At 41.4% G+C, this 144,179-nt stretch overlaps 2 protein-coding genes, 1 long non-coding RNA gene and 1 pseudogene across 14 annotated transcripts; all 4 read left to right on the plus strand.

The window, feature by feature from the left end:
* The first annotated feature begins 1,547 nt into the window (after positions 1 to 1,547).
* Positions 1,548 to 13,634, plus strand: ZNF436 (zinc finger protein 436). The gene is made up of 4 exons (XM_036257320.1): positions 1,548 to 1,600; positions 2,875 to 2,967; positions 4,349 to 4,475; positions 10,009 to 13,634. The coding sequence occupies exons 2-4, from the start codon at positions 2,935 to 2,937 to the stop codon at positions 11,259 to 11,261; spliced, it is 1,413 nt and encodes a 470-aa protein (XP_036113213.1). The 5' UTR covers positions 1,548 to 1,600; positions 2,875 to 2,934; the 3' UTR covers positions 11,262 to 13,634.
* A 5,812-nt stretch (positions 13,635 to 19,446) lies between these two features.
* HNRNPR (heterogeneous nuclear ribonucleoprotein R) lies at positions 19,447 to 64,904 on the plus strand. 11 transcript variants are annotated; one of them, XM_036255359.1, is made up of 12 exons: positions 19,447 to 19,453; positions 30,265 to 30,433; positions 32,710 to 32,828; positions 33,648 to 33,755; positions 36,904 to 37,017; positions 46,329 to 46,505; positions 48,055 to 48,190; positions 50,920 to 51,134; positions 56,779 to 56,928; positions 60,076 to 60,197; positions 60,341 to 60,545; positions 64,860 to 64,904. In XM_036255359.1, the coding sequence occupies exons 2-12, from the start codon at positions 30,277 to 30,279 to the stop codon at positions 64,887 to 64,889; spliced, it is 1,533 nt and encodes a 510-aa protein (XP_036111252.1). In that variant the 5' UTR covers positions 19,447 to 19,453; positions 30,265 to 30,276; the 3' UTR covers positions 64,890 to 64,904. The 11 variants fall into 11 exon arrangements, with proteins under 11 accessions (XP_036111252.1, XP_036111249.1, XP_036111251.1 ...); XM_036255356.1 differs by having other exon boundaries at positions 60,341 to 60,870; positions 64,860 to 64,888; XM_036255358.1 differs by having other exon boundaries at positions 60,341 to 60,624; positions 64,860 to 64,888.
* Positions 64,905 to 71,418: 6,514 nt separating this feature from the next.
* Positions 71,419 to 85,904, plus strand: LOC118626073. 2 transcript variants are annotated; one of them, XR_004958856.1, is made up of 7 exons: positions 71,419 to 72,319; positions 74,223 to 74,245; positions 79,037 to 79,087; positions 79,263 to 79,299; positions 82,701 to 82,807; positions 84,070 to 84,222; positions 85,560 to 85,904. It is a non-coding gene; the product is annotated as an uncharacterized LOC118626073 (long non-coding RNA). The 2 variants fall into 2 exon arrangements; XR_004958857.1 differs by lacking the exons at positions 71,419 to 72,319; positions 74,223 to 74,245; positions 79,037 to 79,087; positions 79,263 to 79,299 and adding an exon at positions 80,715 to 81,466.
* A 9,343-nt stretch (positions 85,905 to 95,247) lies between these two features.
* LOC118626816 overlaps positions 95,248 to 144,179 on the plus strand; it is a 66,535-nt pseudogene continuing 17,603 nt past the window's right edge.

Here is a 144,179-nt window from a genome sequence, read left to right on the forward strand (position 1 = left end):
AGCCAGGCCTGGGAATAAAAGAAACAGCAGAGGACAAAGAAGGATTTAAAGCACTGGAGCAACGGGGAAGAAAAGGCCTAAGAAAGTTTACAAAGCAATCTGTCAAAGAAGGGATGAAAAGGGAGTCCTGCTGGGCCGAGGGGCTAGGCAGCTCAGCTCAGCTCACCTTAGGCCCAGTTAGAAACCTGCAATTATTCAGCCAAAGTATGAGCAGATATCCCTCCTCCAGCCCCAGAGGTTTTTCTAAGGGCGAGGCCTTAACTTGCTGGGTTCCTGGCAGCTCCAAATACCTCTGCTCTACTGGGCTCAATTCACCAATTTGCTTGAATCCACCAAACTGGTACAACTTCCAGTTCCCTCTGGATTTCCAGCAGAAACGTTATGTTAGGGTAAGGTCACCAGCAGATCCTCATAGCTATGGAGCCATTCTGACTTCCCAGATTTTCTGAGCCAGTGAAAATATCCACAGGCCTTTTTGGAAGTCTCCCTTGCTGCCCGGGGCAGGATTAATAACAGCTATCATCTGAGTGCTCACTTTAAGTCGCCCCACTTAGAGCTCACCACTGCCTTAGGTGTGATTACCCCGTTTTACAGAGGAGAGACTAGACTTTCCAAAGAATACACAGCCTGGATTTCAACCCAGGTCTGACTGACCGACCTTGACTGTCTTTTGGGGATCCTCTGTGATTCCATTTTATTGGTATCCCATGTCAATTTTAGATAGGGTAAGATGGGACACTTCTGTGGTATCTAAAGAATTAATAGCCTCACAGTTGGGGGTGAAGAGTGGGAGAGCCTGCCTCATGGCTGGGTAGAGTCCTTGTTCTTTTTAGACACTTGAGTAATTTAACCATAAATAACTGGGCACTGGGAACAGGACACTCACTAATAAAAGCATAGCCTGGAGTCATGTTCGAGGAAAAAAAAATTCAAGTCACTCAGTGGGTGGATGTATCTGCAAAACAAAAGAAAAGCCCCTTTCCCAGCTCAGGCAGAGAAGTCTCCTGTACAGCTAGAGACAACAGGCTTCTGGGCACGTAGCCAAGGTTCTGGGGATATTTATAACTTGAAGAGGGTGGGAGTCCCTAATAAGCTGCTATATTCTTTTTCCATCACTTCCCTCTCCAAGGCTACAGCGAGCTCAGAGCTCTTCCCCACGCAGAATGCCTGCTTTTCCCAGTGCTAGGCTTCCATTGTCTAATTTTCTCATCCTGGCTGGGGAAAAGGAAGGCTGCAAGTCCTTCCGTTCGGAAGAAATCCAGTTGAATGCAGCTTAGCTGCTGGTGGTGTTTTTGGCTAGCTGCTGTGGTCTCACAGGGATATGCCTATGAGCCTGTGGTTTCTGAGCTGCCTGAGAGTCTGAGGTCTCGGGAATCTGTGAGTCTTTGGGATCCGCCTACGATTTCTGGGTTTTGCCTGCAAGTCTACGGATTCCAGATCTACCTGCGGGTCTGCGATATACGGAATCTGTCAGTAGTGATCTCTAGAATCTTTCCGAACGCCTGAAGTCTCAAAGAACTCTGCCTGCGGATTTGGAATCTGTTTGGGGCCTCTCGGATCCTGGAGCCGGCGATCTAGTGGATCTTTTGCGGGTCAGGAGGTAAGTCTGTTCGTTCTCAGCTCGGGTTTTCGGCTTTCTATCTTCAGCTGATCAGAGACTGCTAACATCCTGAGGGTCCGCCCGGCTCAGGCTCAGAGGCTCATCGGTGCCAGAGGCCGCCAGGAACCCTTTGGGCAGACACCCCTCAGGATGATAAGGTTGGCTCTTCCCAGCGCTGGGGCCTGGCTCGCTCCTCCTTGCGCGCCCTATCCCCCACCCTCTCTCAGGGGTTTGGCTTCCCCTCTACTAGGAGCAACTCAGCACGCCCCTCAAGGGGCGCCTTCTTTAGAAGGACGCGGTCAGAGTCCCCTAGAGGGTTAATAGCGAGGGAGCTTGGACACCGCCTGTCCCAAACACCGACCGCGCTCCCTAGCTCTCCGGCGGCGCCAGGCCTCTTGGGAGTTGTAGTCCGCGTAGCAGGGTGCAAACGCCGCAGGCACTGCCGGGAGATGTAGTGCGTAGGCGGAGCTCAAAGTTCCAGCGCGGCTGCCGAGTCTTCCCTGGGGAGTGGGCGGCTGCCTCTTTCCTCTCAGGCCCCGGCTGTCAAATGAGTGCTAATCCCAGCGGAACCCTACACAGGCCAGCGCCTAAATTAGGCCAGGCGTCGCATTTAAGGTCCGATTCAAGATAAGCTGCTAGGGACGTGCGGAGAAGCAGGGCAACTTCCTTGGCTTAATCGAGCTGATGTCTCCAATAGAAGAAAGCAGAAGATATTCTTCGCCAGCTAGGAGGACGCGCTTCTTTCTTCACTCTTTTGTTCTTTTCCCACCTTGGCTTTTGGCCCCGACTGGCCTTTGTACGCCAGAATGGAACTCAAACTCCCGGCAGGCCACAGGGGCAGGCGCAGGCGTGATAGAGGCATCCCGCCAGGCTACAGGAGGCGGGCATTATGTTCGGCTTTTAATTGGCAGAGCGTTTTTCAAGCTTCGCTCGTTGATTGGCTGAAGAAGCTGCCGGAAAGGGCTCAGCCTCGAGATGGAAGAGCGGAGGCGTTCTGTGGGCTGGGCTGAGAGCCTCCTCCCAGAGACTGCAGCGGCTTGACCCCCCGGCCCAGTAGGGACCGAATCGGGGAGTTGTCCTACTAAATTCTGGCATTGCCTCCACCCCGTGGTGGCGGAGACACAGAGGGCTGGTAGCGCTCGAGGGTCAAGGAGGAGAGTGACCCTGCCCAGGTCCAGGGCCCTCCCCAGCCGCCTGGCAGCCAGAACTCCAGCCCTGGGGAGTGGGCAGGGCCTGTTTTCTGTGCCTCACGCCCTGCTTTTCGCCTCCTTTAGTGCTGTCTGCTAGCTGCTTTTCCTGCTCTCTCTCCTGGGAGGCGAATCCTTGAGCCCGAGATGGCAGCCACCCTGCTCATGGCTGGGTCCCAGGTAAGCCGGGGGTGGCTTCGCCGACCCTGCCACTGCTTATCCACCTGGTCCTGGCATTTCTTTGCACTGTAAATCCCTGTGGGAAATTCCCTGGGATTAGTAATTAGCTCGCTTCGGTATTGTGCCTTCAGGGACCCAGTACCAGAGTTTAGCCACAAACAAACATTTATTGAACACCTGCTGTATGCCTTTAAATATCGGGGAGACAAAAGATGCATGAAACGGACCCTCCCCGCCTGCTCACAATCTATAGGGAGACAGATACATCCGGTTAACTGTGATACAACGTGATAAGAGCCCATTTGCTGTAGGAACAGAGTGTTGTGGTGTGGGAACGAAGGACTGTGAGTGATGAATTCTGCCCAAGGGGTCGGAGGGAGGAGTGGAGCCCAGCAGAGGGATGGGGGTTACTGTTACTGAAGAATAGTTGGTACTGGAACAGGGCTTGAAAGAACAGTAAGATTTCCAGAGGAGGGCCCAGCACTTCCATTCATAATTTGCTGTGCTTCATACATTCTTTTTATTTCTTTTCTTTTTTTTTTTTTAATCCTCACCGGAGGACATTTTTCCATTTTTTGTTCGGATAGAGTGGGAGGGAGAGAGAGAAAGAGAGAGAGAGAAACATCAACGTGAAAGGGACACATCGAGTGGCTGCCTCCCGAAAGACCCAACCAGGGCCGGGGACAAACTGCAACCACGGTACATGCCCTTAGCAGGAACTGAACCCAGGTCTCTCTGGACAGCAGGCCTACGCTCTAACTGCTGAGCAAAACCGGCCAGGGTTCTTTTTATTTCTTAAAACCCTTTGTCACTTAAATATTTGTACATTAAAGATTTTCCTCATCTGAAATAAAAAAGAATAATAGAATTTCTCTAGTTTGAGAAAGATATTCCAGGAAAAGAGGGACACTGTGCATAAAGTTATGGAGCCATGTGTTCTGAGCAAAGTACAGCTAGCAGTGGTTCTCAACCTTCCTAATGTCGTGACCCTATAATACAGTTCCTCATGTTGTGGTGACCCCCAGTCATAAAATCATTTTTGTTGTTACTTCATAACTGTAATTTTGCTACTGTTATGTCTTAGGCGACCCCTGTGAAAGGGTCATTCGACCCCCAGAGGGCTCAGGTTGAGAACCGCTGAAGAGGATAAAGTTCTGTGCGGCAGGGATATCTGGCCAATTCGACCAGAGCAATTAGCATGTGAATTGCTCTCTTCTTTACTATATCTCTTTCTGGCTTGTTTATTTCTTCTTTGGACTATACAAATCAAACGATACCTTTTGCCTCCTCAACAATTTTAGCCATGTCTGTAATTTCAAGGAGAAAAACTGGTACTAACCTTGGAGACAGCAAGTAATGAGGAAGCATTGTGTGATTTCAGGCACCTGTGACATTTGAAGATATGGCCATGTACCTTACCCGGGAAGAATGGAGACCTCTGGACCCTACACAAAGGGACCTTTACAGGGATGTTATGCAGGAGAATTATGGAAATGTTGTCTCATTGGGTAAGTAAGGATTCTCTACCATTCTTCTCTCCATTTTGTTTTTTTTTTTTGTTCAGATAGAGTGGGAGGGAGAGAGAGGAAGAGAGAGAGAGAGAGAGAGAGAGAGAGACATCGATGTGAAAGGGACACATTGAGTGGTTGCCACCCGCACGACCAACCAGGGCCGGGGACAAACTGCAACCGAGGTACGTGCCCTTAGCGGGAACTGAACCCGGGTCTCTATGGACCGCAGGCTGACGCTCTAACTGCTGAGCCAAACTGGCCAGGGCTCCATTTTTTTTTTTTTTAATCCTCACCTGAGGATATTTTTTCATTTATTTTCAGACAGAGTGGAGGAGGGGAAAGAGAAACAGAGAGAAACACCAATGTGAGAAAGACACATCCATTGGTTGCCTCCTGCATGATCCTGACCTGGGTCAGGGACTGAACTGCAACCAAGGTTCCTTGACCAGAATTGAACTCGAGACTCTTTGGTCCTTGGGCTGACGCTCTAACTGCTGAGCCAAACCAGCCAGGGCCACCCCATGTTTTTGAGACTGTGTCAAAAATGCCTTAGCTCACCCTGGCCGGTTTGGCTCAGCGGTTAGAGCATTGGCCTGCAGTCTGGAGAGGCTCGGGTTCGGTTCCCACTAGGAGCATATACCTTGGTTGCAGTTTGTCCCCGGCCCTTGTTGGGTCGTGTGGGTGGCAACCACTTGATGTGTCCCTTTCACGTCGATGTTTCTCTCCCTCTTCTTCCCACTCTATCTGAACAAAATATCAAAAAATGTCCTAGGGTGAGGATAAAAAAAAAAAGTGGCTTAGCTCTTTCAACACAACCTAGTTGTTTGGTTTTTAAAGCACTTACTTAGATAATAGTTTGAGTTGAGTCCTCAGACAAATGTTTGAGTGTGGGAACATTAGGGTCATAGTGTCTATTTTTTAAATTTTTATTTATTGATTTTAGAGAGAGGAAGAGCGAGCAAGAGAGAAACATTGATTTGTTGTTCCACTCATTTATGCATTCATTGATTGATTCTTTTTTTTTAAACATTTGTATTTATTTATTTATTTTATCCTCACCCAAGGACATTTTTGCATTTATCTTCAGATAGAGTGGGAGGGAGAGAAAGAGGAAGAGAGAAACATCTATGTGAGAGAGACACATCGAGTGGCCGCCACCCACACGACCCCAACTGGGGCTGGGGACAAACTGCAACTGAGGTACATGCCCTTAGTGGGAACCGAACCTGGGACTCTCTGGTCTGCAGGCTGACGCTTTAACCGCTGAGCCAAACTGGCCAGGGCCATTGGTTGATTCTTGTATGTGTTCTGATTGGGGATCAAACTCACAACCTTGGCCCATTTGGATGACACTAATCAGCTGAGCTACCTGGCCATGGCCAGGGTCATATAGTCTAAAAAGAAAGAATGTTTCCTGACATGGAGGGACCTGGAGAATATTATGCTAAGTGAAATAAACCAGTCACATAAAGACAAGGATCTCATGGTCTCACTTATTTGTAGAATATAATGAACAAAATAAGCTGACAAGCAACATAGATCCAGAGACACGGAAGTAGGGAACAGACTGACAAACCTCAGAGGGAAGTGGGACTTTTATTTATTTATTTATTTTTTTCCTCCTAATCTAATTCCTCTAGGTATTTATTTAACCGGAAGTGGGACTTTTAATAAGAGAAAGGAAGGAAGGAAGCAAGGAAGGAAGAATGTTTATGCACATTTTAGAAACATTCAGATTTCTTGTGCCCTGAGTCATTTGCCATTTTCCAGCCTGTTTGTACAGATCACTGACCAAACAGGTCTGACTTACGGTGTTTGCCAGCATATAAATGATGCTTTCACTAGAAGATGAGGGGGTTCTGACCCAGATTCATGGGAGAGCAAAAGCCATCTTAGTGTGTGTGTTTTGGCTTCAGAGCCCTAGTTTTGCCTCAGGTCCTTTATCTGGAGTAAATTCTTATCTAGAGATGTTTCAGAGTTGATCATAGGTTTTGAATATGTCAAATGTTGTTCCAGGAAAATCCTAAACTAAATGAGATCACAAATTACATTAGTGAGGAAAGTTTATTCTTTTGAACTTTCTGCAAACCTGTCTTTTCTCTTAGTTATCCTTTGGTCTGACTGTAACCAGAACAAACAGTATATTCTTTTTTGTTTTTTAATTTTTTTTTCCTTTTTATTGATTTTAGAGGGAGAGGAAGTGAGAGGGAGAGAGAGATAGAAACAATGCTGAGAGAGAACATTAATTGGTTGCTTCCTGCATGCTCCCCACTGGGGATCTGGCCCACAACCCAGGCATGTGTCCTGACCAGGAATCGAACAGGCGACCTCTTGGTGCATGGGTCGATGCTCAACCACTGAGCCACACCGGCTGGACCAAACAGTATTTTCTTGAGCTGAATAACCTTTAGACTCGCTTTGTCTCCTGTTTAGACTCGACAGAAGTTAGCAACCGTGTGTGGTTTACTAGGTCATCTGCCACTCACTGAGGACTAATCTTTTTTTTTTTTTTTTTTTTTTATTCCTGTAGCCTTTCCCAGAACAAAAGGCAAATATGAGGACTTTTAAAAAATTCTCACCTGAGGATTTTTTTTTTTCATTGATGAGAGAGAGAGAGATTGATGTGAAAAACATTGATGTGAGAAACATCGATCAGTTGCCTCCTCTATGGGTCCCGATGGGAATTAGACCCTAAACCTGGGTATGTGCCCTTACCAGGAATCAAACCCAAGACCCTTCAGTACACAGAATGATGCTCTAACCACTGAGTAACACTGGACAGGGTGAGGGGTTTTCTTTTCAACTTGGGCTTTCTTTGATAATCCAAATTGGATCCTTCCTTTAGAAAAGCAACTAGAAATTAAGTAATGTACCCAGCTCTATTGCAGTTTGTTAACCAAATATTCCACTCCATCCAACAACAATAAGAAATGAGAATCTTGCCCTGGCCAGTTTGGCTCAGCAGAAATGAGAATCTGCCCAGCCTGTGTGGCTCCGTGGATTGAGCGTGGTCCCATGGACTGAGCAGTCCTAGTTCCATACCCCATCAGGGCACATGCCCCAGTTGGGTGCTCGGTCCCCAGTAGGGGGTGTGCAGGAGACAGCTGATCCATATTTCTCTCTTACATTGATGTTTCTATTTCTCCCTTCCCCTCTCTAAAAAAATCAATAAAAACATATTTTTAAAAATATATTGTTTTCTTTATTGATTTTAGAAAGAGGAAAGGAGAGAGAAAGATAGAAACATCAATGAGAGAGAATATTGATCGGCCACCTCCTGCATGCTCCCCAGTGGGAATTGGGCCCACAACCTGGGCATGTGCCCTGACTGGGAACCAAACCAGTGACCTCTTTGTACATGGGTCAATGCTCAACCAGTGAGCCATGCAATAAATGCTCAACTGGCCAGGCATAAAAATATATTTTAAAAAATAAATGAGAATCTTAAATATGAATTTACATGTCTATGGTTGAGTCTAGGGAGCACTTAGGGATGGAAGCATGGAAGCACCAAAAAAATAAAAAGTTATTTGCCTAAATAAGTCTGGAAGTGGGTTAAAGAATGTTAACAATGCCCTGGCCGGTATGGCTCAGCAGTCAGAGCGTTGCCCGCAGACCAAAGAATCCCGGGTTCGATTCCGGCCAAGGGCATGTACCTCAGTTGTGGTTTGTCCCTGGCCCCGGTTGGGGTTGTGTGGTCGGCAACCAATCGATGTGTCTCTCTCACATCGATGTTTCTCTCTCCCTCTAGCTCTGTCTGAAGATTAATGTAAAAATATCCTCGAGTAAGGATTGAAAACAAACAAATGAAAAAAGAATGTTAACAAGTTTTTACCTCAAGACTTTTTTAGAACCTTTAATGTATTATCAGGCATTGTGGATTTCTAAGAAGATGTTCATCATTTACCAAACTAATTTATCTATGACCCTTTTCTGCCAGCATACCTATCCCAACTTGGCCCTGGCTTGTTTGGCTCAGCAGTTAGAGCGTTGGCCCACAGACTGAAGGGTCTCAGGTTCTATTTCCAGTCAAGGGCATGCACCTAGGTTGCAGGTTCAATCTCCCACTCTGATCATGGTCATACAGGAGGCACCCAATCAATGTATCTCTCTCACATCGATGTTTTTTTTTTCTCTCTCTCCTTTCCCGCTCTATCTAAAAAAAAAAAAAAAAAACAAAATCAATGGAAGAATATCCTTGGGTGAGGATTAAAAAAAACATAACTTGGAAAATGCAGTGTCTGGTTGAAAGTATTTTTTGTACACAGTGGTTATGTATTTTGATTTTCATTTGAAGACTACTTAGTCAATGCCAAGAATGTTCTAAGCTAGGCATCTTTTTTGCCTTCTTCAACTTCACCACTCCTATTTTCATTAAAAAGCCACTGGAGCCCTGGCCGGTTTGGCTCAGCGGTTAGAGTGTCGACCTGCGGTCCTGAGAGACCCGGGTTCGGTTCCCGCTAAGGGCGCGTACCTTGGCTGCAGTTTGTCCCCGGCCCTGGTCGGTCGTGCGGTGGCAGCCACTCGATGTGTTCCTTTCACATCGATGTTTCTCTCTCTCTCTCTCTGTTCCTCTCTCTCCCTCCCACTCTACCTGAACAAAAAAATGGGAAAATGTCCTCGGGTGAGGATTAAAAAAAAAAAAAAAAAAAGCCACTGGAAAGTAGCATTTGGCAGTCACTTTTTCTTTCAAGACTTAATATAAATAAATAAAAATTGATTTTTCTCCATGTTAACCCAGTAGGTTCTTAGTAAATGTTGTATAATGGTAATGATGAAGGCTCAATCAGTTAAGAACAAACACATATACAAACATATATGTATTCACACACAAAATAGGCTCTTGGCTTTTAGAGAGTCTAATTTATATTCTCTATTTCTGGTTTTTCTTCTTTTGAAAAACCAGGACTATATACAATTTTTATGAAGAATCATTAACTGTATTGATACAGAGCATAATCTTTTATCAGATAGACCTGAATTTGAATCCTGGCTTCACCAGTTACTACTATGTGACCTTTTGTGTGTATTTCTTTTTTTCAACCACAGTTTACATTCAGCACCATTCTGCAGCAGGTTCAGATGTTCAGCAAAGTGGCCGGAAAACCATGCACTCTACAAAGGGGTCCTTCCGCTGCTCTAGGCACCCGCGTGGCCTCATACCCAGTTATCTTGACATTATTTACTATATTTCCCATGATGCAATCCAAACTTCTGTAGCTATTCTGCAACTACCAATTTGTACTACTTAATCCCTTCACCTTTTTCACCCAGCCCCCTAACCCTCCTCCCCTCTGACAGCTGTTAGTCTGTTCTCTGTATCTATGAGTATGACCTTTTGGAAGTCACTTCTCTCAGTCTTAGATTTTTCATTTATAAAATGGAAATCATAATACTTGACTCTCAGGGCAGTTGAGGTGATTCATGTAAAGAACTTAACACAGTGCTTGGCTCACAGTAGATAATTTTTTGTGCGTTTACCAGTATTATTATTATTATTATTACCATTATTATTTACTCTTTATTACAGATTTTGAGATCAGGAGTGAGAACGAGGTGAATCCAAAGCAAGAGATTAGTGAAGATGTAGAATTTGGGACCACATCTGAAAGACCTGTTGGGAATACTGAGGAAAATCCTGAAATTGAAGAGGGCTTTGAAAGCAGGGATAGATCAGAAAGACAGTGGGGAGATTTAACAGCAGAAGAGTGGGTAAGCTATCCTCTCCAACAAGTCACAGATCTGCTTGTCCACAAAGAAATTCACACAGGTATTCAATATCATATATGTTCTCATTGTGGAAAGGCCTTTAGTCAGATCTCAGACCTTAATCGACATCAGAAAACGCACACTGGAGACAGACCCTATAAGTGTTATGAATGTGGAAAGGGCTTCAGTCGGAGCTCACACCTTATTCAGCATCAAAGAACACACACTGGAGAGAGACCCTATGACTGTAATGAGTGTGGGAAAAGTTTTGGAAGAAGCTCTCATCTCATCCAGCATCAGACAATCCACACTGGAGAAAAGCCCCACAAATGTAATGAGTGTGGGAAAAGCTTCTGCCGGCTCTCTCATCTAATCCAACACCAAAGGACCCACAGTGGGGAGAAACCCTATGAGTGTGAGGAGTGTGGGAAAAGCTTCAGTCGGAGCTCTCACTTAGCTCAGCACCAGAGGACCCACACAGGTGAGAAGCCTTATGAGTGTAATGAATGTGGGCGAGGCTTCAGTGAAAGATCTGATCTCATCAAACACTATCGAGTCCACACAGGAGAGAGGCCCTACAAGTGTGATGAGTGTGGGAAGAATTTCAGTCAGAACTCTGACCTTGTGCGCCATCGCAGAGCCCACACTGGAGAAAAGCCATACCACTGTAATGAATGTGGGGAGAATTTCAGCCGCATCTCACACTTGGTTCAGCATCAGAGAACCCACACTGGGGAAAAGCCATATGAATGTAATGCTTGTGGGAAAAGCTTCAGCCGGAGTTCTCATCTCATCACACACCAGAAAATTCACACTGGAGAGAAGCCCTATGAGTGCAATGAGTGTTGGCGAAGCTTTGGTGAAAGGTCAGATCTAATTAAACACCAGAGAACCCATACAGGAGAGAAGCCTTATGAGTGTGTGCAGTGTGGAAAAGGTTTCACTCAGAGCTCCAATCTCATCACACATCAAAGAGTTCATACGGGAGAGAAGCCTTATGAATGTACTGAATGCGAGAAGAGTTTCAGCCGGAGCTCAGCTCTTATTAAACATAAGAGAGTTCACACTGACTAAGTCCTGTAATCATGACTGAGAAATGATTCATTTGAAGCTACAATTTTATTTGATATCAAAGAGCTCTCTCAAGACAGTTTCTTATACTGTACCTAATTTCCTTGTTGTAGGCCACAGTTAAAATATCAAAGAAGACCAGCCATTTGAAAGTCTGACCCACGGCTTTGGGAATGTTATTCCCTCTCCAAAATAGTGATTTTTATTCACTCAATATTAATGAAGTACTTCATCAAAATCAGCCCCACAAGTAATGTTGGTAAATGCTCAGGCCTGAAAATAGAGTAAAATTTAAAAAGTTATTTCTCCTAGCCTTGGCCCAAAAAACTGTGCTAGGGGAAATGTTGGACTGTAATAGGGTGGTCACAGCTGGAAAAAGACGAGACTTTGCCTCAATTGCCACATGTATTCACTTACCATAGTAGTTGGGCACACACATCTTCCCCTTCAAAGGGCTTTTTCCTTGAGTTGCTCATGCACTTGTATCTTTACAGCTTCCTGAGATTTTTTGGATTGTGCACTATGAAGGCAATGATCATAACATTTTTCATTCTCATTGTTTCTAACTTTTTTAAAGCTTGCATCTTTGTGAAAACTAACTGAAGATACAGAATGCAAGGAAAAATGAAACACAGGTTTGGGGACCAAGGACTCATCAATGGTGATGACTTTAGCAAGTGATGCCCACTGTTGTTATTGCCATTAATCAGAATTTATTAATTTTCTTTGGGGATCACTGTAGGGAACATTTTAGGGAAAAATGTCTTCAAGGAAAGATAAGACCATAAGTGTTGGTGGAGTGCAAGGAACAAGTGGAATTGACAATTTCAGGGAAGGAAGCAGAGTCCCTTCCCAAGGAACACAAGTCATTTCTGTGTTCTTTCCCCTCTACCCTTTAAGATCAATTCTCCCTATACTGCTAACTCTAGGATTTGATAGGGCCACTTCCCAGTGTTTCTCTTAGTTTGCATAAGGGCATGTGTATGTACAGTAAAATGTGTATTCCTGTGGTTTTCCCAATAGCAGAAACTTAATTCACACAGAATTAGCATGTTCTTGGGTGATGCTGACCGTGTGACAGAACTACAGACACAACTCCAATGTGAGAAATGTTCTTTTCATTCTTTATGAAGAAAAATTTTAAACACTAGTGCTCTAGTGTGCACTCTTGTAAGGTCTGTCGTTGTGCAGAACTAAGCACTTGTTTATATGTATCAGTCAATTGTGGGAGATAATGACTGGACAAATAGGTTGACTGTCCTGTTCTCAGACTGCGTATCTTCTCTTTGGGCTAGTCACAAGGACTTAATAAATCTATAGGGATGTATTTTCATCCTCTCAGCCTAAAGATATAAGTGGTTAAAATAAGAGTTGACTCAATGTAAACCCAGTAATGTCAGTTCTTATCTCAGCCCAAATAAGAATTAAGAAATACCCCAAATGTTGGTGCTTATCCAAGTATTTGGGGGTGTGAGTGGAAGAAAATTGACGCCCAGGAGATGGGACTCAAGTGAGGAATATTTTTTTTTTGCGTGCCTCAAGTTATTTCTACTGTGCTTTATTGTGAGAGTTGTAACATTTGAAAACTACTTTTGCCACAGCTCTTTGGGACTTGGTGTTAAAGAGCCAGTGGTCTCTCTAGGGTAGTGTACTGTAGTGAGTTATGACCCACAGCTGTGTGGGACTGTGTCCCTTGCAAATGACACAACCTTGAAAGTAACAAAATGAAAAACCACCAAGGAGCTTTCTTTCTGTTGCCACTGCTATTTAAATAGAGACTCGGGCAAGAAGCATGTTTTTTGTTCTACACAAAATCTAGCTGACGGTGGGTATCCATATTTTAATTGTTGAATGACTTACATGTTCTTAATGACTAAACTCAAATATGTCTTTTACCATATCAGTGTTGCTGATGGTTTTAATGAATATCAGAGTTCTCCTGTTTCTGTGAGCCACTAGGGCATCAGCTTTGGAGTGGCCATAGAAGACAGCATCTTTATGACCTAACTGTATTTCACCCCTTTTCCTTCCCTTCTCTCCAGCCCCAACCCCACACTGTGCCTGCTGCTGCTTTTTGGCTTCTTAAGTACTCTTGCCATCTCTCCATACATGTACACTCCAGCTGGGAAGTTAAAGGTCAAAGACCAGACCAGCTCTTTCTCCTCTTTTCTGCCAATTGCTGCCCATTTGTTGAACTTTGTGTAAAAGTTATGCATCAGACTCTCCTTGCTAATGCCTTTTGCATGCCTTCTGCTCCCAAGACTCTGGCTGCTTCTGCACATACCCTGAACACTTTGTGCCTGTTTTCTATGGTTGTGGAGAGTGAATGAACAAGTAAGTATGTAGAGCAGTTTTCCTTATGGTATTGGTCAGTTATCCTAGTGTCTATATCTGTATTATTCTAACAATATTCTATAATTAAAAGTATAATTTTTAAAATCTAAAAACTGAGAATTATTTTAGCAATCTAGCACCGATTCATAAAATGTGTCTTCATCAGATTCATTAAAATTGGGCCCAGTTGTTCTTTACATTCATGCATTTATTCAGATGTTCTTGTGGAAATTTGGGAATACATCGTGTTCACGCATTGGTGAGCCCTTTGGATACTGCCATGTTTTGGGAAGATGCGAAAACCTGAACAATTTCCTATGAAGATTAGGCTGTTGGCAAGACAACATGGACATATTTGGTATGAGTGACTAACTCATTAGCTTTGGAGAAGGGGAAAAAACACAACCACATCCAAAAGGAAAAATGAAAGGAGGCCTTATTGTTTTAAGGAGATGTTTTTGGGTATCTATTAAGAATACTAAAACAGCCCTGGTCAGTTTGGCTTAGCAGTTAGAGCATCGGCCTATGGACTGGAGGGTCACAGGTTTGATTCCTGGTCAAGGGCACATACCTCGGTTTCAGGTTGATCCCTGGCCCTTGTTGATGTTAGGTGGGAGGCAATCAATCAATGTCTGTCTGTCTGTCTCACTTTCTCCCTCCCCCCTCCTCCTCCCCCTCTCTCTCCTTTCCTTCTGTTCTATCTAAAAATCACTGGAAACATATTCTCGGGTGAGGATCAACAACAACAAAATACTAAATTTCTACTGAACCAGTGAACCAATATTGGAATTCCAGAACAGATAGCTTTTAGAAACACTCAAAGGCTCTCTATTCATGATATAGTTGCACCATCTGCCTAAGGCAGTGATTATGTGTTACTGGGGTGTGGCCATAATTTTCAAATTATTTATGAATAATGTTCTCTTACGAAGCCCTTTTTAAATGAAGGGCCAGTCTAGGCAGAGGTAAGGTATGGAAGTGCTAAATTGGGCAAAAATACAAACATGGAAGAAAAATTGAATTAATTTTATAGCCAAGTCTTGGAAAATAAATGTTACCAAAACAATTTTTAAAATTCGATTTCTCTGTCTACATATTCTGCACTTTTAATTTCTGGGAAGGAAAATGCCAGTTCACCAGGAGAAATTCACCTGGGGCTTCCCCTCTAAGGCTATTAGATGTGTTAATATTTCTTTGTTCTCTAGGAGGCTGGGGGTTGGTTCAGGCTGTGCTTCTAGGACATTGGGACTCCACTGAGAGCACTGAAATGATCATCGGTTAGATGGTTCCCTAATGTTTCGAAGACGGTGTTGTTCAAAAGGGGAGTGCCTATGCCCTGGGAGAAAAGGACCCTGAAGCACTGGTTAGATACCCATCTCTGGGTCCTGCTTCTCTATAGGAGACTTCAAGGTAAAGGGCCATTAGTAAAAAACGACTGAGGAATGCCCTGACCGGTTTGGCTCAGTGGTTAGAGTGTCTGCCTGTGGTCTGGAGAGACCCGGGTTTGGTTCCCGCTAAGGTCACGTACCTTGGTTGCAGTTTGTCCCCAGCCCTGGTTGGGTTGTGCAGGTGGCAGCCACTCAATGTGTCCCTTTCACATCGATATTTCTCTCTCTCTCTCTCTTCCTCTCCCTCCCACTGTATCTGAACAAAAAGTGGAAAAATGTCCTCAGGTAAAGATAAAAAAAACAAAAAACTGGGGAATAAAATTAACAGAACACTACGCTGTAATGACCTAATATTGTTTTGTAGTTGAAACCATTGTATGTTTTTCTAAATGCTTCATGTTCAAAGTTTGTGTCATCTTCAGCTCCTCCAAAGGTGGTTTTGTTTTTGCTTCTGGGAGAGATTGAGGCCGATAACATCAAATTCTCACTTTGAGTTTCACACCATGAATTGCCTTATAGACATCTCCACTTGGAAATTACCCAGGCTCCTCAAACTGAGCTTACCAGTTTCTTCCACCACCCCTACCTGCTTCTGTGTTCCCTAACTCATTCATTGCTTAGTTATCCAAGCTAGAAACTTGGCATATCTAACTTGATAATTCCTGCTCCTTTAGCCACCCTCCCAAAATTAATATTAATTGAATTAATATTAGTCATCCAGACATGACCATATCACCTCCTAAATATTTCTCCAATGCACCTACCTTGCTCTACTGCCATCACTTACCATGTGACCTTGGGCAGATTACTTCGCTTTTCTGTACCTTGGGTTTCCCATCCATTAAATGGGGCCAATTATATCTACCTCATAGAGTTGCAGAGATTAAAATGAGATAACAAGGCTCAAAATATTAGCTGCAGTTATTCAGGCCACCTCTTCCTTATGGAAACAAGGTCCTAATGAATCTCTTTTCTATTTCCACCCCCTCAGTCTATTCTCCCGTGCTGCAGCTAGACTGAGCTTTCTGAAGGGCAAATCTCTTCTTGCCACTGTTCCGTATAAAACCTTCTCGTGCTTCCCATCACCAGGAGCACACTGTGAAACTCTCCAGTGTACTTTATGAGGAGGCCACCATGATCTGGCCTCTGCTGCCCTCAGCTTCTGGTCTCGGCACTTTCCCGTACTTGCGACATCTCCAAGCTGGATCTGTCTCTCTCTTTCTACTCTGGCCAACTCCTCCTCATCCTTCAGATCTCATACCTAACTTGTTCTAGGAAACCTCCCCTGATCCCACCAGACTGGACCAGGTATTCCTTCCATAGTTCACTGGGTTTATCCCAATCAAAGCACTTTATCCCTGTTTTGCTGCCTGTTTACTTTTCCATCACCTCCTCAGACTTTGACAGCCTTGTAGAGGTCGCTGTATCTTGCTCACCATTGTATCTTCAGTCCCTAGCAGATGTTTTACTTAGAGTAAGCAGGCAACAAATATTTGGGTAAATGAGAGGATAGTATGTACAAATTTCATTCCTTTCAAGCAGGGCTGGTGACATTTCTAATTTGTCACAAGCACGCTACTCGTAAAGGCACTGTAGAAATTCTGTCATTGGGTATCTAGTGGGGCCTTATGCAAAAAGAAGGCTCCCAGAGGCAATGTGACCAGTCTAAGACACTAGCCCCCCCCCCAGCTCCCAAGGTAAAGCTGGGATAAAAACACCTGACCCTGAGGGGTCCTGTACTCAATATATCATCTTTGGAGGGTTATCTAGGAATAGATCTTTCTGTACAACTTTGGAGATGTATTTCAAGGCAGGCTTCCAATACAGGGAATTTGGGCAGGATTCTAAGCTCCCTGCTCTAGGTTTGGCATCTGGTTAACCTCTCAATCCTCCAAGCCGAGCACGTAAATTAATGGTTCTTAATATTTTGGGGAGAGCCCTGGCCGGTTTTGCTCAGTGGTTAGAGCGTCAGCCTGCGGTACGGAGAGACCCGGGTTCGGTTCCCGCTAAGGGCACGTACTTCGGTTGCAGTTTGTCCCCGGCCCTGATTGGTCGTGTGGTTGGCAGCCACTCGATGTGTCCCTTTCACGTCGATGTTTCTCTCTCTCTCTCTTCCTCTCTCTCCCTCCCACTCTATCTGTACAAAAAATGGAAAAATGTCCTCAGGTGAGGATAAAAAAAAAAAAAAAGCCCTGGCCGGTTTGGCTCAGCGGTTAGAGTGTCGGCCTGCGGTCCAGAGAGACCCGGGTTCGGTTCCCGCTAAGGGCATGTACTTCGGTTGCAGTTTGTCCCCGGCCCAGGTTGGGTCGTGTGGATGGCAGCCAGTCTATGTGTCCCTTTCACGTCGATGTTTCTCTTCCTCTCTCTCCCTCCTGCTCTGTCTGAATAAAAAATGGAAAAATGTCCTCGGTGAGGATAAAAAATATATATATATATATTTTGGGGAGAATCTGATTCCTTTGAGACTCTAATGAAAGTTTTAGATTCCTGGTTTTTATTGAGTTTTGAGAGTCCTTTATATATTTTGGATATAATTCCTTCATTAGATATATGATTTGCAAATATTTCCCCCAGTCTTTGGCTTGTCTTTTCATTCTCTCTCTCTCTTTCTCTCTCTCTCTCTTTTTTATCCTCACCTGAGGCCATTTTTTTTTTTTTTTGCATTTATCTTCAGATAGAGTGGGAGAGAGAGAGAGGGCGAAAGAGAGAGAGAGAAATATTGGTGTGAGAGAGACACATCAACTGGTTGCCACCGGCACGACCCCACCCGGTTCCGGGGATGAACCGAAACCAAGGAACGTACCCTTAGCAGGGACCGAACCCGAGTCTCTCTGGTCCATGGGGCAATGCTCTAACCACTGAGCAAAACTGGCCAGGGCTCATTCTCTTAATAGTATTTTTCAAAGAACCAAAGTTGTAAATTTTGATGAACTCCATTTTTTTCATAGAATTTTTACCCAAGATTTTCTTTTCTAAATCTTTACATTGATAGCTCTTGACTCATAAATCTTAAATCTTTGGTTTTTAGGCAAGGCAAGGAAGAAGCATGCTTTCTGGACTTCACTCTTGTTCAGTTACATTCACTCTTTTGGAGCTTGGGTTTTAGCCAACGTAGTATTGCTATTGGATAAGAGTAACGAGGCCTTCCAGATGTAGCCTGCTCTTGAGAGGGCTCCAATCTGGCCTTCCTCCGGTGGCACTTTTCCCTGCGATGCTCAGGGGATGTATCTATCCCGAGTTCACATCTCCTCCTCCCCTTCTAGATCACAAATCCAAAGTATCCAGGACCTTGGAGTTCTTTGCTCAAACAGTCCACAAACAAGCCTGTCCCCCTGGATAGTTCTCTTGAGGGAAAACCAAGCTTCTTGTGCGTACCCCTAGGCCTTAGGTTTGGGAGGATGGACAGCTTGGGCGTGCTGGTTGAGTAGCCACATGTGGCTGTGAGGGCCCTCCTGCAATGGGTCCAAGCCAGAATAGGAAAAGAAGGGGGCAGGCCTCACCTGTGCTCTTGCTTCAATTCTGGTTGCAGGTATAACTATTTCCATGAGTGATTTATGATAAGGAGTCAGAACCAGTGAAATCCAGATTTCTGAGGTGAGTGATTTATTGGGTGGAAGAGGATGCTATGAATGGAACCAGAACTCACAAAAAGGAGGAGTCTGGGGTGGGTATACAGATTACAAGCTGATTCAATCATTTAACAAAATTTTGTTGAGTACCAGCTTATGTGCTCAACTTAAGTATAAAACTGAATGAGGTGAAGGCTCTATCCTTGTTGAACTTACATTCTGGTGGGGGTGACGGACCACAAACAAAGACATAGTATAATGTAAGGTAGTCACAAGTACAATGGAGGAAAATAGAATAAGGAAAGGGGAGTGAAGGGGGCTGCTGTTTTAGACTGGTCAAGGAAAGCCTCTCTAAAGAGGTGACATGAGAGTAGAGTCCTGAAAATCAGGGTGTCTGGAGGAAAGTGTTCTAAGTACGGAATTTACTGAAGAGCAAATGTAAAAGTGCTGAGGCAGTGGTTAGCATACTGGAGGAACAACCCCTGGGCGGTCGTGTGGGTGGAGCTCAGTGAGGAAGGGGCCAAATTATGGGAGATAAGAACTATCTTTAGAGACTCGTTGAATTTTAAGAATTTACTACATCCAAACATATATCCATATACCCAGCAGGCAGTTGAAACTATGAGTCCAGAGCTCAGGACCCAAAGTGGGGCTGCAGATAAAGAAATGGTCATAGCTGGTATGAAGATGTTAGTAGTGAAAACCACACAAGTGAGTGGGTGGCCCTGATAGAGTGTGAGAACAAGGTCAAGGATGGAATCCTGGGAACACCAATAGATAACGCTAGGACGAGGAGAGGACCCACCTATAAGGAAGTATTCCAGAGCCCGGAGAAGAATTAGGAGAGGAGCACCACAGGGCCAAAGACCTGGTACATTTTGAGATGTCCAAATGTAGCAAAGATGTCTAGTGAGATGTTGTATTTGAAACTCTTTTTTTTAATTTTATCCTCACCCGAAGACTTTTTTCCATTTTTTGTTCAGATAGAGTGGGAGAGAGAGAGAGGAAGAGAGACAGAGAGAGAGAAACATTGACGTGAAAGGGACACATCGAGTGGCTGCCACCCGCACGACCAACCAGAGCCGGGGACAAACTGCAACGGAGGTTCGCACCCTTAGCGGGAACTGAACCCAGGTCTCTCTGGACCGCAGGCTGACGCTCCAACCACTGAGCCAAACTGGCAAGGGCTTGAAACTCTTTATAAATGGAAAAACTATGAAAGTATATGGTATTATATTATTGTTATAATACTAGAGAACTTTCTTCCTTGTAATGGGATATTTTAACTTAAGGTTAATTATATTTTAGTTATATACACAGTCTATTTAGAATCTATTCTTACTGTTATATTTAATTTTTAAAGCAAAATACATTATACTGAGGGAGCAGGACTCACAATCCTTGTTGAATCTCATTTGTTTGATAGTATATTTAACATGTATATTTGAATATAGGTAATAATATTTAAATTCTACTGGATTTTAGTTAAAAGTTTATAGTAACACTTCCATATAGCTCTTCTGCCTGCCTAGAGGGAAGCCTTAAAAAAAACTAGAACTCGCCCTGGCTGGTTTGGCTCAGCAGTTGGAGCGTTGGCCTGCAGACCAGAGAGTCCCGGGTTCGTTTCCTGTTAGGGGCACGTACCAAAAAAACCCACAAAAAACAAAAAACAAAATAAACTAGAATTCAATGGACCAAATGTTATGTTCAGTAGTCTCCTAGACTTTGATTTCTGGAATTTAGGCAGTAGCAGGTGCTACTGCTTGTGCCCATCTCTTTATTTATTTTATTTTAATTCTCACCTGAGGATATTTTTCCATTTATCTTCAGATAGAGTGGGAGGGAGAGAGACAGAAACATCATTGTGAGAGAGACATACTGATTGGTTGCCTCCCACACAACTCTGACCAGGGCCAGGGACTGAACTACAAACGAGGTACGCGCCCTTGACCGGAATCAAACCCATGACTCTTTGGTCCAAGGGTTGATGCTCTAACCCCTGAGCCAAACCAGCCAGGGCATGTGCCCATCTTTTTATTTTTTTATTTTTATTTTTATTTATTTATTTTTTTATCCTCACCCGAGGACATTTTTCCATTTTTTGTTCAGATAGAGCGGGAGGGAGAGAGAGGAAGAGAGAGAGAGAGAAACATCGATGTGAAGGGACACATCGAGTGGCTGCCACCCACACGACCAACCAGGGCCGGGGACAAACTGCAACCGAGGTACGTGCCCTTAGCGGGAACCGAACCCGGGTCTCTCTGTACCACAGGCCGACGCTCCAACCACTGAGCCAAACCGGCCAGGGCATGCCCATCTTTTTTTTTTTTATCCTCACCAGAGGATATTTTTCCATTTTTTGTACAGATAGAGTGGGAGGGAGAGAGAGGAAGGGAGAGAGAGTGAGAAACATCGACGTGAAGGGACACATCGAGTGGCTGCCACCCGCACGACCAACCAGGGCCGGGGACAAACTGCAACCGAAGTACGTGCCCTTAGCGGGAACCGAACCCGGGTCTCTCCGGACCGCAGGCTGACGCTCTAACCGCTGAGCCAAACCGGCCAGGGCCCATCTTTTTAAATGACTGCAGAGTTCAGTGTCATTTTGTAGATGCACCAAGATCCTATTGGTGAGTCACCAGGGAATCCCTCTGTTGCCAAGGGAAGAATGTTGTGTTAAATTCTTCCACTGGACCAAGTGTTCATCACTCTTAAATTGAATTTAATCATCTTAATTGGACTTGAAAGTTGACTCTTGCTTTCTTGAAGTTGATTGGGAGAGTGGAGAGTTGGAAAAGGAGAGCTCACTTTGCTCTTTTCTTTGTTTACTTTTTTCACTTTTTCCATATACTCTTAACAGAACCCAAGGAGAACAGAGAACTCTTGAAAAAATAATTAAGGAATAAAATAAAAAAAATTTCAAAAGAGACAACCAACATCAGCTTTGGAAATATGAAGGCTTAAAAGGGAAATGTTTAACATTTTTGGTTTTGACTCATCTCTTCTGGGCTATGTAGCATAATGATAAAGAGATTGGAATTTGGAGTTACTACAGAGTTTGAGTCTCAGCTCTGACTTGGGCCTTAATTTCTTCATTTGCAAAAGGGAGATGATACTTTTGGTACTTTGCCTCATATATTATTGTGAGCATTAAATAAGATAACATGGTAAGTTATTAACAAGTGTTAAATAGTATTATGAGGTCTATATCTATCTATCTATCTATCTATCTATCTATCTATCTATCTATCTATCATCTATCTATCTATCTATCTACCTCTCTCTCTCTCTCTCTCTCTATATATATATATATATATATATATATCTTTATGAGACATTTTATTTTTTTTATCCTCACCCGAGGACATTTTTGCATTTATCTTCAGATAGAGTGGGAAGGGGAGAGGGGAGAAGAGAGAAACATCAATGAGAGAGAGACAAACTGCAACTGAGATATGTGCCCTTAGCGGGAACTGAACCCGGGACACTCTGGTCCGCAGGCCGGCACTCTAACCACTGAGCCAAACCAGCCAGGGCAAGGCATTTTCATTTTTTTTTTTTTATCCTCACCTGAGGACATTCTTTCCATTTTTTTGTTCAGATAGAGTGGGAGGGAGAGAGAGGAAGAGAGAGAGAGAGAGAGAGAGAGAGAGAGAGACATTGATGTGAAAGGGACACATCAAGTGGCCGCTACCTGCACAACCCAACCAGGGTCGGGGACAAACTGCAACCGAGGCACGCGCCCTCAGCGGGAACCAAACCTGGGTCTCTCTGGACCGCAGGCCAACGCTCTAACCGCTGAGCCAAACCGGCCAGGGCAAGACATTTTATTTTCTAACAAACCTACTTGAAGGACTGTTGCTCCCTGATGCTGAGATCGTGTAAGTCCACAATTTTTTTCTTTGATACTGTCATTTTTCAGAACAAGTTCAAATTGCATTGAGAAACCAATTTGCAAACCACATGAGGAAATGTTCTCATTATCTTTTTTAAAAAATTGATGAGAGAGAGAGAAATATCAGTTTGTTGTTCCACTTATTTGTGCATTCACTGGTTGATTTTTTTGTGTGCCCTGACCAGGGATCCAAACCACAACCTTGGCTTATTGGGGGGACACTCTAACCAATTGAGCTACCTGGCCAGATCCTGTTTTTATTATCTTATATCACACTTTGCTTTGGACCCTAAATAGTGTTTTCCAACTTATTCATCAGATAGAATATGATGATTTCTTGACTAGTAAAAATACGTATCTTTACAGTGAAGAATCTGCCAATGCTGAGACCTTAAATGAAAAAATAGTGTGATAAAGTGGCTTTGGAATCACACAGACCTGAATTGGAGTCTTAGTTCATCTATGTGGCTTTGAGCAAATGTTTTATCCTCTCTGAACCTTGTTTCCTCAATACAATGGGGTAATATTACTAAATCTTTAAGGTTCATGTAAATATCTGCAATAGTATATTAATACAATTGACACAGAGTAGAAGCTCAACAGATGGTAGTAAATACTGTTTAAAATGTTGTACCACTAAGATGGAAATACACTTTCTTCCCATTATAACTGTTTTTGATGATTTTGAGAATTAGAAGGAATTCAACAAGCTAGCCAAGGATAATCTTCAAAAGGAAAATAATTATACAAAAATTACAATAAAGCAGGCATTCAATAAGGTCTTAAGGTAGGTTGACTACAAGATATTGCAAGTCAGCCATTTGGCACCTTTTTTTTTTTTTTTAATCCTCACCCGAGGACATTTTTCCATATTTTGTTCAGATAGAGTGGGAGGGAGAGAGAGGAAGAGAGAGAGAGAGAAAATCGACGTGAAAGGGATACATCAAGTGGCTGCCACCCACAGGACTAACCAGGGCTGGGGACAAAGTGCAACTGAGGTACGTGCCCTTAGCGGGAACTGAACCCAGGTCTCTCTGGACCGCAGGCCGACGCTCTAACCACTGAGCCAAACTGGCCAGGGCAACTTTTCTTTCTTTTTTTTTTTTTTAATCCTCACCTGAGGACACTTTTCCACTTTTGTTCAGATAGAGTGGGAGGGAGAGAGAGAGAGAGAGAGAAACATCAATGTGAAAGGGACACCTTGAGTGGTTGCCTCCCGCAGGGCCCCAACCATGGCCAGGAACGAATTGCAACCGAGGTACATGCCCTTGGCCAGAATCAAACCCATGACTCATGGTCCATAGGCTGACACTCTAACCGCTGAGCCAAACTGGCCAGGGCGGCACCTTTTTTTAAAACTGAAAGACAAATGAAAGACAAACAGCCTTTGCCTGGCAGATGTGGCTCAGTGGCTGAGTGTCCACCCATGCACCAAGAGGTCACTGGTTGGATTCCTGGTCAGGCCACAGGCCCAGGTTGTGGGCCCAATCTCCAGTGGGGTGCATGCAGGAGGTGGCCAATCAACGTTTCTCTCTCTCTCCCTCCCTTCCTCTCTAAAATCAATAAAGAAAAAAAATTTAAAAAGACAAACAGCCTTCAGTTCTGGTCAATTTCATTTTGCAAAGTGCCTTAAAATAATAAAAATTATTAAAATTTGGTGAAAATAAACAGTTCTACTTGACAATGAAACAATTCAAGGTAGAACTGAAGTTTTAAAGTAAAGCTGAGTAGAGAACTCTTGGCACCTAAACGTCAGCAGGAGTTGGTTTCTGATGCTCTTTCCACTAACATTCTACACAAGGTATTTCTCCATTTTTTATTTCTCCATTCTCTTTCTTCCTTTCTACATTGTTTCTTTTTTCCTGTGTGTGCCTTTAAACTGTGGCTGGGTGGCTTACCCTTGTTAGTGGCAAGTTGAAGGCATTTGGGGGAGGCTGAATAGATGTAATCGTGTTTGGAATAGACTGTTATGAAAGGGACAGGAATGATGAAGATTAATCAAAGGATCCAGTAAGGAGGTTTGATAATTTAAAACATCCTCTGTTAACTTTAGGTTGTAAATACTAAGTCAAAACTTCAATTTGAATATTCTGGTGCCCTATAATTGTTTTAAGAAACAAAAGCATGTTCATTGACATACCAACTCAGACCACAAATTTGGTGTGTGACAGAGAGGGATTGTGGAATGGCCTGGTTGCATTGTATTATCTAATCTCAAAAGATTAGGGATATAGCTGAAGCTCTTCTTAATGACTCATTTTTATTATATTTATTTGTATACTTGGCTTGCCTTGTCTGCTCGAATGTAAGCTCCTAGAGGGTAGAGATTGTGTTTTATTTATTTTGTATTTCCTACTTTTAACATAGTAATTTGTATGTAGAGGGTATGCAATAAATATTTGTGCAATATTGAATTCACCAATATACACACATGCACCCTTTTTAAAAAAAGGCAAAGCTCAGATGACCACATTTTCCAAATAAAAATAAAATCAAGATTTGGTCTGAAATAGTGGAGTATATTTATGAGGACTGTATGGCCAAATACTTAAAATATTATCCCAGAAAATATTGGGTGATATAATCGCTTTAATTACAGTATCCAGCCCAAGGGATTCTCATCTTGTTGGCCAATGGCCTTAAAAGAGTCTCTGAATAGAATTCAACAATATTTCGACTGGGATGGAAAAAATAACTTCTTTATTTGCACTAATGTCCGATTGTTAATGTAGGCAACAAACCACAGTAGAATTAGCATTATCTTTCACTGTCAATAGAAATCCCAGGCATTTTCTTTTTAATAGGTTTTTATTGATTTTTTAGAGAGGAAAGGAGAGATAGAAACATAGATATGAGAAACAGGGATCAGCTGCCTCCTGCATGCCCAGCACTGGGGATGGAGCCGGAAACACAGGCATGCACCCTGACAGGGAATCCAACTAGGACCTCTCAGTCCATGGGACAGATGCTCATTCCACTGAGCAACACTTCCTGGGCTATTACAGATTTCTTGAAATATCTTCTGGTTGCTTTAAAATTTCAGTAGTTATTTGACCCACTTCAAGATCTTGACATTTCATCTATTAATAAAAACGGTACTATATCACAAATTTGTTTAAAAATATATTCTCTAATTGTATTTGAATACAAAGTCTCTCGTAATGCTGTATATTTTATGTTAAAACCTAGAAGAGATCCATAGCTTTTACTAGACTGGTCAAATGGCACAAAATAGGTTAAGGATACTTGTGCTACAGGCTAATAAATTTTTAGTTTCAAGGTATTTTCCTTTTACCATGTACTTTCTATACTCTGTTCCTAAATATGTATTCATCATTTTATATCATTTTTCTTAACGATCCCAGCATTTGTCCAAGTTTCACACCTCGTAATACAAATTTTGGATCCACCGAGACATTTAGCTGGGTACTAGGCACAAATTCGATTTTCAATAATTAATTTTTGGTTGGTAGGGTCTGAGAAATTTAAATGATACTCGAGTGTATCTGGAAATGCTTAACCTTCTCCACTCACGAAGAAGGGTGGGGCGTTGGAGGTTGGATTAGGGTAGGGAGGGAAGGACTAACTGCAGGAGTGAGTTTGGAGGTCTGTGGGGTGAAACAGGTTTGGACTGAGGCGAGGACACGGAACAGAACTAGTAGGATGGGAGGTGAGAAACAGGTTGGCATAACCGGGATTAGTGTCCTTTGGGAATTAGCCCTTTTCCCAGCACGGAGGAGGCTTCATGGATGCATCTATCTGCCCTAGCTTCTTTATAAACACGAATGGGCTCCAAACCCTGGGGGGGGAAAGTCCCTCTATCATTTGCGTGTAACACTGCTTCTGAATGTTGCCCACTTGAGTGATTTCTCCCACATTCTGAGCTGCTCGCAACGATGTGTGGAAGGGAACCAGTGAGACAGAGGAGCAGTGTTCCGATCGTTCCATGGGACGATTTTCTACACGAAATTCCCCAACCGACCAGCCAAAAACACCCTTTAATCGTGATCTAACCAGCTCGAAAGATGACCTAAAGGGAGGCCCGACAGCGTGGCGGTGGGCGTGTCTGGAGCCAACGGCGGCGGCGGTGCCGCACCGGCGAAGGGGCGGGAGGGTCGCGACGGAGCTGGGCCGGCGCGGACGGCAGGGGGCGGGGTTCCGCAGCCGGCCACGAGGCGCGAAGCCTCCGTTCCCGACCACGCGTCGGCGGCAGGAAAGAAGGGAAGGAGCCTCGGCTCCCCCGGCCCACTGTCCCGCACACTCGCCTCTACCCGGGTTTCACCACAGACGCCTTTGTGTTCCTGCCCCCGCCCTGGAGGCGCCACAGCCAGCGGCGCTGAGTTCCCTCATTGGCTTAGCCGACGGCTTTATCGATTGGCTCCCGAGTGGTCCAACGTGGTACCGCTCTTCTTGCTCCCATTGGTCGCATGAGCTGCCTCTCAGGCCATTGAGCGAGGTGATTGCCCGGCAACTCGGAGTCCCTGGAAGTAGTTCCGGGAAACCCCGCGTGCTGCCGGGATCGCATCTCTGTCCATGACGGGGGGAGGGGGTGGCGCGCGCGCCATTTCTAGTCGTTTTCAAAGCGCCTCGCGCTGATCCTCACGGGCCTGGCTGCCGGCCCCTGCTCTTCCCCGGTGAGTCTCGCTCAGGCCCGTGGGGGGAGGGGCCGGGAGCCCCAATTCGACCTGACCCGGGCTCGGCGCCTGGTCCCCAGTTTCGTTTTTGCACCGAGGCCCCAGGGTGGGGTGGGGGTGGGGATGGGTTGGGGGCGGCTTCTGCTTCGTCCGGCCGCACAGCTGAGGGCCTAGCCCCGCCGAGGCGCCTCCTCGCCCTCGCTCATTCTCCCCCGGCTCCTCCAACCCCTGTCCCGCGGTCCGGCCCGCCGGGCGCCCTCCTCGCGGCCTGCCGCGGTCGGCAGTGCTTTTCCCGCCTCCGCCGCCGCTCCACGCGGCCGGCCCGGCAGGCGGCCTAGGCACCCGCAGCCCCATGGCTTTTCCCTGCCGGCCCGCCTCGCCCCCCTCTCAGCCGGCCTAGCCACGAGTGGGATGTGTTGGTGGTCCGGACAGGCGTGAGGGGGTGGGATGGGCAGAGGGCGGGATGCAAATCCGGGCTACTTGAGCCGAGAGAAAACTTTTGTGGGGAGCAGAAGCCGAATGGCCCATGTGTGTAGGACGCCTCCTCCCTTCCCCCATTCTGCATGCTGCGAGCCGAGATTTGAAGGAAAAAATGACTACTAGAGGCCATGAACTTGGGCTTCCAGCGGCGCCTGAGATGCATAATTCTACGAATGTCTTAGGCGCACTAAATTGGAAAGGCGACTCTTATTCCTAAAGGGTAGTAAGCGCATTGCCAACATTGAAAACTTACAGCCACGGGGTTCTTGAAAGGTCCAGTCCCTTCACGCTGCTTGTTGGAGATTTTTGCTTGTCCTCAAGAGGCTGAATTTATGTCTCATGAGTCAGTCGTAGGGTAAGGGCTTGACACTCTTAAAACCAGGAACCGTTAGTTTTCATTTAGTTGGTTCTTTTACAACCCGTCTCTTAATGGGAAGAATTTTGCACAGAGATGTTTAGAAAAGGTCAGGGAGGGGCCAGTGCTGACTTACCAAATCTCCCGGCAGCCCTTTAAAATCTTAATGAAATTTCTTTTTGCAAAAATGTTTAGTTCGAATGACTCCAGTCACATTAGTGTATTTGCTGCATCAGAAATATGGTTTGGCTGTGTGACATTGTGTTGAATTGACACGAGTTGTAAGTGGTCTCATGTGACATAAAAGTCATTTTTTTAAAAAGAGCATATTGTATTAGGCTTAGAGAGGTTTTTCCTGGACCTGAAAGGTTTTATTTTCTAGAATGTAATTATTTTACATTTTTTGGTTGAAGTTTACAGTTTTTTAAAAAAAAATTTCAACCAATTTTCGGATCAACTTACAGAGAACCTTTGCAATAAAATAGTAGTCATAAATATTTCTATCTTGTCCTTAATATACAACTTGTCTTTTTGCTTTACATATACTTAAAAAACATACCACTTTAACAGATGTTCATTGAACTTTTCTGTTAAAAATTTGCTCTCTTTCTGTGACTAGTAGTGTTTCCAGCTGCAATACTGTAAGGGTCTTGTGATACCGAGAATGTTTGAGTTCTGATGATCTTATGGTCGTATTTGGGGGTGGGGGAGCATGGGAAAATAGAACTATATGTTCATAAAGAGACTTTGGACTTCAGGATGCATCTTTATAGAAATTGGTTGTTACTAATCAGTAAACATTCATCTTACACTATAAGTAGTTTTTGATCAAAAGTGTGCCAGTTCATCAGAATTTGAGGAGTGCCTTGAGAAACATTTATCAATCCAGAGTTTAACTACAGAGTCTGCGTCTGTATAGACATTAGTGGGCTATTAAGTCTTAATGATTTGTAATCATGTGAAGTCATGATATTATCTCATTTCAGAGTAACTCTTTCTGCATTTTCCTCTCTTCCTACGCTGTATTACCTCCTTCCTCTCGGTCTTCCTCCCCTTTTCATTAACTTTAACTAAATATTAGTGGACTTCGAAATAAAAAAGAAGTTGTTTTAAGTCAGAAAACTGCACCTGGTGCATTTGTACAGTGTTTGATAAGCCATCTGGAAGTGTGTTATCTTAAGAGTTTTAGTGCTTTTTAGGAAACTTGTATTTTCTTTATAGGTGACTAGGTATCTTGAGTTTCATCAAGAACAGTAGTCTTTTTCTTGAGATCCACCTTCATGTCCTTTATTTCAGTATTTGTTGCAATGTCTATGTTCTGCTGCTTATCTTCATTACATTGTAATTTCACCACAGACAAATGCACTTTAACTTTAATTCTGTTTTTTTGAGGCAGTATAGAGACTGGACTTGTATGGTTTTACAGTTTAATCTCTTCAGGGAGTTGGTTCATTTTAACATGACATACAGGTTGAACATACAAAATGATGTGGGTAGGTTAATCTGAGACAGCTGACCTAAGTTTCTCCTAGTTAAGTAATATTTGCTGAAACTATTTGGAAGAAGTTAGTTGTCCATTCTTTATTGTGTTTTTGCAGCTTTATTTTATACTGATGTGAAAAATTCAATATGTACTCATACTTTTTTTTTTTTTTTTTACATGAAGCATCTTCAACTATAGCTCGCTTTTTATTTTATGTGGACTTAAAACAATCTTTTAGCTTTTAAACTTGGTCATTTTTTCTTTTAAATCTGAATGGGAATAGCAAATTAATTTTAGAACAAAAAATAATGTCAAGTTGTGTTTTTTGTTTTGTTTTATGCGAGGCGGAGAAAACCCAAACCACCAGTGTGTTGAATTAGAGACAGCAGGGCATTTATTTCACACCGATCTTGGATTTGAAGCAGAGCTAGGAAAATTTGAATGTTCTTAAACCTTGATTAAGTGGTGTGTGGGTGTTCATTATGTTTTTAAACCAAACTTTAAAAAAACGGTATAAGAATTGAGTGCTGAGGGGCTTTTTAGGATTTTCTGGTGATTTGTTGATAATACTTACCAGGACACAACAGCTGCTTTTGTTAATCAGTGATTCTACTTTAAGTAAATTTAAGCCTTTACTTAACCTAGTGTACATGAAGTTCCTTAAAGATCTAATGCTTCCATGTACATTTCTATGGTTTTATAGGATTGTTATTGCAAATTTAGGTCAGATACATCACAAAAGGCATAAAATATTATTTTATAGAGGTTATTAGCAGCATGTATACAAATTAGTTTAGATAAATCATGCATTGTCCTACAAACTAGTTATTTTTGGCTTAATGTAATATAGCTCCTGAATTTTTTCCAGCAGCATAATAAAATGGCTAATCAGGTGAATGGTAATGCGGTACAGTTAAAAGAAGAGGAAGAACCAATGGATACTTCCAGTGTAACTCACACAGAACACTACAAGACACTGATAGAGGCAGGCCTCCCACAGAAGGTGGCAGAAAGACTTGATGAAATATTTCAGACAGGTATAATATGCATTTCTTGTTTCTGACTGGTTATGAAAGTGAGGGCAAACCACTTTGAATTTTATAGTTTTTTTAAGGTTAAATAATACTTATTGTTTCTGATCTATGTAGAGCTGAATGTTTGTTACTTTTCCTTCATTGAGGGCATATTGGGTTTGACTTTGATATTCTTATCTCATTATTTTGAAGCCTTCTTAGTGTTGAATATGCAGTCTTAGTTGTTTCAGAACAGTGCATCAATTTGTCTTAGATTTACCACCAATTAAAATGTATGTTTCAGCATACCAAATTTTACTTTTTTTCCTTAATTTAAATCAGTCATCATTTTGCTTTTACTTTTCTACTTTTAGCTTCTTAAAGTGATTGTTAAATCAGCTTAGGTCTGATTAGGTGGCATAATAAGAGGACTGGTTAGACTGTATTGTCTGAAATGATAATAAAAGTCAGACTCCTTGAGAGTTTGTGTCTGTCTAGTTTCTATTAGACAGAAATCCACATCTCTCAGTAATTTGGAAGTGTTTGGTTTGTAACAGCTGCTTTTTTAAATCTAGAAGTCCCATGGTTAAGTACTTCAGCAAATTTGAATATCTTAATATGGTTGGTTGTAAGTGGTTTGAAGTTTTAAAGAGGGAAAGAAATATTTACCCTTAGAGAGTGTTGTTCATAAATAAATGTGTCCTCACCCTTTGGGGCCATGGATGGAAACTTTCTTCCTCACTGTTTTGTGTGCCTATCCAGATTTTGGGAGAGAGAATTGAATTGTCTCACAAATGTGTCTTAAGAACCATAGTAACATATATTGGATTTTTCTGTCCTTAAACTTTATTTTAAGTATGAAAAACTCAGGGCAATTTCAGAAATTAAAATGACATCTAAAAGTTAACTCCTGAGTGATAATCCCATTGAAAATCAGTCCTCAGGAACTTTTTTTCTGTGACGTTCTGCCATAGAGAATTGGCAGTGATCTGCTTAGAGATGCTCTCTTGTAGAGTGTTTTGTTATTGATAAAAAAAGGCTGATGGCTTAAGTGTAGGGTTGGATTGATAGAATGGATTTGTGGGTGTCCTGGGGTGTGGCTTTGGGTGGTGCTATGGAATATTCAAGTAAGGAAACTCCAATTATTTAGATAGGCTCATTTTGAGCTTTTAAAACAAATCACGGCAACATTTTTAAAAGGTAACTTTGCAAGTGACATTACATTTATTTAAAATATATTTACTATATGGAATAAAGTTCTTTTTGGCTTTACCAAAATGGAGTCACTTTTGATGTTAGTTCATATGGACTTGGGGGTTTTAATCTGCCAAATATTTCCATTTTACATAGGGTCAATTCTGAAATATATTTCTTATACATATATGGAGAGAAATATAACATTTAACAGGCTTAAGTAGTTATATTTTAAACTGAGTAGATGTTGTTTCTGTTTGCAGTTAAATATACTACATATACAGAATGCAGTGTATATTTTCTGTATAGTTTACTTGTAAGTTCATAATAAAGTCCTTAATGCCATTTGAAAAAAAATTGTCATTGTTGACAGTGTTGTGAATGCCACAGCATCTTTAAAATCCTAGCTTGACACTTCAGAAGAACAAAAAAATGCCTTAAAATATGATTTCAGAATTGACTGATCAAGCTGCACTTGAATTTGTAGAAGAGTTTAAAATTATGCCTTTCCACATTCTGACTGCAGCAAAGTAGATGCTTTGATAAACAGTTGTGTTTCATGTTTCTTTGGTGCTGAGGAGGAAAAACCTTTGATGCTTTTTGGAGAGCGGAAAGAATTATTTAGTAAAAGTGGTTCTTTCTTATTTTTTCCCCACCTCTTCTGTGGTTAGCAACAACTACAGCAGTCCATATAATTTGAAGGTTGATCCTTGGGAAATGCAGTGTGTTCTTATCACTCTAACATAAACCAGAATTTGTTATATTAATGTTTAAATCTTTAGTACAGTGTGTACATCAAATTTAAACTTCCAAGACTTAAACCTTCTGAGCAGTGGGAAATGGGGTTAGGATTTTTGTTTTCGGTGGGATATGGGGATTGAAATTTTTGTTTATAGTTACTGACATTTTATCTTTTATTTTCATATTTGTACTCTTGACCTTTTTATATAGTATTTATATAGCTGCCCGTAAGCATACAGTTAAATGAAAATGTAGTTTGTTAGTGATAGTACTGAATGTAACTGTTCTTGATTAAACATTGATAGCACAGTTTAGATTATCCCTTTTGTTGCAATAATGTTATCCTCTTTCAATTTAATTTGTAGGATTGGTAGCTTATGTGGATCTTGATGAAAGAGCAATTGATGCTCTCAGGGAATTTAATGAAGAAGGAGCTCTGTCTGTACTACAACAATTCAAGGAAAGTGACTTATCACATGTTCAGGTAAGGCTATTACTCAGAAATGTCTGAACAACTAATGATCTTAAATTATTTTTATTATTTTTTCCTGTGGAATAGTGGCATTTCTTTGTTTGTGATTACCTCTGCTTTTTTTTTTTTTGCTTTTATCTTCAAATAGAGTGGGATGGAGAGAGGGAAGGAGAGAGACAGAGAGAGAGACACACATCAACTGGTTGCCAACCACACGACCCCAGCTAGGGCGGGGGACAAACTGCAACCGGGGTACGTGCCCTTAGCGGGAGCTGAACCTAGGCCTCTCTGGTCCGCGAGCCGATGTTCTAACCACTGAGCCTAATCGGCCAGGGCTACCTCTGCTTCTTTAAAAGAAATTAGTTTAAGGGGAAAAAAGATCTGCTTATGGCAAAGTTAGTTTTCAAAAACAGTATAAAGTAAAAGTCTCCCCCGCTCTTGTTTGTAGTAAGTTACTTTAAAAACTTAAAATCAAAGCTTAATTGTTATTAGTTTTTTTATGTGTTTAAATTGCTCAGGTTTTAAACATTTTGCATCATTTGATCCTGTCTTAACTATCTTGAAAGAAAATAATATAGGTGGAAGAAATAGTTTTGGAATATGTGGCAAAGATAGTCCAGATGCATTTAAATATCAACAAATGGAAGACTGTCTTGCTGCTTTCTGCTCCATTCTCTGGCACATAGTAACCACTCAGCAAATATTTATTGAGTGAATAAATGAGTAAATATTTTGTTTAAATTCTGGTCTTCTGAAATTAATTTTATTATGTATTTGACCCTTCAACGATTCTTGGTAAATCTTTTTCATTGAATTACTTGCCTGTTCTAGAACAAAAGTGCATTTTTATGTGGAGTTATGAAGACCTACAGGCAAAGGGAGAAACAGGGGAGCAAGGTGCAAGAGTCTACAAAGGGACCTGATGAAGCAAAGATCAAGGTAAAACTTGACTTGGTAATGAAATAAAATTTAATGAGGAGATTGAATGCTCCTTATTTCCTAGAAACAGTTTTATAGTTCCATTTATTAAAAAATACTAGTGTCTAGAAATGAAATAATTTAGGGGAAAATTACATAAAAGAATTTTGGAGGCAAATATTTAATATTATGTTTGGTGAAAAACCCTGATTCAGACTCTCCCTCATTCCTTGTTCTTTGTGCTATGAATAATATATATTTATTGATGCTTTCTATAATAATTTTTTGGATTGATTCAGTCATGTCTCTGGTTCATTTTCTTTCTAAGCACTTTGTTTCTTTTCTCTTGGTAAAAAAGTTTTTATAACTGCTTTCCTCCATTTGAATTTTTATTTACCTCAGTTTATTTTTATTTTTTTGGTTCGTGCCTCTAGCGGGAACCGAACCTGGGACTTTCTGGTCCACAGGCCAACGCGCCAACCGCTGAGCCAAACCAACCAGGGCTACCTCAGTTTACGTATAAACTGGGAATAGTAATAGTGCCTACTTCACAGAGTTGTGAGGATTTAAGGAATTAAGATAGGAAAGTGCTTAGAATAATACCTGAAATGTAACAAAAACTGTATAACTGTGATCCATTGTTATTACTATTATTTTATATCAATAAACTGCTATGAAAGGTAAATATAGGGCATTTAGTGAAAGACCAGTGAACCTAATTCCTTAGTAAAATGGACATTGATGTTTTGCAGTAATGGATTTTTCAGTTTGAAATAGTTTATTTAATGTTGAAGTTGTATAGTTTTATGTAGATAGGAAATATAAAATGTCATTTTGGCCATATAATTAGCTTATATAGTGCCCCTTTGTACCTTTTTCCCCACATCTGTAAAGTGGCATAACTTAGTCATATATATACATATTTTTAACTTTTTTTTCTTTATTGATATTAGAGGGGGGGGAAGGGAGAGAGATAGAAACATCGATGAGAGAGAACATCGATTGGCTACCTTCTGCATGCCCACCACTGGGGGTAGGCCCACAACCTGGGCATGTGCCCTGACTGGGAATCGAACTGAGCATGGGTATCGATGCTCAACCACTGAGCCATACCAGCTGAGCTTCAGTCTTATATTTTTAAAAACAAATATGTGAAAACTATTTGATGTGATAGTGTTTTTAGGAAAAACTTATACAGTTCATTGAATAGGCCTATTTTATTTCCCTAAAGCTGACTATTTGCTCTTGGTTAAGGTAGGTATATGTTATATATGTAATATGTGTATATTACATTAGGCAAGTACCATCATTTGTAAATATGTAATATACATATATATATTTAAAAAATTGTTTTTTCTTATTGATTTTAGAGAGAGAGGAAGGGAGAAGGAGAGAAAGATAGAAGCACCGGCCCTGGCCTATTTGGCTCAGTGGTTAGAGTGTTGGCCTGCAGACCAGAGAGACCTGGGTTCAGTTCCCACTAAGGGCACGTACCTTGGTTGCAGTTTGTCCCTGGCCCCTGATGGGGTTGTGTGGGTGGCAGCCAGTCGATGTGTCTCTTTCACATCGATGGTTCTCTCTCTGTCTTCCTCCCTCTCTCCCTCCTGCTCTATCTGAGGATAAAGGTAAAAATGTCCTGGGTGAGGATTAAAAGAAAGAAAGAAACATTGATGAGTGAGAACATCAATTGGCTGCCTCCAGCATGTCCCCCACTGGGGATCAGGCCCATAGCCTGGGCATGTGCCCTGACTGGGAATTAAACTGCCGACCTCTTGGTGCATGGGTCAACGCTAAACCACTGAGCCACACCGGTCGGGCCACACGTGTGTGTGTGTGTGTGTGTGTGTGTGTGTATTTATTTTTTTCCAAGAAAACTTTGTATTTTTATTTATTTACTTATTTTATCCTTACCCGAGAACATTTTTTCATTTTTTGTTCAGATAGAGTGGGAGGGAGAGAGAGGAAAAAAGAGAGAGGGAGAAACATCGATGTGAAAGGGACACATTGAGTGGCTGCCACCCGCACCACCCAACCAAGGCCAGGGACAAACTGCAACCGAGGTCTGTTCCCATAGCGGGAACCGAACCCAGGACTCTCTGGTCCGTGGGCCGACGCTCTAACCGCTGAGCCAAACTGGCCAGGGCATGCGATATACATGTTATGTGTGTTTTATATATATGACATGTATTTCTTTGTTTAAAAGTAGAGCAGCTCTGTTTGAGTCAAAGGTAAAAGAATGGAAGGTCTAAGGTAACTGGTATCCCAGGGTTTCTCCAAAGATTTTTTGAAAACCATTGAACTTGATGATGTCTAAAATCTCTTGTGTGCCCTGACATTGTATAACTTTAAATACCTGAAGTGTAAAACTCCCCTTTCTAGGTAGATTGCATATCTTTTTTTCCTGTTGGTCTTTGTTTTGTAGGCCTTTCATATAAGTAGAAATCTTTCAGGGCAAGAACATTATCTTCTTTTTCTATGTTCCCCTTAATACCTAATATGTTGTGAGTAAGGTTAGAACTTAGGAAAGATGAAGTTTTGTTTGTTTTTTGAAACCTAGTGTATTCATTTGGTAATTGCCAGATATTTTTAGTGTACACTGTATGAAAAATTGTCTGATGATATAACGGAGTACACAACAAAAGGACCAAACAAAACAGGTTACATTATTTGAGTCCAATAGAAAGAATAGAAAGATGTCAGAAATAGTAAATGTGATAAGCTGCATGAGAGGTAGGACTTCTAATTTTTAAAATATAGAGAACACTTTATTTGAAAAGAATCACTAGTGGATATGAGTATGGTGTGTAAAGGGAACAAGTAAAGAAAGAAATCCAATTGAAGGAGAGGGGTTGCAAAATGAGGAATACTGCAGTACGTAAGTATGAATCGATGGCCTGGCATCAGCTTATGTCTAATTTTTAATAATCCTTGCTCCTTCTTTCTAGTCTCAGAACAAAAAAGTCGTGTGTCCTTAGAGACGTAAATTTGCCTGTAAAATAAAGTGGGAGCAACATGTGTGAGAGGAACCAGTGTGAATTTGAGCTTTTTTTTAACCTAATTATAAAATACATAGCCTAAGAGATTGGAGTGCCTTTTGGAAAATATTAGTATACTGATGTATGTGTGATATTTAATATTCAAGTATAAACAGATGTATAATTATCTTTAGGCCTTGCTTGAGAGGACTGGTTATACTCTGGATGTAACCACAGGACAGAGGAAGTATGGTGGTCCTCCACCAGACAGTGTGTACTCTGGCATGCAACCAGGAATTGGAACAGAAGTAAGTGTTCTTCAACTGTTTGCCAAAATCTTTTCAGTTTGTAGATGATTCTCTCTATTGTGCAATTAGGAAAAATATTTGATTCTGTTCAAAGTTTAGCTTTTTTTTGGTATATCTATCTGTATTTTGGTGCCATCATAAGCAAAGATAATCATGTACCTGGTAGATACCCAAACACTTTATAAAGGAATGTAGTATTCTTGGATCTGCTTGCTAAAATTATGCAACTAGCAACACACCGTTTTAGGTACTTGGGATAAGGTTATTAAGGAGAAACAATCGCTATATTCTGTTTTTGATTTTGTTTCATGTCTAATTTTGCATGTTTGTCCTTCCTCCTTGACCCTTCCCTCCATCACATAGAATATTTAATATTTACTGAGAGATTTATTGATGGGAGTGGGTTGCACAAGGGAAGGATATGGCATAAGATAAAAGGTCGAGCACATTGGTTTATACTTGAACAAAGAAGTAATTTGTCCTCGATCTGTGCTTTCCTAAAGGTTTCTTCATATCCCTTTATAGTAGCCTAGTCTAATCCTTTAAAAGGAGAAAACTGTGTGCCAAAATGTAAGCTCTGTTATAGCAGGGACCCTTTCTGATTGGATGTTTTTACTGTTTATATTTAGTGTGTAGCATAATGCCAGGAATATAGTAAACAGTATTTCATGAATGATTGGTTACAGTTTTATCTTTGGATAGTAAAATCATGGCTTTGTAGCTTGAAATTTAAATTAGGTTAAATGATAATTTTATAGGTTTTTCTTTATTTTTATTTTACTATATGTTTTTATTGATTTTTTTAGAGAGAGAAACATTGATTGGCTGCCTCTTGCATACCCCCCACTGGGGATCGAGCCCACATGTGCCCTGGCATGTGCCCTGACTGGTAATCGAACAGGGACCTCTCAGTCAGTCCATGGGACATTGCTCAATCCATTAAGCCACACCACCACACTACAGGTTTTTCTTTAGAACAAAGTGAAGGGAGATAGCTTCCTAAGGTGATGAGGTCAGCTAAGTTTTTAGGTAGTATTCTTTTTTATTGTTTTGTTTTGTTTTTGTTTTTTTAATGCTCACCCGAGGATATTTTTTCATTTATCTTCAGATAGAGCTGGGGGGTGGGGGGATGCATCGATTGGCTGCCACCTGCTTGACCCCAGCCAGGGCTGGGGAAGAACCGCAACCGACGTGCCCTTGGCTCTAATTGAACCTGAGACTCTCTGGTCCTCTAGCCAACACGCTCTAACCAATGAGCAAACCTGCTAGGGCTAGGTGGTATTATGTATCTCCTACTTACATTAGAATTCTAAGAAATCGTAAAAGTTAACTTTAAAGGAAGTAGTAATCGCTTATTAAGCCCTGGCCGGTTTGGCTCAGCGGTTAGAGCGTCGGCCTGCGGTCCTGAGAGACCCGGGTTCGGTTCCCGCTAAGAGCGCGTACCTTGGTTGCAGTTTGTCCCCGGCCCTGGTCGGTTGTGCGGGTGGCAGCCACTCGATGTGTCCCTTCACATCGATGTTTCTCTCTCTCTGTTCCTCTCTCTCCCTCCCACTCTACCTGAACAAAAAATGGAAAAATGTCCTCGGGTGAGGATTAAAAAAAAAACAAAACAAAAACTGTTATCGCCCTGGCCGGTTTGGCTCAGCGGTTAGAGCGTCGGCCTGCGGTCCTGAGAGACCCGGGTTCGGTTCCCGCTAAGGGCACGTACCTTGGTTGCAGTTTGTCCCCGGCTCTGGTTGGTCGTGCGGGTGGCAACCACTCGATGTGTCCCTTTCACATCGATGTTTCTCTCTCTCTCTCTGTTCCTCTCTCTCCCTCCCACTCTACCTGAACGAAAAATGGAAAAATATCCTCGGGTGAGGATAAAAAAAAAACAAAAAAAAACTGTTATCAATGGCACCCTCCCAAAAGTTAAAAACTTTTCAGGTAGTCAGAAGCAAAGGTTATTATTTCTGTTCTGTGAATGAACAAAGACATCACCATTTAATGTAACTTCAGATCTATTTTGAGTTCAATCTCTGATTGGGGCACATACAGGAATCAACCAATGAATGCATGGGGATGTGGAGCAATGAATCGATCTTTCTCTTTCTCTCCCTCTTCCTCTCTCTAAAAAATCAACCAATATTTTAAAACCTTAAATTACTTACTGTTATATAATTATTGATAGAGTTGGAATTGGGACTCTAAGCCAGCCGCATTTCTTATAGAAGCAAGTGTCATTGAAACATAGTGTACAAGTGAATAATAATTTGGCTTTTTTTCACTTTTGTCTTCCCTTTAGCCCATCTGGCTTTATCTTTTTTTTTTTAATCCTCACCCGAGGACATTTTTCCATTTTTTGTTCAGATAGAGTGGGAGGGAGGGAGAGGAAGAGACAGAGAGAGAGAAACATCGATGTGAAAGGGACATATTGAGTGGCTGCCACCCGCACAACCCAACCAGGGCCAGGGACACACTGCAACCGAATTATGTGCCCTTAGTGGGAACCGAACCCGGGTCTCTCTGGGCCGCAGGCCGACGCTCTAACCGCTGAGCCAAACCAGCCAGGGCCTGGTATCCTTTATCTTTAATGTTTTGATTATGTAGTGAACCCTTTCAAATCTACATTTACATCTTATTTTTAAACAATATAGAAATAGAGTTCAATTTTCTTACTCGGACTTCTACAGTATATGCGTTTTTTTCCTAATGGTATTAAATTTTGTTCTTAGTATCACAATTTCCTGTTTTATTACCTTAAGCTCTCTTATAAAATGATTAAAATGGAATTGCTCCTTTGTCTTTTCTTTGAGGCAGCCTGGAACACGCCTCCAAGAGGGGAATATAGTTTGGCAAATTATCTATAGTATACCATTCAGCATGGGTTATCCATGTTAGTATTTACCAGTTGTTACATTGATCTTAATCATATTTCTTCAACTAGTTATACAATCCTTAGAAATAAAAATTAAGTCTATATAATACTGTTAGGTTCTTTACAACGCTCAGTACAGCCTGGTTTAAATTTAATTGGTTGTATATATTTCATAATTATAAAAATGAACTCTTTTTTTTTTTTTTTTTTTATCCTCGCCCGAGGACATTTTTCCATTTTTTGTTCAGATAGAGCGGGAGGGAGAGAGAGAGAGAAACATCGACGTGAAGGGACACATCGAGTGGCTGCCACCCGCACGACCAACCAGGGCCGGGGACAAACTGCAACCGAAGTACGTGCCCTTAGCGGGAACCGAACCCCGGTCTCTCTGTACCGCAGGCCGACGCTCCAACCGCTGAGCCAAACTGGCCAGGGCAAAATGAACTCTTTCGCTCATTAGATTGGGTTCATTAATGGACACTTGTTTTATCTTTGCATTACAATAGATAAGGAAGGAGTTTGCTAGTACTCTAAGATTTCACTCGAAGCATTTGAACAATTTAATAGGAAACTGTTTTGAATATCCAGTTATAAAAAGTAATTGGTAATGCTAATTGTAAAACATGTATCATTCTCTTATATTGCATTGCTTATTTAGGAGAAATAAACACTTTCCTGTATATTAGATGTCATTACATACAGTAAATGTAGCAAAATTTTTGTATGAGATCACCAGCCTAAGCCATTCTGTCAAGGAATTTATTGCAACAAAATTGCAGTGTAAAGTTTTAGATTGTTCCCATAAATGTAGACTTCCTGAGAGTTGACCTATGCTTGTTAAAAATTAAAGTTTTGGAAAATTAGAGAAATAGGTGTTTTATTTTTTCCCAATTAGAGCTGACAATCAATACTTGATATTAGTTTTGGGTGTACAGCAAGAAAAATAGGGTTTTTTTTTTTTAATTTTTTTTCTTTATTGATATTAGAGAGAGAGGGAGAGAGAGACAAACATCGATGAACGAGAACATCGTTTGGCCGCCTCCTGCGTGCCCCCCACTGGGGATCCGGCCCACAGTTTTGGCATGTGCCCTGACCGGGAATCGAACTGGTGACCTCTTGGTGCATGGGTCAACGCTCAACCACTGAGCCACACCGACCGGGCAGAAAAATAGATTTTTAATGTACTAGGTTGCTGATAGATTTAATAAATTGGTTTTGGTGTCATTTTCGATGCTGTAAGATTTAGTGTTTTTGTTCTTTTATGTTTCATTAGTCATTAAAAATTTTCAGCTCTTGACCGAGGAAGTTGAAATTGGAGTAAGTACCTAAGACCGATAATATTAAAATTTAAGTTTTCAACCCCGCCAGTGTGGCTCACTGGTTGATCGTCGACTCATGCACTAAGAGGTCGCCGGTTTGATTCCTGGTCAGGGCACATGCCCGGGTTGTGGGACGGATTCCCAGTGTGGGGCATGCAGGAGGCAGCCAGTCAATGTTCTCTCTCATCTGTTTCTGTCTCTCTCCCTCTCCCTTTCTCTCTCTCTCAAATTAATAAAGAAAAATATTTTTTTAAAAATTAAGTTATTTAGAGACTGTGAGGTTTTATGTTTAGTTAAAATCTGTGAATTAATCCTATAAATGAGCACTCACTAACAGACAATGTTACTAAGGATTTCCTCAATTGAGAAATATACAAGATTGATAGGTATTCATTTGGAATGTATTTTTTAGTGTGCCTTGGCTCTCAGACCTAGTCTGGTTATATAGTATCTTTATATTCTTCAGCTGGTATTGTAAAACTGGTTTTGGAAGTAAGTTCTGTTTTAATTGACCAAAATATAAATATCCATGGAGATGGCTATATAATAAGCTCTTATTAGTTTATAAAGTGTATAAACACTGATATTCTGTTTAGGAATTCGGAGGAAATGGCAGATTGAGATCTAATTGTTTGATTCATTACTAATGGAAGTGTTATAGAACCAGTAACAGAGACCTAAAAGTATGGGTATGACTTTGTAGCACCTGAATTGAATTATATGTAAAGAAAAACTGCTGTGTTTTCAAAAAAGCTTAAATAGGAACTGGATAATGAAAGAACCCCATAGATACTCAAAAGACTTAGTTGAGCTGCTTGCTTGCTTTTCTTGATTGCTTCCGGAGCCTCAAAGGACTTCCTCTATTACAGTTGAAGTATTTGATGGATAGATAATAGACAGCCAAAGCTTTTTCCAAGCCTTGGTGCCAAGTGAGTAAAGGCATAATTGTTATGGTATTCATCACATTCTGTTGGTTCTGGATTGGGGATGGAGGATACCAACATGCGGTTGAGTGCTTATTCTGAACAGCTCATATGGAACCCAAATGACTCAGGAACAAACCAGTTAATAAAAGGAAAACATTTTTATTTCATTTTAGTTAACTAAAAATGGAGCTTAAAAAATATTTTTAAAGGCGTGATGGTTAATTTGTGTTTTTGTTTTTTAATCCTCACCTGAGGATATGTTTTTATTGATTTGAGAGAGAGACAGACAGACACATCCATCAGCTGTCTCCCCTATGCACCCTGACCAGGGATTGAACCCGAAACCTAGGTATGTGGGAATTGAATCCGAAACCTTTTGGTGTATGGGACGACCATCCAACAAACTGAACCACCTGGCCAGGGTATGTTTTTGAGTACTGCTTAATTTCAGCCTTTTTAAGTCCTTTTAATGTCCTAAGTTAAACTGATCTTGAAATAAGGCTAATTCCTATTTCTCAGATAAATCAGTATTTTTGACCTGTTTCTTCATGGACCTTGATGATTCGTAATATTGGGTGCTTTGTAGACCATAGATTTGGAGATGTTCTAAAATAACTCAGTGTTCTCTTGGAAAATCTATAATGAGTTCATTCTTATGAATCCTTTCTGTAAAGTGATTAATCAATCATTAAATTACTTTTGCTGAAAATACAGGTTTTTCACTTTAGGTGTGCTTAATGAGGCAAACCTGTCTGGTTCTAAAAATACAGGTACATGTATTATATAAGTAGTAGTCTGATCTGACCTTTAGCTTCCTCACTTAGTTGTGTGTCAGATATGTTTTCATAATGCCATTGCATGTGCTCTTTCTTTGCTTTTCCATGTATTTGTAATGAGTAGGGAGAAAATTTCGATGATGAACAATGTAATTATGAAGCACCATTGCATTTTGTTAATAGAAATAATATAAAGTAGAATTTACTTCCCAGAAAGAATAGTTTAAAAATATTCAATTACAAATATTCTGGAATATAAAACTACTCTAAAATGCATTTCAGCCCTGGCTAGGTGGTTTGGTTTGTTGGAGTGTCATCCCATATACCAAAGGTTGCATAACTAGGTTGTGGGTTCGATCCCCGAGGTCAGGGCACCTACAATCAAAGTTTCTCTCTCACATCGATGTTTCTCCCCCTGCACCACCTTCCTCTCTCAAAATCAATTAAAAAAATTAGAACTTCATTAGTGTAAAAAAATTTTTTAATGCATTTTGAAAGTTATTTTGACTTGGAAAAAGGAAACATTTGTTACAAATGTATTATATCGTGTAGAATATTTAGAAAATATAAGGAAAAGGAATAAACTTAGGACAGGTTTTTCATGTATTGATAACTACTATTAGTATTATTCTGATAGTCATCCTTATATATACATACATCTATATTCAGAAAACAAAAGTTGGCACTGCTATACTTATTGATGATTTGAGGTAAAGTAAGGACAACCAAGAGGAACTGTTTAACCGGCAGTTGGGGATACAGAATTAGGTTTTGGGATGAGGATCTGGGAGATGACTATAGTTGTAGGCTTTGGGGATGGATATGATCTTTATAAGAAGAAATTACAGTGAAGAAGAGTAGAACTTTTGGAAATACACAGATTATTATTAGGTAGATAGAAGAATCACCATGGGAAGGATAGAGAAATAATTAAAGGTAAGAAGACCAGGTTAGTGGAGGATTCTGAAGACTTAAGAAGATTTTCAGAAAGCATCACCGCTGTGCATGCTTGTTGCAAAGGCAAGGATAATGAGACTGCGGAAAGAAAATTTGGTCATTATAAGTTTATAAGCGACATTTAGGCATACAATTTAGTGTTAGAGGAAGAAGTCAGTTTTAGATAGCATAGATGCCAAGTGCTTTTCAGAGAGTTTTTATTAGAAAGATGGTTCTGTAGGGATACCATTCAGGTGATGCTTTAAACGTTTAATTTTTACTTTTCTGTAGCTGTACCAGTACTAAGCATATAGTAGATGTGTTGAAAAGAAAAACTGCATGAGTAAAATAAAGCATGGGGTATGTGTTCTAAGCATATAAAAGTAAAAGGAAAGATATATAAGCTAAAATATAAAATAAGGGTTTTTTTTGTTTGTTTGTATTTTGTGTTGTTGGAGATTTAGCCATTTTTGAAGCTAGTTGGCAGGAAAGGGTGTACTGAGCAAAATAGGAGAGTTGAAGAAAAAAAGTTTGTAATTATTTCCAGAAGAAGGTGGTGAAAAGAAATGTGCTTTTTTTTTTTTTTTTAACTAGGGTAAAGAAATTAACCTTGGAAAGGAAGTAAATCTTTCTTTGAGGTATAAAGGAAAGAAGTGAAAAAAGATACTGAAAAAGGTTTTTAAGGCTGAGAGGAAAGAATATGAGGAAACTAGTAACTTTCCCAGGTGACCTTAAAATGACATTTAGTGAATGAGCATTGGAGATTTAAAGGAGATAGAAGAATTGGAATAGCTGTTGTGTGAGAATCACGCTAGAGATTCAGTAGAAGACCCCAAGTTTTACCAGATAACAGAGAAGGTTAATCTGTTTTTTGGAAAGGATTGTGTTAAGGTAGCACAACTGTTACAGAGCATAACATCAGAAACTTTATATCTAGTATAATTTTGACATCTTTTGGATTGCCATTCATTAATCAGAACATTTTTCAGGATGTGAAATGTTGATGTAGAAGAGTTTCACTAGAAGATTTATCTCATGAAAACACTGAATTTAAGACTGGATTACAAATGTTTTCCCCACCCCCACCCCCACCCCCAATTGATTTTTTTTTTTTTTTAGCTTTTATTGAGATATAATTTACATTACTAATTGATTTTTTTTTTTTTTAAATCTTCACTCTAAGATACTGATTTTAGAGAGGGGGAAGGGGGAAAAGAAACATTGATGTGAAACAACAGCGATTGGTTGCCTTCTGTTTGTGCCTCAACTAAGGATGGAATCTGCAACTTAGTGCCCTGACCAGGAATCAAACCCGCAGCCTTTTTGGTGTACAGGATGACATTCCACCACTGAGCCACATGGGCCAGGGCCAGATTGCAAATGTTTTAACATAAAAGATTGTTTTTGATGTTGTTGATACAGAAACTTGAAAATTGTGGTGTGATAATAAATACTGAGAGTTTCTGATTATTTAATTCTAATTTATCATTTCATATTATAATTTAAATACTATATAATTTTAATTAAGATAGAATATCCAATCTTTTTATAGTGAAGAATTTTTTATATACCTTAAAATGTAATGTTCTGATAGAGAAAGGGATAGGTTGAAGCCTATCCCTTGTTTTTGTTTTTGTTTTTAAATCCTCACTTGAGGACATTCTTGCATTTATCTTCAGACAGAGCTGGAGGGGAGAGGGAGGAAGAGAGAGAGTGGAACATCAATGCGAGAGAGACACACCGACTGGCTGCCACCCACACAACCCCGACAGGGGCCGGGGACAAACTGCAACCGAGGTACGTGCCCTTAGTGGGAACCGGACCCCGGGACACTCTGGTCCGCAGGCTGATGCTCTAACTGCTGAGCCAAACCGGCCAGGGTGAAACCCGGGAGTTTTAAATAAAAATTTTGGAGTTGAGAAAACTTGAGGAAGACCACATTAATCTTTTATTCAATTGTTTTTATAAAGATGCAGACATATTTTTATTAAGATACATATATACTTGCTCTTTATTCCATTTTTGTGAGGAAAAGACAAATTATAAATATTCAAATTTTAGTACAAATTTTGCACACTCTTATTAATCATGTTCTACTTTTTTAAAAAGTTTTTTTTTTCTTCACTTTAGAGAGGGGAAAGGAGAGGAGAGGAAACAGGGATGAGAGAGAACATCCTGCATACCCCCCCCTCCCCCCACTGGGGATTTGGCCCACAACCTGGGCATGTGCCCTGACAAGGAATCGAACCAGCAACCTCATTGTGCATGGGTCGATGCTCAACCACTGAGCCATACCAGCCGGGCAATCATGTTCCACTTTTTAATAAAGAATATTGTTCTATTGTTGATGACCCTAAAATCATTATAAAAAGATTGAAATTGTCCCCATTCCTCCTTAACCATCTTTGTATCCCCACTCTCTTAAAAGGCAGTCAGACTTTATAGCTCTAAAATCAAATACTTACATCGGGATTCTAATACAGAGGTTTTATTTCAGGTCTTTGTAGGTAAAATACCAAGAGATTTATATGAGGATGAGTTGGTGCCCCTTTTTGAAAAGGCTGGTCCCATTTGGGATCTACGTCTTATGATGGATCCACTGTCTGGTCAGAACAGAGGGTATGCATTTATCACCTTCTGTGGAAAGGAAGCTGCACAGGAAGCTGTTAAATTGGTATGTGATAACAAAACAGATACCTACTGTCTAGTAAGTCATTTGAGAGAATTACCTCAGTAAATGTTTGCAGTTAACCTTGTTTTATTTTCTTTAATTTTTACTTCGAATGTGTTTATATTGACTGATTTGGTATGTGGCCTTTGGTCTTTATTTTCTGATTATAAAAGTAAAAAAGAAATGAAAACACTCAAGAATTAATGTGTTAGAGAAAGTCTTCCATAATACTAAAAAGTTATTAAATAGAATGATGATTAGTATCTAAAGTTTAATTTGACTTTTGTCTTCTGCAGTTCTGTCTTTTGATTTTAGAAAGGATATCAGTTCTTACTGTTACTTTATGATAGAATTCTTAAAGTGTTAGGCTTAGGACACTGTTGCCAAGTCAGGAACCAGTTCTGAATCTGTTTTGTTTTATTTTTGTCACAGCCTAATCATACAAGTTGTTTATTTTCTAAGTATATTCTTCTTTTCTATATTGTTTCCAGGTAGTTCAGTCTTCTCTGTCTTTAATCTTTTTATTTTTTGCTATTTTATAACTGGTTGGTCTTCTATTAATTTCTTTTTTTAAATGACCTTTTACTCTTTGTACCTACTTATGAGTAGTAGTAACTAAGTTTTGCAAATTAGGTATATCTTCACTCCAACTGTATTAAGATACTGCCATCTCAGTAACTTCACAGTATCATTGTTTTTTGGCATAATCTTTTGCTAAACTAAAGGCCTCACTTAGTCTAGTCCTTCTAGAACAGTAACCTCTTTCAACAAGGCTTTTGTTTCATTAGTTGCCTCTAAATTAGTTTCGCCTTCAGCTTGACCCAGATTGTAGTCTTTATTACGGTTTTTTTATAATTTGTTTATTTAATATTGAGAAGCTTTTAAAGCTTTATTTCTGTGTTTTGGCAACATATGAATAATTTCATTTAATAATAACATGTCTTTTAGTAAATAAATGGGTAAGTAATGTCAAAGCATGAGAAGCTAAAGTTTATCAAGGAAACCATATAGTGATTTAAATAAAACATTTTTTATATCATTTTATATAATTTTTAAAGTATTGTGTTTGATATGTAGTTTAAAACTTTATATGTATATATTCAGAATTCTGTGGTTTGTGTAGAATGTGAAGTTCTAAATATCTTTTGCATTGATTAAACATGGTTGTTACTCTTTATTATTATTTTGCCAATGGCTTGTCTGTAGCTAATTTCATTTCCAAGGTACTTTTTCTGAAAAATCTCAGGAAAAATTTTTTAGATAGATGAAACTGAAATATGACATAAGATAGTTTCAAAAATAAAGTGAGAATAACTTTGAGTCATTTTACAATATGGAGGAACAGTGAAGGTTAACAAAACCAAACTAAAATGAGAGCCTGTCTGTAACAAGTTTAAACATACACAATTATATTAAGACAAGCCTGAGAGAACTCGATGAGTTCATGAAACAGGGAGTGTTTGGCCTTAAATTGTTGAATTTTTTAGATTGTGATCAGTTGTCCTGAGTTTAGGGTGGTTGTGGGGGTGTCTGGTTCTTTTCATCCTTGCAGTGTGACAGCTATGAAATTCGTCCTGGTAAACACCTTGGAGTGTGCATTTCCGTGGCAAACAACAGGCTTTTTGTTGGATCAATTCCGAAGAATAAGACTAAAGAAAACATTCTGGAAGAATTCAGTAAAGTCACAGGTAAAACAAAAATGTATTTAGAAGTTAATTTTGGGAAATCTGTGGTATTGTTTATAAGTACCAAAAAAAAAAAAGGGGGTATATATTAGCCTAAGAGGTTAATCGGTTAATTGTCTATTCAGTGTCTGAATTGCCTCCTTTCTGCTTGACAGTGGATGTCCTTTTCACTTTACCTTAATTGAACCTTGGCTTTTGCCAGAGCTTTTGCCCTGTGGTCTTCAAGTGAATGGAATGAGAATTCTTGTCCTCTTCCTGTTACTTCATCTAGATCATATTTTTCTTTAAAAAAATTTGTTTTTTCTTTATTGATATTAGAGGAAGGGAGAAGGAGAGAGAGAGAGAGAGAGAGAGAGAGAGAGAGAAACATCGATGAGAGAAAACATCAATTGGCTGCCTCCTGCATGCCCTCCACTGGGGTTCAGGTTCACAACCTGGGCATGTGCCTTGACCGGGAATCAAACTGGCGACCTCTTGGTGCATGGGTCGATGCTCAACCACTGAGCCACACTGGCTGGGCTAGGTCATACTTTTCAAAATTTCCAATTCTAAATTCATGGAATTGATTGAGAAATACATTTTATATCATAGTTCTGTATGCATTTATATATAACAAACAAAATTTATGAAACCATATTTTTACTATTATACATGATTTAATCTGATATTTTCTATTCTGTTTCATTTTTTTAAAATGTTGATAGAGATATATGAAATGCTAGCTGTGGTTTAAAAAACACTGCTTTAGACTATTACTTCTTCTTAAAAAAACCAAAACTCTATTTTACATTTTTGTCATCCAGATATACTATCCTTTCCCCTTCCTCAAGCTTTCAGTTATTGCTTTTCTGGTTTCAATTTCAGTCTGTTATTCATTGAAGATTGCTTCTGGCTCACAGTCTTCCTCTTCTGTCTAAATTGACTTACTCTTAGTACTTTTACCATAGAGGAACTATCCAATACACGAGCCTCCTAGTTTATAACCACCTTATGTCCAGTCCTTTACTTCAGCTCCCCCACATCCAGATCACATCCTGGATCTTGTTTGCCACAAATTCTGGCCACTCCGAATTTTTTTACTTCTAGCATTCCACATTGTAACAACTCCTACGATTCATCATAATTGTGTCAGTTAAATACTCCTAATGGCACAGTTCTTTGACCTCATCAGTTTATTACCTACCAACTCCTTTCTGGCTTTACATTCACTTATTCATTCAACAAGTGTTTATCCAGTGCCTATTAAGTGCTGGTATTGTGCTGTGTGGGGGGATATAGTGGTGAATAAGAGAAATCTATTCTCTGCCCTTGTAGAGCTTACATTCTGGGCAAAAGACCAAAAACAAACAAACAAACAAAAACCCCTCACATTGTGGTAAGCATTATGAAGAAGAAAATAAAGAACATTTAGCTCAGAATAGCTACCATTTCATTTAAGACATGAATGAAGAGACTAGCATACAAAGAGCCATTCCAAGAGAGCAGCACATGCCAGTGTTCTAAGGCAAGAAAGAACTTGATGTATTAAAGTAACAGGAAGCCAGTGTTTTTAAAAGGTAGGAATAGGGGTAGAATTATATGAAATGAAGTAGCAGGACTTTTTGTAGACTATGTAAGGCAGTGGTTCTCAACCTTCCTAATGCCGTGACTCTTTAATACAGTTCCTCGTGTTATGGTGACCCCCAACCATAAAATTATTTTTGTTGCTACTTCATAACTGTAATTTTGCTACTGTTACGTCTTAGGCGACCCCTGTGAAAGGGTCGTTCAGCACCCAAAGAGGTCATGATGCACAGGTTGAGAACCGCTGATAAGGAGTTTGGAATTTGGTGTATGTATAATGAGAAGGTATTTAAGTTCTTAAGCAGGGAATAACATCTGTTTTATGTTTACAGAATATTACTTCTACTGCTATATGGATAATGGCTTAGAAGGGGGTATAGACTAGAAGCATTCATAATGTTCAGAAGATTGAGCTGTGCAGATGCAAAAAGTAGATTGGCTTGGAGGGGAGATGGAGTACAGGAGAAAATCAGGAATGAGTCCTTAATTTCTGGCTTGAGAAACCTAGGAGATAGTACTGTTTATTAAATAGTAAAGTCTAGAGAAGACAGATGTTAGTAGTAATGGTGCAGTTTTAGACATGTTAAATTTGAAATGTCTTTAAGTCTGGTTAGAAATAAAATCTAAGCATTCTTAAGGATATACGCAGATAGTATTTAAAAGTAGGAACTAGCTGGTATTACCTAGAAAGAAGATATATGGAAAGATGAGGGCATAGGACTAAGACCAGAGGGATAGCAGTATTTAGCAATTAGTTTCATTCTTGGTGCAAACTAACTATTAAGTTAGATCTAAGGCTGCTTTTTAGTTGTTAAATCTTAGTTCTCTTGCATTTGTATCAATAATTGATTTTTAAGTTCCTCGGTAGTGTTTTCATAAACAGGTCATGTTATATCAAACACTAAAACATTATAAAATGTTATATATCAAAATGCAGCAGTGTACCTGTTGTTTATGGCTGTATCTTTACTACTTCTAAAATTAAAAAGGAACATAAAAATACGGTCGCAAACCTCATATCTAATAATACTGTTTTAATTGTCTACTAGGTAATTAGTGAATCATTTTGAGGCTGCTTCAGTTATTTTTTGCTTTTCGGCAAATGGATTTAGGTCTGCCTAATCATTGCATGTGTGGTGGATGCTTTTGGCTTATATATCTGGCTGTTGGTTTAACAGAGGGTTTGGTGGACGTTATTCTCTATCATCAACCCGATGACAAAAAGAAGAATCGGGGGTTCTGCTTCCTTGAATATGAAGATCACAAGTCAGCAGCACAAGCCAGACGTCGGCTGATGAGTGGAAAAGTAAAAGTATGGGGAAATGTAGTTACAGTTGAATGGGCTGATCCTGTGGAAGAACCAGATCCAGAAGTCATGGCTAAGGTAAATGCAATTGCTTGGGATGGTGGTGCAGTCATCATTTAAATTTTATACTTTGAATGAAGCTCAATTTCTTTTGAGTTTTTAAATAAGTAGAAATTATAGCTCTTGATCTTACTATTTAGGCAAGGGCCTGCCTTAATACCAAACTTTTGTGGGGTTTCTTGTTGCTAATCCTCACCTGACAATATTTTTCTGTTGATTTTTTTTTTTTTTAGAAAGTGGGAAGGAGAGAGAAAGAGTGAGAGAGAGAAACATCGATGTGAGAGAGACACATTGATTGGTTGCCTCCTGCAGGACCTCGACCAGGGCCTGGGATTGAACCCACAACCCAGGTACAGCAACTTAGGTATGTGCCCTTGACCACAATCGAACCCGAGACCCTTTGGTCCCCAGGCTGATGCTCTGACAGCTGAGCCAAACCAATCAGGGCTTTAACACCAAATTTAACAGCTTGTTTTGGTATCTAGGAATTTCCATTAACCATTCTTTTCCTGCATATTAAATATCTAAAAGGAACTGAAATGAAATCCCTTTCATTAAGTATTTTTATATACACTTAGAATTTGTTTAGTGCTAAGCATTATGAGGAATACAGAGGTTTCAAAAGAAAAAAGACAAGGTCTTACTGAGTAAAGAGGGGTAAAGTTTGGGAGATTATGAATTATCTTTTTTTTTTTTTTTATCCTCACCCGAGGATATTTTTCCATTTTTTGTACAGATAGAGTGGGAGGGAGAGAGAGGAAGGGAGAGAGAGAGAGAAACATCGACGTGAAGGGACACATCGAGTGGCTGCCACCCGCACGACCAACCAGGGCCGGGGACAAACTGCAACCGAAGTACGTGCCCTTAGCGGGAACCGAACCCGGGTCTCTCCGGACCGCAGGCCGATGCTCTAACCGCTGAGCCAAACTGGCCAGGGCTGAATTATCTTTATTGACCATACTATGACTTTTATTAAATGGCCATGAATCATTTTATTTAGATTTATAGCTAATTTTTTTCTCTTAAAAAGTTTTTCTTTTTAATTATCAGGCTCCCTTAGGGTATTATCCCTGTGAAAAAAGTCAAAGGGTTATCACGTTTGCTATTATATGGTAGTGGCAAAATATGCATGGCAAGTCATGTAGAGGGATGTTGTTTGCCTCCTGTGTCCTGTCCTTGAATTGCCAAGATCTTTGCCTGGTAACTGATGGTTTTCCTTTGGGTGAGTCCTGTGATTGAAGGGACACATTAGAGTTGCATCTCTGCTGCTTTTAGTGAGTTTTTGAGTATTTTGGTATATGAATTTTCCTTTCTCAGAGAGATAGCAGCTCTATGGATGGTCATAAATTAGTGATTAGATTCTTCTGGATGAGAAGTCTTTGACTCTAGGTCCTGAGGAGGTGGCCCTTACTGATTAGTTTGGAGGAGAGCCTCAGTTTATACTAGTATGATAAAATTTTTGTAGGCAAAAACATCTTTGTGTTAAGCAGAGAAGATCCATTGAGAATGAACCAAAGAAACTCTCAGATGTGCTGCTCAGTGTCCTTTTTAACATATTCCTTGTGTAGATGGCATCAAGGAAAGGAAGGGACTGAGAATTGAAATAGCCCTGGTTTTTTATTTTTTACTAGATTGATTTCAGTTTCACTTGTTCTAATATAATTGTGACTTTGGGCAAACTTACTGAATTTAATGTCATCTATTTTATTAGGATAGGATAAATATCTTCAGATCCTTTATAACTTTGAATCTACCTTGTAGAAACTGAGTAGAGCCTGTTTTGCTTATCCTATAAAAATATTTTTTAAATAGTATTATAGATATATTACATATTATAACAGAGGAATCAAATCCCCAGAAAACCTAAAGCATAGCTACTAATTATATATATATATATATATTTTTTTTTTTAATATATTTTTATTGATTTTGTTTTTTTTTTTTTTAGAGGAAGGGAGAGAGAAACATCAATCAGCTGCCTCTTGCACGGCCCCTGCTGGAGATCAAGTCTGCAACCTGGGCATGTGCCCTGACCAGTCCATGGGACAATGCTCAGTCCATTGTGCCACACTGGCCAGGTTATAGCTACTGATTTGCTTATCAATCACTTTCCACATACCTCAAGATTTTATTCTAGTAACTATTCTTCCTGAAACAGAAACAAATTTCAGAACGAATTGGTGGCCTCTATAAACTTGAACAATACTGATTGAATAAACTTGATTGAATAATACTGAATTCCTTTATTTTTTTCTAAGGAGGAGGAGTTTACACAATAGAGTCAAGTTTCTGTTGTTACCTCACTCTATCAGTGTTACAGTTTATTGAACATCTTTTGTCAAGTTGGGTCAGTTTAAATTAAACAGAACTGAATCACCTAAATATGTCTTAACACAATTTTATTTATTTTTTAATCCTCACCCGAGGACATTTTTCCATTTCTTGTTCAGATAGAGTAGGAGGGAGAGAAACATCGACGTGAAAGGGACACATCAAGTGGCTGCCACCCACACAACCCAACCAGGGCCGGGGACAAACTGCAACCAAGGTATGCGCCCTTAGCAGGAACTGAATCCAGGTCTCTCTGGACCACAGGTTAATGCTCTAACCACTGAACCAAACCGGCCAGGGCTTAACACAATATTAACAAGTATTTTTACATGGTATGTTATGGTTTCATCTCAAAAATAAATGATCAGTGTTGAGTTAAAATCAGTGGAGACTGTCTGATGTAGTTATACTTCAGTATTGACAACATTAAGAAAAATAAAGAGGATAGAGGTAGAGGTTGAAAGAGTTCACTCTTTTTTACCCATTGAATTAAGATCTCCCCATGCCCTGGCCCATTTTGCTCAATGGTTAGAGTATTGCCCTGCGGACCAAAGAGTCATGGGTTTTATTCCAGTCAAGGGCATGCACCTAGGTTGCAGTTCGTCCCTGGCCCTGGTCAGGGTCATGCGGGAGGCAAACAGTTGATGTGTACCTCTCACGTTGATGTTTCTCTCCCTCCATCCCTCCCACTCTATGAAGATAAAATAGAAAAATATCCTCAAGTGAGGATTAAAAAAAAAAGATCTCCCCAAATCCTTTTTATTTATATAGCTCTTAACCTCAGGCAATAATTTGTTCAGTAAATATGTTTGTTTTTTGTTTGAGTAGGTAATATATTTGCTTAGCTCAGAAATCAAAATTTTATTAAAAGGTATAGACAGAGAAGTCCCACTTCCACCCCTAGCCCCGTCTACCATATCCCCCTTGGTCCCTATAGGCATCCAGTTTTAATAGTCTCTGGTTTATCCTTTTAGTGTTTCCTTGGGCACACACAGACAAGTATGAATATATATTCTTTCTTTCCCTGCTTCTTACATAAGTGGTTGCTGGTAACTTACTGTTTTCACTGATTTATATTTGTTTTATTTACCACTCTATTTCATCAGCTCTAAGGAAGCTGTACCATTATTATATGTACCACTAAGAAATTATAAAATGTTGCCAATTAAAACTATGACACAGTGCTTGTCTGTCACATTGACTGTAGGTTGGATCCTGTTTCAGAAATGAAAAAAAAAAAGTCTTACCAACAGTGTATCCTGGAAATCTCTCCATGTCAGCTGTTAGAGCTCTTCCTGCTCTGGCCTGTTTGGCTCAGTGGTTAGAGCGTCGGCCTGCGGTCCAGAGAGACCAGGGTTCAGTTCCCACTAAGGGCGCGTACCTCGGTTGCAGTTCGTCCCCGACCCTGGTTGGTCGTGCAGGTGGCAGCCACTCGATGTGTCCCTTTCACGTTGATGTTTCTCTCTCTCTCTCTCTCTTCCTCGCTCTCCCTCCCACTCTATCTGAACAAAAAATGGAAAAAATTCCTCAGGTGAGGATACAAAAAAAAATAAGAGCTCTTCCTTATTTTTTTGTGTGGTTACATAATATTCCAGTTAGTAGATATACCATAGAATATTGAACCAGCTGGATGTTGGGCTGTTTCGAATCTTTTGGATTGTTTCTGTAATGAATAAGCTTGTGTCATGTCAATTAAAACAAGTGCAGATATATTTGTAGGATCGATTCTCAGAGATAGAATTGTAGCCAAAGGGTAAATGCATTTGTTATTACTAAGTTACCATATTCCCCTCTTTGGGAGGTGGAGTGAACCATTTTACTCTTCTACCAATGAAATATAGGAGACCTATTTTTCTCTTCCTTGTCAAAAAATAATGTATGGTTAAACTTTTGGATTTTGCCAGTTTGATAACAGATGGTATCTCAAAGCCATTAAGATTTTCTTCTCCTTGTATGCATGAGTTTAAGGGTCTTTTGTGTGTTTTGTTTTTTTCCCTCACCCAATGATACTTTTCCATTGATTTTTAGAGAGTGGAAAGGAGGGAGGGAGAGAGAAGCATCAATGTGAGAGACACATCCATTGGTTGCCTCCTGTATGACCCTGATTAGCCCAGGAATCAAACCTGCCACCAAGGTACATGCCCTTGACTGGGGAACGAACCCGAGACTCTTCCATCTTCGGGCTGACACTGTAACAGCTGAGCCAGACTGGCTAGGGTGTTTGTGTTTTTTTGCATGAACCATATAATTATGAATTTTGCCTATTATTCTGTTCAGTTTTTCTGTTGGGTTTTTTTCTTATTTTCCTGGATCTCTGATATAAAAGAGTCACTCTATTGTACAAGTCATTTGGTTTTTGACTTTACCTGTGGTTTGTTTTTGTTTTTTTTTTAATCCTCACCCGAGGAGTACATTTTTCATTTTTTGTTCAGATAGAGTGGTGGGAAGGGGAGAGAGAGAGAGAAAGAAACATTGATGTGAAAGGGACACATCGAGTGGTTGCCACCCACACAACCCAACCAGGGCCAGGGACAAACTGCAACCGAGGTACGAGCCCTAAGTGGGAACTGAACCTGGATCTCTGGACAGCAGGCCGACGCTCTAACTGCTGAGCCAAACTAGCCTGGGCATGCCTATGGTATTTTTTACCATGTAGAAGCCATTTATTTTTAGTAGTTTAATTCATCACTCCTTTATAGTCATAAAGCCTTCCCCAGTATGTATTATACAACATTATTTTCTTCTAATACTTTTAGTTTCCCCCTTTTCCACCATCCTTTTTTGTTTTTGTCTATTTGAAGTTTTTCCTGCTATATATATAATGTGAGTTGTGGATCGGCTTTTATTTTTATCCAGATAAAGATTACACTGCTTCAGTAATTTAAGCATTATGATGTGTTATATCTGATAGGGCTAGTCTCTAAATTTTTAAATCTTTTTTCTGGCTATTCTTGTTTATTTTTTCTTATGAACTTTATAATCAGTGTATCCAGTTCTAGCAGGAAAAAACGGAAAAACTTGTTTTAAGGGAGACTTAGGGATCATGTTAAATTTGTAAGTTAACTTAATAATTATGTGTTGTTTTCTTGAAGGTCCTATTCACAGTGTTAGGTACTTGAATTATAGGACAGGAGAGGAAACCAATATTTATATAAATTGTTAACTAATAGAATCATTTTGTTGGCAGTTTTTATACCTTCTATGATAGCACTTTTAGCATTTAATGATTTAGAGGGAAAAAGCCTGTGCATGAAGATAGGAAGAAATAATTTAATGTAAGATCAGCTAAAATTAAGTAGCCAATGCCTATTTTGTATATTTGTTGTATTAGGTGAAAGTTTTATTTGTGAGAAACTTGGCCACTACAGTGACAGAAGAAATACTGGAAAAGTCATTTTCTGAATTTGGAAAACTTGAAAGGGTGAAGAAGTTGAAAGATTATGCATTTGTTCATTTTGAAGACAGAGGAGCAGCTGTTAAGGTAGAAATTTTGAAATTTTGCTTATTGATATTTGAATTCTGCTGTTGAAACTTGATAAATACATAAAAGTGCCTTTAAAAACTGAAATGAAACTGGTTTTAAGTTTTGCCGAACTCTGAAACTTTCTTTTAATAATTTCTGTGAAGTGGCAGTAGTGTAACAAGTAAGACTCCATCATATTTCAAAGCCTGATTATTACTTACTGGATTTGTGATCTCAGACAAGTTATTTTTAATCTCTATTTTTGTAAACCTAAGCTTTGATAGCAGGATGCCTTGAAATATTACAAGGTATAGTAATTAACTACTTTGTTTACCTTGGTTTGTGGACCTTTGAAAGAAATTGAGTAGTGTATTTGACTTCACATACAGTAACACCATTTAATTTAGTAGATGTGTTCTGAGTTAATGGTTGGTTCTTCATACTTTTGTCTTTAGTCATTTTAGAATTCTAATTGCATTGACTGTGTTTTGCCAGTTTTGATAGATATATTTCTTGATTAAAATAGTTGATTAATTCCTTGATGATAGTAATGAAAAGTATACTCTGCTGCTTTATGTTAATAATGGATAGGCACCGTTTTTTGATGGGTGAAATTTCCAGTTTCTTTTTTCCTCTTGTTATCTCTCCTTGGGCAATGGTGGGGTGGGGAACGGAGATGGATAATATTATACAGCTTTTCTTTTTTCTTTTAAAACTTACCTTTATTGTTGAATGTATTACAGATGTCCTCCCTTTATTCCCCCATTGACCCTCCTCTTCCCCACTCCCGCCCATTTCCTGCTTTCCTCACACTGTTATCTGTGTCTATTGGTTATGCATATATGCATGTAAGTTTTCTTTTAATCTCTTCCTTCTTCCCCCTTCCCTTTGAGGTTCATCAGTCTAACAACCAATTTATACTTTTTAATTAAAGCTTTTCTTTTTTGTAATTGGGAAGATGGATCCAAAATCCTCAGTGACCTCAGGCTTGGTTCTTTTTCTACATGTTCTGTTGGTGGAGTGGTGCCACCTCTTAGTTGGGCAGTTTTGTTTTTCGCCCAGGGTATGTGGTTTTTTTTTTGCTTTTGTTATTTTTTGTTGACAGTATTACGGTGTCCTCCATTTTTCTCTCCTTTGCTCCCCTCCACCCAGCCCCTGCCTCACCCCAGGCCTTCACTGTTTTTAACCAAATTTTTTTTTTCCCTTTGTTGATTTTAGAGAGAGAAGGAAGTGGGGAGAGAGAACCATCGACGTGAAAGGGACACATCGAGTGGTTGCCACCCCCATGACCCAACCAGGGCCGGGGACAAACTGCAAACGAGGTACGTGCCCTTAGTGGGAACCGAACCTGGGTCTCTCTAGACCCCAGGCTGACGCTCTGGCTGGTTTGGCTCAGCGGTTAGAGCATCGGCCTGCAGTCCAGAGAGACCTGGGTTGGGTTCCCGCTAAAGGCACGTACCTGGGTTGCAGTTTGTCCCCGGCCCTGGTTGAGTCATGGGGGTGGCAACCACTCGATGTGTCCCTTTCACGTCAATGTTTCTCTCTCTCTCTCTCTCTCTCTCTTCCTCTTTCTCCCTCCCCCCTCTGTCTGAACCAAAAATGGGAAAATGTCCTCTGGTGAGGATAAAAAATAAAATAAAATAAATGTGCCTTATAGAAGAATCTTTGACTGGTTAGAATTTATTGGTTTGCTTTTTGATGGCAGCTAATTAATTAAACGTTATTGCTTATAAAATTCGCAACTTAGTACAGAATGTAATGTATGCCTTCTGAAATTACCAATGGTATGAAACACTGATAACTAATAAATTTATACTTTCTAAATAGTCCTTTTATTTAGTTGGTTAAATAACAGGGATGTATAAAAACTGGTAGGGTGGTTTGCCAAAGAAGTCTAAAATTATAAAATTTTTAGCTCAGCAGCTGCGAGTCACATTCTTCAGTATAGCCAGATGAGCCACTAGATGCTCCATTCTTTTGTTTTGACCCGGAAGCTTCTGTAGCCTCACTTAATTTTTCTTTTTAAAATATTTGTATTTTGTTTCGTTTTGTTTTGTTTTTTTAAAGAGAGAGAAAGGGAGAAAGAGATAGAAACATTTATGTGAGAGACATCGATTGGCTGCCTCCTGTACACCCCCTACTGGGGATTTAACCCACAACCCCGGCATGTGCCCTGACCAAGAATCAAACTGGGACCTCTCACACGATGCTCAGTCCACACCCACACCAGCTGGGCTCATTTAGTTTCTTTAGTTGATGTCGCTAAAAGCTAAGGTTGTAAAGGAGGAAAATTCATATCTAGAGAAGGATGGATTTAATCTTTGTCTAGATACATATAAATCACTAAATGCTCTTTATGGATAGAGCATTTATGTATGTCCAGAGAAGAAAAGATCACATAGGTAAATAGAAAGGCTGTGGTGAGGAGGTGATATTTTTGTTAACTGAGCTACCTGAACCTTTAAGTATGTCAGGGGCTGTTAGGTGGAATAACGTAAATAAAGGACTAGAGCATAGAATGCTTTTGATCACTGTCTTCCAGGTGAGTACTTGAGTCTTTCATTAGGCCAGGCTTTTTCTGAGCTCTGTGCTTTTAACTGTGTAGTCAAAGTATGTTCCAGGTTAAGTGGTGGGAGGGAAACCTAGGTCTTTTTTTTTTGGTCAATTTCTATTGAATTGCACTAACCTCATGCAATTAGAATTGCATTCTAACCTCATCAGTAACCTCATTTGTTTTCAAATTTTTAAAATTTGTATGGAAAAGCAATGTAAGACCTACATGTTGAATGCCATATGTTAATTAAAATATTTGAATCCTGATACGTTGGCAATACTGGCAATAATGTGGATTTGCTTCTTTGGTATGGCTAAGCTTTGAAGAGTTAGTTATTTGGAATTAAGGAACAGCAATAGGCAACTCTTTTACCTTTTAAATAAAATAGTACATAAGTTTTATTCTCGATATAGTTTACATATAAGAGGGTAAGATCGAGAGAAACAAGTACTTTGTGTTTTTTTTTACTTTGTGGCTAGATTCATCTTTTGCAGATTAAAATATTTAAGTAGATTGTTTATTAATGTATTAACAGGCACAGATATGTTTATGTAGTTATGTTTTAAAGTACTGTTAATTGTAAAAGTAATTATTTTTATAATTTTGCATAGGCCATGGATGAAATGAATGGCAAAGAAATAGAAGGGGAAGAAATTGAAATAGTCTTAGCCAAGCCACCAGACAAGAAAAGGAAAGAACGTCAAGCTGCTAGACAGGCCTCCAGAAGTACTGCGTGAGTCTGCATTTTAGTAAATACTGTACATCTTTGAACAGAGAATAACTTGATAGCGGACATCAGGTTAATAAAACAAAATTAGTAAGAATCTTAAAGTAAACTAATTTGGTTTTTCTTTTCTCCCTTCCCTCCATTGTTAGGTATGAAGATTATTACTATCACCCTCCTCCTCGCATGCCACCTCCAATTAGAGGTCGGGGTCGTGGTGGGGGGAGAGGTGGATATGGCTACCCTCCAGATTACTATGGCTATGAAGATTACTATGATGATTACTATGGTTATGATTATCACGACTATCGTGGAGGCTATGAAGATCCCTACTACGGCTATGATGATGGCTATGCAGTAAGAGGAAGAGGAGGAGGAAGGGGAGGGCGAGGTGCTCCACCACCACCAAGGGGGCGGGGAGCACCACCTCCAAGAGGTAGAGCTGGCTATTCACAGAGGGGGGCACCTTTGGGACCACCAAGAGGCTCTAGGGGTGGCAGAGGGGGTCCTGCACAACAGCAGAGAGGCCGTGGTTCCCGTGGAGCTCGGGGCAATCGTGGGGGCAATGTAGGAGGCAAGAGAAAAGCAGATGGGTACAACCAACCTGATTCCAAGCGCCGTCAGACCAACAACCAACAGAACTGGGGTTCCCAACCCATCGCTCAGCAGCCGCTTCAGCAAGGTGGTGACTATTCTGGTAACTATGGTTACAATAATGACAACCAGGAATTTTATCAGGATACTTATGGGCAACAGTGGAAATAGACAAGTGAGGGCTTGAAAATGATATTGGCAAGACACGATTGGCTCTAGATCTACTACATTCTTCAAAAAAAAAAAAAAAATTGGCTTAACTGTTTCATCTTTAAGTAGCAGTTTGCTGCCATTTGTATTGGGCTGAAGAATTCACTATTGTGTATATACTCAAGTCTTTTTATTTTTTTCTCTTTTCATAAATGCTCTTGGACATTAATGGGCTTGCAGAGTTCCCTTATTCTGGGGATTACAATGCTTTTATCGTTTCAGGCTTCATTTTTAGCTTCAAAACAAGCTGAGCACACGGTTAAATCATGATTTTGCAGAACCTTTGGTTTTGGACAGTTTCATTTTTTTTGAATTTGAGATAGATTACATAGGAGTATGGAGTATGCTGTAAATAAAAAATACAAGCTAGTGCTTTGTCTTAGTAGTTTTAAGAAATTAAAGCAAACAAATTTAAGTTTTCTTGTATTGAAAATAACCTATGATTGTATGTTTTGCATTCTTAGAAGTAGGTTAACTGTGTTTTTAAATTGTTATAACTTCACACCTTTTTGAAATCTGCCCTACAAAATTTGTTTGGCTTAAACGTCAAAGCCGTGACAATTTGTTCTTTGATGTGATTGTATTTCCAATTTCTTGTTCATGTAAGATTTCAATAAAACTAAAAAATCTATTCAAAACATCACTATTTCAAATTCAATTGTGTCCTAAAACATTATTTTATTCGTAATCCTTGCAAGGAATATTGTTTTCAAACTATAACTGCCTATGTGAGTGATCAAATTCATGCAAAATTTCTTGTCTATTCCAATATGTATCGTGGCTATCAGACCAAGGATTAGTCTAAATTCTAATATTTATTCCAAATAGCACTTCATTGATTGGTATTCTCTCATACTTCTAATTTTGAGATTTTTATCCTTATTTTTATAAAGCAGATCCAACAGCTTTTGAACATTCTTGCAGGCATTGGATAAATGTGTTAAAGTACAGTTAAGGAAGCAGACTGCAATTTATTTTGACCCACATTCTTTCTATAAAGGATAATTTGTTGTCTGAAGACCTTATTTGCTGGATAAGTGAATGTATGTAACAGGAAAAAAGTGTTAGTACTGTGGCGTCAGTTGCACTGCAGACTAAACTCAGCTTTAGTATACATGATTGGGACTACCACTTCAGTTACTAATTCAGGAATATGATTTTCTATTGCTATGCAAATTTGCTTTGAGAAACACATGCCTTATAAGAGAGGCTTAAAAATATCTAGTAAATATACTTCTGACTTTCTGTTAACACCCCTTATTTTTTTACTGTCCCTAATGGCTAAAGTTTTTGTTGGCCAAGTCATAACATCTCTCCCTGTTTCCTTTAGAAATTCTGATTTATTGTAATGACCGTTTTGCTTGAGAATAAGAGGAACAAAAGAATCCAAACATTACAGAGCAGAAAAATCTGGATTACTTTGAAATTACCGCAAAATTTTCCCTTCTGTTTTGTTCTTAGGTGGGTCTAAATGTATTTAAATTATAAAACTAAACCATTGGGGAATATTTAAAAGCAACACACCCTATTTTGTTGTTGTTTGGTGTCTATTATAACAGCAGTATTAGGTTTCAAAATTATAAGCCACTTAATTTTTTTGCAAGTTTGGTTAGATTATATTTTGGGTTTCATGGCTTCTCGATTTTGAGTAAGAAAATTAATATTTGCTGGTGAAAGTCAGTATATCTTATTTCGCTTTAAAACTGCACTAATTAGATAGTATAGTAAGTTCACCGGCCTTATTAACATTCCTGTTATATTTTTATAAATTGATAAAGGTATTATATAGTCAATTTTAAAATAGTTTCAGGTTAGCATGGGTATTTATTTGATAAAGCTTAGATCCAGTTTTTTATTTTTTTTAATGCCCATGTATGAAAGTAAAGACACCAAACATTCTCTAAATACTGCTTTTAAACTGACAGCACAGCTTGAAGCTATAATTATAAATCTAAATGAGACTTGAATAAAACCCTGATTTTTCTTGGAATGAAGAAAGGGTCTACAAATAAAGTTTGAGTTGTTTGTATTTCGTAAAAATTAGATGGTATGAGCTACAAAGTTGTCATGAAGAAAATTAAGACTTGGAATAAAAGTGATTCTGAAAGTAATTTGTTATGCTTCCCCCACCCACCCTAAAACAAAATCCCAGCAAAAACAAGAACAAAACTTGGATTGCAAATTAAATCTTTTTCTTTAAATGCAGATTACGTTTTATTCTCACCAATTAAAAATATATATATAGAAATGTTCCTCTAATAATGCTTTATAGGTTTTTTTTATGTCTAATTATTTAGTAGTTAAAAAGTAACTTTATAAACATTAAGTCTCACTTTAGAGCTTTCCCCTTGAGGTCTTGTAAACTATTGCTGTAGCAGCATTCAGAAAAAATAGATTCAGAGCCCAACTCTAATATATAAACCTACAAAATGATAGTTGAGGAAGGTCTTTATTGCATTAGTTTTGTTTTTTGTTTTTTTTGAATAGTTGCAAATGATGAGTTCTGGGAAATGGTTTTCTGTACTCCTGCCATCTTTTTTGCTCCCCAACTTAATTAATTTGGTTTTATTTATGAGCCTGCTATAGTAATGTGTGTTAGGAAATTTTTACTTTATATTGAGATAGACTTCTTTTTAGGTACCCTCCTGAAATTGGCATAAATATACCCCTCCCCCATAATGGAATCCTAATTTTTATTTGATCACTCATTTATAGCAGTTGCTTAAATGTATGTATTTATATGACAGTGTTTTAATTTTTAAAAGCAAAAATGTTCTAATAAGTTGCCAGATTTTTAATAAATCCAAGTTTATTTGGTCATCTAATATGGAAATTAAGTTACTATGGTTCTGTAGTAGTTTTTTTTAAACAAAAGAGTTCAGCATAATTTTTCAGTTTTCTTAGTTTCTGGGGTTATTCTGCATAAGAAAGCCCAATGCTTTCTGTTAATAAATAATTTTTCTATCACTTGATTTTGAAATCTGACTTAGGCTAACCCTCTTTTTTTAAAAGGTCAGCATGCATGAAAAAAAAATATATTTTAAATTCCAAAAGAGAAGAGATATAAAATTCCATTTCTAGCATAAAGCCATATAATATTCTTGAAACTCATTACATCATTTGCCTTCTGCCCATTTGGATAATCATACCTACGTTTTATTAATTGTGTATTATTTGTAAAACCAAACCCTTCCAGTAAATACTTGCTATAAGGCTATTGTCTATTATAAAGACTCCTAATTATGTTAAAATTTGCTGTTTTGAATTTCCAAAGAGAATTTTATTATACTGAGCTATCCAGTATTCTTAAAAGAAAAGCAATTGAAGTATGTGGAAAATGTTAATATTAGTGATGTCTTTTATTATGTGGAGTCTCTTAAGCAGGGAGCTGTGAAAAAAAGCCTTATAGAAAGAGTGCACTGGATTTATAAGTGTGTTTATGTTTCTCTAAGAATGAGAGCTTCTGTTAACTTAGTTGTTCTAAGTAGGCCAGTGGATTGGGTGACTGACTACAGAATCCAGAATGATAAATCCATTAACCAGGCATGTTTACTTTTGCATTAGAAGTTTGTTGATTAGTTCTTATTTTTGAAATGCAAACACCAAGCTTTAAAAATATTGCATACTTAATGTATGGGTCAGTAATTTAAATATAAATATTTAATTTGAAATAGTTACTGTTAATCTTTGTAGAGTTTTTTTTTCCTTTTAAAATGTGTATACATATTTTTTTTTTATTTAGAGGTTACCAGAAGCTCTGGGTTTTTTGTTTTGTTTTTGTTTTTTAATCATTTTCAGATGTTATCCAGAAATCTGCAAGTGTACTTTTCCTGTTTTAACTCCTTCCTTTTATCACCTGACTATCAGGGAAGCGAGGTTGAGGCTGCCCTGACCTGACATGTCATGATGTCGACTTGCTAGGTGGGGTTCGCTGGGGACGATAACCAGTGGAATTGTTGGTAAGAACTTTTTTTTTCCTATTTTTTTTTTTATTTAGTGGGGCATTAAGTGTGGGAGAAGGCCCATATCCTATAAGTGGGCATTTATGTTGGCCTTGTAGAAAAAAATAAGACTTTAAAGAATTCTGTTCTTAATAGGAACATATAATAAGTACTTCATGCTTTTTATTCTCAAATTGCTAGATGATTAGGAAAGACCTACTAGTATAAAGTAATAAAATACTCAGGGTATATTTTAAGTGAACAGGATAGACACTTGACAAGATAGACTCCAAATAATGTCTCTTGCAGAGACAATAAATTTGCTTTACTGTGATTTCAACCCCTCTAATAATTTCATTATATTTATATTTTTATTCGGTATATTAGCATATAACACATCTTAAGAGATGTTTATTGCAAACTAATATTAGTAAAAATAGGTATTGATAGAATGGAGAGTTTAAACAGTAGGAGAAATTATTTTTAAAAATCCTCCAAAAGAAATCTTAACATTGTAAAATGAAACTTAAAAATATAGCATTTTGAAAAACAATAGTTGACTCAGTATTCAGATACATTTGATATAATAAATTTGGGTCAAGATGAAAATACATAGGTGAAATATTAATCAACAACTTGTGTTTCAGCTGAAATCTAGGACAGCTGATGGTATTAGTAGGTGTTGGTAGAATTAAGTCAATTTTTAGATTATTGCTAAAGATTAAAATCTTTCATAGTCAGTACGGGATTCTCTGATGATGAAGAATAAATTCAGGAAATTAAATTTAATAACTAGGCATTTCTGACCATATTATATAAAAATGTAATATAACAAAAGCACTGATTAAAAGTAATTTTGGATTTTTATGCCTGAAGAACCTCCTCACTATTCTTAGGTGTTCATGGTTGGTTGGGTGTATCAATCCAGAAAGAATCTACTAGTTGTTAAACATGTGCTAGTTGGTGTCATGAATGTAAACCCTTATGTCTAGGCTTGCTGTAGACTAGTTAAACATTACTGTAGTGAAATAATTTAAGAATTTTAGTGATTGTGTCATTATGTTAAGGTACTTGTTCTCTTCTGAGACATTTTATGCATGTATCAGTGATAGAAAAGATCAGAATGTAGAACTCTAAAGATTGCACTCACTGTGCTCCTTGGGAAGTTGTATAGTAAGTAGTAGGAACACTGAAGTAGTTTTGAGCAGTTCATATAAGTTAAGGAAAATGCAGTGCAAATTTTTGGGCTTTTATGCACTAACAACAAAATACGTTTCATGGGACCAGAAAAGGAGGAGGCATTATGGGGTAAACTTACATTCTTCAAATATAAATAAGGGCTTTGATTTTTATGTAGCAACTTTGCCAGGATCCCATGAACATCTTGGTTTCTCATTTATGATGGTTGGACAAAAGGGATTTCTGTAGCTTGTTCAATAACATAGGTAGAATTGTACTTTAATGATGCCTATTATGATGTTTAGCACTATGTTACAAGAATTTTTCTATAATTGAGATGAAAGCTCCTGCAAACATTACATTGCTCATATGCATACAGTACCATGAGAATATTAAAATAGGAACATTTGCAAGACCATATGATCAGCAGTTTAATAAAAATCATGCTTTTGGTACAGCGTTCAGGTACCATAACTGTATTGGAATATTTGTACAATGTTAAATATTTTTAATAAAATTTAACATGTTCAAAATGTTGTGTTGGTGATTTTGGGTGGGGTGTGATGGGTTTGTGCAAATCAGATTCATTAGTTCTCTAATTGACACTTGAAGTCAAATGGAGTTCCTGTCCTCAGATTTAGTACTTGATTGGGCACCTGTTTGAGGGAAGGCAGTAAAGCAGTAAGATAGTAAAAATTAAAAGGACTGAACTCGAGGGGGTTTATTAAAGTGTCAGGAAGTAGCTTTACTGAAGTTTAGAGCTGGGTCTACAGATAGAGATGTTGGCTTTGGTGTAACAGGCTGCCAATAAATTTTTTCTGATGAAATTGTGGCATATCTACTTTATAAATGATCCTAGAAAACATAAAGCGGTGGGCAAAGGGAAACACTTGTATGATGCTTTCAGTAAGCATTTTATTGCCCCAGTGTCCTTGACCAATTGAAATGACAGGCCAGGAAGTGAAGAAGTGATGAAGGAATATTTAAGGAAGGCTATGTTTAGGTGCACCAACAGGTAATAGCTTCAATGTACAAGAAATACCACAGAGAAAGCCCCCTCTTTGTTTCTGACAGTAAACTTTATGAAGGTTTCTCTTTTCATACTGATTCATTCTCCTGAAGAGAGCCCTAATACAGTAGATTTTCTTTTGACTTCTTTTTCTTGGGGTGTTCTTGGTTCCTTTAGTCAAAAAGGTAGAAGTCCTGCAACTCAGAATGGAAGTTTCATTGAAGTAATGTGCTCATTCCTTTGCAGACTGTACCATTAATAACAACAAAGATAAGGAGAAAAGTGATGTCCCAATAATCTATAAACAAATTAAGGAACTCTTCATAAGGAGTAGTAACATGGTCTATCTTGTCTCATTTGAATGAAGACTGTTAAATAAATGAGAGCTATGGAGAAGAAAAGGTGATTGTTTTGAGATAAGAAATGGTAGACAAAAGATTTCCCCAAGGCCAGTATTTTCCAGAAAGAGTTTACTATTTCTGTTGTTTTCCTATTGTCCCTAAATCAAAGGCCACTCACAGATAGAAAGGAATGTTCCAACAGCAAAAATAATCTAAACTTGGTTATCTTTAGGTGTTGGCAGAACTGGAGATGGGGATGGAGCAGCTCACAGATTTGTGGTATATTTTTTCCAAAAATAAAGGGGGGTTGCTTCTGACAAAGATTTTAAACAAAGGCTCTATTGGTGTGTTTTTACTCTACCGAAAGCCCTTCATTTATTTAGTTTATTTTTAGAAATAAGATTTTACTAGGTATTTTCTTGTCAGGTGTATTATATTCAGATAGGGGAATATCTTTCCTGTAGCTATGAAAAATCACATTTCTGTTAATTTAGACTTGAAATTTGTGACTGAAATCATGATCATGTGTAGGCATTTTCTTTAAAAACAATATAAGCAAGAATAGTGTTTTATTTTAAGTGTTTTTCACTTAAAATTCCCAAAGGGTGATTTTTAAGCCTACCCATCCATTTATTAAAAGCAGACACGAAGTTAAATTAATCAAAATTATACAAGTTAGTCGTGCCTTTTAAAATAACACTAGGTTTGGTCACTTTAAAATTCTTTTCTACAGGGTTAAAGGCGAAGATCAATATTTTCAAGTATAGTAACTGGCAAAAAAAGGAGCTCAACCTTCGTTTTCAAATATGTAAAGGGGAAAATAGTTCCTTAAATGTGAAATTTTTACATGGTTGAAGATTTCATGTACTATTATCAAACACTTTAATAGAATTTATAGAGACATTCCTATACCAGGTGTGGACGGGGGCATTAATCTCATACTTCAATCAGGAATCCTTTAAATCTGCAAATTTCAGTTGCCTAAGTTTTTAAATAGATTAATCAGAGGTTATTATAATTTATTTATTTATATTTTATTCATCACCATTTATCTCCTCCATGCCCTCTTCTACCCTCCCTCACTCTTAACCCCCAAAGGTTAGTATCTTTTAAAAGACTATTACTGTTTTTATCAGTTAATCACTATTTTGAAAATTTTGTCTTACAATGATCAAAATATTGTCAAAACAGATGTTTTCATATGAACCTATTGATTATAATTATGTTTATATATTTTGCTTTTTTTCTTATTATCCCATAAAGAAACCATATACCTTTTTCATCACTAATTCAAGGTCATGAATGTTTTGCTATTGTTTAAGTACCTGAATTGGTTTTATCAGAAGCACTTGGGTATACTTCTGGCTAGTTATGGTATAACTAAATATTTTTGGTTATATAAGGTACATGTTTAGAATTGGCTTGTCATACTGAAACTTTTCTTGCTTCCTGTTGAGAAGTAGAACCTTACCAGATTAATCATATTTAAATATAAGCTATGTACAGTTTGATTTATTTAAATAACAACCAACAATAAATATTGTTACTGAACTTCTTTTTAAATCATGAAGAGTAATGTAGGTATATGTTTATTAGTTGTGATGTCATTTCTATTTGACTTTCCAAAATAGGGGAGTGGGGCGTGCGGTTTAAATGAGAGCATCTATTGCATATATCAAAATAATTTTGAAATAATTTGTAGTCATTATTTTAATTTTCTCATTTAACTGTTTATGTCACAAATTCACCATTAAACAATTTTTCTGAAATTTTAATGTGGGTGTAAATCCCTGGGGGATTCTGTTAAGCAGATTCTGAGTCAAAGGATTTGAGGTGGGACAAGAGTCTGCATTTCTGACAAGGTCATAGATTGTCTCTCATTTTGGGGACATTTCAGAGCATAGACCTTAGTGGAAAAGTTACCGACAACAGATATTGGCAATGATTTGCAGGATATAGGTGGTCTAGTTCGATCTAGTTGGAGGGTACTAACATTTTGGTAAAGGCTATCCCAAAAGTTAATAGTATGTAGGATCCCATGGAAAGGTTAGAAGCATAGTCTGCAAGAAAATGAAATGCATTTAGAAAAACAGGCTTTACAGTTTTAGGGAATTGGTGGAAAATAACAGTAGGAAGGAAAAACAAAACAAAAAAAGAGCAGGTCACTGAGGAAATGTCATGGCATGTTTATTTAGGCATTAGATCAGAAAACGGGTTGCAACAAAAGTCATAAAAGATAAAAATAACTCCTGAAAGCTAAGAAAGGAAAAGTTAATAGGATACTAAAAAATACCCATGTGGTGTTTTTGTTTGTTTCATTTTGAAATATCTTTGCAAAGAAAAAGTTAACATTCATTAATTAGAGCAAAGTACACATTAAGGAAGAACGTCATTATATGACTAAAAGTAACATGGATTAAGATCAAAGATGGGAGATGCTGTTGAAGAATAGAAATGGCAGGTATATCCATTTTTATAAAAGGGAGCTAGAAATAGTCCCTGATAACTGGTAAACTATCTGATTTTCAACTCTAAAACTTTAATTTGAAAAATAAAAATATCGATGAAGTATGGAAAACAAATACTCTGCTGTTTGCTAGTGGTGTAGGTTATAATATCTACTAACTGATGTGAGGACTAGGTATTAGGCACTGTATTCAGGAATTGCTTTATATTCTGTATATTATGTAATCATCAACCCTGTAAGGTAGGTGGTATTGTCCCTACTTTACATATGAAGAACTCAGAAACTGAGTTAAGTCATTTGTTACAAAAAGCCAGGATTTGAACCCTGTTCTACCTCCATTGTTCACAGCTGCTGGATTAGAAATAGGCCTAATAATAATCCGTGGTTAGAATTGTTAACATTTTATGTGTACTTTAAAGCTCTTTAAGTTATGTCTGAAATAAAGCCAACCTAATTCGAATTTAGAGTAAAATAATTTTGTTCTAGATTAAAGTGTATTGCTAAAGTGTTTTTGTGTGTGTTATGTTGATAGTTCAATTGTCATTTGTTTTATTTTTCTTCCATCATTCATTTATGAAAATATAGGCCCAAATATCATTGGATTTTGATCTTTTAAGACAGCCATTTTTTACCTAGGTAAGCCTATACTTGATTTGGAAAGAAGTGCCACTTTACAAGTGACTTAAAAATTTAAAATTTTACTTCCATATATTTTATTCACAAAACCCAAATTTATTTTCATTTTCTGAGTTTTGTCTATATTAGTGTTTAAGCCTTTTTAAAGTGTTGGTTTAAGCCATCTCCATCACTTAATGTTTGATTTCAGCCCTTCTACATGTTTCAAGGATATAGTGAAAGAGTTTGTTAAAAGGGCTTCACTTATGAGACCTAAGTGTGTTAGTGTGTGTGTGTGTGCGCGCGTGGGCACACGAGCGTGTGCATGCACACACGCGCAAGATGCAGAATTACACATAAAGAGCCAGTATGCTCAGCCCCAAACTTGGTGGTGTGGAGAGCCTACTCATGCACTCTTTACATAAGATGTTATCTTTCTTGAAACAGAAAGAAAGGTGGTCTTAAGGCATTTTTTAAAAATAAAATTATGCTTTAGATTATTTAGGGTATTTTCTGCTGTTCTATTTCATGAAAATCTGAGCTATACAGTAAAAAATATATAAGTCAACAAACATCAGTGTTTTTGTTAAAAGCTTATTTCTTAAAGACTGGACTGTCTTGCTTTTAGAATTCTATGTAATTTGGTTCATTGCTTAAAGTAATGGGTATTTCAAAATAGAATCGGGGATTCTTAGTACTCACCAGTCCTGAATTTAAGGTCACCGTGAAAATAATGTGACACTGCGTTAGGGAGGAGCTGACGGCTTATTTACCATGCCTAAGCTCTCAAGTCATTTCTTTGAGTCTATAGTTGATTGGTTGATCTGTCTCTAAGAATACTAGCTCTCCTTAATAAAATTTTCAAAAGGTTTTGTTCAGCGTAGACTACGTATTTGTCAGATGGAAATTATTAATGTGAAATATTACATTAATAAAATTAGCCAATACTTTCTAAGAAGTCACAATTATTGCTTTTAAAAGTAATATTTGTATAACTTTTATCGTCTATATTTTAATATGGAAAATGAGTCAAAGTAATGATAAATGTTTATGACAATTGCTAGTTTATTTCTCCACAGTGTGAGCTTTCAATATGATAGTAGGAATTACCAAAAATTTTCATCTTGGATTTTGTCCTTTAGAAGTATTATAAAGGTAATTAACTATGTTCTTTTCAGAAAGTACAGTAACATCTCAGTCAACCTGTTAATGCTTAGGGAGTGGTATCATTAAAAGGATTGATCTTGTACATCATTGACCATATTTAGATACCTACAAGTAAACTATTTATTGAAAAGGTTAAGTCTAGTCAGTACCTAACACCAAGAATTGATATGTCATTTATTAATTTCAAAACCATGGAGTGATTTATTTTTCAGGAGTTAGGAATACAAAATTAGTAAGTCATCATAATTATCCTCAGAATTTACAGAAAATTCCAGGAGGCAATAATAGATTTATAAGTAGTAATGATAAGCATCGAAACCAACTTCCAGAAACACTATTGGAAGTTTGAAAGGTGTTTTGGCTCTTAATAAAATACTTGGTTTCTAATCAGAATACATGACTAATATGTATGATTTAGATTACTTCTAGAGAGCAAGAGTTTGTAAAATATATATCATGAATTTTTTCACTAAAGTTTAGTGTCCATTGGAAGGAGGGAGATAGATATTAAGTAACAATTTTAATAATTTTTACCTATGCAGTTCAAATTTTAATTAAAGAAAATAAAGTTGGATGAACTGTATGAATCTGAAAAATCAAATGTGAAGGTAGGTTTAAATTTTTATCTATTTTCTCATTACAAAAAACTGTAAGCCTTCAGGTAAGAAATCCCTGGTTAAGGTTGGGTTAATGAGCAGTTCTTTGAAACAGTTGTTCCCACCCTGACATACATAAAGTGTGACATACAGATGTTGCTTTATTCAAATGGAATAGATTTACTAAACAATTTTATTTTTCTATTCCCTGTACTACCTCATAAAGATTCCTTATGAGTCCAGGGTATTTCATACTCTGTTATGTCTCACAAAACTGGTTAGTGTTTGATAATTACATTTTTTGTCAGCAATATCATTGGTGTTAATGTGTTTGATAGGAGTGGCTGCTGGTGTGATTTAGAAAGTAAAGATAGATGATAATAGCTCTTTAAAAAATTTCCAGGACTACATGTCTCACAAGAATACATTTTTTGAACCAATGACTAACCTTTCACCTCTCCATCTGTATTATTTATCCATAAACATTTTCTTTTTTAAAAGATTAGGATGTGAGGGCTATCTGGCTGCCACATCTGTCATCCCATTGATCACCAGGGTTGGTTTGGCTGATCTGGCTGGCTAAGCGAGTGTCTCTTCCTCACCAATCCATGTGTGTCCTTCCCAATGACCTTCCCCAGAGGAGAGGACCGGTCTTCGATCAAGGGTATATATGAGTAACTGTGCTCCTCTGATGGAACCTCCAAACAAGCTCTCGGGGTCTATTTGTAGGAGAACATAGGGTAGTCAAGCTTCCAAGACTCCAGACACAGCCAAGTGAGGCACTGCATGTGGCAGGCAGTCTGCCTTTCTAAGTTTTAAGGCCTATAACCGCCAGCTGGAATTTTTAGTCAGCAAGAGAGAACTAAGGTTAATAACGTTGAACTGGTTTTCATTTCAGTCAAAAACATTTGATGAGAGAGCTGATACTGAGTATTTTCTATGGGATGTTGTTACCTTAAGTTATTTAAACTTACTAACTCTATGAAGTAAGTGTAAATGTAGGAACCAAGATAAAAGATACTTTGGTCTAAGGCCTAACTAGAAGTGGCAAATCTGATATTGAACCCAGATCAATGTGATATCAGCTCATATTTAACCACCGTCTGTGTACTACTGTCTGGATTTTACTTGCTCTATGCAGTCTTATTTAGTACATGACATTAGACTTTGAAATACTGCATAACTGGGATACTACTAACTGGCTGGTTAGACTAGTGGTTTCCAGAGCTTAGAACTATGGGTGTGGCCAAGGACTAGTTTTACAGAAATAAGAGCAGAAGGATTATTTTCTGTTTTTGTGTGTGTGTGTGTGTTTTTTTTATCCTCACCTGAGGACATTTTTCCATTTTTTGTTCAGATAGAGCAGGAGGGAGAGAGAGGAAGAGAGAGAGAAAGAAACATCGTTGTGAAGGGACACATCGAGTGGCTGCCACCTGCACGACCAACCAGGGCCGGGGACAAACTGCAACCGAGGTACATGCCCTTAGAGGGAACCGAACCCGGGTCTCTCTGTACCGCAGGCCGACACTCTAACCGCTGAGTCAAACTGGCCAGGGCGAAGGATTATTTTCTGTCGTGATAATAGGATTAACGATAGCCTCTGAATAGCTCAGACTTCCCTTTTGTATGGAAGTGTGCTCTCAGTGTAGCTTAGTTAACTAAACAATGCTCTTAAATCTGTTTACAGTTTTTCAGATTACTCCTTTTTTTTTGGTACTTTTAATATTTGTCACTAGCTTACTGCACACGTTGTGATTTGAGGTTTTCTTTTACCAGTTTTAGAACATCTCCTAGTTAGAGTGTTTTGGCATTTGTTTGAAATAACTTTTAATAAAATGGAGCCAGGCTGTGGTATTTTACCTGCAACCATTGATTTTGACATGGAATTCGATTTTACATCTAATTTTCTTTCCAGGTTGGAGTTCTTATTCTCCAAAGGTAAAAGCCACTATATTTTTTGTAAACACTTCTTAGTTGCTCTGCTTTTTACCTTTCCTAGCTTTATGTCTTTGAAGTGGCTAATGGAAGGTCATGAAGTATGCTGGGTGCGTGCATAACCATGGTTTTGTATAGTGTTGATTTACTTTTTTTTTTTACACGTTTATGATTACTCTTAGTTATTGTCTTTGCATATATTTTGGAAGTGGATTGTTAACTGTTTCCATTTAACTTCATTACTCACATGATTTACCTAGGCTAGGGTCATAGAAGGAAGATAGAGCAGAACCAGAACTTATTTCCTGATAGTTTTTCACTCACCTTGATTCTTAAAGAAACATAAAGTGTGCATAAACAAACTTGAGTGGCGTATTGATTGCCTGATAACTCAGGGAGCACTTGGCACGTACACACATGTGTGGCTGGTGAATAAACAATTGAACAATATCAGAACTGGGCCTTAACTAACAGCCTGGAAGGTATTAATCAAAGTCAGGTAGGTTCTAGTTATACTTAAGCACCAATACCAATTTCAGAATTTCATACAGACATCTGACATGCCGAGGGGTCCTTGGTTGCATTGGGGTTCCATGTAGCTGTTTTCTGCCTAGGGCATTTCTTCATTGTAGAGCATTTTAATTGTTGTCCAATCAAAGCAAGTGTGCTAATGGCAACAATGATCTTCAGGTCATCTGTACTGCGTTTTTCCCTCCTGATTATTGTCTTTGATCTTTTTGTTATTTTTGACACAATTGAGTAAACCTTCAAAACATCTAGCTTTCTTGGCTCTGTTTGATTCACAGTTCTGTATATTTCCTTGTCCCATGTAATCCTCCCTCAAGTCTTCTGTCTCTCTCTAGGAATTCCAACTACTGTTAGGGTTACTGGATTTTATATCCTCCCAACTCATATCTCTGACTCTAATCTTTTGTTCTCTAATCTCGTGTGCCTTCAGATCACATGAAACTTGATAATGCTGGGAAACAGTTACCAGCACATGTTCTGTTAACAAACCTTAAGTGCGTACGTGTATTCCTGGCACTGGGAGTACATGGGGGAACATCTGGCAAAAGGAACAAAACCTTACAGACACAGCTATGAAAGAATTAGGTGTTTTGGGAGCATCTCTTGATCCTGCAGGTTTCAGTCTTAATATTTCTGTTGGATTTTCTGTTAATCAGGTCATATAATTCTTCTGTGATGTCCTTTCCTTAATTTCTCTAGTTATTAATCTATTTTAGGGTAGCATTTCATAATCTTTTTGGAGAATGACTTGGAACCAGTGTGGAACAGCTGTCCTTTAGTACTTCAATTGATTGGAAAACTTAAATTGAAAGATTTAAGAAGTTCAATACTTTTTAAGTGAATTATATTTTATTACAACAGCATTTATATTCAGATTTGGACAATTTTTAGCCACCTTTATGCTAGATAATGTTCTAGGTATTGAAATTATAGCAGTGTAGGAATAAGATAGTCTTCTCTACTTATGAAACTAATGTTCTATTAAGGGAGCAAATTCACATTTAGCTTGCTTGATGTATCCCCCAATCTAAGATTTACAGGTTAGGCAGCAGTGCTGTGTGCCTTGCAAGTCAACTCCCACATTATTGCAACTCACTTCCAAGTTTCCTACCTGATCTCTTCAACTATATTTGTCCTACACACTGCCATAATAATAATCACACAGACACAAACATTCTTACTATTTTTTTAAAAATATTATTTTCTTCACTGATTTTAGAGAGGAAAGGAGAGAGAGAAACATCAATGAGAGAGAACATAGATTGGCTGCCCCCTGCATGCCCCACACACGGGATTTGGCCCACAACCTGTGCATGTGCCCTGACCAGGAATCGATTCGGCAACCCCTTGGTGCATGGGTGGATGCTCATCCACTGAGCCACACCAGCCGGGCTCTTAACTGTGTCTTTTTTTTATCCTCACCTGAGGACATTTTTTTCATTTTTTTGTTCAGACAGAGTGGGAGGGAGAGAGAGGAAGAGAGAGAGAGAGAGAGAAACGTCGATGTGAAAGGGACACATTAAGTGGTTGTCACCCGCACGACCCAACCAGGGCCGGGGACAAACCACAACCAATGCACATGCCCCTATTGGGAACCGAACACGGATCTCTCCGGACCGCAGGCCGACTGCTGAGCCTAACCCGCCAGGGCTCTTAATTGGATCTTGATGTCAAATTCACATTCTTGAAATTTGAGACTTCATATATTTGCCTGGCATTTCTCTTCCAAACCTTTTCTTTCTTTTTTAGTCTGACTGTGATTGTATTTAAACCTTAACTGGTAGGCTTTCAAAAGTTATGCTGCCTTTATCCACCTAGCTTTAACCCATTACTTCCTAACAGTTAACTTTGGAAGATTATATTTTCCTAAGAGACATGATTGGAATGTGACATGAAGTAACAGGAATGTATGTATGGTAAAATTTCCATATGCAAAATGATTTCTAGACTTTAATCTGGCCCACTTCAAGGTGTATTTGGAATCACTTTTAAGAGGCAATTCAACAACAAAATTGTACTGAAGTGTATTTAGATGCTGTGGCTAATAAAATCTGTAAGAAAATGCAGGAGAGTCTGAATTAGTCATTTGGATATGAGTATCAGATTTTGAGGCTGCATCTAGTGACTCAAAGGGAACTTCAGAAGATTCTCTGCTTTTGACTATTGAGAGTAATCTCTCATTTCACAGTTATTAAAAGCCCACTTCACAAAAGTGCACAGACCAAACAAAAACAACCAACTTGGCCAGTCCCAGCCTAAAAATTGCACAGGTGGATACATGTTGTAATATTTTCTGAAAGCAAAGGCACTAAAATGTTTAATGTATGTCTGTCCATATTACTGTATAGGTATGTCCATATTCATATTGGTGAAATTATTTAAAGAGTTCTTTTACTGTAATCATGGTGGTAAATTCCCTTAGACTAAGTCTGTTAGATCTGCCTTATGAATTCAGCGCTCTAGCTTTCTCTTCCAGGGGAAATTAAAGTACAAAAGAAGGGCTTCTTGATAATTTTTTGAAGACTTTATTATTATTATTATTATTTTTTTTTTTTTTATCCTCACCCGAGGACATTTTTCGATATTTTGTTCAGATAGAGTGGGAGGGAGAGAGAGAGAAACATCGATGTGAAAGGGACACATCGAGTGGTCGCCACTCACACAACCCAACCAGGGCCGGGGACAAACCGCAACCGAAGTACATGCCCTTAGCGGGAACCGAACCCGGGTCTCTCCAGACCGCAGGCCGGTGCTCTAACCACTGAGCCAAACCGGCCCGGGCAAGACTTTATTATTTTTTTAAGGGGAGAGAGAAACATCGATTGGCTGCCTCCTGCATGCCCCCCTACTGGCGATAAAGCCTGCAACCTGGAATCGAACCGGCAATCTTTCGGTGCACATGATGACGCCCAACCAACTGAGCCGCATTGACAAGGGCAAAAGGCTTGATATTTTGACCTTTGACTCAATGTAGTCCAACCCCCCTACCCACCACACATTAGTCAAGGAATAGCTCTCAAGTATTGAGTTTCTACTGTGTGTCAGACACATGAAGCTAGGTGTTTTATATTCTCTTTAATAGTCACACTAACCCCTTAAGTAGTAGTGGTCCTATTTTACCAATGGAAAAACACCTAGAGAGGTTTGAGTGACAGGTTGTATAGATAGTTTGTGAAGAAACATATTAAAACTAAGAACTTTTCTTCATTTTTTTCTTTCTCTAGGAATATTTAGCTTTTTAGAGCTAGAGACAAAACATTTTCTTAGGTTAGACTTATTGTGGGGAGTTTTTCATTACAAGCTAGAAAGGACAGGTTTATTTTTAAATAATGTTTAAATTTGTATATTTAATTTGCTGTTGTATGCTTCTATTGCCCTGCCCTTAGCATCGTAGATGCATATTCAAGTCACCCTTCATTTAGCATGCAGACGCACTTGATGCAGGGTGAGACAAAAGTAGGTTTACAGTTGTGAGTATGCAAGACAAGAGTTCATTCTTATTTATTGTATTGCTTTCCATACAAACAACCATAAGCCTACTTTTGCCCCACCCTATATATAAGAGCATACTGCCTTCCATCTCTTTCTAATATTAATAGTAATATTCCAGTCAAGAAAAGAAGTGCTACCTTGAATTTGGGTCAGTTACTTCTATGTGAAGACAGCATTTCAAAGAATTTACCTGAAGCTGTTCTGAAAGTAACATTAGATGTAATGTCATAGTCTGGATTAAAATTCCAGCCATTGAGCTTGCCCATCAAAAAAATCCCTGCTTTTGCCCTCGTGAAAATAAAAATAGCCAATAATAAAAAAAATATTTAAATGAATATGTGCTCTGTGTTTAATGCTGATAGCTTAAGTGTTTACTATTTGAGTGCTTTTTAAAGTGCAACTTCATTGTACAGAGGAAGACACTGAGATGCAGGATAGAGCCCCAGGGTATTGTAGAAAAAGGGTTTTTGTTTTGTTTCAATTTTTGTGGTTTCTCTCCCTCTCCTCCTTTCAACTTCCCTCTATGCCATGTTCTGTGTTGGATTTCTTTTCCCATACTTAAGTTTTTCTTTCTTTTTTGACTATTCCTTTTCAAAGGATTTCCATATCCTTAGCAGAAAACTGGAGATTTATTCATAAGTTCAAAAATTTTATAAAAGATGTCAAAATAATTATAATTCATTGACCTGTCTTGTCAAAATTTTATTTTAAATTATGTTATTTAGGGGGAAGGTTATTAAAGTGTTTTCTCTGCCTGTTTACAATGTATTTTAGATTTCCCACATATTTTTCTGGATATTTATCAGCAGAGGGTGTAGAGGTTTGGTAAGTAATACAGTTTGATTTTGTATGTCTCAAGGATTTCTCATTTAGTCACATATTTGAGAGGTGGGTTTTTTTGTTTCTTTTTAATTCTGGCCTTTTCCCCCTGGTGATTCCTTTTGCAGTATTAACTAAAAATCCTTGTGTTAATGCTAATTTTGATTTTTTTTTTCACTAGCATGTATTGGAGCACTCAGACTTGAAGAAGGACATAGGTAAACAAATATAATACGGAAAATTTTCTAACAGTAGGGTTATGAAATCTTTAGTTTCATACTTGACATAGTCACTCTGAAAATTATTTACAAAACAAGTTAAGTGATAAAGGTTTTGCAACAACAATTATGAATATTTTGATTCTATTTAATTTTACAAACATAGTATTAATTCTCTTAATCCTTAAGGTCAGAAAAGATGGTTCTGTGTTATATAGGAAATACTGAGGACTTGAAAGTATTTCCCTTGTGTGTGAAATTTTGTGTAGGGTTCCAATTACTTAATTGTAAAGTGAATAACAAATACTAATCTAAAACACATTTTAGATTTATCAGAATGAGGCCTTACCGCTGCTTTGTCCCAAATATTTTCTTATCATCACTGGATATGAACCTCCATTTTATGTCTGTCACATATCTGAGCCCCATGTGCCAAGTTAAGTACTGCATGTCCTTATAAGTTGTTTTCTATGACTGGAACTTGTAGACCAGAAAACTTTGGAAGTGACGTATTCCTTTATTTGTGTCATAAAGCTACTTTAGCCCAGCCAGTGTTGTTTGATCATCATCCCATGGACTGAGAGGTCCTGGTTTGATTACCAGTCAGGGCACATGCTAAGGTTACAGGCTTGATTCCCAGTAGAGGGCATGCAGGAGGCAGCCAATTGATGTCTCTTTATTTCATTAATGTTTCTCCCTCTTCCCCTTTAGAAAATCAATAAAAACTTATTTTTTAAAAAGTTGCTTTAAAAAATTCTTTATTTTAATAACGAAACAAGATATGGCACTCACTTTTATGTTTGTTAATCCTCACCTGAAGATATTTTTTCTATTGATTTTTTTTTTTTTTTTAATAGAGGAGAGGGGAAAGGAGGGAAAAAGAGAGAAAGAAACATTTATGTGAGAGACACGTCGATTGGTGTCTCCTGCACATATCCTGAGCAGGGCTGGGGCTTGAACCTGCAACTCAGGTACATGCCCTTGACCAGAAATAGAACCTGCAACCCTTTGGTGCTTGGGCTGACACTCTAACCATTGAGCCACACGAGCCAGGGCACATTTTTAATTTTTAAAGTTAATTTAGTGATTCCAAAAATGTTAACACATTCTTTGAAAACTAGATTTCTGCGATGTTTTTTAATTGGAGTTAATGTTTGCTTCAGCTCCCATTTACTTGGAGTGCAAGTTCGTAGTGAATTATTGAAAAATACTTTTCTTCTATAAAGTAAATGAGAACACAAGTTTCTGTATATACATAATATATATTCTCTTTTTTACTTTGTCTTGCTAGTCAAATCTTTAAGAATAGGCTCAGATGGCAATCTAGAAAAGATTTAGAAAAAGAATATGTAAAAAATATTCTACTTTTACATTTCATTTATAGTAAACTAATTTAGCCAAGATCAGATTGGTAATTCACCCAGGTTATCAGGTAGAACCATTTAGTCCACTGAAGAATTTAATAATGAAAAAAATTGATACATTTGGGATTTTTCTTTGACGCTTGGGTTAGAAGTTGATCTCCATTGGGTCATGAACTGAAGCAGCTTCTGTCACTGCCACATCTACCTAAGAGGATTCTACTCACCCTGTCCCTGACAGTCTGCCAGTGTGCATGGTTTCTAAGGTTCACTCTTGGAGACAAAAAGAAGAAGAGAGGAAGGGAGGGTGCTAATTAAATCAACTGCGGTTTCTTTAATATGACCCTTTAGGCGATACTTTATATGAAAAGTAATGTTTAGTTTTACTACAGATCTGCATTTAGTTTCAACACTGATTTTTTCCCCCAAATTCCAGGAGCTTAGCTCAATGTCTTTTTCTAAGAATGTGAGTGCAGATATTGGGAGAAGACAATAATACAGGGAAGGTATTTTTCTCAAAGAAAGAAAATAGAGAAGAGGTTGCAGGGAATGGAGTGAGGTCAGCATTAGGAAAGTAAGAAATGATATAAATAAATATTAAGTAATTTGCAGTGTGATTTGTTTTCTGTGTGGGCTCACTTACAACTAACATGAAATGAGTGTTTCATTTCTTAAGCATGGAGTTGGGGAAGAACGGGAAGCCAGCCCGGAGATCCAAATTTACAGCAGATTCTCTGTATCCAGGTGGCAGCAATGGCTCTAATGGCATTCAGTCCAAGAGCAACGGCATCTTCAAAGAAAAAAAAGTTTGTAAATAATCTTGAGTCTGATCACCTTCACCATCATCAGCCAATGGATAGAGTAAGGCTTCATGAAGGGCATTTTAATGGCTTTTAGGTTGTCATGAAAATATATGTAGGGGGAAAAAAATGGAATTATGTTCAAGACATTTTTGTTTCCTGGCTCTTTATTCTCATATACATTCCACAACTAAAACAATCCTAACATTTTATTATAATCTTTAAATGCATTTGCGTGAGCTGAGGCTGCAGAAATCTCAAATTTTGTGGACACAGTTTACACCTGACCCTTCGTTTACTACTATGTCCATAGCATCACAAAATTGGGAGAGAGTACCTCTTTAAAGTTGGTGACCATTTTGCCTCAGTGTTAATACAGGTTCAGTTTTACTTTGGGCTTTGTGCCTAAATTGAGAACTGAGCAGAAGTATTGGGACAAAGCCAGGCAGCTGCACTCAAAATATTTGAGTCAAGTGCAATTTTTTTTAAAAGATGGATTATTGAGCCCACCTCAGGGACTGAATATTGGATTAAATAAAACAGTAATGTTACAGTCATATGTTTGAAGATATATATATATATATATATATACATATATATACATATATATACATTTTAATCCTCACCCGAGGACATTTTTTGATATTTTGTTCAGATAGAGTGGGAGGGAGAGAGAGAGAAACATTGACGTGAAAGGGTCACATTGAGTGGCTGCCACCCACACGACCCAACCAGGGCCTGGGACAAATTGCAACCGAGGTACGTGCCCTTAGCAGGAACTGAACCCAGGTCTCTCTGGACCTCAGGCCGACGCTCTAACCGCTGAGCCAAACCGGCCAGGGCTGAAGTTATACTTTAAAGAACCATGCAAACACTTTAAATTTGTAGGCCAGAGGAATATGTTATCATGAGGACATAACTCATGATGTTCTTTGGTTATTTTTACACCATGAGAGAAGAATACATGAATAGCTCAAAGCAATTTAACTTTGAAATAAGAGATTATATATGGGATAGTTGATACTCTTAGAGTTAACTTCAAATTAATGATGAAAATAGCTATGAAAATTAGTTAGGACCTTCACTTTTTCTCATGTCCCGTGGTCAACTTCTTATAAACTGGGCATAGAAAGAAGCAAAAAATAATTCAGATTTTGAAGTTATTCTCTCCAACTGATGTAATAAAGCAAGTATAATGAATACATTTCTCAGAATTTCCCCTCTATTTTTGAGTCTATAGGGGCAGTTGAAATGTCAGTGAAGCTGTGATTAAGTGTATTATAGTAGAGGACTTGAAATGCCTACATTAGAAGTGTTTAGAAGTATAGGAGTCAACTGACCTTGAAGGTAAGAGTTACCATGAAAATTCATGAGAGACTGGAGAATGATCAGCTTCAAAATACAAACCTTGAAACTTATGAATTGTGGTTAGCTGTTAAAACAACAAAATGTTACAAATCAAGATATCTACGTTGCCAACTTCTGTCTCAATTTAGCAAATCTAATCCAGAATGCATATCAACCCTATGACACTTATTTTTGCCTAATTTCTAGATACCAGGGTAACAAGTGCTCTTGCCACATTAATTAACTTTATATAGTGTCTTAGTTTGAAAATAAACGTAACTATTTTGTCTTTTCAATGTTTTTCTTTTTATTTTTTTCTTTTTTTTCTTTATTGATTATAGAGAGAGAGAGGAAGTGAAAGGGAGAGACACCGATAGAAACATCGATGAGAGAGAACATCTATTGGCTGCCTCTGGCATGCCCCCCACTGGGAGTCGGGCCCACAATCTGGGCATGTGTCCTGGCCAGGAATCGAACCGGCGACCACTTGATGCATGGGTCGATGCTCAATCACTGAGCCACACCAGCCGGACTTGTTCTCAGTCTCAGTTTTACTTAATTTCTCAGGTTTTTTTGTTTGTTTCAGGTCATCCTAAATGGTGATTCCTTTTCTTTCTTAAACTGAATTTTGCTTTTTTTTCTTTATAGAGTAGGTAACATAAGTCCCTCTTGCCCTTTGCTATTAGAATCTGGCATTAGGAGCAGCTGCTGTGTCTGATTTTCATACATGGGTTTTTCTGGGATGGAGTGCATATCTAGTCTAATGTTTATTTAATTGGGCAGTATAAGTATGGTCACTAGCTCTTCTTCCTGTTTACTGAACACCTAATTATATTTTGTATTCCTTACACTACGGAATGTCAATCTAAAAAAACAAGCTGTGGAGAGAAAAAGAGGGTACTTTGACCATACTTTGAAAAAAACATTTTGAGATTTCAATTTTTTAATTTATTGATTAGTTTTAGGGAAAAAGACATTGATTTATTGTTCCCCTTATTTATGCATTTGTTGGATGAATCTCGTACGTGCCCTGGACAGAGGATAGAACCCCCAACCGTGGTGTGTCAGGACAATGCTCTAATCAGCTGAACTGCCTGGCCATGGCAAGATTTTGTTTTTTCCCTTAAAAACTCTTCAGGACTGGATGTGTTTATTATACTTAAAAAAAATTGGTTATAGACATTATGTTCATCATTTATGTAGTATTCTGCCCTGGTCCCTAAAGGTAGTTTTATACGCTAATTTTTGTTTTGCCTTTCTAGCTGCTAAAATAGATAATGATTATTGCAAAGTACACATTTTTAAATGGTCTCCAGTGTGGACTGCTGAGCCCAGTGATGGAGTGAGTACATTGAGGAAGAATGTGTTATTTGGAATCCAGCATCATTCAGCAAGGATAACTGCCTGATGATATGGTCAGAATGCTCAAACTCTAATGGCGTACCGATGGCTTTCTCTCCCATTCCCCTAAAGTGCAAGTTTTCACAACCTCAGAGTTCCCTTCATCTAGCTACTCTTATTTCCACTCTCAAAGTAGTGATCTGTTTTTGTCACTTTTGGATGTCAAAGGAGGTTGAAGTATCAGTGTGAGTACAACAAACTTATTTAATGATTAATAGGAAACAAATATTTTGTTTGCTAATATTTGAACTATAGAAAGCTTTGGCTTTCCGTTTACAGTTTTGAGAAGCGTAAAGAAATTTCCTGGCCCTGGCCATTGTGGGTCAGTGGTTAAGAGTGTTGGCCCTCACACCAAAGGGTCCCAGGTTTGGTTCTCAGTCAAGGACATGCACCTGGCTTGCAGGTTTGATCCCCAACTGCGGTCAGGGCACATGCCAGAGGCAACCAATGTGTGTGTCTCTCCCTCTCCCACTTTCTTTCTCCCTTCCACTCTAAAAAGCTATAGAAAAAATATCCTCAGGTGAGGATTAACAAAAGATATTTTCTGGTTAAATTCATGATTCAATATTTTTCTCTCTAAGCTAATTTTAATACTAATTTCCTACAACTAAGAAAGCAATTGAATGGAATAAGCTTTCTTTATTTTTTTTAAGTCCTTACCGAGGGTATATTTTTATAGTTTTTTTTGTTTGTTTGTTTGTTTGTTTTTGAGAGAGAAAGAAAGGGGATTGGGTGGAGAGAAACATTGATTGGTTGCCTCCCGAATGCAGCCTGAGCAGGGATCAAACCCACAACCTAGGTATGTGCCCTGACTGGGAACTGAACCTGCAACCTTTTTGGAGTATGGGTTGAAAATCCCACCAACTGAGCCACCCAGCCAGGGTAAGCCCTATCTTTTAAAGTTTGTACTAATGGTAATCAGATAAGTTCACTTCCTTTTTTCCTGATTTAAGTAATAGGTATTTCAAATTTGACTGGCAAATTAGAAAATCACTTAAAACAATTTGCCATTGTATTTTATTTCCTTTATTAGAATTATTTTTTCTGTTATACACTATACTACAAAACAAATCAAGGATGCATACTCATATTAAATTGATCACCCTGTGTCTGGCTTTTATGGGAATTACATCTTTTTTTCATTCAACATTTATTAAAGGAACAAACAAAATTTTAGGCTATAGCAAAAGAATACCTTTAGCTTAGCAAAGAGCTAAATTTCATTAAGGAAAGAACATGCAATTTCCACATACTTTAAGGTATGACTCATCCCTACTAAAGTGAAACTCAAAGCTACACCCATATCACTTAATTTTATGTCCTTCCCTGTTTACTGTGTCTGACCTTCAAGATTTCGTGACTGATGCTGAAATGGAAGCCAACCAATGCAGAAATTTTGGGGAAAATGAATCTGAAGAATGCAAGGGGAAGTAGGAATTCATTTCTAGCATTCCTAAACCTGCTTTGTCGTGTCAACTCACTACAGTCAGAGGAAAAGAACTGAGTTCATGGAAAGTACCAGCTAAGCCTTACATCTGTCTTTAATGTTTTTAGGAAATTTCAGGTAAGTGAGATGTCTGTTTTGAAGAAGACTCTTAGGTATATTAAAACCAGTTGTTCATTTTGGTAAAGATGGACAGTATTGTTATTCTGAGCTTCAAAAGTCTTGCCCTCATTAGGTGTGGTTCTCAGTATTGTGGAGAAAGTGGAGTTATTTCAACCAACATGGAGCTTTTTCTCTACTCAGAAGTTAAGCTGGAACTTGCATTGAAGTGTGTAAAGTGCCAGTTTTTGTTGGTTTGTGTTCAGATCCTTTGTTAAAAATTATTTTTTTTAATCCTCACCTGAGGACATTTTTGCATTTATCTTCAGATAGAGCGGGAGGAAGAGAGAGAGAGACATCCATGTGAGAGACACACATCGACTGGTTGCAACCCGCACAACCCAACTGGGACCGGGGACAAACCGCAACTGATGTACGTACCCTTGGCGGGAACCGAGCCCGGGACTCTGGTCTGTGGGCTGATACTCTAACTGCTGAGCCAAACTGGCCAGGGCTTAAAAATGATTTTAGTTGAGTTTTAACCCTCACTATATCTATAAAAAGCCTTTTTCTTTTCTTTCTTTCTTTTTTTTTTTTGGTTGATCCTAAATGGAAGATATTTTTCCATTGATTTTTTTTTTTTAAATAGAGGGGGAGGGGAGGGAGAAACATAAATGTGAGAGAGACACATTGATTGGTTGCCTCCTGCAGAACCCTGACGGGTCAGGGATCGAACCTGCAAATACATGCCCTTGACCAGGAACTGAACCCGAGATCCTTGTGTCCACAGGCCGACGCTCTAACCACTGGAGCAAAAACGGCTAAGGCTAGAAAAACTTAAAATGCTTCAAAGTTTCTACCAAACTATATTTGCATTATTCACAGTTAAATAAGAGTAAAATTATGGGGTTTTATAGGTCTCTATTAACATCCACCTCGATTGGTTTTATAGATAATTTCTAAATTACTAGGATTAAATTGTTTTATGTTTATTATATAACTAGGTAATAGACATTGTGCCAGGCCCTGGAATCCAAAGATGAACTAGCATACAGATGAAATTCTAGTTTAGGGAATGAAAATGGAATAAAATGAGACTAATTCCATTTCTCCATCAAAAGTCCACTCTGAATATGACAAATTCTATTTGAAAGGTCCTCTGCATGTGTGCACTTGTGTATGAGAGACAATTGCAAAACACTTCTTTATGCCAGCTACTGTTGTAAGCTCTTTACACACATTTTTTAAAAATCCTCATAACTATCTTATAAGTGCTGTGATCACAGCCCAATTTTGTTGTCATTGAGGCAGAGGACTTAACTTGCCTAGATTTGCACAACTATGGTCTAGGACCAGTATTTGAATCAAGACACCTTGACTGCAGAGCCTGCACTCTTAATTTGGGTGTGATACTTATATGTCGTACCTGGCTATGAGTACCTGTAAACATCCCAAATTCTTAATAAAGTTTGCCTAGTTTTAAAAAAGGAAACTTTCAAAAACTCAGATTAAAAATAAATAAATCTTTTAGAAAACTAAAAATTCCCTTTCTTTGACTAAGACAGTCATTTTTCGTGATGACCTCCCATAATTCATCTCCTAATCCCCAGCAGAGTGGACGCACATGCAGAAATTAAAGAACCAGAACAGAAGCAGAGCTGCTCGTGGTTGTATTTTATATTCAGAAACTATTGTGCCTCTGGTTCACCCCTCTTTTTGGAATGTGTACATTTTATCTGCTAAATCATGGGAAAATATGACTGCTTAGAGTTTTTTTAGGATTCTTTAAAAAAATATAGAAGAGACTCTTTGCAGAAGTAAAGAAAAACTACTCTGAGAAGAACCTCAGGTAGGTAATTTGCTTCCTATTGTATGTGTAGTTTTTTTAAGGCTTCTGCACCTCTATCCCCTGTTGTCATATTCTGTAAATACTTTTGGCCTTTAATAAACTGTTTTATGAAGTGAGTGGTTTTCTGGTCTCATTTCTTACCTGGTTGTGTATCTTCTTTGGTCACCTTACAAACGTTATTGCTACCCCTTCAAAACTGGTTTAATTAAAATAAGAACACCTACTATATACCTAATACTATTGAGGGTTAAATATATATATGCCAAGGCTTTGCTCTTAAGCTTGATGAAGGTGCCACCCAGTTCTAACACTGCAAATTTTTAAGGGAAAAATAAGGTGTTATAAAATCAATGTGACAGTGGTTGATTGTGTATCTTACGCAGTTGTGATGAAAAATCTACCCTAGTGAAATCAAGTTAATTATTCTATGACTAGTGAAATTAATGGGAGAAACAATTTTGACCGTATTTCTTCTAGATCAGTGCTTCTCAAACTTTAATGTATATGTGAATCACCTGAGGATCTTCTTAGAATGCAACTTTACATTAGGTAGGTCTGGGGGGTCACCCTGAGAATCTGCATTTCTTTTCTCTTTTAAAAAAAGTTATTGAAATGCATTTCATATAAAATTCACTACTTAAAAGTGAACAATTTGATTTTTTTGTTTGTTTGTTTTAGCATGCAACTATCACCACTGTCTTAATCAGGACATTTCATCTTGTCAAAAAAGAAACCCTGTACCTATTAACAGTCATCGCCATACACTACCACCACCACCCTCAAAGTCTCTGGCACCAAATAAACTACTTTTTGATTCTATGGATTTACCTCTTCCGGACATTTCATATAAATGGAATCACATTATGTGGACTCCTGTAACTGACTTCTTAATACAATGTTTTTGGGGTTCATCCATGTTGTAATGTGTATCAGTTACTTCCTTTTTATGGCTGAGTAATATTTTTAATTATTACATGGACATACCACATTTTATTTCTGTCAGTTGATGGACATTTGGGTTTTTTGCTTTTTTTTTTTTTTTTTTTTTTTTTTTTTTCCAAATCTTTATTGTTGGATGTAAAATGTATTACAGATGTTCCACATTTTTCCCCCATTGACCCCCTCCTCCCCACTCCCGCCCCCCTCCCACCTTTTCCCACACTATTGTCTGTGTCCATTTGTTATGCATATAAGTTCTTTGGTTTATTTCTTCCCACCCCCCCAACCCCTTTCCCTTTGAGGTTTGTCAGCCTAGCAATGAGTTTGTGCTTCTTAATCCCTTCACCTTTTTCACCCATTCCCCCAACCCCCTTCCCAACTGGCAACCAATAAAATGTTCTCTGTATCTATGAGAATGTTTCAGTTCTTCCTGTTCATTTTGTTTGTAGATTCCATTGTTGATAGATATGTATTCATTGCCATTTTGTTTGTTCATACATTTTATCTTTTTCTTCAAAAAGACCCTTCATCATTTCATATAATAACGGTTTGGTGGTGATGAACTCCTTTAACTTTTTCTTGTCTGGGAAAGTTTTTGTATGTCCATCGATTCTAAATGACAGCTTTGCAGGATAGAGTAATTTTGGTTGTAGGTTCTTGGTTTTCATCACTCTGAATATTTCTTGCCACTCCCTTCTGGCCTGCAAAGTTTCTTTTGAGAAATCAGCTGACAGCCTAATGGGTACTCCCTTGTAGGTAACTAGCTGCCTTTCTCTGGCTGCTTTTAAGATTCTCTCTTTGTCTTGAACCTTTTGTATTTTGATGATGATGTGTCTTGGTGTGGGCCTCTTGGGGTTCATCTTGTTTGGGACTCTCTGTGCTTCCTGGACTTGTATGTCTGTTTCCTTCACCAAGTTAGGAAAGTTTTCTGCCATTATTGTTTCAAACAGGTTTTCGATTTCTTGCTCTCTCTCTTCTCCTTCGGGCACCCCCAAGATGCGAATGTTGGCACGCTTGAAGTTATCCCAGAGGCTCCTTACTCTATCCTCATTTTTTTGGATTCTTTTTTCTTTTTGCTCTTCTGATTGGGGATTTTTTGCTTCCTTATATTCCAAATCGATGGTTTGCTCCTTGGATCTACATACTCTATTATTGAAGCTGTGTAAATTATTCTTTATTTCAGTTAATGCCTCCTTTAATTCTAACTGTGTATCCATGATTTCTAACTGGTACTTTTTTATGCTCTTGATGCCCTCCCTAAGTTCACTGAGGTTCTCACTAAGTTCATTGAGCATCCTTATAAGCAGTATTTTGAACTCAGTATCTGTTAGGTTGCTTATCTCCCTTTCGCTTAGTTCTTTTATTGGGGTTTTGTTCTGTTCTTTCATTTGGGACCTGTTTCTTTGTCTCCTCATTTTGGCTGCCTCCCTGTGTTTGTTTCTGTGTGTTACTTAATGAGAGGTATGGGGCTCGCTGAGACCCGGTGCTGCTCGTTTGAAAGAATTTAGGAAAAACCTGAAGCAGGATCCAAGACCGGCCAATCCTATGGTTAAGCCACTGGCAACAGCTTGGGTGGGCTTGAAAGTTGGGTGGGGCGGGGCCTCAGGAAGTCAGCAGGGCGGGGCTACCAGTGTGAGCCAGGTTGCTGGAGTCCCAGATATGGCTTCTGTCTGCCGCCCCCGGAAGGGCTCACCAAAGGAACAAAGGCCTCTGACAGCACGTTTGTCCCCGAGGAAGCCCCCTCTCCAGCTCTCGCTCCAGTGCCAAACAGCTCAGTTCTTCCCTGTGTGTCTCTGGTGCCCCTCGAGCTGCCTCCCCTCCGAGCTCAGAGGGAGAGAGTCCGATAAGTCCGTGCGCGGGCCCTTTAAGGAGCTGCCTGGGGCTCCAGCCGCTTCAGCTTCCCTGAGCCTCAGTTTCCGCTGGTTTTTCCAGCCAGAAGTTATGGGGACTTCTCTTCCTGGCACTGGAACCCTGAACGGGACACCTGGTGTGGGACGGGGACCCCTCAGTCCTCAGGAAGGACCTTCCCAGCCGCGGGATCCTCCTGATTTTTATCCACCACGCTTGGGTGTGGGACCAGCCCGTCTCGCCGCTGCGCGCTCCGCCGCCGCCCCCCCTCGCGCCGCCGCCCCTCCTACCGGTCTGGATGTAGCTGCTTTTTTTTTTTCCTTAGTTCCGTAGTTGTACGACTTCCATTCAGCTTGATTTCAGGCGGTTTTGAATGATGGTTGTTATGTAGTTTAGTTGTAACTTTGATGTGGTTGTGGGAGGACGCGATACCGCGTTTACCTACGCCACCATCTTGACCGGAAGTCTTTTGCTTTTTGACTATAATGAATACTGCTGCTATGAACACTTGTGTACAAGATTTTGTGTGGACATGTGTTTTTGTTTCTATAAGGAATATACCTGAGAGTGGGATTGTTACATGGTAGCTTAAAAAAAACTGTGATAAGAACACTTAGCATGAGATCTACCTTCTTAAAAATTTAAGTGCACAGTACAGTGTTAGCTATCAGCACAATGTTGTGCAATGGATGTAGGTGACATGTTAACATTAACACTGAAGAACTGCTAAGCTAAAGGGACTATTTGAGAGTCTGCATTTCTAATAAGCTCCCAAGTGATGCTGAATAGTAGGCTGTAGATTACATTTGGGCACCTATAAAGGAAACAATTAGGAACATAAACATTTTTTTTTTTTTTTATCCTCACCTGAGGACATTTTTCTATGTTTTGTTCAGGTAGAGTGGGAGGGGGAGAGAGGAAGAGAGAGAAACATCGATGTGAAAGGGACACATCGAGTGGCTGCCACCCGCACGACCAACCAGGGCCGGGGACAAACTGCAACCGAGGTACGTGCCCTTAGCGGGAACCGAACCCGGGTCTCTCTGGACCGCAGGCCGACGCTCTAACCGCTGAGCCAAACCGGCCAGGGCAGGAACATGAACTTTAACTTAGTTCATTGGACAATGTCTGGACAACAGCAAAGTTGTTTTAGCTTTCACAAGGCCTTGGTGGCTCATTTCTTTTAACAATCTTACTGCACCTTAGTTGGAAGGCAATTCTACATTTAGAATGCCTGTACAATTGGCAAAATATTAATAAAGACCTTTGGTAGTGTACAAAGTTCTGGGTAGCTCTTCAGTGTACTGACGATAACATTTGGGGGAAATTAGATGAATTAACAGCAGAATCTGAAGATGTGTGCATTACTTGCCAGTTCAACAAATGTTCTGATGGAGATGTATACATACAAATGATTTAATACACCGTGAACATTAAAATAGATCAAAAGAGGGCAGATTCAAAGAAGACTCAGGAGACGGGGACTCCTCCTAATCCCAGTCCCTTTATTCATTCAACTAAGATTTGACTTACTGTAGGAGATTCAGATTCTGGGCCTTGGTTCACAATTTGAAAGGAAAATATAGGTGGGTGAGAAGCAAGTCTAATGCCAGAAAGTGGAAGGAGAGAAGGTATAGCTTAAAGATCTGTGGTGATTCAGATGAGATTACTTCCATTCTGTATGAAGTTGGGGTGACAGTTTGGGGTAGCAGGTGGTGGAAATTAGAAAAGATTTCTTGGAGATGATACTTGAAGTAAGAATTTTAGAAATAGAGTTGTACAGGGTTATATTCTAGGATAATGAAACAGAAGGAACTACAATATTGAGTTCATAAATGGTAGCATATATACCAGTTATTTTTTCCTGAACAGCTACCATGTGTCCAGGTCCTGCGCTAAGCCTTGGGTGTGTATGCAAAAAGGAAAAAAAGATATCTGCTTATGACTAGTAATGGAGATAAATGTAATATGATTTGCAGAAGTAGTTTTAAGAAGGCACAATTCTCTGGCCATTGGTTCTGTTTAGCTTGACTCAGTGGGGCCTGAAAATGAAAGTAGAAAAATTCCTTTAAAAAAAAAAATCAAGCCCTGGCTGGTTTGGTTCAGTGGTTAGGGTGTTGGCCTGTGGACCAGAGAGTCCCGGGTTCGGTTCCCACTAAGGGCACGTACCTCGGTTGCAGTTTGTTCCTAGCCCCGGTTGGGGTCCTGTGGGCGACCACACTCAATGTGTCTCTCATATCAATGTTTCTCTCTTCCTCTCTCTCTCCCTCCCACTCTATCTGAAAATAAATGCAAAAGATGGGATGTTATTTACTGTTTCTACTTTGGCAGAAATGCTTTAAAACCTAAGCATGTGGTCATCATCAGTAAGGAGAGAAAGCAGGAGTCTGAATATTTCTTCCTTTAGTGCCTGTTTGAATCTCACCTGTGATCATAAATTGATGTCTTTTGTGGAGGTGTAGGATACTTGGTCTGGTCCTCAGTTTTACCTAATGTACTCTAGGGCCTAACTTGTACACTCCACAGTGGGAAATTATCAACTGCCCTACAAAAATTGATCTATGAGGTACTCTTCAAAGATACTTCTTAAATGGGCATTGAATTCCAATGCCTTTTTTTTTTTTTTTTTAATCCTCACCCGAGGACATTTTTCCATTTTTTTATTCAGATAGAGCGGGATAGGGAGAGAGAGAGAGAAAAACATTGATGTGAAAGGGACACATCGAGTGGCTGCCACCCACACAACCCAACCAGGGCTGGGGACAAACTGCAACCGAAGTACATGCCTTTAGCGGGAACCGAACCCGGGTCTCTCTGGACTGCAGACTAACGCTCTAACTGCTGAGCCAAACCGGCCAGGGCCAAAGAAACTTCTTATAACATATTTTCAACCTCTTTTTGGCTATTTGCAACCAAGAGTCTCTAATTGCTTTCCCCATTTCACTAGATAAAATTGCAGGACAAAATTGCCATGAGTTAAAGTGAACAGGTTTTCACATGCCTTGGGAATTCTGTGTGTATTATCTAGTGCTGCATAACAAATTACCCCCCAAACTTAGTTTATTTTTTTTTTTAATTAAAAAATTTTTTTCCTTAATGGATTTTAGAGAGAGAGGAAGGGAGAGGGAAAGGGAGATAGAAACATCGATTAAAGAGAACATTGATTGGCTACCTCCTGCATGCCCCCCCCACTGGGGATTGGGCCCACAATCAAGGGATGTGCCCTGACCAGGAATCAAACCGGTGACCTCTTGGTGCAGGGGTTGACCCTCAACCACTGAGCCATAGTGCTGGGCTATTTTTTTAAGTTATTAAAATGTAATTTAAAGTTTATTTTCAGGGATAGTTTTGGCATCAACATTTATACTGAAACAAAAGTAATGAGCTGGTGGCCAAACCTAAGAATGAGTACTAATACCGTACTCACAACATTCATACCTTTTGTTTTCAGTATATTTTGTAGGCACTCATTCTGGTGTACAGAATCTGAGTCATCCTCATATTGATCACATTCCTGGGTTCCACTCCAGTATGCGTGCTCATGTATCAGTGAAGACAAGATCACTGGGAGGAAACACACACAAAGAAACAGGTTTTTCATCCAGGAAAGATTTTAATGTTTTTCCCAATGTAAAAGGCATCATTAAAGGCTTTCCCTCCTTCCTCACATTCACAACTTTCTTTGTAGCATGAGTCCTCACAGGTTTCTGAAGGAATGTGGGAAAATGGAATATTTTCCAACACTGATGACATTAGATAGGCGTTTTCAGAGTAAAATTCTCATGTCTCTTAAAAGTTGAGAGGACATAGCCCAACTGGTGTGGTTCAGTGGTTGAGCATCGACCCATGCATGCACCATGAGGTTGCTGGTTCGATTCCTAGTCAGGGCACATGCCCAGGTTGTAAGCCAAATCCCCAGTGGGGGGCATGCAGGAGGCTGCTAATTGATGTTCTCTCTCACTGATGTTTCTATCTCTCCCTCTCTCCCTTCCTCTCTCTAAAATCAAAAAGAAAAAAAAAAAATTTTTATTGAGAGAACCTTCAAGACTTTCCCATAGTCATTACATTCAGACTATCTTACCATCATTTTCTCAATAATATGAATGCTTGTGCTGTAAAACTTTCCACATTTCTACTATGAGTGCCAAAACTTAGCCATTTAAAACAAATATGTATTATCTCATACAGTTACACTGGGTTAAGAATTCAAGAGTGGCTTATCTGAGTGATCTGGCTCAGGGTCTCCCAAGAGGTTGCAGTCATCTGAAGGCTTGGCTGGGGTTGGAGGATTTGTTTCATATGCTCACCCACATGCCTGGCAATTAGTGCTGGTTGTGGGTAGGAACCCTAGTTCCTAGCCAAATGGACCTCTTTATTGGACTGAGTGTTCTCATGACATGCAGCACCCCTCCCCCTCAACCTGAGTGAATAATGCAGCAAGCTTCTATTTCCACAATATCTCATTGATCACACAGGTCAACCCCATTTAGTGTGGGAAGGGAACTACAACAAGCGCAAGAATCCCAAGAGGTAAAATCATTGGGACCTCTGGCCATTTGTTGTCCTATTAAGCCGGGTTTATATATTTGGTCCTTGATAAAAATGCTTATGCTTCCTAGTACACTTTAATACTCTACTGTAATTTCTCCAAAAGTGTTGTGGGGCAAGCACATTGATTATGTGTTGAGTAAGTGGGAGATGAGAATGTGGAGCAGTGTAGACTACTCTTAACTGAAGGAGAGAAGAAACAGGAGGTAGTGGGAGGATGAGGCTTTGTTTCACAATTGGGAATGCCAGTTGAAAATGGGAAGCTTAAACATGAGAGGGGATGGTGACTGCTAAACCAAGGCCCCAGAGAAGATGGGAGTGAATGGAGTGGGAGGCCTTCAAGCAGTGGACTTTGGACAAGATGACATCTCTGGGACTAAAGGTAAGAATAAGTAAGTTTACAAGGTGAGGAGGGGAGATTTGAGTTGACCTTACTTTATTTGAAACTTGTTTTAAATATGGAAGTGTTCAGGAATAACAGTTTCCCTTGTTTTAAAGTCCACAAGAAGAGGAATGCAGCATTGATTTCTGGCACCTTGTGTCAGGAAGCCGTGGTACAGTTCAGACTGGAAGTAGTGCCTGTACTCTCAGTAGCCTGACTAGCTGTGAGGCCATCGGCATGCCCCTAACCCTTCTGGATCTCACCGGTCTCATCTGTTAACTGCACTCAGGCCCTGGCCAATTTGGCTCAGCGGTTAGAGCACCAGCCCACAGGCCAAAGAGTTGAGGGTTTGATTCTGGTCAAGGGCATGTACCTTGCAATTCGATCCCCTGCCCCGGTTGGGGTCGTGCAGGAGGCAACCAATCAAAGTGTCTCTCTCTCATCAATGTTTCTCTCTCCCCCTCTCCCTCCATCACTCCCTCCACTGTATCTGAAAATCAATGGAAAAATATCCTCAGGTGAGGATTGGGGGGGGAGGGGGACAAACAGTGCTCTTGTTGCCCTTTGAGGTTCCAGTTAGCTCCTTGTTACTATGACTGATCCATCTAAACCACATTTCTCAGTGAATATGCTGTAGGCATTCAGTTGGGCTCCTAATTATTAAGTATATTTCAATGATACCTTTAAATTACTCTATAGTAATAGGTATGCTATGTATTCTATGCATTTTGGAAGATACACTAATGTCAAGAAACATGAGTCTCAGCTGTGTTATGTGACTAGGTGAATAGTCTGAGCCTCTGGCTTATGTAAAATACAAAAGGTATGATACATTTAAATACCTAACTTATTTAATCGTCCTAACAAGTCTATTATTTGTGTAAAATGCATTTGCAGTGCTTAGAAACACTGCAAGAATTCAATGAATGGTAGGTCCAGAATCTTGTATTTAATATCTTTGGGACAAGATGTGTTCAAGGATTTTTTTTTTTAAATATTTTGTTCAGATAGAGTGGGAGGGAGAGAGAGAGAGAGTGAGATAAACATCAATATGAAAGGGACACGTCAAGTGGTTGCCACCCATACGACCCAACCAGGGCCAGGGACAAACTGCAACCGAGGTACATGCCCTTAGCGGGAACCGAACCCGGGTCTCTCCAGACCGCAGGCCGACACTCTAACCGCTGAGCCAAACTGTCCAGAATTGGATTATTATTATTATTTTTTTAATTTCAGATTTTAGGAAGCTACTCTGAGACATAGGTATATATATTGTATGTTATGTTATCCCCCATCAGGGACTGGGGCAGCATCCATAGTCAAACACATTAATGTTTTTGCAGGAAAAAAGATAAAAAAAAATGTAAGTAGCTTCGTGTCAGTTCAGGATTTTCCTCCAAATGAATTTTGTACCAAACAAAATTTTTTGCTTTTTATAACTTTTTGGGTTTGCGGATTGCCAGTAAGTGTTGTGGACCTGCACTAATCAATATGTATTTACTAAGCCCTATTCCGTGGCCAGCTCTGTCTAGTGCTCTGGGTATTGCCAGCAGAGAATAAGGCTTGAGGCCTGCCCTTCCTCTGCTCTGAGTTTGCACCATACCTAGAATCCCTCGTGGGGTGCAGAGTGGAAAGAAGGGCATGGGATATCAGGAAACCGGTGAAAGACTTGAATCATAAAAGGAGATATTTCAGTGATTACTAAACTTAAAAATTGTGCTCAACCTCATTTGTAGCCAGGGAAATAATGCATATCAAAACTACAATGACATGTCTGCCAGCCACTCTGATGAGTAGTGGAGAAAAAAATTTCGCGTCTGCTGATGGCAAGTGTTGGTGAGGAACTGACGACATACGCTGCTGGTGGCAGAGTAAGTTAGAAAAAACACTATAAAACTGTCTCACCTAGTAGATTAGAAGATACATACACATATACCCCATAACACAATATTCCCACTCCTTAAAGTTATACCCTAGAGAAATGAATCAGGATACATATACAAGAATGTTTAATGGAAGAGACACAGACTTGTAGAATTCTATTTCTTGATCTGTGTAGTGATTCCATGGGTATTTGCTTTATAAGTATTAATCTGATACATTTGTCTGTATTGGTATTGGGTGTTTTATTTATTTTTTAATCGATTTTAGAGAGGAAGGGAGAGAGAGAGAGAGAAGCATTGAGCATTGATCAGAGGACTCAACACAACCTGGGCATGTGCCCTGATCGAACCGGTGACCTTTTGGTACACTTGATAATGTTCAACCAATTGAGCCACACAGGCCAGGCAGCAAAAAGTTTGAAATTATATATAAATATAAATATATATATATTTATATATAACACACACACACACTTCTGGCCAGTGTGGCTCAGTTGGTTGGAGCATTGTACACAAGAAGGTGTCTCAAAAGGGAGTTCCCCAAATCACACAATTAATAAACTGAACCCAACACTTTTCATTTAAAGTATCATCCCCCCACCCCTTTTTAGAACAATTTTTCTTTATTGGTTTTAGAGATATAGGAAAGGAAAGAGAATTTGAAACATCAATGAGAGAGAGCATCGATTGGTCGCCTCCTGCATGCCCCCCACTGGGAATCAGGCCCACAACCTGGACATGTGCCCCTACTGGGAATCAAATTGGTGACCTCTTGGTGCATAGGTCAATGCTCAACCACTGAGCCACACCAGCCGGACAAGTATTGCCCCTTTTTTGGGCATTCCTATTTTAATTAGAAAACAGCACAGAGAATCTTACCCTAAGAAAGGAATTGTTTAAAAGTGGGATTTCCCATGACATGACCAAAATGACTACAATATATTGCAAAATTGTTACCACCATAGCATTAGCTAACACCTCCATCGTGTCCCATAATTATCATTTCCCGGGCCTTTTGATAATGAATGAATGATCAAGTCCTTGTGAGAACATAGGTTCAAAACTAATGCTAAGAAGACAGGGCTATTAAGAAATAGAAGTATGATGACAGCTTCTTTTGGCTCCAAGTTCTGTGCTCTTTCTAGTATTTCAAGGGTTCCTTATAAATGCTTATTGAATAACTAAGAATAGTAGTAGAAAAAATAAAGGATTAGTAGACAGACTTTCCCAAACGAGTGGAAAACAAGAGTTAATAGGAAAGACATTATTAGACTATTCTGTGCTCTGACCACCAGATGGCACAATTTTCACAGGTTTGGTTGCTTTTCAGCCTAGAGCTACTGCCAAGGATGAGTGCCATATATTTATGGAACTGTCAGTAGTTCAGCAAATTTGTCTTCAAATTTCAAAGATCCTTTAAAAGTTTTGTTTTTACCTTGACACTCACTGTTTTGAACTCTGTGTGTAAAGGACTGAGCTTCAGCCTTGAAATTTTCCAACTACATATTACATTAGTCCCAGGACTTGCGTGATAGGCCCTAACATTCAAAAGCCTTAGCTTCCATGTTTAGGCTATTGATTGAACGTCCTAGCTAAAAAGACACTTTTTTTTTTTTTTTTTTTTATCCTCACCTGAGGATATTTTTCCATATTTTGTACAGATAGAGTGGGAGGGAGAGAGAGAGAGAAACATCGACGTGAAGGGACACATCGAGTGGCTGCCACCCGCACGACCAACCAGGGCCGGGGACAAACTGCAACCGAAGTACGTGCCCTTAGCGGGAACCGAACCCGGGTCTCTCCGGACCGCAGGCCGACGCTCTAACCGCTGAGCCAAACCGGCCAGGGCTAAAAAAGACACTTTTTAATTCTACCCTGCCCTTTATAGAGGCTTATTTTATTTTACATAAACACTTATTAGGATAACAATGGTCAATTCCAAACATCAAGTGAAGTTAGTGATTTTTTTTTGTTTTTTATCCTCACCCGAGGACATTTTTCCATTTTTTGTTCAGATAGAGTGGGAGAGAGAGAGAGAGAAACATCAACGTGAAAGGGACACATCGAGTAGTTGCCACCCACATGACCCCAACCAGGGCTGGGGACAAACTGCAACTGAGGTACGTGCCCTTAATATGAACCGAACCCGGGACTCTCTGGTCTGCGGGCTGATGCTCTAACCACTGTGCAAAACTGGCCAGGGCCCAATAATGTTCTTTACAGCTATTTTTACCAATCTTGGATCCAAGCCAGGATCACACATTGTATTTAGTTATTAGTCTCCCTTTTTTAAAAAAACATATATTTTTCTGTATTGATTTTAGAGAGAGAGGAAGAGAGAGATAGAAACATTGATGAGAGAGAATATTGATTGGCTGCCTCCTGCATGCCCCCCACTGGGGTTTCGGACCACAACCTGGGCATGTGCCCTGACCGGGAATCAAACTGGCGACCTCCTGGTGCATGGGTCCGATGCTCAACCACTGAGCCACACCAGCTGGGCAGTAATTTGGTGTTTTTTAAAAATTCCTTTGAGTTCCTTTTGACACTAATATATATTTCAATAATTTCAGCCCAGTTCATACCAAATCTGCTTTAAACAGCTCTCAGGGACAGAGGGGAGAAAGAAAGGGAATTTAGGGAGGACACTGAAAATATTTTTTTCTGTCTTTTCCTTTTTTATCTTTCTCTCCTTCCCTTATCACCTTTTTTCTTACACTTATTCTTTTTTCCCTTCCCTGTTCTCTCATAATATGATGAGTTTATTCCAACATTTTATTATGAAAATTTCAAACTTGGGGAGAAGTTGATAGAAGTTACAGTAACTACTCCGATACCAACCACCTGGATTCTCCAGTTACTTTACAGGGCTTGCTTTAGTACATATCTGTCCATCCTCCAACAATCAGTTCATCTGTGATCCACTTCATAGTAACCTGCAGACCTCAGAACACATCTCCCAAAGAGTTCAGCATGTGATAGGCCTTTCAGTCTGTCTACCGACATAAACTTTCCAGGTTTACATCTTTTTTTTAATCCTCACCCGTGGATTTTTCCATTTTTTGTTCAGATAGAGTGGGAGGGAGAGAGAGGAAGAGAGAGAGAGAAAGAAACATCTATGTGAAAGGGACACATCAAGTGGCTTCCTCCTGCACAACTCCAACCGGGGTCGGGGACAAACTGCAACCGAGGTACATGCCCTTAGTGGAAACCAAACCCAGGTCTCTCTGGACTGTGGGTCGACGCTCTAACCGCTGAGCCAAACCGGCCAGGGCTAGGTTTACATCCTTTCTATAAAAAATACTGTGTACTTTTAGTGAAGTTTAGTGGAAGCTTTCTTCACTTGATGAAGCTTAGCATCTTAATTTCTTGCCTTGATCCTGCCAAGCTTTGTAATGCTTCTTGTCATATGAAGATTATTTTGTTGGCCCAGTGTCCTCCTTGGGGCCCATAGGATGGTCAAGGATTGGCTAGTCTTTCCGTGGTGACCATGGTAGGTTCATTGTCTTTGGCTGGACAAAGTCCTTAATAACCATCCCCACACTCCACACTCTCTAACTTGGCTTCTTCCACCTGCTGTGAGTTTTCTGGGAGAGGCTCTTGTTCCTTCCCACATAGATTAGGGAACAATGTCAGTTTCCAGAGCAGAGTGTTGCTATGGGAACCTAAAGTTATTTGCAGTTGCAAAATGATAGCAAGTAATCAGTGACACAACCTGAAACATTCATAATTGTCCCTGGAGAATAATAAGGTAAAACATTTTATTCTTAGATGAAGGAACTTTTGTGCTTTTGTCCTGTGGGGAGCTTCAGGGAGACAGTGACAGAGCTGCCTGGGGTTGGGAGTAGGTGGCTCCTGGCGGCTAAGATGGACTCCTGGTTTTTCCTGCTATGTGTCCCTTAGACAGATTATTTTTTATTTCTGAGCTATAATTTTCTCTTCCTGAAAATAGGTCATCATTTTAGTCTAGAGCTGAAAGGGACCTTGGAGATATCTAAAATTGTGTGATTTTCTGAAACAGATGATGCTGGCACATTTTGGGGGATGGTGAGGGGATCCTATAAAACCAACGGGGGGGGGGTCTATCCATAGAATCCTAGACTTTTCTGTGTCTGTCTTTTATGTAACTCACACATTTACACACTATACTTTGACAGTCCCTAACATTTTAATCTATAGACAGTGCCTTAGTGTCATTACAGTACAGTATAATTATTACCCTGCATTTGAGAAGATAACAATGCAATTTTTAAAAGATACTTTTGTTCCAGTATAGTTAAAACAAAAATACTTACGAACCTAGAGGAGGAGGAGGAGAGGAGATCAGAAAGATAACAAGGACGAAGGAGGTCTATAGGACCTTCAAGGCTGCTGCAAGGATTTTTGAGAGAGATGGGAAGCCAGTGGAGGATTTTGAGCAGAAATATGACTTCCTCACTCTACTGCAGCCACAGTGGCTTCCTTGCTGCTCCTTGAAACTGGGCAGCTTCTACCTCGGGACTTTTACACTGCTGTTCCTTCTGCCTCGATAGCTCTTTCCACAGATGTCTGCAAAACTCACTGCTTTCGAGTCTCAGTTTCTCCACAATAAGGCCTTTCCTGACCACCCTACATTGAATGGCAGCCTGGCCTAACTTCCCCAGCCCTTGCACCCTGACCCCCTTACCTGGTTCTACTCTTTACGGCACTTACCAACTTTTAACCTATAATATATCATTTACTGATGTCTGTGTTGTCTGTCTCCCTCTGTTAGGACAGGGATCTTTGTCTCTGGTTCACCAAACACCTGACATGTATCTGGCACATAGAAGGGTCCCCTACCTTTGCTAAAAGAATGACTTAAAGAAATAAGTGTTAATTATATGGAAAATTAACTAAATGTATTGATTTTTTCCCCATCAGTGATGAGTAAAAATGGTTATTGATTTAGAATCTTGAAAGAACCTCTGAATTATTTTAGAGGGTCAGTTAAGTTCCTTAGAGGTGTTTAATAAATGAAGAAAATGGATTGTTTTTAGTACTGTGGAGTGAAATTAAAGTGTCTGGACAACTGTTTTTGTTATAATTTATTTTCATATAATTTCAAAGTTGTAGAAAATTTATAAGATGAGTGCAAGGACCTCCCTACTCTGTCCAGATTCTTCAATTGTTTATATTTTCCCTCATTTGCTTCCTCATCCCCCCACGTGCGCTTCTAAAACTTGAGAGTAAATTGGAGACATTTTGTCCCCATAACCATAAATATTTCATGTGTATTTTTTAAGGCCAAAGACATTCTCTTGCATAACCACAGCACAGCTATCGAAATCATCCATATAGTATTGTTATCTAATCCACAGCCCATTTGTAAATTTCATCAACTATCCCAATAATGTTCTTTTTTTATCCTCACTCAAGGACACTTATGCATTTACCTTCAGATAGAGCGGGAAGGAGAGGCGGGGGAAGAGAAAGAGAGAAACATCGACTGGTTGCCACCCACATGACCCCAACCAGGGCCGGGGACAAACTGCAACCAAGGTACGTGCCAAACCCGGGACTCTCTGGACGCTCTAACTGCTGTGCCATACCGGCCAGGGCCCAATAATGCTCTTTACAGCTATTTTTACCAATCTTGGATCCAAGCCAGGATCACACATTGTATTTAGTTATTAGTCTCCCTTTTTTAAAAAAAATAAATTTATTTTTCTTTATTGATTTTAGAGAGAGAGGAAGTGAGAGGAAGAGAGAGATAGAAACATTGATGAGAGAGAACATTGATTGGCTGCCTCCTGCATGCCCCGCATTGGGGTTTTGGCCCACAACCTGGGCATGTGCCCTGACCGAGAATTGAACCGGTGACCTCCTGGTGCATCCTGACTGGGAATCGAACTGATGCCCTCTTGGTCCATAAGTCACGCTCAACCACTGAGCCATACCAGCTGGGTTTATTAGTCTCCTTTAATCTGAAGTTGTTCTTCAGACTTTCTTTGTGTTGTTTTCAAAGAGTACAAGCCAGTCATTTGTAGATTGTCTCTGGATTTGGGATCGTCTTCATGTTTCCTTGTGATTGGATTCAGGTTATATGTGCACATTCAGCAGAAATACTGCAGAAACGATCACATGCCCTCTATGCGTCCTGTCAGGAGACACATTCATTTGCATGTTCCCATGTTACTGATGTACCTAAATCACACGATGAAGATGGCGTCTGCCAGACGGCTCCATTGTCAAGTTACTACTTTTCCCTTGGACGTTACTAAGTACCTTATGGGGATATTTGAGTATGTTCCTCATCAAACTTTCACCCACTAGTTTTAGCATCATTCCTTCTACTTTTATTAGTTGTCAATTACTATAAGGAAGAATGTTTTCTTCTCCTTATTCATTCATGTGGACTCACAGAGTCTTATTCTATGGTTTATAATCCATCACTATCATTAATTATTTTATTGCTCAAATTGTTCCAGCTTTCTGGCAAGCCATTTTGCCTTAGAAACCATTTTACATGAACTACAGTCTCCAAGTAGAGTTTTTAAAAGAGGAAACAAGCCTGGCCGGTGTGGCTCAGTGGTTGAGTGTCGACTTATGCACCAAGAGGTCATCGGTTTGAGTCCCAGACAGGGCACATACCCAGGCTGTGGGCCTGATCCACAGTGGAGGGCATGCAGGAGGCGGTTGATAAATGTTTTCTCTCATCGATGTTTCTATCTCTTTCTCTCCCTCTTCCTTCCTCTCTCTCTAAAGTCAATAATGAAAAAAAAAAAATGTAAGGAAATGGGTCTAAATTGAAAAGGTAGAATATAATTTAGGTTACTGAAAAGTAGGGATAATTAGGTAAGAAAAATCACTTTGGACAATTTTCAATAACAACAACAACAAAAATCCTATATAACAAAGTGTTTCAAAATAGCAAGAAAAACAGCACAACTACTCAGCAGCGATCAGAGCAGTTTCAGTCCAGGGTTTGAGAATGAGTATGTTCTTATTAGAAAACAAAGAAAAGTGCTGCTTGAGCTACTACTGAGTTGTTCCCACTCTGGAGCTATGGGCGGGGGCAGCACATGGAGGTAGCCGAGTGATGGCCAATCATAAAATCAGAATGTCAGTCAGTGCTAGAAAGAATCTTAAAACACATCCAGTTCAGCTGTTCTTAGCTTCCCTAAGGACATAACGCCGTTGAGGATCTGCTGAAAGTTATGAACCATTTCTCTTCAAAATGCTTATACACTATTAGATACAAAATTGGAGGGTTTATCCATGAATCCCAGGTCTGCTCAATTAATGTCAGTTTTCCATAACACTGCAATTAAAGAAGACTGTGCTTTTGATTTTCCTTCATTCTGATGCTTCTCTGAGGGCTTAATCAATCACTGGCCAAGAATTTGTCATCAATAAAGAAGGACCATTTTAGAGTCTCCCCTTCCCCACCCACTGCAAAAGAACTTCAAACTGTTGACACTTTAAAGAGTAGCCTCTTTACCTGGCTTGTGTGGCTCAGTGATTGAGCATTGTCCCATGCACCAAGAGGTCACCAATTGGATTCCCGGGTCAGAGCACATGCCCGGATTGCAGACTCGATCCTCAGTAGGGGGCGTGCAGGAGGCAGCTGGTTGATGTTTCTCTCCCTCTCCTTCTCCCTTTCTCTCTAAAATTCAATAAAAACACATTTTCAAAAAACACATAAAGAATAGTCTCTTAGGTACAGGCTTCTGGAGTTATTAGATAACTTTCAGACTATACCAATTGGCCAAGATAGGATTTCCAGAGCTCTTTTTTAAACAAGAAGCAAATGGCTTCTTGATATTGCTAACCCAAGATCTAGGTTAGATGGAATGGGAAGAACTGATGAGAGATTATTATAGTTTGAAATATTATTGATTTTTTAATGTTCTATTTTTCTGGATATATAAGGAAGCCTTTTCACTTTCTTTGTAAGCTTTGTGTAGCCCATAACAATTTAGTAGACTCTATTTTTGCAAGCTGAAATGAAACTTTAAAAAGTGATGTCCGGGTGTGGCCTGTGTGGCTCAGTGGTTGAGCATCGACCCATGCACCAAGAGGTTGCTGGTTCAATTCCTGGTCAGGGCACATGCCCAGGTTGTGGGCCAAATCCCCAGTGGGGGGCATGCAGGAGGTGGCCAATCGATGTTCTCTCTCATTGATGCTTCTATCTCTCTCTCCCTCTCCCTTCCTCTCTCTCTAAAAAATAAAATTAAGAAAAAAATTATTTTAAACAAAAATAAAAATAAAATAAATAAAAATGACATCATATTTTCACTGGCCCAACCCTCACCCCCAGGAACTCTTATTGAGTCTCTCTCTCTCTCTTTTTTTTTTTTATCCTCACCCAAGGACATTTTTTCATTTTTTGTTCAGGTGGAGTGGGAGGGAGGGAGAGAGAGGAACAGAGAGAGAGAGAGAAACATCGACGTGAAAGGGACACATGGAGTGGCTGCCACCTGCATGACCAACCAGGGCTGGGGACAAACTGTAACCGAGGTACATGCCCTTAGCGGGAACCAAAACCGGGTTTCTCTGGACCACAGGCCGACGCTCCAACCACGGAGCCAAACTGGCCAGGGCTCTTATTAAGTCTCTTTACTTTTCATGGCAGTACAGATATTTGCATAGGTTTGTTAAGAATATATCCTCCTTTTTACCATTTACTGGAAATATTGATTTCTCCATCAAGACCTTGCCTTATCATATTTAAGAATGATGCTTATTCATTGGGGTATGACCAACACATTAAAAAAAATGTTTTTATTGAATTTTTAGAGAGGAGGAAGGGAGAGAGAAATAGAAACATTGATGTGAGACTGGAACACGCCTCCTACTGGGGATCGATCCTGCAGCCTGGGCATGAGCCTCGACCCGGAATCGAATCAGGACCTCTCGTTTCTTGGGCGACACTCAGTTCACTGAGCCACACTAGCTGGGCCTTTTTAAAAAATATCGCCCTGGCCGGTTTGGCTCAGCGGTTAGAGCGTCCGCCTGCGGTCCAGAGAGACCCGGGTTCGGTTCCCGCTAAGGGCATGTACCTCGGTTCCAGTTTGTCCAGTTGGTCGTGCGGGTGGCAGCCACTCGATGTGTCCCTTTCACATCGATGTTTCCCTCTCTCTCTCTTCCTCTCTCTCCCTCCCACTCTGTCTGTACAAAAAATGGAAAAATGTCCTCGGATGAGGATAAAAAAAAAAAAATGTTTTCATTGATTTTTTTAGAGAGAGAGGAAGGGAGAGGTGACCAACACTTTTAAGGAAACAGAAATCAATACTTTTACTGCCCTCCCAGGAAAACTGACCTGGCACCCAACTAACTGAGTTCCCAAACGTATAGGTCAATAAGGAAAATCACTTCCTGGCCGGTCCCAAAATTTTAGATATTTGGGACACTCAAGAAGAGAGGAATTAACCTAAATTTGAAGTCTAATCCGAAACTGCTATGGAAACATCCAACAAATGTATAAGGTCTGTATGGTAAATTAATATTCTTGCTGCACCTACGTATATAATCAGGCCAAACCTAACGAGACCAGCCTTATTTCATAATCAAGAATAATTTTTCTTTTGAGATTTTTTTAAAATAAAATGGAGTGTGTTCGTTTCCTATTGCTGCTGTAACAAATTATCACAAACTTGATAGCTTAAAACCACACATCCTTATTATGCTACAGTTCTGGAGATCAGAAGTCTGAAATGGGTCTCACTGAGCTAAAAGGTGTCAACAGGGCAGTGTTGCTTCTGGAGACTCTGGTGGAAACGCTATTTTTTTGCCTTTTCCAGCTTCTACCGCTGCCTGCGTTTCCTGGCTCGTGGCCCCTTCCATCTTCAAAACCAGCAGTGGCTGTCAAGCCTTTCTCAGGATGCCACCTCTCTGCGCTGACTTTGCCCACCTCTTCCCATGTGAGAATGCTGGAGATTATACTGGGACCACCCACAGAATCCAGGGCAATCTTTCATCTCCAGGTCATCTGATTAGCAACATTAATTTCTCCCCGCCATATAATGCAACATATTTATTCACAAGTTCCAGGAATTAGGACATGGGTGTAGTTAGGGGGTCATTATTCTGCCTACCACAGGGGAAAATTTATGCGTCATTGTCTAGAGCAGGAGTTGGCACATTATTGCATATGGAGCAAATCCAGCAGCCGCCTGTTTTTGTTTGCCAATGAGTGGGTTTTACATTTTAAAGGGTTGAAAAAATTAGAAAAATGTTTTGTGACATATGATAATTATATATAATTCAAATTGTAGTGCCCATAAATAAAGCTTATTGGAACACAGTCATGCTAGTTTGGGTATTATCTATGGCTACTTTTATACATAAAGGAGAGAGTCAAATACTTATGATTTTTGTTGTTGTTTTGTTAATCTTCTCCCAAAGATATTTTTTCCACTGATTTTTAGAGAGAGTGGAAGGGAGTGTGGGAGGGAGGGAGAGAGAGAGAGAAACATCAATGTGAGAGAGACACATCTGATTGGCTGTCTCTCTCACATGCCCCAACAGGGGCCAAGGATCAAAATTGCAACTGAGGTACATGCCCTTGACCAGGGACCGAACCCAAGACCCTTAGTGGTAAGGGCCAATGCTCCAAACACTGAGTCACACTGGCCAGGGCCAGAGTTGCATACATAAAACAAGGACAATGTACAACGACAATGTAGGCCACAAAGTCTAAACTGTCTACTACCTGGCCCTTGACAGTAAAAGTTTGCTGACCCCAAGTCTAGCACATACCCTTCCAGATTATCTGATTCGAGCTTTCCTTCGCGTCTGTGCTATTTTGTGTGTCACGCAGCTCTACCTCCCGGTGACCCTATGAATGAATGAGTGATGTCCGCATTGTCCTGTCCTCAACAGCCCTCTCAGCTCCTATAGACTCATGCCTAAGGCTTCTTTTATGGAAGATCCATCTCTTATTTGGTCTTCCTCTTTACCTTCTGCTTTCTGTTTTTTCCAGCATTACTGTCTGTTCCAAAAACCCTGCCCTCTCATGATGTGCCGGACGTAGGGCAGCTTCAGGTTCGTCATTTTTGCCTCCAGCGATGTCTCAGGCTTAATTTGCTCTAGGTCCCACTTGGTCATCTTTCTGGCGGTCCGGGGTATCCGTAGAACTCTCCCTCACGATATTTCAAATGAGGCATTTTTTCCCTATCAGCCTTCTCGGCTGTCCAGCTCGTTTCTGTACAGAGTCACTGGGAATAAGAGGGTGTGAATGATCTGAGCCTGGGTCTCTAATGACACGTCTTTGCTCTTGGGGCCCCTCCCTACTCCTTCCGTCACTGCCCCGCCGAGGCTCAGCCTCCTCTTCATGTCTTGGCTGCAGCCTCCGTTGGAACTGGTGACTGGACCAAGGTAAACAAAAATTTTTAAAGTTTTTAAAGCTCTTTTACTACTCTGTAAATAGAAGAGAACTGATAGCGAAGTAAAATAATTCTTGTCTATTGACATACAAATTCTGTCCAGCAGAGATTCCACAGACTTTACTCCCTGATTACTGAAGAAGCCAGTTTTACATATTTATGTCAATATTCAGTATTTATGTCTATAAATATATCTGTTCCATTAAAAAAATTTTTTTTCCTTTATTGATTATAGAGAGAAGTGAGAAAGAGAGAAACATCAATGAGAGAGAACACCGATTGGCCGCCTCCTGCATGTCCACCACTGGGGATCGGGCCCACAACCTGGGCATGTCCCTGACTGGGAATGGAACCGGCGACCTCTTGGTGCATGGGTGGACGCTCAACCACTGAGCTGCACCAGCCGGACGTAAACGTGTCTGTTCTTTGGATTCACCTTTGAATTGGTGTAACATCTTACAAGTTCCTTCATTGAAAATGAGTTAAATGAAATCCTTTAACATGTGTTCACTTCATACCTGAATGTAAATCATTTTACCCTTTTTTTGAAAATGATCCTTTAAGCCCTGGCTGGTTTTGCTCAGTGGTTAGAGCGTCGGCCCGCGGACCAGAGAGTCCCAGGTTCCGTTCCCGCTAAGGGCACTACCTCGGTTACAGTTTGTCCCCGGCCCCGGGTGGGGTCATGTGGTGGCAACCACTTGATGTGTCTCTCTCACATCAATGTTTCTCTCTCTCTTCCTCCCTCTCTTCCTCCCGCTCTATCTGAAGATAAATGCAAAAAGTGTCCTCGAGTGAGGATAAAAAAAAAAAAGAAGAAAGAAAATGATCCTTTAACATGGGCTACTCGTTGAGGGAAGCAAAGATGAATGAGACTTTCTTGGCCCCTCCAAAGCCAGGTTCTGCGTGGTACCTGCTTTGGCCCTGAAGTCCCGACAGAAACCATCTTACTATTGGGCCTATTTAGGTAGTGATATAGCCAACTCTGGCACCCAAGGGCCCACACAAAGGAGCCACATTTACACATTGGAACCAGTCCAGAGGTGAACAGCAATAGTCTGGGGACCCAAGTGCACAAAAGATGAAGCTGCAGAAGGAGGCGTTTTGCATGGTAGCAAAGCAGATGGGCTTTGGAGTCAGACAGCCTATTCCTGCCCGAGTTCTGCCACACTGTGATCTTAGACAAGTGACATTATCTTCTCTGATCCCACTCCTTCTGTAAAGGGCATAATGACAGTTACTTGTAGAGTTGCATGAGAACTACAGAAAGGAAACTGTGCTTGGCCCACGACCTCTCATGTGATTAGCCTCCAATAAACATCAGTGTGTGCAGCAAGTTGCTAAGGCTCACAGGGCACATGAAAGCTGTTTTCCAGTGATAACAGGAATTGTTGCCAACATTTCCTGAGCCCTTACTGTGAGGCAGGTGCTCTTTTAGTCCTCACCCACCCCTAGGAAGCATGCGCTACTACTTATTGACAAATTTCTGCCCTGGGAAGGGGAGCTGACTGTGCCCCCCAAAGTCCAAGCTAATCCCAGTTGGTGGAAGTCGCAGAAAGATGCGGGTTTGGTTCAGGGAAAGATTTTCAGTACCTGACGCTGTTGCACAATGGGAAGGATTGGCAGGAGGTGATGACTCCCCTAGCACCCGCAGGGTTCAAGCACAGGCTGGTGGGCTGTGCATGTTATGTAGACGTTTGGACTAGGTGAACCCTCGATTGCTTTCCATTCAAATCCTGGCTCGCCATTGCTCTCCCCCTTTGCCGTTCATCCCCTCGGCCCCCACGCTGTCCTATATTTGGAATCCTTCACCACTCAGCATCCACGTGGTCTCTAAAAACGTGTCCCAGTTTTACGTGCCTCTCTCTGGTTTCTCTTTGCGTAGATAGAAATAGGAGAGGCATCCCCATGTCAAGTGTCTCCTGGCAGCCTTGCTTGCAATGCCCCCTTTTTTCCAAAAGCAAATCTGATCCCCTCCCCCATCACAAGGCGGCTGGTAACCCCCATGAGGGCACTCATTACTGCCCGCCGGCCCCAGGGAACAGTCCGGTCCGTCAACTCTGCGGAATTTCTGAAGCTGAAGCGTGGAAGAGACGTTTTCTTAACTCCTGGGTGCTAAAGTGGAAGGGTAAAGTTGGGAGGGTTTGTGGCCATATCCTCCAACACGTGGAAAAAGTCATTACAGGGTAGGATAGAATAAAGCCAAAATCTCAAGCAGCAACAACAAAAGGCAGAATTGCAAGAGCCCTGATGGCACTTGAGGCTCAGGACCCGCTCACCTACCCCCGTCCTTTCCACAGCTGGGGCCACGGACCCCCACACCGCTGTTCTTAGCGTAAGCTAATTGGGGTACTTGCAGCCAGGAACTCTCTTCAGTGGGCTCACCTTTAGCACACCAGCTGAATGGACGACGCACATTAACAGTTCTGAAATCGAATTGACCTTACAATTATCCTCTCCCCAGCGCTGTGCCGGTCCACGGTCTCCTCCTCCACACCCTCGCTCTGCCGCTGTGTGCTTTACGTGCATGGCCAGAGAAGTTTAAAAGAAGGAGCCGGACCTTTCCCGGAGAGCAGGGGTCGATCCTAAATGCCGGGCTCCCAGCCGTACGCATACCTGCCCTGGGGCCTTGCTCACGGTGGTCAGGAACAGTGGAAGGAACCAGGGAAGGATCCAAAGAGAGGACTTTGCAGGGTCTTCGTCAAAGGCAACCTCCACAGCCGCCAGGATTCCACAGGCCGATGAACGTGGCAGGAACCTAAGTTCTGTTTTAGCTTCTGCCACCTACTCGCTGGGTACATTTAGGCAAGTCAGTGCCCCTCCCAGAGGTAGGTTCCCCGAAAGGTCAGGAAGCTTTAGCTTCCTGACCTTTATTTGCACAGGCTGTTTAAGGCCCTGTACCTAATTCCGCATTCGCAATTTTGCATTCTTTACTTAAATAGGGCCCTCCAAACTGTATATGCTTCAAGACTCATGAATCCCAATCCAGCTGGGCCCCTGTCTGGGCCTTTGTTTCTAAAGCTGTGGAAGGAGGGGGTTGTTTTAGGTGGTCTTGCTCCCTTTTGGATCGCTGCCACTGGAGCCAAACTGAAGTGCTCCTAGACCACGGATGCGGGGAGAAGTCCTTGACATTGGGCATGTCGCAAATAAATGACACGTTCTGCTTCAAACACAACAGTGGTTTCCCGTTGCTGCTTAGGTGAAAGGCAAAAATTCTTTCTTAGACTTATGAAGTCCTGCTTGGCCTGGCCCCTCCCTTCTGTACTCCAACTATTCTGGCCTTCTCACGAGCCTGTGCTCCCCAAACCCCAGGGCATTTGCATATGCTATTCTTTTTGCCTGACCTGCTTTTCCTCACTCCCATGAAAGTCCCCTGGTTCATGGCCTCGTTGATTCCTACTTTTCCTTCAGGTTTATTTCTTCCTTGACCTCTCTGAGCCTGAAGAAATCAGTTCCCCTGTGATAAGCTCCCTGTGTTACACCATACCTCTCTACAGCACTTGTTACCATTATAACTATACAATGATCTCTGTGATTGCTTAGTATCTGCTCCCCAACTAGACAGCCAGTTCCATGAGGGCTGAGACTGTCTGCTTCTGCTCATCATAGCTTTACTGCCTAGCTCAGTGGCTCTCAACAGGGGACCAGTTTTGCCCCCAGAGGATATTTGGCAATGTCTGGAAATATTTCCTGTTGTCAAGACTGGGGGTGCTACTGGCTTCTGAGGCCAGGGATGCTGATAAACATCTTATTGTGCATAGGACAGCCCACAACAAAGAATTGTCCTCCCCAAAATGTTCATGCACAGGTTAAAAAACCCTGGCCTAACACAACGCCTGGTCCAGAGAAGGGGCCCAGCAAATGTTTGCTGAAGAGTGAGTGGGAGGGAGCCATCTAACTTTCTGAGTGTGTTTTTTTGTTTTTTTTAAAAGATTTTTCTTTATTGATTTTATTTTATTTTATCTTTTTAATCCTTACCCAAGGGCATTTTTGCATTTATCTTCAGATAGAGCGAGAGAGGGAGGAAGTGAGAGAGAGAAACATCGATGTGAGAGAGACACATCAAGTGGTTGCCACCCACATGACCCCAACTGGGGCTGGGGACAAACAGCAACCGAGGTAGTGCCCTTAGCGGGAACCGAACCCGGGCCTCTCTGGTCCGCCGGCTGACGCTCTAACCACTGAGCCAAACTGGCCAGGGCTTTTTATTGATTTTAGAGAGACAGGAAGGGAGAGGGAGAGAGAGATAAAAATATCAATGAGCGAGAACATCAATTGGCCACCTCGGCACACACACCCCCTCCCCCACTGGGGACTGGGCCCACAACCTGGGCATGTGCCCTGACGGGAAATCAAACTGGCGACCTCTTGGTGCCTGGGTCGACGCTCAACCACTGAGCCACATCTGCCAGGCTAGTGTGTTCCTTTTGAATGTGTGTTAAAGTGATCTTAATGATGTGATTAGAGGCTTGAGTATTTGAAAAGGGAAAAGAGCCAGTGGCACTGGAACTAGATTATTGTCCGGCGTTTCTGGAATGAAGGTAGACGTCCTGCATTGGGACAGCGGAAGAAGGCCTCCCTGTGTGAGATTCTGGCACATGCACTGTGAAAGCCAGAAGGCCGCTGAGCCAGTAACATTAGCAGATGAACCAGTCTCACCACCAACTGTGCCTGTGTAAAAAGGCCAGAGCCCTGCGGGGAAGCGGTGGGCGGGGGTGGGGAGGGGACTTTCCCTTCCATCCCAATTGTGTAGTGGCTCCCACCAAGGCTACCTCACCACCAAGGGCCCCGCACATCTTCACAGCTATCTCTGGGTTACATTTAGCATCTAAACTCCTCCAGCTCAGATCTTTTCTCTGAAAAGTCTTATAGTCCACCTGTCTTCCCACACCCACCATCTTTGTCCCATAACTGGTTCCCTCTTTTCTGTGTCACTGCAAAAACCGGGCTTCCCAGCCTCCTTGCTTCAGGCCACCCTCTCTTAACAGACAGTCGCGGAGAATGCATTGAATTGTCAAGGTAAGAAACGCCCAGGCCTGTAGAACATTTTATGAGTTTATTTGAGCCAAACTGATGACATATGCCAGGGAGTGAGATCGCAAATGCTCTGGAGAATAACAACAGTTTTACAGCTTCTTTATGCTTTGAAATTAAGGAGGGAATGTCAGAAATATTTGAGAAAGCAAGGTGGGGATTGGATTACAGAATACTTAAGGAGAGGATGTGTTCTCTTGAGGGTTAATGATCACTTCTGGTATTTCAAAGGTGTGTTAACCTAGATCCACAAGAATAATGAACAGGGCTGGTTTAAAACCTTTCACTAAAGAAATTAATAGGCCTGGGGCATGACTGGCTCCATGACCTGCCCAGTTAGGAACTTATGATCACCCTGTGAGGTTACTTTCCATAGAACCCCTTTTTTCATCTACAGAGTTATACTCGGTACGATGGCAATAATCGCTTACACGTGTGCATCTTTCCGTTCACATGTCACGCTCTCACTGATTACTTCATTTTGAGTCTTTGAGCCCATTTGGCAAATAAAGAGACATATTAAGAAAAGGAGGTTTGGGAAAAGGGGTATGTCAAGTAAGTGATAAGAATAGGACTTAATTTCGAATTAGAATTTCAGAATTATGATGCTGTCTAGCGCATGATGGGTGGGTGGGTGGAGAGAATAAAATGTGAACACATGAATTAAGATATGATTACTTTTTGCCCTGGCTGGTTTGGCTCAGCGGTTAGAGTGTCGGTCTGCAGTCCAGAGAGACCCGGGTTCGGTTCCCACTAGGGGCACGTACCTCAGTTGCAGTTTGTCCCCGGCCCTGGTTGGGTCGTGCGGGTGGCGGCCACTCGATGTGTCCCTTTCATGTCAATGTTTCTCTCTCTCGCTCGTCCTCTCTCTTCCTCCCACTCTATCTGAACAAAAAATGGAAAAATGTCCTCAAGTGAGGACAAAAAAAAAAAGGTAAAAAAAAAAAAAAGATATGATTACTTTTTTAAAAAAAGATGTGATTACTTTTCATCTCACTCACTTTGCAAATGAGAAAACTGAGGCCTAGGAAGGTTAGAGTTGCATTGTCTATAACAAAACTAGAACTTGAATTTGGGACTTCTGACTCTTAGCTCTAAGCCGAAAGTCTAGAGCGTTGCCCTCCATACCAGCTTCTTCCTCCTTCAGTCGGGCTGAGGCACCTAACCTTTTAAGAAACATTTCTATCTAAAATGGAAATTGTTTTAAAGAATTTAAGTTTAAAGTTATCCGTGTGGAAGCAATTCAAGTGTCCATCAGTGAATGAATGGTTGAGCAAATGTGGTATATACATACAATGGGATATTATTCAGCCTTAAAGAGGAAAGAAATTCTGATATATGCTACAACTTGAGGACATCACGCGAAGTGAAATAAGCCAGACATAAAGGACAAATACTGTGTAACTCCACTTACATGAGGAAGAGTAACAACATCATAGAGTCCGAGAGTAGCTTGGTGGTTGCCAGGAGCCAGGGGGAGGAGGATGGGGAGCACAGAGTCTCAGTTTACAAGATGAAAAGACTTGTGGAGATGGATGGTGGTGATGGTTGCACAACACTATAGGTGTATTTAACACCAATATTATGAATATACACTTAAAAATGGTTAAGTTGGTAAATTTTATATTTTGTGTATTTTACTACAATGGGACTTAAAAAAAATAAGTTATCTGGATAATTTCTTATCTTGGCAACTCCAAATATGTGGATCGAGGAGGTACCACCATACACTCAACTATGCCAAGTACATTGTAGGGATGGAAGGCTTTTCCCTTCTTTCCTTCTAGGTTTTCCAGCTGGTCTAATAATTAAATCGACATAAGACAGTTTAACAAATTTTATACGTATGGGAGCCCCTTAACCATATGAGACCCAAAGAAGTGACCGTAAAACAGGCAGATTTGATACCTATTAGACAAAGAAACGTACACTTGGGAAGAATTGACAGGACGGAGTTCGGGTTAGGGTAGTAAATTAGTGGACAGCGGGGTTTGTTGATACACTTGCCAGCCCTCCCTTCCCTGTCCCCAGTGATGTGGATGCCTCTCCCCTCCTCTCACGAGAGACTTATCTTCTGCTTTCAGGGGGACAAAGGAAGGTCAGAGTATCCTTGCACTGGCTGTTTTTTAAATAACTTCACTTCAAAATACTCAGTATTTTGAAAAGGGCATTTTTGGGTGGCATATTCTGCTGCCCTTCAACATCATTTCCATCTTGCTTGTGGCTTTGGCAGTGGCTTGGGAATGAGGTTAATTTTCACCTGCTGGTAGAAGTCTGAGAGGTGTTAACACATCTTACATATGTTTTCCTGCCCTAATTTTTCTGTACGCTGCCCTCAAGGGAGTGGGGGGTATCGCTTTCCATGTTTCTGACTTCCTCGGCCACCTCCTGCGCAAGGACATGGGTTGGGGCAGGATAGACCCTTGAACGCTGGCCCAGCATAGGTTGCCCTCAAATGTCTTTTGGGGGGGGGGGTTCATGCTTCATTCATCCAAATGCCCCAAAGATTAAATAAAAAGCTTGTTCATAGTGTAGGGCTTGGGATACAAGCCAAGGCATAGGCAGCCTTAGCAAATTGAACTGAATTATGTTTCTTTTCCCCTCCAGTGAGGGAAGACCCATGGGGCAGGGCAGCTTTTATTTTTTATTTTTTTTTATCCTCACCCGAGGACATTTTTCCATTTTTGTTCAGATAGAGCGGAAGGGAGAGAGAAAGAGAAACATCAATGTGAAAGGGACACATCAAGTGGCTGCCACCCGCACAACCCCACCAGGGCTGGGGACCAACTGTAACCAAGGTACACGCCCTTAGCAGGAACCGAACCCGGGTCTCTCTGGACCGCAGGCCGACGCTCTAACCGCTGAGCCAAACCAGCCAGGGTGCAAAAACAAGCTCTTTTAACTGCAGTTAGTTAAGACCACTCACTGTTTCCTTCTACTCCAACACTTTCATACCGAACTTTGTTTTTTAAATCTTTTATCCTTTTCATAAAGATGGCCCCTGCTGGGGTCAGGACGAAGTACCCCAAACTATGTCACGTTGGCATATTAAATCTTTTAAGCTGAAAGAATTTGAGAAAATGGCAGGAGCAGAAAGGTCACTCTGACCCCTTCGGCCCTGGCCCTTTTTCTCTGAAATAGGTCATAAACTTCTCACGTGAGGGGTGCCCTCCCTCTCCCTGGAGGAAGGGAGCATCCTTATGTCTGAAGGAAAGGGATGCCAAGAAGAATCCTGACAAACTGGCCCAGTTTACGACAATGATCCCATACGCCTCACCTTAGCATACTTTTACCCAACTGCCCACTCTTCATCAAACGTAGCATAAACACACTCAGCTTTCCCAGTCTTCATTCAGGTTCCTTCAGGTCTTCATCTCCTTCTGAAGGCTCCAGTGACAGGGAAAACATATTAAATAGATATGTATGTTTTTCTTCTGTTAATCTGTCTTTTTCTGTTTCATTTTTGACCCAGCCTGGACTCTAAGAGGGTCAAGGAAAACCTTCACCTCCCCTTTCCACCCCACCACCAAATAGCTGCTTTCAGGCCCCACGAAACCCAGATCTGATCCTGGAATCAGACAGTCCTGGGTTCAAATCTTGGCTCTACCTCATCCTAAATTATCCTAGAATGTTTAATCTCTTTGAGCCTCAATCGCCTCATTTGAAAAATGGGTTTTTTAATGGGTCACCCTCTTAAGATTCCTATGGAAACTAAGTGATCAAATACATACAGCCCCCTGCCCAGCACAACGGAACACTCAGTGAATGGTAACCATTATGCAGGTGGTGATGTTTATTCTTCCTATTGATAGAAATCAAATGTGGTGACCTCCTGAGTTGGGGGAAGGACTACTAGCTCCCCAAAGTTGGGAGACCAAGAGCGACACTGAAGGGCTAAAACATCTGGCTACAACCACCACCAGGGAACATGTCAGGCTTTGAAAATGATGCTGGGGAGATTCAGGCTTGTAGTCTGGGCTCCACCACAGAGAATTACGGAGGACAGAGGACCCAGAACGGTAGTTGTTCTACTGGGAGGAGCCCTTGTTTGGATGGATCCCCTCAGTGTTCTATGGGCAGTTGCTTCATCTGCAGACCCCCTATTTATTGAATTTGTTAATCCTCACTCAAGGATACTTTCCCATTGATATTTAGATAGAGTGGGAGGGAGGGAGGGAGAGAGAGAGAAAGAGAAACATGGGTGTGAGAGAGACACATTGATTGGTTGACTCCCGCATGACCCCAACCAGGGCCAGGGATAGAACCTGCAACCCAAGTATGTGCTCTTGACTGGGAATCGAACCTGTGACCCCACGGTCCACAGGCTGACACTCTAACTGCTGAACCAAACCAACCAGGGTTGCAGACCCCCTGTTTAAATAGACGTAGCAGTAGGGACTTCACAACTGTCAGTATTAATTCTATTTCTGAAACCAGATGGCAGGCTCAGGGATTTCAGTATGATTCTTTAAACAGTAAGACACATTATATACATGTCCTTAGCGCGTGGGGTATGTTTTGCAATTTTTGTTTAAACTTGAGAAGCAAACACATGCAGCATGGTTCTCCCTTGTCCCTGCCCCTGGTTCACAGGAATCTCCTGGGCCTCAGTTTCCCCCTAAGTAAAATGGGCCTCTCTAGGATCCTTCTGGGTTTTTCTAAAATATACATTTACTGATTTTTAGAGAGAGAGATAGAAACATCGATGAGAGAGACACATCAATTGGCTGCCTCCTGCATGCCCCCCAATGGGGATCGAGCCTGCAACCCGGCCATGTGCCCTGACCGGGAATCGAACCGGGACCTCTTGGTGCATGGGCTGATGCTCAACCACTGAGCCACACTGGCCGGGCCGGGATCCTTCTGCTTTTAACAGTGTATGTAAGTCTGTGCAAGTCTTCACCAAACCGAAAAGAACATGGGGAACCTGCGTCTGACAGCCGTCTGAGTGCCTCCCCACTCAGCAGCAAAATGCATTTCTGTCCTGACATCTGAAATGGAAGCTTAATTGCTGACGAGTAGCTGACAGCTGTGAATGTGTTTGGGGAGGATTAGAACTAAGTCATGACGGGCCTCAGACACTGCTCTGGAAAGGTGGGCTTCCAGGTGGTGGGGGGGTGTCAGCCTGGCCAGGGACCCCGTGGGGCCCACGTGGCAGCCCCAGCCTCCGCGGCCCCCCAGTGAGAAGTGACAGCAGAGACAGCATGTGCCGTTGATAGGACACTCACTGTGCCCCGGCCCTGCACGAACCGCCTTTGTGCATCATCTCACACAGCGCTCCTGCCAACCCCAGGGTAACACCTGCTGACGAATCTCGTCTATTGAGACAGTAATGTGTTCCAGGCTCCAGCCTAAGCATTTGATGTAAAACCTCATTTAGTCCTCACAACTCCATGACTAGGTACTATTATCACCCCCAGATGACAGACGAAAAAACCGAGACACAGTTGCCCAAGGGAAACAGTGACTGTGTGGCAGAGCTGGGATCTGAACCAAGGCTTCTGGCTCTAATGTCTAGACTGCTGTGCATGCAGGACAGCTGTGGAGGAGGGACTGTTACTCATTCCATTTTGTGGGTGAAGAGACTGAGGCTCAGGGAGGTGAAGTGACTCACGGAAACCTGCATAGCGGTGACAGGGCCAGGGTTCCATCCCAGGGTCCTGGCTCAAAGCCCACGCGGTTCACCATCGCCCGTATTGCCTCTGAAGTAAGTTACCAGAGGGCCACTGGGTGCCCAGCTCTGTGCCGCAGCAGCTGGGGAGGCACAAAGTAGGAGAGAAGTGCGGTCAGACTGGACACACCTGTCTGCCTGGGAGCTGTCACTAATTCCCTGTGACCTCAGGCAAGTCCCTGCCCTTCACCGGGCTCCCGAGTCCCATCTGCACACGAGGGGCTGAGTGTTCTCTCGGTCGTGGCCGGGACAGTGGACGCGGGACGAGGCTGTGAGGGCCTGGCAGAGAGAAAGAGGACACTTTAGATGACCCCGCCGCTTCCGACGCCCAAGGAGGGAGGAAGACCTCCGGCGTGGAGATGTCCCAGGGCTCAGTCGAGAAGCTCCTTACCCCACTCGGCTCCCTTCTTCCCAGGGGAGAACGGCCGGGACAAGGAGCGATGGGAAATACGTTAGTTTCCTGTGACGGCTCTAACCAGTTACAGAGACCTGAAGGTCTGAAACAACGGAGATGTACTCTCTCAGTCCTCGGGGTCAGCAGGCTGGCCCGGTGTCGGCAGGGCATCACGGCCTCAGGGACTCCAGGGGAGAAGCGGTTCCCACCGCCCCCGGCTCCCGAGCGGCAGCTCGCCCTGGCTTGTGCTGCATCTCTCTCTGCCGCGTTTCACATCGCCTTCTCCTCCGTCTAATCGCCCTCTGCCTTGCTCTCTGTGTTTTACTGGTGGCTCATGACTTCATTGTGAATTCTAGTGAATTCTATTGCTGTACATTTTGCTCATAGATACATTTTTTCCTCAATTTAAAAAAATTGTGGTAAAGTCCTAGCTGGTTTGGCTCAGCGGTTAGAGCATCAGCCCGCGGACCAAAGAGTTGTGGGTTTGATTCTGGCCAAGGACACGTACCTTGGTTGCGGTTTGTCCCTGGCCCTGGTCAGGGTGGTGTTGGAGGCAACCAATGTGTCCCTCTCACATTGATGTTTCTCTCTCTCTCTCCCCCACTCCTCCCACTCTGTCTGAAGATATTTGAGAAAATATCCTCAGGTGAGGATTAAAAAAAAAACTGGTAAAGTACACAACATAAAATTTACTATCTAGCCTTTTTTTTTTTTTTTTTATCCTCACCCGAGGACGTTTTTCGATATTTTGTTCAGATAGAGTGAGAGGGAGAGAGAGAGAGAGACACATCGACGTGAAAGCGACACATCGAGTGGTTGCCACCCACACGACCCAACCAGGGCCGGGGACAAACCGCAACCAAGGTACGTGCCCTTAGCGGGAACCGAACCCGGGTCTCTCCGGACTGCAGGCCGACCTATCTAGCCTTTTTTAAGTGTACTATTTAGTGGCATGAAATGCATTCATACTGTTGTGCAACCATCACCACCATCCATCTCTAGAACTGTTTTTTGTTGTTGTTGTTTTATCCTCACCTAAGGATACATTCATTGATTTTAGAGAGAGACAAAAGGAGACAAAGAGAAAGAGAGAAACATCAATGTGAGAGAGAAACATTGATCGATTACCTCCTGTACACACCTCGACCAGGGGTCACACCTGCAACTCAGGTATGTGCCCTGATTGGGAATCAAACCCACAACCTTTCAGTGTATGGGACAACACTCCAACCAACTGAGTCACACTGGCCAGGGCTAGAGCTTTTTTCATCATGTAAAACAACCTCTGTACCCATGAAACTGACTCCCGGTTGCCCCTCCCCCGGCCCCTGGCCACCCCCATTCTGCCTTCTGTCTCTGTGAACCTGACAACTCTATGTGCCTCACATGGGTTAAATCCTACAGCGTTTGCTCTTTTGTGACTGGCTTATTTCACTCAGCATAATGTCTTCAAGTTTCCTCCAAGTTGTAGTATCTGTCAGAATTTCCTTCCTTTTTTTATGTTAATCCTCACCTGAGGATATTGATCTGAGGGAGAGAGAGAGAGACAGACATCAATGTGAAAGAGAAACATCAATCAGTTGCCTCCCATATGCCCGACTGGGGATGGAACCCAAAGCTGAATTGAACCTGCCACCTTTCAGTGGACGGGCTGATGCTCCAACCTTCCTTTTTTTTTAATCCTCACCCGAGGACATTTTTGCATTTTTCTTCAGGTAGAGCAGGAGGGAGAAAGGGAGGAAGAGAGAGAGAGAGAGAAACATCAATGTGAGAGAGACACATCGAGTGGTCGCCACCCATAGGATCCCAACCGGGGCCAGGGACAAACTGCAACCTAAGTATGTACCCCTAGCAGGAACTGAACGCGAGACCCTCTGGTCCATAGGCCAACGCTCTAACCGCTGAGCCAAACCGGCCAGGGCTGAATTTCCTTCCTTTTTAAGGCTGAATAATACTCCATCGTGTGGATCACCACATTTTGCTTATCTATTCATCACCGATGAACACCTGGGCTGCTTCCACATTTTTGCTGTTGTAAATAATGCGGCCTTTCTTCCTTTCTCTTATAAGGTCACTAGTGATTGCATTTAGGGCCCACTGGGATAATCCAGGATACTCGTCTCACCTTCAAAATCCTAAACTTTACATCTGCAAAGACCCTTTTTTCGAAGTAAGGTAACAGTCACAAGTTCTGGGAATGAGGCTATTAATATCTTTGGGGGGGGCGCATTTTTCAACTTACTGCGGGGTAAGAGGAGTGACAGAGAAACAAATGAAGGCTAGAGAAAGGGCGAGATGCCGTGGGTGCTGATTTAAGAGCCCCTCCCTGTGCTAAGATGCCTAACAATTGGCTTCTACTGCCTTGTCTGGATCCACTGTCCGTCCGAGGCCCCACAGGGCAGAGCAGCGGTTGTACAGGTCACTGGTTTGCTTCCTGCGCCGCGTGTCCTAACAGCGCGGTGCCGGCGCAGGGTCTGAAACCGGTTCCAGGTCTGGCTGCGGGCTCGCGGCCTTGACCTTGAGCAAGACACTGCTCTTCTCATAGCCTCGTGCCCACCTCCGTGCCTTTGCTGGCGCTGCTTTCTCTGCTTGGAAGCTTCTCTCCACCCTCTCTCCCCATCGCAGCTCTCAGCCTATGTATCTCTCCAGGAGGCCTTTCTCAGCTCCCAGAGTGGGGCGAGCAGCCCTGCGCCCCTGAAATGGCCTGCTTCCTTGTCTGTCAGCCACAAAACTCACCAGCTGTGGACGCTGCTAGGACAACCACGGTGGCCAAGAGCCAGGAGGCTGACTCCCTGGCGTCAATCCTACATTCTGCCGTGTACTATCTGTATGGCTTTGGGCGACTTACCATTTCTGTGCCTCAGTTTTCTCATCTGTAAAATGGGAAGAATAATAACATCTATCGTCTAATGTGGTTGTGACCATTGAATGAGCTATTATCTGTAAAGTGCTTAGAATAGCGCCTGGTATAAGGTAATATTGACACCGGTTATTATTATTAATAGTTTTTGTGTCCTCAGGGTCTGGCACGCCGTGGCCCTCAAGGAAATGTTGACTGGAAGCAGATGATTTCCAAGTTCTTTCCAGTTCTCCGTATTTTCCAATTTTGTGCCTGTGCCCACCGGAGCCGGAGAAGCCAGGCAGGAGCTACAGTGAAATGCACAGTGATCTGAGCGCGTCCAAGCTCGAAGCCTGGCCGGGAGAGCAGCCGAACCTTTCATCTGAGATCCCAGTCCTTCCCTGAAACAACTCCGCCGTCTCTGTTTCTCTTTACAGTATCTGCCACCCCTGCGGATGCTCTCTGAGGGGCACTGTCTGAAATCTGTCGTGACCCTGAGTGGCTCAGAGGCTGACAGCTGGGAAGAGGCCCTTTCCTCAGTGTCCTCTGGTGGCCACAGTGGCGAGTCACAGGAGGAGGAGGCTGGACCAAAAAGGGCCTGCAGCCTTGCGGGGAGGCCTTGAGCCACTGTGATTGAGCAGTTCCCCACCTCCCCTATCCCTGCCCACCTCGTACCCCCCCACACACACAACACACACGTCTGCAGGCTGCAACCCTGGTTTTGGTTTCTGTTTTTCTTTTTGGCCTTGATGGACCAGTCTTAGAACTTATAACATCATTAGATGGAGAACCAGAAACACACATGACTTGTATGGTCTATAAGATGATTTCTGTTACTTTATTTATTTGTATATCCTCCGATTCCCCCACAGAAAAATAGATATAAAGTACCGTGAGGTGGTTCGGTGTGACCTAGCCTAGGTTGGCACTGAGCAAAGTCGTGGTTCCGTTTTTCTGTCCCCAGGACATACTCCTTTCTGCCCCAGGCCCCTAGACTGTGGCCCTTCCCAGCTGTACCTAAGCCCAGCTGAGGGTTGACTGGTCAGTGGCCTTCCTCGGGAAAGCCCCAGCACCCGACTTCTTCCAGGCCACCGTTCCCCCGGAGCCCAGCGTTCTGGGAGAGGGTCCCAGATACCTTCACACATTCAATAAGGGCTCCCTGGTGCCAGGCTCGGGATACAGGAGGAGCCTGCCCGAGAGGTCTGCAGCCGGGACACAGGCCAATTACGAATACCAATTACGAATACCAATTACGAATACCAATTACGAATATCAATTACGAATACCAATTACGAATACCAATTACGAATAAGGTGGTTGCAATAATAGAAATGGGAACAAAGTCCTGTTGGAGGCCAGGAGTAGGCGTGGACATTTACTGAGCACTTACTGTGGTCAGGAGATCCGCTATGTGCTTTATTATACATCATCACACTGAAATCTCACGATGACCCTGTGAGGCCCCCATGGTACAGATAAGCAAGTTGAGGCTCAGAGAGGTGAAGCAGTCTGCAAAGCCCCACAGCTCCTAAGTGGCTAAGTGAGATCCGTCAGAATGAAATCTGCCTGAGAAGTCAGAGAGGCTTTTCAGAGGAGGCCGCTTATACTGGAGGCGTGGAAGGTGAGTAGGAGACGGCAGGTGGAGAAGGGAGGAAGACAGCATTTCACTCGGTGGGAACCAACTCAAACTCAGCAATTTTAAGAAAAGGGAAGGAGTGACTGCTCCCTCTTCCTGCTCCCACCCCCATGCCTCAGAGTTACCCACCCCTGCTACAGAACCCACCCAGGATATTCATCCCACCCGGACGCCCGCGTCTTCTGAGGAGTGCTGGGGTTCTTTCTCTCCTCTCTGTTGGAAGAATTTCTGGGAAGGCAGGGTGACAGATCACATGTTGTGGGACTGAAACCACCTGGGTTCAAATCTCAACTTTGTAACTTCCTAGCTGTGTGGGCAAGTCACTGATGGGCAAGCCTCAGTTTCCCCATCCATACTAGGGGGATAATACCACCTCCCCAGCTTGCTCTGATGATGAACTGAGAGGATGTGGCCCAATCTGCTGGCAGTGAACGGGGCACAGTAAACGCCAGCTGTTACTCTCATTAGGAGGTATGAGTGCTTCCATTCCAACTAGTTGATTTAGGGGCCAAAACATTTTCCATGGGAGCAGATGCCCGATGGCTCCAAAAACCATCTGTGGGCTAAAGTCTCTGCAGGATACAATGAACATTAGATTACATTAGGCAATTCATGTATGGACGTGCTTTGGCCAATGTTTAGTACAGAGCGGTCCGTGCTCCAGAAAAGAGAACTCTCCCTGATATTTATAATTCAACAAGCTTTCTCACGCAGACTTCAGACGGCTTTAGCACCGTGTAAATAACTATGATTTGCAGAAGATTTTTTTGTTTCAGGAATTCATCTCACGCTCTCTATCAAGAGACCTCTGTCTGGTGCAAGCACTTTATCTGTATTTACAAACCTCATTAGGTTCTGACCCATATTTTAGAGAAAAGTTACTTTTTGGTCATCTTGAATTTGTAACTAGAAAGGGATGTGATTGTGTTAGAACAAGAGATCTGGTGTGAGCTCGCCATGGAAACAACTTAATGTAAACTTTATTTTGCAGTATGCCCAGCTAAGTGATTAGCCAGTGGGGAAGGGGGCAAGCTAGAAGCGATTTCCTCCAAAAAAGAAGAGAAAAAATAACTAGGGGAAGGCTAAGAGATGAAGAGAAATATATATATATATTTTTTATCCTCACCCGAGGTCATTTTTCCATTTTTTGTTCAGATAGAGTAGGAGGGAGAGAGAGGAAGAGAGAGAGAGAGAAACATCGATGTGAAAGGGACACATCGAGTGGCTGCCACCCGCACGACCCAACCAGGGCCGGGGACAAACTGCAACCGAGGTACATGCCCTTTGCGGGAACCGAACCCTGGTCTCTCAGGACCGCAGGCCGATGCTCTAACCGCTGAGCCAAACCAGCCAGGACAGAAGAGAAATCTTATTCTTGCTCAGGGAAAACACAGTTAAAAGGGTCCTGCTTCTGCCCAGCTGGTGTGGCTCAGGTGGTTGAGCGTCATCCCGTGTACCAGGGGGTCGCTGGTTCCATTCCCTGTCAGGGCACATGCCCAGGGTATGGGCTTGATTCCCAAGTAGGGGGCATGCAGGAAGCAGTTGGTTGATGTCTCTACCTCATCAATGTTTCTATCTCTCTCTGAAATAAATTTTTAAAAAGGGGGTGTCCTGCTTCTGGTGAGGGCAGAGATCACATGACTTGGAGCTTTCTTTTCTTGTTTTTCCTCCTGTCTGTGGATGGATTACAGAGGGGAAATCGGAGTGAAGAAAGAAGGGAAAACAGTAAAGCTAATTAGCACTCCCATCTAAATGTTTGTAGTCTTTTTTTTTTAATCCGCACCCGAGGACATTTTTGCATTTATCCTCGGACAGAGCGGGAGGCGAGAGGGAGGAAGAGAGACAGAGAAACATCAACATGAGAGAGACACACAGACTGGCTGCTACCCACACGACCCCAACTGGGGCTGGGAAGAACCGCAACCGAGATATGTGCCCTTAGTGGGAACCAAACCCAGGACTCTAACTGCTGAGCCAAACTGGCCAGGGTGTATGTAGTCTTTTTTAAAATATGTTTTTATTGATTTTTAGAGAGAGAGAGAGAGAAACATCTATGTGAGAGAGAAACATCAATCGGTTGCCTTCTGCCTGCACCTCTACCAGGGATGGAGCCCGTAACCTGGCCAAGTGCCCTAATCATGAATCAAACCAGTGACCTTTCAGTGCATGAGATGACATTCAACCAGCTGAGCCACACCAGCCAGGGCAATGTCTAAGGTCTTTATGGCTGTGAGGACATCACTGGCCATAAGAAAAGCCACACATAAGGGCTTTTGTTGTTGAAGTGTTTTCAAGCCCCACAGCCATGTTCAGATGTGCATCCTAGGAAGTTATAAAGTGTTAAGAGATGAAAAGTGAGTTTAAAATACTTTCTATTCTAGCTAGAGCCCTAAGTCAGGGTTAAGCTCAGTGGTAATAAATAATAGTTAAGAGTGAGTGATACCTAGCTACTTATATTAAACGAATGTTTGTAATAATTGTGTATGTTTTAATAGAATATTATTATTATATAGAACATAACCTTCTCCTAGTGTTCTATTGCTCTTTCTAAAAAGCAAGGTTTCTCTGTTCACTAACACACCTCTGCTAAGCTTTTGAGTCATCAGCTAAGTCATCAGCCAGTTGACAAATCTTTATTAAGTGTCTAATGTCTGCAGCCTTGTGCTGGGTTTCTGGGTACAGTCAGCAGAGTCCCTTCCCTCGTGGATTTGATCATCTAGGAAGGGAGGCAAAAAAAGTCAGTGAAAAATTACATAATTGTATTACAGGTGTGGGAAGTACTAAAAAGGACAAGCCCAGAGAAGTAGAAGTATGAGCTCCAAATCAAGTACTAGAATGTCACTTGCTCAGAACATGAGTCTCAGAACTCCAATTCGCATGCTTTCTGAATTCAGCAACTTTAATTTTTTTTTTTAGTATCCATTATGTGAAAGGTATAAAAGAGACATGATACTTGCCCTCAACGAGCTTATACTCAAAGTAGGAGATAGGTATGTGTTAATGTCCTATTTGTAGTTCTGTTATTAGCTAACAGTCACTGAGCCCTCATTATGGGCTAAGCTCTGACATGTATTATCTCATTTAAACCTCACAACCTCATCATGTCAGTACTATCATTATCCCCATTTTTCTTATGAGTCATGGGTTGGTGAAGCAACTTGGTCAAGGTTGCACAACGAGGGGGTGGTGGAGTGGAGATTTGAACCCAGGCAGTGAGGTTCCAGAGCCAACTAACTTCCAGGCCACCGTTTGCTGCCAGTCTGGCTGTGTGAGCAGCTACTTGAACCTGTTTTGGACAGAGGCCGTTGGTCAGGAATTTGGAAGTATTATACTATGGAAGTAGGGGAGTAGCCAGAATTCGGAACAGAAATCCCCAGGCTCCAGTGGTAAAAGGAACCCTTTCCATTCCCCACTGTTGGGGTGCATCTAGCCCCACCTCCTCATTTTTCAATGGAGCCAGCACTTGGGCCTACTCTGAGGATGCTGACAAGCAGAGTATTGAACAAGCCTGAAGTGCTGGGGGAGAGGCCTGTGGGATGCCCAGGTGAGCTGGCCGTGGCCAGACCTGTTTCCACGGCTGCGAGAAGAGAGCAGCCACCGAGCACATGTGGCCCTTGGAAATGGTCCTAGAAAAGGAGAGAGCCAGGGGAGGCCCTAGGAAGGGGGCGTGGGGCTGACACCCTGGGTTGGGACCCTTGAGGGTCGTGCTTGTCAGTGACCACGGAGGAGCTTCAGGCAGCCATTGTAGCACCCTGGGCCTCAGTTTCTTCTTCTGGCGATTGTCACTGCTTCTCCAATGTGATGTTTCCAAATTCCTGACCAATAGCCTGGGATGAGGACACAGAGGCTTGGACGCAAATCCAGGCTCCCCGCCCCCACCTGTCTCAGTCCTTCCCACGCTCAAAGGCCCCGCTCCCGAGTTGAGTCAGTGCCCCAAAGCAGGGAAGCAGCGTGCTCTCTGATGGTTTCCCTAAATTAGTCCCATCACATACCCCTTCTCCCTGCCCTCCAGGCCACACTGAGAGCTCCCTGAGGACCGGAACGAGGTACCGGCCCCTCATCCAGCCCAACCCACCACCAAGCACTCAGCAGAATGGGTCTGTGACTGATGGATGCAACTATTTCCCTGAAAATTAACTTAAACCAACTGGGCGTTTGCAGCTTCAGCTGTTGGGGTGGCAAGTGCTGCCTCAGTTATTTCTGAAATAATTAATGACTGTGCTTGTCTAATCTCACTTGAGGTGTGACGAGCAGGTGAAGGGGCGGTCACTGCCTCTGCCCCACGAGGGTCATGGAGGGTTATTTTTATAAACGGGCCTCAGAGCCTCGCTGAGACAGCCCTTCCCCTCCTGCTCTGCGTGCTCCAGGATGGCAGACAGTCGGCCTGCTGCCTGGTTCTCGCCGAACCGGCCAGACGTGTCTCCCCTGAAGAGACAACTCTAGACACGTTTCCCTCACACGCAGGCCCACGCATTCCCACACAACAGCACTTGTACCCTGCCCTGCCCAGCCACACCCACCAGGGCCCACCAGGGCCCACAGTACAGAGCCAGAAGTATGCTGTCACCACACTGTGCCTAAGGCCAGTGGCATGTGTCACCTCCATCATGTGCCAGGCTCCCCCGCAGCAGCTTTTCCTCTCACAACATCTTCATGGGCAGGGGCTTTCTCACCCTCACCCCCATTTGCCAGATGGGAACACTGAGGCTTAGAGAGGGTTAGTCACCTGCTCAGACTCCCATAGATAGTTTACAGCACAGATGGAGTTGAAGACCAAGTCTCTTGGAGCTGGAGCTCTTTTTGTTTTATCCGCACCTGAGGCCATTTTTGCATTTATCTTCAGATAGAGCCAGAGGGAGAGAGGGAGAAAGAGAGAGAGACATTGTGAGAGACACATCGACTGGTTGCCACCCACACGACCCCAACTGGGGCTGGGAACAAACTGCATCTGAGGTATGTGCCCTTAGTGGGAACTGAACCCAGGACTCTCTGGACCGCGGGCCAACGCTCTAACCGCTGAGCCAAACCGGCCAGGGCAGACCCTGGCGCTCTTAACCGGTAAGTTAATCCTGAAGAGCCAGCAGGCCAGTGGAAACCAAGCTGGCTGGGAATCCTACTGGGACTAACCACTGAGATTCAGGCCAGGCCTTCGCACTGTGTGAGAGCAAAGGGTCCCAGGCATGTCCTGGGGAACAAAGCCACCAACTATCTCCTCCTCCAAAAACAATGAAAATGTGACTCGGGCCCAAGCAGCTGTAGGGACCATACACCTGGGCAGCAGGAAGAGCCTCTGCCCAGCCAGCCTCCTTGAGGGCAGAGGCTGGCACTGGGTCCCAGGAGCCTCTGTTCCTTACCCTGCTTGTGCCCCTCCTGTTCTGTTTCCTGACACATGACCCTCAAATCCTATTAACATACTGGAGCGTCTGCATGTTTCTCTTGTGCTGGGCAAAGGAGGTACTTGGAGGGCCAAGCATGTCGAGTTAAAAACCCAGCAGACAAAGAAAGCAGTGTCATCCTGCCAGTGTCGGCTTCAGGATGCCAAGAGCAGCGCTTCCCGCCCATCTGAGACACCACGAGATCGTATGAAAGCCCTGGCCGGTTTGGCTCAGCGGTTAGAGCGTCGGCCTGCGGTCCTGAGAGACCCGGGTTCGGTTCCCGCTAAGGGCACGTGCCTCGGTTGCAGTTTGTTCCCGGCCCTGGTTGGTCGTGCGGGTGGCAACCACTTGATGTGTCCCTTCACGTCGATGTTTCTCTTTCTCTCTCTCTCTCCCCCTCCCACTCTATCTGAACAAAGAAAATAAATAAATAAAATAAAGGAAGCCCTGGCCGATTTGGCTCAGCGGTTAGAGTGTCGGCCTACGGACCAAAGAGTCACGGGTTCGGTTCTAGTCAAGGGCACGTACCTCGGTTGCGGTTCGATATCTGGCCCTGGTTGGAGTCGTGTGGGAGGCAGCCAATCAATGTCTCTCTCTCTCTCCCCTCCTCCCACTCTCTATAAAAAAAAAAACAGAGTTTGCATGAAAATCATCCAGACCGGGAAAAAGGAGAAACATCTGTAACAAAAATACATTAATAAAAATGGCACAAAAAAAATTTGACATAAAAATTAAAAAAAAAAAAAAATCATCCAGACCTCAGCTCAAAATTAATTAATCATTGTGACAAAACAAACTAACAAAATCCCTGAAACAATGGCAATTTATTTTTTTAATTAAGAAGTAATGCATGGTCATTTGTAAATTAAAATTTTTTTTTGTGTAAACAAATACATGTGCATGTATGTGTCTAGTGTTACAGCTTTTGTTTCTTCTGCTTTCTTTTTTGGTACAAAAAATGTATTCTTTTTTTTTTATCCTCACCTGAGGACATTTTTGCATTTATCTTCGAATAGAGTGGGAGGAAAAGAAGGAGGAAGAGCAAGAGAGAAACATCGATGTGAGAGAGACACATCGAGTGGTTGCCACCCAGATGACCAACCGGGGCCGGGGACAAACCGCAACCAAGGTACGTGCCCTTAGCGGAAACTGAACCCGGGACTCTCTGGTCCACATGCCGACAGTCTAACTGCTGAGCCAAACCGGCCAGGGCAAAAAAAGTATTCTTTATTGTTCTGGAACATACTTTTTTTATTTAACCATATTTTGTGGACACCTTTCCAATATATTTAGATGTGTCTATTCTTTGAATTAATCTAAAGTTTTAATAAGAAATACATTCATATGGTTCAAAATTCCAAGAGTATTCAAAGACAAGCTTGCCTCCCACCCTCCCCTCCAGGCACCTGGTTGGCCCCCAGAAGCAACCAGCATTTCCTTTCTTGTGTACCCTTCCAGAGCCGCATTAAGCATGGATAAGCAAATGTGTACATATGTTGTCCCTCCCGTACATACCTTGTTTTTTTCACTTAATGCCATGTCTAGAAACCATTTACATCCATATGCAACATTTTATTCTTTTTCGTAGTTAATAATGGTCTATGCTAGGTATGTAGACTGCCTTCTCCCTTTTCCCACTGATGGACTGGTAGCTTCCTTCCACAGTTTTTGCTCTTTGCTGTTACAAAGAGTACGTCACTGCCCTGGCCGGTTTGGCTCAGCGGTTAGAGCGTCGGCCTGCGGTCCTGAGAGACCCGGGTTCGGTTCCCGCTAAGGGCACGTACCTCGGTTGCAGTTTGTCCCCGGCCCTGGTCGGTTGTGCGGGTGGCAGCCACTCGATGTGTTCCTTTCACATCGATGTTTCTCTCTCTCTCTGTTCCTCTCTCTCCCTCCCACTCTACCTGAACAAAAAATGGAAAAATGTCCTCGGGTGAGGATAAAAAAAAACAAAGAGTACGTCACTGTGTCTCTCCTGTACACCTGTCTCTATGTTCTCAAGTCTTTATTTCCATCTGACGATCCCTAGAAGTGGAATTGCTGCTTTAAATTTTTATAAATAGCCCAGATTATTTTCCCAAAGGTTGTAGCAATTTGTGGCTCACTAACACCTCCCCACATTTTATTAGTTCTTAAAATGTTTGCCAATCTGATGAGAGAAAAATAGTATCTCCTGGTTCTAAATGTGGGTGTCCTGACTTCGTTGTGAGGTTAAACGTCTTTCCGTAAATGTTTTGGCCACTTGCAGTCTACTTCTGTGAGCTGTCTGTGTCCTTAGCCCATGTTTCTAGTGGAGTCTTTGCCTTTTTTTGTCTTTTTTATCTTTATTGTTGAATGTATTACAGATGTTCCTCATTTTTCCCCCATTGACCCCCTCCTCCCTAGTCCCACCTCCCGCCTGCCTTTTCCCACACTGGTGTCTGTGTCCATTGGTTATGCATATAAATTCTTTGGTTTATTTCTTCCCACCCCCCAACCCCTTTCCCTTTGAGGTTTGTCAGTCTAGCAACTAATTTGTACTTCTTAATCCCTTTACCTTTTTCATCCATTCCCCCAACCCTCCTCCCATCTGCAACCAACAAAATGTTCTCTGTATCTATGAGAATGTTTCTGTTCTACCTGTTCATTTTGTTTGTAGATTCCATTGTTGGTAGATATGTATTCATTGCCATTTTGTTTGTTTATATATTTTATCTTTTTCTTCAAAAAGACCCTTCAACATTTCATATAATAACGATTTGGTGGTGATGAACTTCTTTAACTTTTTCTTGTCTGGGAAACTCTTTATATGGCCATCGATTCTAAATGACAGCTTTGCAGGATAGAATAATCTTGGTTGTAGGTTCTTACTTTTCATCACTCTGAGTATTTCTTGCCACTCCCTTCTGGCCTGCAAAGTTTCTTTTGAGAAATCAGTTGACAGTCTTATGGAAACTCCCTTGTAGGTAACTAACTGTTTTTCTTGTGCTGCTTTTAAGATTCTCTCTTTGTCTTGATTCTTTTGCATTTTGATGATGATGTGTCTTGGTGTAGGCCTCTTGGGGTTCATCTTGTTTGGGACTCTCTGTGCTTCCTGGACTTGTATGTCTGTTTGCTTCACCAAATTAGGGAGGTTTTCTGCCATTATTGTTTCAAATAGGTTTTCGATTTCTTGTTCTCTCTCTTCTCCTTCTGGCACCCCCAAGATGCGAATGTTGGCATGCTTAAAGATGTCCCAGAGGCTCTTTACACTACCCTCATGTTTTTTGGATGCTTTTTTCTTTTTGCTGTTCTGATTAGGTGTTTTTTGCTTCCTTATATTCCAAATCAATGGTTTGCTTCTGGCTTTACCTACTCTACTATTGAATCTGTGTAAATTATTCTTTATTTCAGTTAGTGCCTCCTTCATTTCTGACTGGTCCTTTTTTATGCTCTTGAGGCCCTCACTAAGTTCACTGAGGCGCTCACTAAGTTAATTGAACATCCTTATAAGCAGTATTTTGAACTCAGCATCTGTTAGGTTGCTTATCTCCATTTCGCTTAGTTCTTTACCTGGGGTTTTGTTCTGTTCTTTCATTTGGGACCCATTTCTTTGTCTCCTCATTTTGGCTGTCTCCCTGTGTTTGTTTCTATGTATTACTTAACGAGAGGTATGGGGCTATCTGAGACCAGATGCTGCTTGTTTGAAAAAATTTAGGAAAACCTGAAGCAGGATCCAAGACAGGCCAATCCTGTGGTTAAGCAACTGGCAACAGCTTGGGTGGGCCTGAAAGTTGGGTGGGGCGGGGCCTCATGGAATCACCAGGGCGGGGCTACCAGTGTGAGCCAGGTTGCTGGAGTCCCAGATATGGCCCCTGTCTGCCGCCCCAGGGAAGGGCTCACCAAAGGAACAAAGGCCTGTGACAGCACGTTTGTCCCAGAGAAAGCCCCCTCTCCAGACCTCACTCCAGTACCAAACAGCTCAGTTCTTCCCTGTATGTCTCTGGCGCCCCTCGAGCTGCCTCCCCTCCAAGATTAGAGGGAGTGAGTCCGATAAGTCTGTGCACGGGCCCTTTAAGGAGCTGCCTGGGGCTCCAGCCGCCTCAGCCTCCCTGAGCCTCAGTTCCCGCTGGTTTTTCCAGCCAGAAGTTATGGGGATTCTCTTCCTGGCACTGGAACCCTGAGCGGGGCACCTGGTGTGGGACGGGGACCCCTCAGTCCTCAGGGAGGATCTTCCCAGCCGAGGTGTCCTCCTGATTTTTATCCACTACACGTGGGTGTGGGACCAGCCCGTCCACCTCCGCCCCTCCTACCAGTCTCGAGTGTCTGTTGCTTTAATTCCGTAGTTGTAGGACTTCCATTCAGCTCGATTTCAGGCGGTTTTGAATGATGGTTGTTCTGTAGTTTAGTTGAACTTTGATGTGGTTGTTGGAGGACGCGATACCGTGTTTACCTACCTGCCGTCTTGACCAGAGGTCCTGGAGTCTTTCTCGTCTTATTTACTTCTTAGGACCTTTTATTTTGGTACGTGCCCCGAGGGGAACCGAACCTGGGACTCTGGTCCGCAGGCTGATGCTCCAACTGCTGAGCCAAACAGGCCAGGGCTTGGGACCATTTTTTATATCACTTTAGGTGGAAATATTTCCCTCTAATTTGTTATTTTGACTTTGTTAGGGTATCGTGTGCCAGAGAGAGAAACGTTTATTTTTTTGTGCAGTCAAGTCTGTCAAGCATGACAATTATTTTACGGAAGAGAAATTTATTTTTATCTTAAAAGAGAAACAGTTTTACATAGTGTAATTTCAATATGAATGCTGATTTTGCTTGCCTCCCAGATGCTTTGCTACTCTAAGTAATACGAAAGAGAAAATAACAAGTCAATCGATATATCAAGCCTTTTAACACTGCTTTGTTTCCAAGGGCTCCCCACCTCCAGGTGATGATGACAATGATGATCATGATGTCAGCGATGATAAGGTAGATAAGCAGGTAAGACAGTCACCTGAAGTTACTTGTGGCTGCAACCTGGATTCAGCTATACCTGAAGTGGTACTATTTTTAGACCTTTTTCAGTTGTGTGAGCCAATAAGTACCCTCCACCTTTGTTTTGCTTAGCTCAAAAGTCTTGACTAATAGTGTGCTCAATAAGTATAACTTGAATGAATAAAAGTATTCTCAGTATTTGCTACACTCCTTGGCATATGGTAGGTCTTAACAAATCTTTATCAAAGAAACTCTTCCAAGTAAGAGAGAAGAAACCTTGTCTGTATGGAAACAGAGCCAGTACTAAGATAAGTCTAAGATCTTATGAAAAATTTGGGGCTGCACATTTTCATGTATTCAAGCCATCCATTAAAACCACCAAGAAACAGAAAGGACTGCTCTGCCCAGTTGGAACCGCCCCATGTCAGTATCACACATCTCGGGGTTGTCCTGTTCCTTTGAATGGGTCATCCAAACAAAAGGTTTCCCTCCCCAGGTGTGCAAATGGAGTTGGAGACCATCACACACTGGGTCAAACATTTGGTCTTCAAAGAAACAAGTCACTGATAGGTTACCAAAGCACTTCTGTGTCTGATTTCCAGTACAGCTCAATCTAGTGACCATAGTTACAGTCTAGGCAGGGAGTGTTAACCTGGGTCCATGGACCTCCAAAAGTTCCACGGACAGAATTTAGACAGAGTATGGACTTAGATAAGGAAAAATTAGATCTGTGTTTTCACTGACTTCTATCTGAAAGTTAGTATCACTTCAGCTGTGAATGAAGGCTATAAAATATATACCATAGCAAATCCTGTGCCTTTGATGCCAATAAAAATCATAGATATTTTGGTATCATACTATGGTTATTGCAGATATCTTGAAACATTGCTTATGATCATCACAACTTTGAAATTAGAGTAGTAATTAGACCAGACGCCAAATCTTGTTATTTCAATGTGCTAATAAAGAAACACTATTATTATAATATCATGGATTTTTAAAATATATATTTTGACAACTGTATTTCATTATAATTCATTTCCTTTACAATCCTCTCTATTTTATTTTATGCACTTAAAAACATGTTCTGAGGTGGAGTCCATAGGTTTCACCAGATTGCCAAAGGGGCCACAGCTCAAAATACCCTGAATCCAGTTCTTAGCCTCAATGAGCCTCAGTCTGCCCATCTATAAAACAGGAACATTAATACATATAGTAAAAGATTATTATAATATTTAAGTGAAATAAACATAGTGTGAAGCCTGCTGCTTCACAGATAGGAGAAACCTGCACCTTTGCTTCCCTCTCTTCATTTCCAGCGATTCCCAGCTGACGCACGCAGCACAAAGCACAGGGATCTGACACCAGAGCTTCCTGGGTTCAAATCCTATTGTTTGATTTGCTCTGTGATCTTAGTTTGTAAATCTGGTTACTTATCTTTAAAATGGGGTCATTTCAGCCCGGGGGGCCGGCCGGTATGGCTCAGTTGGTTGAGCATTGTCCCAGGCACCAGGAGGTCACAGTTCCATTTTCTGTCAGGGAACATGCCTGGGTTTTGAGCTCAACCTCCAGTAGGGGGCGTGCAGGAGGCAGCCGATCAGTTTCTCTCTCAATGCTGTTTCTATCTCCCTTTCCCTTCCTGTCTCTGACATCAATAAAAATATATTTAAAATAAATAAGTAAATAGCCCTGGCCAGTTTGGCTCAGCGGTTAGAGCGTCGGCCTACAGTCTGGAGAGACCCGGGTTCGGTTCCCGCTAAGGGCACATACTTCGGTTGCAGTTTGTCCCCGGCCCTGGTTGGTCGTGCGGGTGGCAGCCACTCGATGTGTCCCTTCACGTCGATGTTTCTCTCTCTCTCTCCTTCCTCTCTCTCCCTCCCACTCTACCTGTACAAAAAATGGAAAAATATCTTCGGGTGAGGATAAAAAATAAATAAATAAATAAATAAATAAATAAATAAATAAATAAAACGGGGTCAGTTCTGCCTGGCAGTGTTACAAGGATGAACGAGTCTATGTAAGTAAAATGCCTGTGTCGCGCCTGATGCAGAGTAGCTTTTCAAAAAATAGAATCTGCTAACATCATCAACAGTCCCATCAGTTCCGACAGAAAAAAAAGCTGGAGAAGCCTAGCACATGCCCAAGTCTCCCTTTCTTTGCCAGAAAAACACCTTCATCCTCAGCTCACCCCTTAACGGTCCAGTCATGCTCTTCCAACTGACAAGCAGGTGTCTGGGGATTTCTCCCCGATTCAGCTTAGGTGTCAGGAGAAGCTCTGGGGGCAGCCTGGTGCTGTCATAAAGCATAAAGTACTAGATGGTCAGAGCCCTACCATCCTCTAGACCTAGTTATAAATGGGGAAACTGAGTCCCAGAGGGGTGAAGGCACTTACCAAGTTTGTGCAGATTTCCTTCAGGGACACAGATTTGAGTTGCTGTCTTTACTAGAAATTGTTTAATCTCTCCACCCTAGGCACTGCGGGAAAGGATGCGTAACAGTGAGAAATAATAAAAGAGCCAGCTCTCAGCACTGGTCGTGCCTGGTCTCATGTTGAAAGCTATATACTCATCACCTCACTCCTCCTTACTTTACTCAAGGATGTATTACTATCCCCATCTTACAGAAGAGGAAGCTCCAGTCAGGGCCACAGATCTTGTCCAAGGTCACATCGCTAATAAGCGGCGGGGCCAGGGTTTGAATTCAGAGCTATCTGATCCAGCATGCACGCTCTTTCCATGTGACACCCCAAAGCCCCCGCTGCTTCTCACGTTTATTGAGTTCCAATGACGCTATGATTTTACATGGGATCAGCACTACCCTAGCTGCGGGCCCTCTCTCCTGCAGCCTCTCCCTAGTACCTCACTGTGCCCTCACCCCCCCACACACACCTCACCCCCCATTGTCAGGAGTTGGTGCCAGCTGCCTGCTCCAACTGAAACTCAGATTCAAGCCCTCGCGCTGCGCCGACCTGCTGCCCACCCCATGGCTCTCACTCCTTCTCTAGATTACAGGGCTGCACGAGCCTGCTAATCGTGTTTGTATTTGGCCTGATTTATATTTGTGCTTAGCATGCATCCACACCCCCCACTATGAAAGCAGATGGGCACTTAAGCCTTCCAAAGAAACATAATTAAGGCAATTTAGCATCTTCTTCAAAGGCTGCTCTTCCTCCTCCTCCACAAGGGAGGAAATGTCTTCGGAGCTCTTTAGAAGGTTTGAGATTTAATTCGCCTTTGCTCACAGTTGGTCCCATCTAGAGGGCACTAAGGAGGAAGAAAGGGGAAACATTATTTTGCCCAGGGCCTGGGGCATGGGCGGGGTTGTGCTTTGTGACTTTGCAAAGGTCTCTTTTCCTTTCTGAGCCCTTCAGTGACCACATTTTCTTTTTTTAAGAAAAAACAAAACAAAACAAACTAAACTACAACTCAGCATAGTTTTCAGACTTACAGAGTCAGAATCCCTGGAGATGCTTAACAAATTTCACAGGGGATCCTGACTCAAGCCAGGTTGGTGAACTTTTGGTTTAGAAGTATTCTTTGACATTTTATTTATTTATTTATTTATTTATTTATTTATTTATTTAATATTTGTAGAATTTTAGAGCCAGAAGTTACTTTAGTGACTCCTGTTATATAATGTGGAGCAGACAGTTTGCTGATGTAAACTAGCTTTCTCAAAACCTTCGTAATTCATTTTTTTCTCCTATATATATAATCACATAAGTTACATGCTTGTAAAAATTGCCAACAAGCCCTGGCCAGTTTGGCTCAGTGGTTAGAGCGTCGGCCTGTGGACCGGAGAGTCCTGGGTTTGGTTCCCACTAAGGGCACGTACCTCAGTTGCAGTTTGTCCCCAGCGCTGGCTGGGGTCGTGTGGGTGGCAGCCACTCGATGTGTCCCTCTCACATTGATGTTTCTCTCTCTTCCTCCTTCTCTCCCTTCTGCTCTATCTGAAGATAAATGCAAAAATGTCCTTGGGTGAGGATTAAAAAAAATGCCAACAATAAAATATATGTAAGAAACTAGAAGGTGAAAGTCCCTTGCACTTGCCCTATCGCCCTCCCTCCCCAGCTGACTTCTGTTACCAGCTTGGTGTGATTTCTTCCAGGTTACTTTTCTAGTATTTATGTGCATTTCTGGGGAAGGAGGGTTAATCCTCACCCAAGGATATTTTTCCATTGATTTTTAGATAGAGTGAAAGGGAGGGAGGGAGGGAGGGAGGGAGGGAGGGAGAGAAAGAAAGAGAAACATTGATGTGAGAGAGACACAATGATTGGTTGCCTCCCACACAACCTGACCAGGGCTGGGGATTGAACCTGCAACCCAGGTACGTGCCCTTGACCGGGAATCAAACCCGTGACCCTTCGGTCCATAAGCTAATGCTCTAACTGCTGAGCCAAACCGGCCAGGGCTTATGTGCATTTATATAATTGTATATATACATAGATGTAGTTTGGGGACGTGAATGGAATCCCATCTGGTTCTGTGACTGGCTTTTATCACCCAGGTAGCTTATCATATCAATACAGACCAATCTATCGGGTTTTTAAAAAAATTGTTCTATGGCAGCTCAAAATGTAGATATAATGTCATTTATTTCACCAACAGGAATGTGAAAAAGCATTTAGATCATCTTCAGTATGCTAAACATACATCTGTGTGCACATGGGAGAGCATTTTTTATAAGATGATACCTAGCTGCAGAATTGTCAAGAACATGCCTTCTTAAACTTTTGATAGTTGCTGTCAAGTTGTTCTCCAACAACTTGTCCCAGTGTGTACTTCTCCTGGTAGTGAATGAGGGCCCCATTTCCCCACACCCTAGACCATGTTGGATATTACCAATCTTTTAAAAAAATTGATTTAGAGAGAGAGGAAGGGAAAGAGAGAGACTGAGAGAGAAACATTGGTTTGTTGTTCCACTCATTGCTTGATTCTTGTATGTGCCCTGACAGGGGAACCCGCAACCTTGGCGTATCAGGATGACGCTCTAACAAAACTGAGCTACGCAGCCGGGGCTATTACCAATGTACATTTCTCCAGTCTGGTGGGTAACAATCAGCTCTAATTTTCCCAAATTGTCTTTCAAATGATTGTTCATTTCTGCGTGGAATTTGGGCGCTCTTTATGTTTGGAAGGGAACCCCTGAGACTTTAAAAGGAATCTCAAATGTGACTGTCAATTAATTCTCCTTGCCAGAAAGTTCCCTTGAACTTCAGCAACTGTCAAACTGTCTTGTCTTTGGAGAGACGAGAGCTGCTCTTTCCACAATACCTGTAGGTTAAATATGGAAGCAGCATTCATGTGTTATTATTATTTTTTCTAAGCCCCAGTTCAGGATTCAACCCTGCCTTTCCGTTTAGCTGGGCCCCCGTGGGAGAGGTGGGATGGACTGTAAAGTCATAAAACTGGTAGGTGTGTGGGTTACAGCACCAGCCCGAGTTCTCTGCTCAATGCAACACTGAGAAATAACCCACCACTTTACAGATTTCTCTCTGGAACCAGAGTTACATATAGCGGCAGAACCCTTGGGGGACAAGGGGCTCATGAGTTTTAGGGATACGGGGCAAATGGGCAGGGAAGCAAGTCTGTGAGCTGTCATGGGGCAGGAACTGCTGGCGGCTCTTCTCCTTTCTCTCTCTCTCTTTTTTTTTAATCCTCACCCGAGAATATTTTTTCATTTATCTTCAGATTGAGTGGGAGGGGGAGAGAGAGACAGACAGGCAGACAGACAGACATCGATGTGAGAGAGACACATCAATTAGCTGCTTCCTACACAACCCCAACCAGGGCCGGGGACCAAACTGCCACTTGAGGTACGTGCCCTTGACCAGCATCGAGCCCGAGACTCCGGTGAGGGCTTCTCTCATCTCTTTTAATCTCAGTTCTTTTAGTCCCTCACTTCCTATTTTATACTTTCCATAATGCTTCCCTGTGAATCGGTCTCTCGTGCTCCCTCCCTCCTGGAAGAGTGGATGATGCTTGGAGTCCTGTGTTACAGTGGGGGAAACAGACTCGGGCTCAGTGGCGTGGCCCCAGAGCCAGCTGCCTAAGTTGGAATGCAGGCTCTCTCCAGTTGACCAGTTCTGAGACCCTGGGCAAGTGACTGCACTCTCTGTGCTGTTTCCTCATCTGTAAAATGGGGAGAATACAGTACAGACCTCATGGACCGGCTGGGAGCTTTGTATGAAAAGTGCTCCTCAAGGCACGGCCTGGCACCCAGTGAGCGAGTAGCAGTGAGCTCTTATTTTCTCCCAACTCTTCCCAGGGAGACCTGGGGAGTTATTTTAGTTCTCTGAGCCTCAGAATGCTCATCTGTAGAATGGGGATGAACAACCTGAAGGTTAATTATTTACGTGCTGTGTCTGGTGCCTTGTCACCCTCCTGGCCTCATCCGTGTTCCACATGCTCAGAGGAGTGCTGTCCTGGAATGCTCGGCTCCCCAGTGACGAAGAAGGGAATTGCGAGCCTGGAGGGTGGTAGGGTTGACTGAGGATACTCTGTGTGTGTGTGGCATTGGTCCTGTGAGAACAGTGGGCTTCTCGGAAATAGTCCTAATTCCTCTTCCCCCACCTTCCCCACAGCCACTGCCCGGAGTCAGGCCCTGTACTTCGTGCAGCAGCCTCCTGCCTGGTCTTCCCCATGACAGACGCTCAGATTCCATCTGTCCCACAGCCTGTTCTGAAGTTTTCTCCACCTCACATACTGGAGCAAACCTTTCCATTCAACGACTGCTCGGGTACCTGGTTTTTACTGAGCACTTACTCTGCACCCAGCACTGTGCTAAATACTTCATAGGCATCACTTCATGTACTCATCGCAATGCAGGTAAATATATTTATTATGCCCATTTTACAGACGAGCAGAGAAGTAACTCATCCAAGGTCACAGAGCTGCTAAGTGGAGGAGTGGGATGTAAACACTAAAATCCTCACCACAGCCCTGCAAGGTTTTATATCATTTTATTCACTCCAGATGTACCTACTATGTGTCTAGCAAGTGCAGGCATCAACCGAGGTCCTGGGATGGAGTGGCCAACAGAACAGACAATAGTGGAGGAGATGGACGGAAGCAGAATACAAATATACCACCAGTCAGGTGCTAAGGAAAACACACTGCAACAGGCTAAGGAGACAGAGCATGCCAGGCGGTGCTGGGGAGGTCCTCCTCGAGACGGAGGCAGCAGAGAGGAGACGGAATTAAGTGAGAGAGAGAGGAAACAGGTTCGAGAGGTGATGGGTCTGGCTGAGGTCACCTGGTGAGAACTAACAGTCAGAAGAGTGGAGACTCAAACCCAAGGCCATGTTCTTTTCTCTGTTTCTTGCAGCCTCGGCTCATCCTAAAAGATCCTTAAGAACTCCAGGAGCTACGATGTTGAGTTAGAGGCTTCCTCCTGGCCGTTCCAAAATGCCAGAGCATCAGCTCCTCTAGGTGCATGTACTTCTGCTCACAAATCATTCCAGCCCTTTAGTTAAACTAAGTTGAATACTGTCTTTGGAAAAAACCCACAGTCCGGCTGGTGTGGCTCAGTGGTTGAGCGTCGACCCATGCACCAAGAGGTCGCAGGTTCGATTCCCAGTCAGGGCACATGCCCAGGTTGTGGGCCCAACCCCTGGTGGGGGCCATGCAGGAGGAAGCCAGTCAATGTTCTCTCTCATCTATGTTTCTATCTCTCTCCCTTTCCCTTTCTCTCTCTCTCTCTCTCAAGTCAATATAGAAAAATAAAACAAAGAAAGAAAAACCACAGAGTTGATGAGTGGATTTTGTTAAAATGATTTATCAGGCCCCATATGTCAGTCTTGCTGGAAGTCAGAAGTCAAGGAAAGTGTGTCCTCTTGGCAAATGGCTAACCCTCCAGCCCAGCCCCGAGACATCTCAGAGAGCAGAGAGGTAGGAAGTGATGTCACACCACAGACAATCCCTTCTCCCCTTCTCTCCATGACAAATCCTGGGAATCTGGTGGTGATGTGGGGGTGGTTCAAATTTAACAAACATTTTATGAGTGGCCAGGCCCAGTGGTAGGTACTTCCATATCTTGTTTTATCTAATTCTCATAATAACCCAGTGAAGTAGGCACTAACACTCCCATTTTACAGATGAGGAAACTGTGGCTCAGAGAAGTGCCGTCCAGCCCAAGTTCACACTCCAGTGAGCAGCAGGCCCATCGCCCATCTAGCTCTGAAGTCCTTGCTCCTTTCTCCCTCACACCTCATTTCCCCTCTATTTTCCAGCTCCCAGCTCATTCATCTCCACCCCCCCAACTCTGCAAGAAAGATGTTATTAACCTCACTGCATAGGTGGATCATGTGACTGCAGTGATGACGTTGTCCCATTTCGCAGATGATGCCACTGAGGCTGAGGGAGGTACGGTATTGGAACTTGAACTCAGACTCACCGACTTGCCCCTACACCCAGCAGCCCTGAGGAAGACAGTTGGAGTGGTATGAGTGGGGACGATGGGAAATAGCAAACCTTGCCTGTTGCCTCAGCTGGTTTAAACTTCTTTAAATTTGCACTGCAGAATCTAAAACTTACCAGTTCCTGTAGGAAAAGATTCTTGTCTGGGGGTCAGACCAAATGTCCTCTGTGAGTTGAACTTCTCTGCTGCAGCTTAAACCTATTCCAGGCGGATCCAAGTCGAGAGAGGCCCCTTCTTCCTTCCCTGGCAGACACCAGCCTCTGCCGTGCTGGCCCCTCAGATTTCTATTCCCTGGGTGAAGCAATTGAGCCCTTAATTAAATTCTCTTGTTAGAAGTCAAGCTTGAGGAAAACAAACAGAAAAACCTCTCTTGTGGGACCTGATTCTTCCCTGCTCCCTGGGAGGCTTGGTGCTGGCGATAGCATCGCTGGTTGCCCTGGACATCCACCCTTCACTGTTCCCAGGGAATTTCCTGTTGGCGCCTTCCTTGGCTCAGTCCCACCCTGTCTGGAGCAGAGGAAATTGTGATGGGCGGCGTGGGGATGTTATCAGGAGTTTCCGTGTGTTCCGGTTAGGAGTGAGTCTCTGGGCTCCAGGAAGGCAGGGAGGAGGAGGGAGAGGAGACTTCAAGGACCAAGAGTAGGGATGGCAGGAGGCACTCAGACCATGTGGGTACTTGTCCCCAAGGACAGCAGACAACTGGTCATAGGTACCTCTTCTCCCTGAGTGACCCCCATTCCCCTAACCACACTCTAACGGACACAAGGAACCATGGGGAGCTGGAAAGAGCACTGGACTTCGAGTCAGCAAGCCCAGTGTCTAGTCCAGATCTGTCACTAACTCACTGCGTGACTGGTTAATTGTAAACAGAGCAAACTGTGTTGTGGGATTACATGTTAAGTGTTAGGCTAAGCCCCATACATGGAAGATCTCATTTAATTCTCACAAAGTCACCCTTCTTTTTCCCCCCAAAGAAACTGTGGCTCAGAGAGGTTAATTGACCAACCCAAAGTCACACAGCTGGTAAGTGCTGTAAAGCTGAGATTCAAACCAAGTAGTCTGGCTCCAGAGCCCAAGCCCCAACCATCCTCTCCAGTTAATTCCTCCTTCTCAGTTTTCCCATCCATAAACAAACAGGGCTGGTATACTTGAACTCCAAAGACCTTTCCAGGTCTGACAGTCTGTGCTTTATTCAATATTCACTGTATTACCAGGCCCTGGGCTGGGAATACAAAGCCGAGTAAGGCTTTACTTCTGTCCTCAGGTCATAAACTGAGAGAAGAAATCACATCTTAATTATCCTTGCTAACCTCACACCACTTACCACAG

The sequence above is a fragment of the Molossus molossus genome, unplaced genomic scaffold (genome assembly GCF_014108415.1).
Source record: "Molossus molossus isolate mMolMol1 unplaced genomic scaffold, mMolMol1.p scaffold_m16_p_12, whole genome shotgun sequence".
Classification (NCBI taxonomy): Eukaryota; Metazoa; Chordata; class Mammalia; order Chiroptera; family Molossidae; genus Molossus; species Molossus molossus.

Bases quoted from the DNA above. Each gene is read 5' to 3' on its own strand.
- ZNF436 (XM_036257320.1), top strand. From the start codon at position 2,935: ATGGCAGCCACCCTGCTCATGGCTGGGTCCCAG. The intron at 2,968-4,348 runs GTAAGCCGGGGG...GTGTGATTTCAG, and splicing joins TGCTCATGGCTGGGTCCCAG to GCACCTGTGACATTTGAAGA. The intron at 4,476-10,008 runs GTAAGTAAGGAT...TCTTTATTACAG, and splicing joins TGGAAATGTTGTCTCATTGG to ATTTTGAGATCAGGAGTGAG.
- HNRNPR (XM_036255351.1), top strand. From the start codon at position 30,277: ATGGCTAATCAGGTGAATGGTAATGCGGTACAGTTAAAAGAAGAGGAA. The intron at 46,506-48,054 runs GTATGTGATAAC...TCATCCTTGCAG, and splicing joins CACAGGAAGCTGTTAAATTG to TGTGACAGCTATGAAATTCG. The intron at 51,135-56,778 runs GTAAATGCAATT...TTGTTGTATTAG, and splicing joins ATCCAGAAGTCATGGCTAAG to GTGAAAGTTTTATTTGTGAG.